General features: G+C 39.9%; 9 protein-coding genes and 1 long non-coding RNA gene across 17 annotated transcripts in view; 7 read left to right on the top strand and 3 right to left on the bottom strand.

The window, feature by feature from the left end:
- Window positions 1-13,926, top strand: part of cers2b (ceramide synthase 2b) — a 19,490-nt gene extending 5,564 nt beyond the window's left edge. The window contains exons 2-11 of the mRNA XM_062992608.1: window positions 4,933-5,106; window positions 5,219-5,336; window positions 6,281-6,399; window positions 7,267-7,324; window positions 7,708-7,758; window positions 8,536-8,628; window positions 9,177-9,305; window positions 10,208-10,314; window positions 10,628-10,781; window positions 11,263-13,926. Of these exons, the coding sequence (XP_062848678.1) occupies window positions 4,934-5,106; window positions 5,219-5,336; window positions 6,281-6,399; window positions 7,267-7,324; window positions 7,708-7,758; window positions 8,536-8,628; window positions 9,177-9,305; window positions 10,208-10,314; window positions 10,628-10,781; window positions 11,263-11,409 (1,149 nt within the window). The 5' untranslated portion in view covers window position 4,933 and the 3' untranslated portion in view covers window positions 11,410-13,926. The remainder of the gene's footprint in view (window positions 1-4,932; window positions 5,107-5,218; window positions 5,337-6,280; window positions 6,400-7,266; window positions 7,325-7,707; window positions 7,759-8,535; window positions 8,629-9,176; window positions 9,306-10,207; window positions 10,315-10,627; window positions 10,782-11,262) is intronic.
- A 1,732-nt stretch (window positions 13,927-15,658) lies between these two features.
- On the top strand, window positions 15,659-33,694 carry arnt (aryl hydrocarbon receptor nuclear translocator). Of its 7 annotated transcripts, XM_062992604.1 has the most exons (22): window positions 15,659-15,872; window positions 20,459-20,552; window positions 20,952-21,002; window positions 21,172-21,219; window positions 21,799-22,012; window positions 23,090-23,303; window positions 24,135-24,237; window positions 25,132-25,197; window positions 25,317-25,402; window positions 25,632-25,708; window positions 26,143-26,277; window positions 27,084-27,158; window positions 27,619-27,770; window positions 28,353-28,466; window positions 28,708-28,786; window positions 29,361-29,391; window positions 29,473-29,575; window positions 30,068-30,224; window positions 30,371-30,542; window positions 30,634-30,773; window positions 31,161-31,228; window positions 31,621-31,709. In XM_062992604.1, the coding sequence occupies exons 1-21, from the start codon at window positions 15,857-15,859 to the stop codon at window positions 31,206-31,208; spliced, it is 2,175 nt and encodes a 724-aa protein (XP_062848674.1). In that variant the 5' UTR covers window positions 15,659-15,856; the 3' UTR covers window positions 31,209-31,228; window positions 31,621-31,709. The 7 variants fall into 7 exon arrangements, 6 of the variants coding, with proteins under 6 accessions (XP_062848674.1, XP_062848672.1, XP_062848671.1 ...); XM_062992602.1 differs by lacking the exon at window positions 31,161-31,228 and having other exon boundaries at window positions 30,374-30,542; window positions 31,621-33,694; XM_062992601.1 differs by lacking the exon at window positions 31,161-31,228 and having other exon boundaries at window positions 31,621-33,694.
- Window positions 33,695-35,581: 1,887 nt separating this feature from the next.
- On the top strand, window positions 35,582-35,761 carry LOC134310066 (cortexin domain-containing 1 protein-like). Its single transcript, XM_062991582.1, has one exon. It carries the CDS (start codon window positions 35,582-35,584, stop codon window positions 35,759-35,761), a length of 180 nt encoding a protein of 59 aa, XP_062847652.1.
- Window positions 35,762-37,031: 1,270 nt separating this feature from the next.
- On the top strand, window positions 37,032-41,819 carry mrpl51 (mitochondrial ribosomal protein L51). The gene is made up of 4 exons (XM_062992599.1): window positions 37,032-37,163; window positions 37,293-37,381; window positions 38,909-39,016; window positions 41,489-41,819. The coding sequence occupies exons 2-4, from the start codon at window positions 37,297-37,299 to the stop codon at window positions 41,683-41,685; spliced, it is 390 nt and encodes a 129-aa protein (XP_062848669.1). The 5' UTR covers window positions 37,032-37,163; window positions 37,293-37,296; the 3' UTR covers window positions 41,686-41,819.
- tfpt (TCF3 (E2A) fusion partner) lies at window positions 41,701-53,423 on the bottom strand. The gene is made up of 6 exons (XM_062992598.1): window positions 53,291-53,423; window positions 44,365-44,577; window positions 44,019-44,089; window positions 43,379-43,448; window positions 42,819-42,956; window positions 41,701-42,475 (listed from the first exon to the last, which is right to left on the bottom strand). The coding sequence occupies exons 2-6, from the start codon at window positions 44,575-44,577 to the stop codon at window positions 42,401-42,403; spliced, it is 567 nt and encodes a 188-aa protein (XP_062848668.1). The 5' UTR covers window positions 53,291-53,423; the 3' UTR covers window positions 41,701-42,400.
- Window positions 45,743-48,673, top strand: LOC134310253 (uncharacterized). The gene is made up of 3 exons (XR_010011281.1): window positions 45,743-45,849; window positions 48,235-48,335; window positions 48,449-48,673. It is a non-coding gene; the product is annotated as an uncharacterized LOC134310253 (long non-coding RNA).
- A 1,286-nt stretch (window positions 53,424-54,709) lies between the features above and the next one.
- ndufa3 (NADH:ubiquinone oxidoreductase subunit A3) lies at window positions 54,710-56,853 on the top strand. The gene is made up of 4 exons (XM_062992600.1): window positions 54,710-54,798; window positions 55,789-55,860; window positions 56,142-56,219; window positions 56,683-56,853. Exons 1-4 carry the CDS (start codon window positions 54,789-54,791, stop codon window positions 56,772-56,774), a joined length of 252 nt encoding a protein of 83 aa, XP_062848670.1. The 5' UTR covers window positions 54,710-54,788; the 3' UTR covers window positions 56,775-56,853.
- A 144-nt stretch (window positions 56,854-56,997) lies between these two features.
- On the bottom strand, window positions 56,998-75,804 carry zgc:158689 (uncharacterized protein LOC791177 homolog). Of its 2 annotated transcripts, none has more exons than XM_062992596.1 (15): window positions 75,432-75,804; window positions 71,947-72,057; window positions 71,575-71,650; window positions 70,510-70,596; window positions 68,793-68,854; window positions 67,763-67,834; window positions 67,485-67,622; window positions 65,941-66,093; window positions 65,631-65,810; window positions 65,100-65,529; window positions 63,044-63,254; window positions 61,956-62,024; window positions 61,626-61,827; window positions 60,041-60,078; window positions 56,998-59,951 (listed from the first exon to the last, which is right to left on the bottom strand). In XM_062992596.1, exons 2-15 carry the CDS (start codon window positions 71,992-71,994, stop codon window positions 59,879-59,881), a joined length of 1,839 nt encoding a protein of 612 aa, XP_062848666.1. In that variant the 5' UTR covers window positions 71,995-72,057; window positions 75,432-75,804; the 3' UTR covers window positions 56,998-59,878. The 2 variants fall into 2 exon arrangements, with proteins under 2 accessions (XP_062848666.1, XP_062848667.1); XM_062992597.1 differs by having other exon boundaries at window positions 63,044-63,251.
- Window positions 75,805-80,210: 4,406 nt separating this feature from the next.
- On the top strand, window positions 80,211-84,055 carry LOC134310065 (neuronal pentraxin-2-like). The gene is made up of 5 exons (XM_062991581.1): window positions 80,211-80,789; window positions 81,926-82,340; window positions 82,935-83,182; window positions 83,580-83,759; window positions 83,846-84,055. The coding sequence occupies exons 1-5, from the start codon at window positions 80,211-80,213 to the stop codon at window positions 84,053-84,055; spliced, it is 1,632 nt and encodes a 543-aa protein (XP_062847651.1).
- Window positions 84,056-89,710: 5,655 nt separating this feature from the next.
- Window positions 89,711-102,895, bottom strand: cyth2 (cytohesin 2). Its single transcript, XM_062992595.1, has 12 exons — window positions 102,801-102,895; window positions 99,767-99,917; window positions 98,276-98,342; window positions 97,449-97,567; window positions 96,869-96,949; window positions 96,511-96,623; window positions 95,888-96,036; window positions 95,068-95,179; window positions 94,445-94,521; window positions 94,020-94,091; window positions 93,344-93,498; window positions 89,711-93,119 (listed from the first exon to the last, which is right to left on the bottom strand). The coding sequence occupies exons 1-12, from the start codon at window positions 102,865-102,867 to the stop codon at window positions 93,032-93,034; spliced, it is 1,251 nt and encodes a 416-aa protein (XP_062848665.1). The 5' UTR covers window positions 102,868-102,895; the 3' UTR covers window positions 89,711-93,031.
- Between the last annotated feature and the right edge of the window lie 6,723 nt (window positions 102,896-109,618).

Here is a 109,618-nt window from a genome sequence, read left to right as displayed (position 1 = left end):
TAATGGTTCTCTGAGGTTACAGTGGGAACGGGTTTACTAAAACTGGACAGGTAAAAACTGGAAAATTGTTGTCTGGACTGATGTACCTTGAACTCTGTGCAACATGCAGGTGCTAAGTGTTGTTACTAAACGTGCTTTCTTTTTTGGCATAATGAACTTAAGCGGCCTACCTATTTACCAGATTTCAATTTAACAGAGCACTTTTGGGATGTGGTAGAACAGAAGATTTGTAGCATTAATGTTCAGCTGATAAAAGTGGACTAAAATCTTAAAGGAATGTTTTCAACACCTTGTGGAATCCATGCCGAAAAGGTGAGGCTGTAATAAGAACAAACTGAACTTTATAATTTTATCTGAATGATCAAGGCTTTTGATAATGAGAGAAAAGCATTGATAACTAATGATTATTTAATCATTTACAGAGTTGCATACTTTGCTCAGTAAATAACTCTTCAGCCACTAGGTCACTTGAGTTACCTCAAATTACCCTGAACACATTTAATCAGCAAGTGATTATGAAGAATGAACAATGAGTTATTTGTATTAGATTAATTAAGTACAGTTGACAATTGCTTCTGATACATCATGCAACATATCTGATTAGTGTCTAATGATACCATCAGATTTTTAACTGGCAGTTTTGTGAATGCACATTTTACATTTACAGCATTTAGCAAACATTTTTATCCAGACTTGCAGCTTCCTCAGTAATCATTTCCTTACTCTAATACATACAAACGCCAGTCTAACAACCCAAATGTGCTGGAACCCTGATAGAACAAATGTACATGTAGAGGAAAAGCATTTTGTTACAGGTAAGTGTGGGATGGTTTTCATTTAAGTTTCCTATTAAAGAGGTGATTAATCTCAGCTGCTTGAACTGACAAGAAAAGTTCATTCCACCACATGGGTGCTGGTTCAGAGAAGATTATCGATTTCAGTCTTCCTTAATTTCTGATCCGTGGAATAAGATGAGCCAGACTTGTGGCTTGATAGGTTCTCTAACAGAACAGGGCTTGATCGGTTCTCTAAGGTCAGTTGGGGCTGGTCTGTTTTTGACTTTGTAGGAAATCATCATTGTTTTACATTGATTGCAGGCAGCTACGGGAACCCAGTGAAAATAATTGATGTTGCAACAGTGGGGTAATGTGGTGGAATTTGGGTTGGTTGAAAACCAAGCAAGCATTTTGAATTAGTTGTATGAGTGTGATGGTGGACATGGGAAGATCTGCCAGGAGGAATAATGAGACTAGACAAAAATCTGAGTGGTTTTAATAGAGAAAAATGATCAATTATTTCTGATGATGATGAAGAACTGGCATGATTTTGTCAGGTTATCAACATGAGTTTAAAGGAACACCAAGTTTTTTTTACATTATGGGATGGTTTGATTTGATAGTTCTTTAGAGAAATGACCAGGTCTTGGCATGGAGACAGATCTCTGGGAATATATATCAGCTTAGTCTGCCTGGGGTTAGGTTTCAGATGATGAGCTGACAACCCTAATGTGAGATCTCGCAGACATTCCAAGATGCAAGCTGAGACATGGGTGTCTGAAAGTAGGAATGACAGAATGAGTTGATAATCATTAGTATTAGGGATGTCCCGATCACGTTTTTTTGTTCCCGATACCGATCCCGATTATTAATTTTGATCCCGATCCGATACCGATTCTCAAACCGATACTTGTATTTTCTAGATATTGTCTAGATAAGAACTAGATAATACTGTTCACACAGTGCACACTCTAAGTACATTACAATTATTCAAATTAATCCAGTGTATATGTTTAACAACTAAATAGCTCTGCAGTGCTGAAGGGAAAAATGCTGCATCCAAACTATTGCTTAATGTTTTTGTATTTTTACAAAATCAATCAAAATGAGTGAGATAATTAGTTTTACTTTAAACTTTACATTCAAAGAAAAAAAATCTGTTTAATGCAGTGATACACTAAAAATGAACAGAAACCCGTGTAGCAGCTTAACTTGAATATAAGAAAAAAAAGTTACTTAAAAGCATTACAGTAAAACCTGAATACCAAAATAAAATGGAAAGGCTCTTTTGTTATGAAGGAAAGCCAGTTCCTAAAGTGCTTGTATTGTGACAATGGTTTGATGGACGAAGTGAGTGTGTTTTGACCCTTTAGGCCTTCCATAGAACATGAAACAGCGTGCTTGACTCAACTGTCGGCTATTCGGTACCGTAACAGAAGAAGTTAATAAAGTGTTCTGCTCCCGACAATATGTGAATATGCTGTGCATTTATTTCTTTATTAAACGAGTGCATCACTACGTTGTTTTGTAAACCGGTGTGATCCTTGACTCACACACACTCTCACACATGAACGCAGCTCTGCTCCCACCGCCTCGTGAAACGCTCACACTGCAGACGTTACACTTCACTGTTGAACTTGTTTTACTTTTCAATTTTAAGTATTTCCACACAGCGGACATGCTGACGTAACACAAAAGATCGGGATTAAGATCGGGTTTAGTAAAGCCGATTCCGATCAATTAAAAAATGCCTTGATCGGCCCTCATTAGTAATCCCTAATTAGTATAGGAATAGTAAGAGAAGCCACTTTACCAAGAGAGATGGTCTGTACAAATGAGAGGACCTAGTACAGAACCGTGTGGGACCCCAGTTAAAAGATTTGCATAAAGAGGATGTAGATTCACCTGGTAAAACAGTAACTCCTGCTGTCTGGTTGAGGCATAGACATGAGTAGTGGAGGAACACAGAGCATAGTGTGACTCTTTGTACATGATACGGCTCTCTGTGAGAATCCACCGCTGGCTTGTGTAAAGAAGAGGCCAGCGGCATGTTGGAAGGGAATGGTCATTAGGATACTGGAACACACACTTGCTATGTCAGCATTTATTGTAAACACTCTGTTTACCACAGTTGTCTTTATCCACAACACAACTGTTCCATCTTAGCAAAATACACACTGTCATGGACCACATAGCAGACCGTGTCATAAGATCACACCTGTGGTTTACCAAGTGATATTAGTGAGCAATCACATTTTTATGTGTCACACTGAAGCATGCTAAGCTACAACCTCTTACTGCACATGACTGCATCTTGCACCACATACTAAGTACAACAAATATTATCAAGAGTTAGCATGTGTGGCTTAAGCTCTGCTCTCTGCAAAACCAGGCCGAGCTCATTCCTATGAGGTCATTTATTTCACATGTTCCCCAAAATTGAGCAGCCACCTCAGAGGACATGGTCTCCTCCCAGCCACTGGTAAGTGGATTTAAAGAAGTAAGGAATTGTGCCAAGTCCAGTGTTGCTGGCAACCACTGGATTCTGACAGGATGTAGTATGCACACTAGCTTTGGATACCATCATCTTTCTGAAGGTCTCTGACAAACCTTTATGAGTAAAAGTGTGCAATGTTTAGAGATTTTCAGTTGAAATAGGATGTGTGAATCAGACATGACTAATATGTGTGTGTGTGTCAGACCCTTCAATGATTGGTCAAACACAGAATGGTGAGACTGATGTCACATGAGTGGACCAGCCAGTCAAAAAACATGATTCAAGTCCGAGTATTAGAGTCTAAGTATACACACATATTACTTAAAACTTGTTGTTTTTTAATGAATAGCATGTATAATGTCATTAGCAGAGTTTGACGTGTATATCAGGACGTGAAGCAAATTGTCCTTATATTTTTTGATTAATAAAAATCGTAAATTGGAGGTAATTGATCTGACGATGTCAAAATTTAATTCCATAAAGTCATAATCATTAAAGTGCTTTAAACTGTTCTCAGCACTTGTGTTCTTGATTGCTGTGCATTAGGACACAGTGACACATGGTTGGTACATAGTGTTCTACACACAGTATTGAGGTAATGATTTTTTATGTTTTATTTTGAGTCGACTCTTCTTTGTATAAACAGTTTAACCCATCAGTGATGAATGGAAAGTTCAGCAGAAAACTGGGTCAAAGTTCAGTTAGATTGAACTTTGAATTCAGCAGCAAGACGTCAGATCAGAAGCAACAACAAAATTGCATCATCAGCACAAAGCCTGAAACAAAACTTTACCCGAGAAGACCCGAGTAGCTTTTCACGCACTAGTACGCAGTTTATTCCACTGATCAATGTTTAGTTTAGTATTTTTCTTTTAATGCCTTTTATAAATATTCACCCCCTGAACTTTGTAGTGTTGGCAAACAAAACTGAAATAAACTTAATTAGGTCATGAATCTACACAAAAAGTATTCACCCCCAATTCTGTACAACCACTAAATTATGATGCAACTAATTGCCATCAGAAGTCACATGATTAATTGAGTGTGGTCCACCTGTTCACACATGGTCCTGGAAAAGCCTTTAAGGAGATCCTGGAAAGAGCTTAACATACCTAAACACATTATTTAGACCAGTATGTGTTGGGTAGTGTTCATTTAGCATTTGTTTTGAAAGCCTATTAAGACTATCAAAGGTTATTAAAACATTTATTGCCTAACCACGATGAGGCTGTACAAAAAAAACTCAAGTGACCTGGAAATACTGAGAATTAGTGTCAAAGGTAACTCTGAATCACCTTAGATAAAAGAAGGACAACCAAAGCTTTACCACAGGTTTCTATGAATAAGTGGAAAGAGGAAAGCCTTCAGCTTCTCTGATTTAATGAGACCAAAACTTTTTACATTTTGGTCTCATCAGATCAGGGGGGTATGAAAATACAAACATTGAAGGAAAAAATGTAAATGTTATTTGGGGGAGGAAAAAGGCTAAGTAGACTCCCTACACCAAAATTGTAAAGTTGTTTGCTTAGCTAGATGTATGTTTACAGATAATGATCAGTAACATTAATAGAAAGTGTCTATTGCATTGCATTGTATGGCATCATAGTTGATGAATGATCAGTTTTATGACATCATAATTTCTTTCTTTGTGTCTTTCAGCATGTTGGAGTGGTTGAGCGATATCTTCTGGCAGGAGCGTCTCTGGTTTCCAGAGGGGTTAGGTTGGGCAGATCTTGAGGACAGAGATGGGCGTGTCTATGCAAAGGGGCAGGACTTATGGGTAGCCCTGCAACTTGCGCTCATCCTGCTTGTAGTTCGTCAGATATTTGAGAGGTGAGTCAGACTTTAATATAGCAGTTACAATTTAGCTTAGCATTCACAATAAATAAAAAGATGTAGAGATTAGCAATCAATATTACTGGGTTTCATTTATGTGTGTGCACAGGACGCTTGGTACGTATCTGGCCTCGTTGCTTGGAATAAAAGAAACTGTAAGAAGAAAAGCAGCACACAATCCCACACTGGAGTCATACTACTGCCACACCAGCAAATACCCAACACAGGTACACAGCATCTACCACCCAACACTCATAATGAGCAGCAATATGGGGTTTCCTTTTTAGAGGAGGACTTCCTCTAAATTATGCAACCATAGTCAACATTTGCCAGCTTGTATCCTCTTGCTGCTTCTAAATGGGACAAACTTTTAAGAAATGCTAGCTACATCTGTGCGTTCATGGACTTTTTTGACAATCATCAAAAGGCGCATTGATTTGCATTACTGGTGTGTTTGTGGGTGGTGTTTGTTGTCCCACATCACTTTGAAACTTGCATCTTAAAGCACAAACAATGTACTAAATAAATAATTATATAAATAATAAAAATTTAAATAATATTAATAAATACCGCTGAAGATGGGGTGCTTGGCAGTTGTCAAAGCAATCTGTTAATCTTAAACATAACCTGCTAGGACGGACCCAGGTTCCAGTCTTGGCTGTTTTGGTCAAGAGCTCTACAGACACAATTGGCCATGTTTGAGAGAGGGAAGGCCGGATGGGGTATAACATCATTGCTGTTGCAGCAGTGACACTTGCTGGCTGGTCAATATGCTCATACAAATAGTACAGTAAAAGAATACTTTATAAGCCACCACTGACTGGTGAGAAGAAGAGTCTTTTCATTTGATGGATGGGGCATTTTCTACTCATATTAATTCAGTTATTTTCATCAGCTGCTTTATCCTGGTCAGGATCATGACCAGTCTGGTTTCTTTAGAATCACTGGGCGCAATGCAGTAGCACATCCCATACAGGATGTCAGTCCATCGCACCGCCCACGAGCACCCCTGACCCCACCACTATTGAAATTAAAATCAATAGTGTCAGTACATTTTACTGGTGCCATGAATGCCCATGTCAATACAGCACAGCCTAAAGCAAAATAAGTTAAATTAAAGGGTCCACATGTTTGTGTGTGTGTGTGTGTGTGTGTGTGTGTGTGTGTGTAGAAGTGTGTAGTGGAGTTGTGCAGCCAATCTGGGTATACAGAGAAGCAACTGCAATGCTGGTTCAGAAGGAGAAGAAACCAGGACAGACCAAACCTCATGAAGAAGTTCAGAGAGGCCAGGTACATAAACATGCACCGTCTACCATAACACCAGCTAATGGTGCACAGATTCAATCTTGGTATCAGCACTTACTAGCTTGCAGTGTTGTACATAGACTTCTGTTTGACAATTGGTTACCTATATTAGCTGCGAGTGTGTGTGTTGTCTAGTGTTAGTGATACACTACTTAATGTAGCATTATCTCAATTTGAAGTGCTAATTTCACTCTCTCTTACACACATACACAACTACTGTAAGCATGCGTTCAGCATTACAACACTTCAGAACTTCAGAAGTGAGATATCAGAATATCAGTCTCACACACTGAACTAATTACCACAACCCTCAGTTTCCTTTCCATTCGATGTTAATGCTAATTACAGTAATTTATTCATGTGTTCATTAATTTTGTTTTACCACCGCTATATCCTGGTCAGGGTTGCAGCAGGTACGATTTATTATGCGAAAGGCAGGAATTACCCAGACAGATCGCCGGTCCATCACAGGGCAGAAACACACACACATTCATATACACACACTCTGGGTAGTTATTAGTAGCTCCAGTTGAACCAACTGCATGTCTTGGGACTTTTGGGAGAAAACTGGAGCACCCAGAGGAAACACACAGAGACTCCAGGGACTCTCCTAACAGAAAGGACCCTGGCCTCCATTGCCTTTAAAATCAAACCCAGACCCTTTCACATTGTTCATTTTAACTGCTTACTATTAAAATAATACTTTCTTCCACTATAAACATCAAAAAAAGGAAGCAGTGCAGTTCAGATCATCTCAGTCTGAGAGAAATTTCATAGACTGATCATAGTTTAAAGTTTTGGTACATTAATCTACAACCTTAATTCAGCTGTGTGTGTGTGTGTGTGTTACAGTTGGAGGTTTGTGATGTATGTGATTGCCTTCATTGCTGGTTTGGTTGCTCTTATTGATGTAAGTAAACAGAGATACAATATGCATTTTCTTCTGTATATTTTTCCTCCACACTTTCTTCCTGTAACCCTCTCTATCCCATCTTCTGTTTTAAATCATTATATATTGAATCTGTGAATATGTAGCGGTCTCATTTTCCTACTTTATTATCTTAATAGCTTTCTTTCAGTTTCTCTTTCATTCAGTTCATGCATTGATTTAAAACTGTGAATAAACTTTTGTCTGCATCTACTTTTGATCTGCCCTGTTATAAAGTCTAATCCATGTAACCAAGTTCTAACATACTGTATTCCTCTCAATCACAGATCGGATACCACTTTTCTAAATCCATATTTCTCTGTATGTCTCTCTCTCTCTCTCTCTCTATCTCTCTCTGATTGTAGAAGCCATGGTTGTATGATTTGGAGGAGATGTGGAAAGGATTCCCCACTCTGGTAAGTAAAGCTCCATCCCTTACTTTCTCCAGTTCACCTCACTTGCATGTCTTTGGACTTTGGGAGGAAACCGGAGCACCCGGAGGAAACCCACGCAGACACGGGGAGAACATGCAAACTCCACACAGAAAGGACCCGGACCGCCACACCTGGGGATCGAACCCAGGACCACCTTGCTGTGAGGCGACAGTGCTACTCACTTAGCCAAAGTGCCGCCCCGATCAGTCTTTGCGTTCTATCCATCTTTGTGGGCTGATGCTGTGCAAATGTCCTTATAAATGTAAAGCATGCAACATTTAAAGCAAGGATCTCTAAACTTGTTGTTTTAGCTTCTTTCGTTTATTTTTGAGGTCTGAAAATTTTTTCAAAAAAGCAAGCCAAGGGCGCTGGTGCTTTACCACATTAGACTGCTGCTGAGCGGCCAGACATATACAAGTTTGGGTTTTCTGTTGTCAAGTGTTTGACTGTTTAAATTAAGACCCTAGCCTAATTTTCCAAATAACTAGAGTTGCTTGTAATGTTTAGCAAAAACAACATGACAGTTTGTGATACTTTTAGAAATTTATTTACATTTTCATTTCATTTACACGGCTACTGACTACATTTCCCAGACTCCCTTGTGCTGCTTAGTTTATTCTTTATAAGATACTAAAGTGAGGTGTATATAGACATATGTGGACCCATGACCATAAGCTTGTTGGACATCCTACACCATGACCATCCCATGGCCATTAATACAGAAAAATAATACCCTCTCTCTCTTTCTGTCTCTCTTAGACTGTGCTACCTTCTCAGTACTGGTACTACATGTTTGAATTGGGTTTTTACTCCTCACTTCTCTTCAGCGTGGCATTTGATGTTAAACGAAAAGTAAGTCACACACATAAACACACACATACAGCTGTTAGTCATACCAGATGTTTAGTACACTGAACATAATTTCAGTGATGTGATCCTCCGTAACAGAACTTAGCATTTTTTCCATATAAACTTCCTATAATGCAGATTAGCCTTGGCTATAGTTCTGTATTTGCATGGTTTCTTATTTTCACACACACACACATACACGTCTGTAAAAAATGCATGTTAACAGCTTGCCGTGTAGTTAAACAATATGTGTTGGACAGTAAATATATTAAATCTATGGGTTTTAGTACACAGGTGTGACAATACCAGTAGGACTGTCCAACTACAACTACACTACACTGACAGTGAACCACTGGCCGAGTGGTTGCTTGCACCTGTGTTGTTATTTTTAATATCTAATAAATCGACATTTTAAACACTGGAGCTATTTTCTTTATTCATGCACAGTGTGTGGCTATCAGGTAATTAGGTCACCAGTAGGCTAGCCCAGAAACACAGGGGCCTCAGGACCAGCCTTGCTTAATTCAAGCCATTTTTTTTCTGTTCATCAGGATTTTAAAGAGCAGCTCGTCCACCATGTTGCCACCATCACACTGATCAGCTTTTCCTGGTGTATGAACTACATTCGTGCAGGAACCCTCATCATGTTTCTCCACGATTCTTCAGACTATCTGCTGGAGGTACAGACACACACACACACCCACACACACACACACTGTGATTCCTGCAACACATGCAAAAAAAAAGTTGGGACAGAGGCATGATTACCACAGTGTTCCATTTCCATCAGACTTGAACGGAACTGAGGACACTAGTTTTTTGCATTCCATTCTTGTTCAAAACAAGACTTCAGCTGTCTGCTGATGTTGTCCGATGTACCAGACATTTTCAACAGGGGGCAGGCAGGGCAGTCAAGCATCTGCACTCTGTGTCTACGAAGCCACACTGTTGTAGCGCATGCAGAATTAAACCTGTCATTGTCTCTTTTTCATTACAGAAATAACCACAGACATCGCCTTGGCAGCATGTCTCTTTTTCCGCATCAGTGGTAACTCCACACATATGCAAGTCATCCATACCATGGGCACTAATGCCCCCCTCCTGAGCCATGACAGATGGCTTTTGCACCTTTCACAGAACACAGAACATGTTTTCACTATCCTCAAGTTAATCAGTGAAAACACTGGATTTTTGTTTTCTTTTGTCAATTCGATAAAAATTGAGAAGAATTTACAAATCACTGGTTATTTAATTTACTGTATTTTACAAAACGTCCTATTTTTGCATAGAAAATTGTATATAGTACATAGTTTATTTATTTATTAGGATTTTAACGACATATAGTACATAGGGTTTGTATATAGTACAGTAAATCCTTTAAGGTTCCTCCAGACATCTGGTCTTAAGGATAGTGGCTAGCTGTGTAAAGCTAGCAAAACACGAGTGGGTGAGAAGTCAGTACATCAGCTAAGCTGCTAATAAAAGGAAACTCGAACCTCACTGGAAGGCCAGAAATTTTGAAATACTGAAATGGTGCCATCTTCTGGATCTGATTCATAATGTCCATATTTGTGTCTTTCAGTCAGCAAAGATGTTTAACTACGCAGGCTGGAGGAAAACATGTAATTACATCTTTATTGTGTTTGCTGCATTCTTCATCATCACACGTCTAATCATCTTCCCCTTCAGGTAACACACACACACACATTATACTGTATATTCAAACACTCTTATATTGAGAGCTTGCACAAAATTTGGGTTAAAAACATTTTTTGATCTGGCCAGACAGATTCATTTAGATGTAGCAAATATAATTATTTACGCTTTGACTTTTAGGATCTTAAACAATAAATGATTTTTCGATTTTGGTGCACATGCAAGTGGGGCACCCACTATTAAACCTGTTTGGAACTCTGTTAGTGCTGTGTGTTTAAATGCTGACATATCAATGTGTTAATTATTAAGGCTCATTTAAAACTGATGCACTCCCTATGTCTTTTAGGATCCTGTACTGCACATGGGTGTACCCGCTGACTCTTTACCCTCCCTTCTTTGGCTATTACTTCTTTAACGGGCTGCTGCTGGTGCTGCAGTGTCTACACATCTTCTGGGCCTATCTTATCATCCGCATGGCACTGCGCTTCCTCCCCAAAAACGTAAGTACACACATCTATCATTTGCTGTGTGTGTGAAATTCTCTAGGTCCAAAAAATCATAGTGAGCCTCACCTCTACCTGCTGTCTGTATGAAGTTTGGCATGTTTTCCTTTTTTGGCTGTTTTTATAAACAAGCAGAAAGTGGACTGGTTGCTCTAAATTCATCCCAGGTGTAAGCCAGTAAATGTGTGAGTGTGTGAAGCCCATACCTGTTCCAGCATGACTGTGCCTGTCAAATCGAGATCTATAAAGACATGGTTTTACAACTTTGGTGCGGAGGAACATCAGTGCCTGATCTTACCAATGTTCTTTAACGTGAACAAGCCCAAATTCCTACAGACACACTCCAAGCCTAGAGCATATTATTGGCAATGGTTTTGTGTCCACATACTTTGTTCATATGGTGTTGGTGTTTACATACATTTGCCTATAGGTGTAGTTAAATTATTAGGTTGTTTTGTTGTTGTTTCCGGATTTTTAGGAGATTGTGGAGGATGAGAGGAGTGACCGAGACGAGACAGACGACTCGGATGAGGAAGAGGAGGAGAGGAACAGAGAGATCAAGAACGGAACCATAAAGAACGGCTACATTAAACACAACAACCACCATTACCGCAAAACACAGTGAGAGAGAGAGAGATTCACACCATACCACATTAATACATTACCATTGTTTAGTGTTCTGTATCGTTTCTAAAGAATGTCATTGACCAAAGCGGGAATCAATGGTTTTAAAAGCAGGTTGGATAAAATAATTGGGGTCTCTTTTACTTGATGCATTTTTATATTTGTAGTGCCAAGTGAGCGCACCATAGCTACACGTCTTTGTGTATAGGCTACATTACTAGCTTAGCTCTTGGTTATAACTGAAACGGTTCCACCTTGTGGATTTTTTTTTTTTGGAATGGGCCTGGGATCTAGGATTTTTACTGTCACAGGGCCCTCTGTGGGGCGTTAAGGGTTTACATGCTGCACATTGATGAACACTGCAAGTATTCATTGATTTAAAGTGCAAATGCAAGTCGACAGCTGAAGCCAAAAGCTTACATACACCTGTATGTCAGGAAAGCTGCTAAAACATAATTGATGCTGTCCACAGTCAAGCAGGCAATATCAAATCGCCACAGGCTTACAAGCTCCTGTGTCTCATGCTTTTTCATTTCATTCATGTTTTTAGCACCAAACTTCAGATGAGTTGTTTTTTGCTGTTGTTGCAGAAGATTCTTTATTGCACTGCAACCTCTTAAACAGTGGAATGTAAAGCTTGCTTGGCTCTGAACAGTGTCACCCATGTTTTAGCAGTTCTTATTTATGGCCGGCCTGTTTTGTTGTTTTTAATTGTTCTTTGTGAACATCTGACCATCCAGACAAATTTGTGTTTTCTTTCCAACCCTGTAGAGAAGATCACTTTTTAATAGGTGCCAACAAAGTAGCTCTATGTATTCAGACATGGAGAAGTCACCAGGAAGCCATGCCGCAGTAAAGGAGTAGTAAAGTAAAAGAGTTTCTGGTTTGATATATTTTTTTAAAAACACTCAAACCTGTTTTGTTGATATCATAGAAATCTCAGGTTGGCCACGTTCCTTACGTGTATTTATACTTTTGATCTCAACTGCATGTAGTTAAAAAGCAATGTGCCAAATGAGGTATTGAAAGATGATGGACAGAAGGAATGTTCTCATTAACCATGTGCCTTATATTTCCTCTCTGATCCTCTAGTTTGTCATCATTTTTTTATTCCTTAAGTGCCTTAAAACACAATCATTGTTTTTCTTTTAAATCAATTTAGGTGACTACACATAGTGCACCCCTCACTCCACTCAGGGGTGTATAATAGATCTAATAACGCAGCTTATACACCCAGTGTATACAGACTTTCCAAAGCTGTTAGTATAAAGAATACACACTGGCGACATCCCTAACTGCACACTATCCTATTTTTTTTAATCTTCTATTTACCTTCACAATTCTTAAACATTATTCAAAAATGAATAGCAGCCGTATGCCAAACAATACATTTAAGTTAAAAAGAAATGGGACACTAACTTTTCCCTGAAAGTGTGTACTATAATACCTTGTCATAATTAAAGGTGGAACTTTTTGGTTACAAAAATTTCTTATTACTGCTGCAGTTGTGACTTCTGCTGGCTGGTCAAGGCACTACACAGAAATGGTGAATAATGGATAGCAGTGTGTGACTCACCATACATGATAGTGATCCTTGTGTGAACCCACATTAGCAATGGCCCTCCTGCAGCAGTAGAAGAGATACAACTGGGGAATTGGATATGACTAGATTGGGAGAAAAAGGGAAAATGCACAAATAGAATAAATACAATTTATGACAATACATGATTTTAAAGAAAAAAGAAATCCAAAGACATCTACCAATCAGCATGTTCCAAATCAAAATGCACCGTTTGCTTTTCGAAAAAGGTGACAGTAGCCAAAGTTAACCTACATGCTAGGTTGTATTTTAAACCAAAGTGATACTAACATACTACAAATTTAACTCGAGGTGCCACCGTCCACGTCAGGCAGGCTGTATATACAATTAGCTATGTTGAAAACTATTTAGGCGAAATGGATTAAAAGTTAGCTGTTTTTAGAGCTCGGGTGGCGCAGCAGTCTGATGCACCAGCCCACCACCGCTGAGGTCTTGAGCTCTCAATTTTGAATCTCAGCTGAGCCATCAACCTACCAGACATCCAAAAGACAAGTCAATTAATTATAAAAGTTCATTTTGGTTGGGGACCTCATAACATAGCCACATTGGGACAGTGCAGATTTTTAAAAGGAGGGAAAAAATAAAAGTTTTTTAATGGAAATCCAGCTCCTAGTTAGTATGCAGTGATGGATGAAGTCAGTGTTCTTTTTGTTCCTTGATTCCTTTACAATTCCCTCTCAATACCTCTGCTTCTCACCTTAAGTATTTAAGATCAGAACCATTACTTTTGATTAGATTTTTTCCTGATGCTGTTGCATCACCATGTTTAACTGCTGCTGCGTCCTCACTCGTCTATGCAGAGGCGAACAAACCCTAATTACAGTGTTACTTTTATTTCTTATTTTTTATTTTAATGTTTTTGTTGTTATGCTTTACTGTTTATTAATGATGGAAATAATAAAATAACAATGATCAGGACTGGTGCTGATGTGTCTTTTTCTGTGGTGTTCTGTTTTTATTATAGCTGTTAAATAATTATTAATTTATTTACGTTTGTTTTCATTTACTAACTGGTCAGGGTCACAGTGAGTCTGGCGCCACTGTGTGCAGAACAGTAATGCACAGTAAAAAGAGCGGTAGTTTATTACAGGGCAGCACACACACTTTCTTATCCTCACACAGAGCAGCCAAGCCACCTTTTGCATGTTTTTAGAGATGGAAGAAAGTAGCTGGGGTTTGAAGTTAGGGCCCATGTTGCTGTACAGCAGCCAGGCTACCAGCTTCTCTGCTCAAGCATTAAAATTATTTTCATACATTTTTAATTCTGCCCAAGCTAAAGCTTTATTTCTGTTTACAGTCTGTCTGCATTCACTGTAATAATAAAAAGTATTTTGCTGCAGAGCAGTTTGGCTTTTGGTTTTGTTTGGTTGGGAACAACCACCACTATGTTGTGTTGATACATAAATGTGTTTATACAGTGAAATAAGGAAATCTGTTATGGTACAGAGGGCTGCATGGTGGCTCGGTCGGTAGCACTGTTGCCTCACAGCAAGAAGGCCCTGGGTTCAATTCCCAGAATGAGAAGCCTGCAGCCTTTACGTTTGGAGTTTGTATGTTCTCACAGTGTCCGTGTGGGTTTTTTTCCGGGCGCTCAAGTTTCCTCCCACAGTCCAAAGACATGCAAGTGAGGTGAATTGGGGATACAAATTTTCCCCTAGGTATGAGTGTGTGTGTGTGAGTGTGTGTTTGCCCTGTGATGTCCAGGGTGATTCTTACCTCTTGACCAGTGAATTGGTGGTATAGTACTGTGCAGATCTGACAGATCTGAATTTGTATACCACATTTTGATTACAGGTGGGCACTTTGATGAGGCAGTGGTTAAATATGCCAGCCAACTAATGCTGAGATCTGGGGTTTGAATCTCAGCAGTGCTATTGGCCTGGTTGGGAGTCTACACAGACATGATTGGCTTGTTGGAGGGGGTGGCATAACAGCCTAGCTGTTTATTAATTACAATGGTGAATTTGTGCTCAGCATCTGGTAGAGAAACCATCGCAGCCTCATCTTTAGCACCTCCTCCAAATTTCACAGGTTTCCTTGTGCAACTGTAAAGGGACAACAGCACATAAGGTATGGTACATAGTTCTGGGTTTAAATCGGTACCATATGCTACTGTAGGGGAACTGTGCAATGGAAAGGGGGAGTAGCAAGGGCGAAACCGCTGTTAAGTAGTAAAAACTAAGAAAAACACCTAATGATATAAAAACCTTTTATCTTCTATGGACAGACCAAAATTGGAACAAAACCGAAACTGGAAAGCGGTGACAACATTATACTAACAGTCAAGTATGGTGGTGGTAGTGTGGATGTGCTTTGCTACCTCAGGATCTGAACCACTTGCTGTTACTGTGGGAATTATTCATTTCTTTATCCAAAAATAAACTATCAGGAGAATGTGAGGTCTTCTGTCCATGAGCTAAAACTGAGGTTTAATTGGGTGATGCAGCAGGACAGAGATCCAAAATACAAAAGCAAGCATGAGAATGGCTGAGAAGAAACAGAATTAACCAGATGTTTATTCTGTCCAAGCCATTCTGTCTTGTTCAAACCTCGGTGAACCTGAAGGTGCTTGTTTGAAGGTTTTGTGTGGGGCTGAACTTCGGTTCTACAGCTAGATGTCACTCGTTTTTTTTTTGTAGTCTGATCTCCATGTTACATCAGCAGGGGGTTTAAACGGAAAACACTACGGGACACCTTTTTTAAAAGAAAAAAACAATGTCAGGGAACCAAAATGATTGATCTTAAATCGTGATTTTATTTTATTAACATTCTGCTGTTTGAGAAAGAGGAGGAAAACAGTTCCTTCGGGTGATATCTACGAGTTTTGTTTATGTCTTAGCAGTCGAACATGGCTTCCAGTTCAGGTAATTTATATTTATGACATTATTTTACTTATATAATACAGGTTTTTATCATTTTTATTGTAGATATGTTTTATTTAAACTACACGTTTTGGTTAATTTGACCGATAGTTAGCGATTAGCATGTTAGCTACAGATAGCTCGAAGGCCTTGATACGTTAATGCTAAGCTAACCGGCTAAAAGTTTTAAACTAACAATTAATTAGACATAATTAATAAAATGTTCATAAAACAGTGAGTTTTAGTGCGGAATTATAAAAGTAAATTGTTTATCGTGTTTAAAGCGAGCTGTTGTTTGCTGTAAAATGTATTTTGGCCACGTCCCAAACTGCACACTACCGTAGAGTAAGGGGATTAAGACGCAGCCCTGTGAAGTATCAATACAAACAAGGAAAAATCTGATTTAGAGTTAATATTATTCAAAATTTGTTGATGTTTATATATGCAGCTGTTTGTTTGTTTATAAAGATAATGCCTTGTATTGTTTTAACAATGTTGGTTATTCATGTTTTTATGCATTTTGGATTTAAACAATTTCTGTACAAAATATGTACACACACACACACACACACACACACACACACACACACACACACACATACATATATATATATATATATATATATATATATATATATATATATATACAGTGTATCACAAAAGTGAGTACACCCCTCACATTTCTGCAAATATTTCATTATATCTTTTCATGGGACAACACTATAGACATGAAACTTGGATATAACTTAGAGTAGTCAGTGTACAGCTTGTATAGCAGTGTAGATTTACTGTCTTCTGAAAATAACTCAACACACAGCCATTAATGTCTAAATAGCTGGCAACATAAGTGAGTACACCCCACAGTGAACATGTCCAAATTGTGCCCAAATGTGTCGTTGTCCCTCTCTGGTGTCATGTGTCAAGGTCCCAGGTGTAAATGGGGAGCAGGGCTGTTAAATTTGGTGTTTTGGGTACAATTCTCTCATACTGGCCACTGGATATTCAACATGGCGCCTCATGGCAAAGAACTCATTGAGGATGTGAGAAATAGAATTGTTGCTCTCCACAAAGATGGCCTGGGCTATAAGAAGATTGCTAACACCCTGAAACTGAGCTACAGCATGGTGGCCAAGGTCATACAGCGGTATTCCAGGACAGGTTCCACTCGGAACAGGCTTCGCCAGGGTCGACCAAAGAAGTTGAGTCCACGTGTTCGGCGTCATATCCAGAGGTTGGCTTTAAAAAATAGACACATGAGTGCTGCCAGCATTGCTGCAGAGGTTGAAGACGTGGGAGGTCAGCCTGTCAGTGCTCAGACCATACGCCGCACACTGCATCAACTCGGTCTGCATGGTCGTCATCCCAGAAGGAAGCTGACGCACAAGAAAGCCCGCAAACAGTTTGCTGAAGACAAGCAGTCCAAGAACATGGATTACTGGAGTGCCCTGTGGTCTGACGAGACCAAGATAAACTTGTTTGGCTCAGATGGTGTCCAGCATGTGTGGCGGCGCCCTGGTGAGAAGTACCAAGACAACTGTATCTTGCCTACAGTCAAGCATGGTGGTGGTAGCATCATGGTCTTGGGCTGCATGAGTGTTGCTGGCACTGGGGAGCTGCAGTTCATTGAGGAAACATTAATTCAAACATGTACTGAAACAGAGCATGATCCCCTCCCTTCGAAAACTGGGCCTCATGGCAGTTTTCCAACAGGATAATGACCCCAAACACAACCTCCAAGATGACAACTGCCTTGCTGAGGAAGCTGAAGGTAAAGGTGATGGACTAAACCCAATTGAGCACCTGTGGCGCATCCTCAAGTGGAAGGTGGAGGAGTTCAAGGTGTCTAACATCCACCAGCTCCGTGATGTCATCATGGAGGAGTGGAAGAGGATTCCAGTAGCAACCTGTGCAGCTCTGGTGAATTCCATGCCCAGGAGGGTTAAGGCAGTGCTGGATAATAATGGTGGTCACACAAAATATTGACACTTTGGGCACAATTTGGACATGTTCACTGTGGGGTGTACTCACTTATGTTGCCAGCTATTTAGACATGAATGGCTGTGTGTTGAGTTATTTTCAGAAGACAGTAAATCTACACTGCTATACAAGTTGTACACTGACTACTCTAACTTATATCCAAGTTTTATTTCTATAGTGTTGTCCCATGAAAAGATATAATAAAATATTTGCAGAAATGTGAGGGGTGTACTCACTTTTGTGATACACTGTATATATACAGTATAAGCAACTTGGATAATTAATTTGTTGAACTGCAAAGTTCTGAAATGTTTCATTCTTTCTTAACGATTTTGACTGACTGCAGCTTCTGACTCTCTATGTCCAAATAAATAAGGCTAGTTTGACAGCACCTACATTAAACAGTGGTCTGGGTTGCCAAGGCTGGGAATAAAAAAATAAAATAAAAAAACTGCCAGGCTGGAAGGAAATTAGTTTAAATGGTCAGATATGATTTAAAGTAAGTATGTAGTCCATATGGTGATGCAAGGGTTTAGAAGTTAAATTAAGGGAAAGAAGATGTTCCACTACCTGTTTTTTTTTTATCTATGTGATTAACATCTAGTTCAGCATATTAATGTGCACAATAAAAATTAAAAACATTCTGGTGATGGTTCTGAAAGACATCTTGATTGTATGGAAATCTCACACTGAGTTTTGATCATGCTGAAGCTGATGGATCTTCCTAAAGTTCTCAGAAACAAAATGATGAAACAGCACTTAAATAGAAACACCTTCAACATTGCTGTCAATACAAATGCTTCCCTCATCCACAAGTGGAAAGTTCGTGGAACCAGAAATTGTCCCCGGACAGGAGCAGCACACAAGATCTCACAACCTGCTCACAGACTTGTTGTAAGAAAGCAAAAGAAATAACAGTAGGACGACCTGACCCCAGGAATAACAGTTACACCAAGAACAACAAACATTGTAATTGAGCAATAGAGAATGAACCATTTCGGTTCTTACAGCACACACATACATTTAGAGCAGCCAATTCACCTTTTATATGTTGAAAAATTTGCCTTCCAGCATTTTAACCAATCAGAACAAAGATAAGATGAAACAAAAACAGAATCTTTGGTAATAGTTCAGCAGCTCCCTGAAGCGGGTTGCATATATGTTGTTTTCACAAGAACACCAAACTTACAGTGAAGTATGGTGGTGGGAGTATCATGATTACCCAGCATTACTCAGTCTTGCATCTCCTTCTATAATGTGTAGTAAGCAAAAACAGAAAAGGAAGTTACAACCGCCAACTCAGTGTGGCTGAAAAAAGAGCTAATGTGTTATTTTCAATTTCAATTTTGGAATTAGCACAAGGGTAACACAGACAAAGATTATGTTACTAATGCTGTATTAGTGCAGTGGATCACATGTGATACAGCTGTGTGAGAAATTATTTATCCCTATTTCAGATCGCCTTCATTGTTGAATAATAATTACTCTGAATGGAATCTTTAAACTAAATGTATCACTGAAAGAAAACTTGGCTCAAAAGACATTCTGTAAAACATCATGTCTGTTATTTAAGGAACAAAGTTTACCAACACCTGTATCACCCTGGTGAAAATGTAATTGCTCCCTGGTTGTACCACCTTTAGTAGCAGCGACTGCAGCCTAACACCTTATATAATCTTCACTCTCACAATCCACATTTGAATTTTGACAATTTGCATTTTGACAACTACAGTGATCAAAAGGTTTTAATCATCTGATTCATTTGTCCCTTGAACATTGTCTTGAAAGGTTTTAGGATCATCCAGGTGCTTTTTTTCTGACAAGCACTGATGTTTTTGGATAACAGAGGTGGCTTTTTGCTAGGGTTTGCATGGAGCTATTTTATAGCGTTACTCACTGTTGGGTCCCTGACCAAGGCCCTTAACCCTCAATTACTTTGATAGTATAGGGTCATAATTCTAAGTTTATTTGGATAAAAGCTTCTGTAGAACCCTTAAGCCAAACTGTTTAAACTTAGTTAACTATGTGAGTAAGTTAACAGTTACTTTTTTAAAGGGGTGATATTTGTTGGATGACCATGGTTTGCTTAAATAAATAAAATGATTTTACAAAATGTTTTACAAAATGTCTTCTTGTCAGGGTTTAAAAAAACCTAAGTAAGAACCTAAGTAAAGAAGTTCTGAAATTTTTGGGTGGGACAAAATGCAGTAACGGAGATGATTGAAAAGGGGACAAAACTCTTTTTTTACACTGCTCTTTGTTATAAATTTGGTTTAGGACATGTCAACAATGCTCCAGTGTAGGGGAACTTCTAAACCAGTGCCCACTGCCGTATTCACTATATAAGCCAGTCACTGTCTACAAATGGCACAGTGCTTAATAGGTCCTGATCTCTCTACATTTAATAAGAACCCATCTGTCAAAAACTGTCATTTGGCACCTGACCTTGGACTGTGTCCCAAACCACATGGCCCAACCACTGACATTATACTGGGTGGTTCATTACCTCATTACCTGTGATTCAGTGTATTTTAAGCCGTGTGTGTGTTTGTGTGTGTGTGTGTGTGTGTGTGTGTGTGTGTGTGTGTGTGTGTGTGTGTGTGTGTTTACAGACATATCTGAAGGGCCTTCACTGGGAATGGCAGTGCCAAGTGGATCTCATGGCAATGCCGTCGTACCAAAGGGAGGCAGCAAACGCTCTGCTCCGTAAGTGGCTGTTTTTGAATGGGGGTACAGCAATGGTTTCAAACCCTGGTTCTGGAGTTGCACTGCTGCACTATATGGTCACTATATAACACTTATTCACTGTATGGTCAAAAATATAAGGACACCCCTTTATCCACAACCATTGGCAACATGTGTAAAACATCAATTATATCAAATCAGTTTTGGTTACAACTTTGTATCAGCGGTTCCCTTTGTTTACTCCAGTACAAGACCATTGTCCTATTGACGTCACAGAGCCAAAGAGTAACGAGGCTGTTGAGTAATAGGGCCGCGAAGTAACAAGATTTTAGAGAACTTATTATAACAGGGTTGCAGGTATCAGATTAGATGTTATATGTTATTTGGTAGAAAATAAATGTTTTTCTGTTTCTTTCTTAGTTCTGATTTTGATGATGATGATGATGATGATGATGGAGGGAAACTCTTCAGGTGGGTGTATTTTTATGTTTGGTTTCTTTTCCCCCACTGTCATTTAAAGCAGTTAAATATTTAGCTGCATTGTGATGACAGATGTAGTGTGAGAAGGTTGTAGTGTCAGTGTTGGTGCTGGTCTGTTTCATACTGACCTGTGGTTCTGCTTTCTTCATGCTCTCCTCAGGTGTGATGATGAAGGCAACAGTGGCAATGACAAGGAACGCTTTGCCAGGTAGTGACTATCACCAGTGTAAAAAATTGACCCATTTACCGAACAAGCACATCACTAAATTAATTTTTATTTTTTTGTTTGGTTGCTTTGCTACACCAGACAGTTTAACATGTATGGAGGAGCACACAACATTCTCTGTACTCCATCACCACTCTTACTGATACCACAACCTGTCACTGCTATGTCTGTTAAGCCCTCAGCCAGGCCAACGGCACTACTGATTCAAACTTGGGTCTCCAGGGTGGTGTACTACCATATTAGACCACCGGTCCACCTGAGCACTGCCTAACCTTTTCCTTTAAGCACCCTTTTTTTACTTCCCCTTTATTCTCCTATTTCCTTCTTTTTCTCAGGTGTTCTGAAGAGTCGTTCTTGTCCCTCATTTTTTTCTTCGTTATTCAGTCTCATTACAGAAGATCAGACATGTTTATTCATCCTTCTGTGCACTTGTCTGTCCGATCTTCACTCCTTCTCCACTTTTATGTTCCTCACTTTTTTGGTTTCATGATCTCATCGTACCATCTCTTTCTCTCTCCCATTGTCCATCACCTCGTCCTGGTGCATGGTCTATAACCTCAGGGAGAACCACAGTGAGATCGAGCGGCGTCGGCGGACCAAAATGACCGCCTACATCTCAGAGCTTTCGGAGATGGTGCCAACCTGTAACGCGTTGGCACGGAAACCAGACAAGCTCACCATCCTGCGCATGGCTGTGACTCACATGAAGTCTCTGAAGGGCAGCGGCAACACGGGCACTGACGGCACCTACAAACCTTCATTCCTTACAGATCAGGTAACATTAACTCACGCACTCATTTACACCATCTTTCATTAACTCACTTACTCCCTCATTCACACACTCACTACTTTACTTATCAACTTATTTACTCACTCCCTTACTCATCCACTCGCTTCCTTATTCATTCACTTACTCGCGCTCACACTTATTTACTCACTCATTCATGAGTAGCCGAGCCAATGTAAGCCAGCTGTCTATTTCAGATTGTGGGTTCTCGGGTTGCTCATAAACATTATTCAGTTTCATTGTTTCTTTAGATATTTTAACATTTTCTTTCATGTTTTCTGTTTTTTTAAAACTGTTTAATGCCCCACACAACAGTGAGCTCTTCATAATAAATCTCTTTACAAGCACAATAAAATGCAAATCCAGTTTTATTCAAATGTCCAGTTTGTGTGTAAGCATAATTAATTAATTAATAATTATTAGAATGTTGAAATCGTGTTATTACATTTTATTACCTCATTTTGATGCCAAAATCCAATTTGAATAAAATTTGTATATCTATATGTTTTTTTTCTTTTTTTTTTTTTTCTTTAGTGCATCCAATTGTTCAGTTTGCATCGTGCTTCCTCTCTGTCTATGCCGAACCCTGCCCTGACCGAGGAGATCGAGCTAACCAACATCCCCTCCGAAACACTGGCAGCAGCCGGATGCATCGTTGCCACCCACACATGATGAGTTTGGCGCCACCCAGCGTAGCATGCGGAGAGACACACCCTAAGGGCACTCTTTCCTCATTGCTTGTGTAGGCGCCTCTTAATCAGCCGGCAGAGGTCGTAATAGCATTCTGACAGAGAGAGACCCACCCCCTCCGGTCTCCAATCCCACCCCCCCACCTGAACAACAGGCCAATCGTTGTTCATATAGCCGCCCAGCCTTCGACCGGCTGAAGGCAGAGCTGGATTCGAAACGACGCACTTTCGAAATCCAGCTCTGGTTGCAGCGCGTGTTTTTACACGCTTATATCTATATATGTTTGAATATGTATGTATGTATATAGTTTATTTTAGGACATGCTGCACTATTTTGGTGCACTGATCTCTTTACATGTTTGTCTGTGCACTCTAGGAGTTGAAGCACCTAATTTTGGAAGCAGCAGACGGCTTCCTGTTTGTGGCGTCATGTGAAAGTGGACGTGTGGTGTATGTGTCTGACTCCGTCACGCCCGTGTTGAACCAGACTCAGTCTGATTGGCTGGGTTCATCTCTGTATGATCAGCTCCACCCTGATGATAAGGACAAACTGAGAGAGCAACTTTCCACCAGTGAGAGCAACAACACAGGTTAGCTTTCTGTTCATCTGATTGGTTACTGATAAAGAACGTTTATCAGTAAGCATTGCTCATGGTCCTCAGGACTACTGATTAATTGGAAAGTGATCGGACTCTGAAGAAGAATTTGACATGAGCAGGGTACATATAAAAACAACATTTGTATACCCACTTGGGCACCAACCAGTGCTGAATTCTTGTGACTTTGACTCCTCAGACGGCACTGCATTATAAACCGACCTGCTTTTGTAAACAATAGTACCACATGGACCCTGGAATCCTTCAGAAAACCCTTGTCAGTAAACACTGTTCATAATTCTGTGTGGATGAAATTTGGTATTTTTATTTTCAATTTTCAAGTGAAAGGAAAAGCACGATTAGCACTCATCTATACTCTGTTACACAGTGGTCCAATGTTGCTTTAGATTATACGTTATTTTGTTGCATAGCAATGAGCCACTTGAGGTGGAACTACACTCTGGTGGAAATAATAGTTTAAATGAAGTTTAGCTGTTTTGGAACAACTTTGTGGTTTCTTTATTCTTATCTTCACTTTGTGAACCCGTTGTATAAAGTGACTGAAGATTCATCATGAAAAACTCACCGTCAGCTAGTACCAGGGACCAAATCCCAGTCCCGATCTTATTCATGATAACGCACAAATGCCAGTGTTCAATTGCTCACATAGCGCTCTCTCTCTCTCTCTCTCTCTGTCCGTCTCTCTATTTCTGTCTCTTTCTCTTTGTCTGTTTTTGCCTCTCTGTCTGTGTCTTTCTGTGTCTCTGTCCCTCTCTCACTCTCACTATCTTTCTCACCTAGTTTGTGTTTTTGTGTTTGTTTCAGGGCGAATGCTGGATCTGAAGACAGGAACAGTGAAGAAGGAAGGAAGCCAGTCATCCGTTAGGATTAGTATGGGTGCGCGGCGCTCCTTCATCTGCAGAATGAGGTGAGCCGTCGTGTTTGCAGAACTATGCACTTCAGCCTTTTAGTCCATGGTCATGTAAAGCACAGTAACCCTAGGTCTTCGCATCTCAGATGTGTCTTCTCTCTTTTGGTGGTTCTCAGAATACACCCGTCCCAATTTTTTACAGTTTGGGTACTTGTACCATGTGCAGCTAAACAATGGCCAAAGGTATGCAGACAACTGAAAGACAGTGTTCTTTAAAATCTAGGCCATGTAGAAAGTTATGTTACACTTTCAACTTACAAGATATTTCAGTGTCTTACTAATCATGAAATGCCCTTTGGACACCTGACCGTCAGCTTGTTTGGACATCCCATTTGAAAAAAAAAAACTAATATTAGATAAATACAAATAGAGTGACTTTAATGTGATCTTCTTCTGTGAAGACTTCTCACAAAACTGTGGGAATTTGTGCCCATTCAGTCAAAAGAGCTTTTGTATGGCTGGTTACTGATGTTGATCAGGAAAGCAATTGATTCTTCACTTTATTCCAAAGCTGTTCAGTGGGGCTGTGGTCAGGGCTGTCTGCCTGCCACTGGAGTTTCTTTAAACTAAGCTTTTCTTCATGTCTTCATAGACTTTGCTTTGTGCAGAAGGGAACAGTCATCTTTCCTAAATTGCTGTGGCAAAGTTGAAAGCATATAATTTTAGTTTGTGTTGTATGACTTTGAACATATTGAATGGCTCACTGATTTCTTCGTCTATGCTTTATAAAAAGAATGTTGTTGATTATGTAAAATGACTTTCTGTTTTTCTATTTATCTTGTGCATGTTCTGAATAAAAACCTTTAGGAACATTGCATGTCATTAGGAAAGAGAATTAGAAAATAGGTAAGAATGGTTGGTCTTTAAAGGTGATGTGTGATTGCTGTTCAGGTGTGGCGTGAGCCCTGTAGAGCCAGTGTCCATGAACAGACTCAGCTGTCTGAAGAACAGAAACAGGTTAGTTCTCTTGTTTTCATTTTTTACATTGCTTTTATTCTCACTCACTCACACACATGCATTCATTCACTCTCACACTTTCACTCATTCACTTACTTTGTGCTTCTGTTCATTTACAGGAGTGGTTTGGGTCCCGCTAAAGAGGGAGAACCTCAGTATGTGGTGGTGCATTGTACAGGATACATCCGAACCTGGCCTCCTGGAGGTACACACGCACGCACACACACACACACACACACACACACACACACACACACACACATACACACATACACACACACATACACACACACACATACACAGGAAGAGGGCACTGTTGTTCACAGACCTGCAGAACTTACAGACCATCTTGTTTACCTCAGGGTCTTAGTCCTTCCTTGCTTGCCAACACGCACACACACACACTTTTTATTAATTACACTATAATTTTATAGGTGTTTCTCTTTCTGAAGAAGATTCTGAGGGTGGACAGGGAAACCGCTACTGTCTGGTTGCCATCGGAAGGCTGCAGGTAATGTGTGTGTGCGTGCCTGCCTGTGTGCATGTGCGTATAGTGAATAAATGTCAGACCTCTGGCCAGGCTAATTGCGATCTAATAGGTTAGCCTCTGCCAGTATCTGTAGACCTCAAGTTTAAGTCTTGGCACTTCACTACAGTTTTCATTTAGTGAATATTTCTAATTGGTTTAGGAAGTTTTTACCCTCTTCACCCATCTCTAAAATACTGAAACAGTAAATGAAGTGTGTGGTTGTGTTTTTATAAATTATTTTAGCTTGCTAAGAGTAACTAGGACTGGTAAAGCTAACAGACTCATAATGTATAGGTTTTGTGTTGCTCATAGTTGCTTCCAGAATGAATTTCTCAGTAGCATAGTGGTAGACCACCTCTGACCTTCAAGCTGTTTCTGAACTTCCTGTTTTTCTTTGGTGTATGCTTTTTGTCTAGGTAACGTGTTGCCCCCTTGACAACAGCATCAGCACAATTAGTGTACCGGTGGAGTTTATTTCCCGCCACAACTGCCAAGGAATATTTATATTTGTAGATCATCGCAGTTTGGCTACAGTGGGCTACCAGCCTCAGGTAAGCTGTGTGTGTGCTTGTGTGTGTGCACAGATTTGTACTATTTAGGTCTATGCAGTGCAGTGCATCCTAATTTCCGTTACCAAAACATCAAACAGGTTTTTGCCAAAATGTATTTTAATAAAGTAAGTGTGTTGAAATACTGTGCTTGAGGCAGAACTATGTCCCACACCCCAGAGAGTGTACCAGTCTATCATGAGCCAAATATTTAGGAATACCCCTTTCTCAAATGTGCTTGTTGATTCCTGTTTGGAGATACTGGTGCATGTAAGGGTAGTGGGACCTGTTAGATGTTGGGCCAATGATAGTTCTGCTTGTTCATGAGTTAAATGCAGCAGATCTGATCAGCATAAAGGCCTGAAGAACCTTAACAAGGGCTAGATTGTTATGGCCAGACATCTCAACACGGACCTCCATCCGGCTTGGGTAACCTACAGCATGTTTAGCAAGCTATAAACAAAATCATTAATAATAAATAAATTGTTCAGTGAATTGCATGAGACTCTAGCACCCCTAATTGTTACAGCATAACCAGAGTGTACCACAGACATGAGGGATTTTTAGGGACATTAGTGCCAGTCAACAATCCTCAGTAATTGTATAAGAAAGGCAGAACCACAGCAACCCAGCATCACTGATCACCATAAATCTCAAAGGCTTATAGCTTGGTGGTTCATGGCCATAGTCAGGGGCAGGAAAATTATGAAGTTGAAGTTTTTTTTATCTCTAGCTACTAAACATAGTTAAACACAGTGGAGCTTCATATCCAGCTGCTTGTGAAAATGTTTTTGTTTTTGTGTTTGTAGGAACTTCTGGGAAAGAGCTTTCTTGAATTGTCTCATCAAGAAGACCATGGTTTACTAAGAGACAGTCTACAGCAGGTCAGAGTGTGTTCTAATGATGCTAGTGTTATCTACCTCTGTTCTTCCCACCTCATACACAGTGCCAGTCTAAAGTTTGGATACACCTGATGGAGAGGAAGTAATAAGCCAACCAGGCGCTCTGTCTAACGCGCTAGCACACCACTGCAGAGTATTGGAACTTGCAAGTTCGAATCTCAGCAGAGACACTGGCCTGGCTGGTGTTTTAAGGGATGGAAGGTTGGACAAGGTCTTCTTTTACTGCCACTGTGATATGCAATCTCCTCTCTTTCCTGCCTCAGACACGGCCCTTTGTGTCTGTTGAGCACCAGGCAGACTAGTCTACCTAGTTGTATCCAACATTTTTTTGACTGAAAGAGTTGTTAATTAGCCTAGTAACTAGTGTCTTTGTAGTTTTTTTTCCATGTAATTTGAGCTGTAGACCTTTCTGTAAAGCTAAAATGGTTAATATCTGACCCAGGTGGTGAAACACAGAGGTCAGGTTCTGTCTGTCATGTTCCGCTTCCGTGTCAAATCGAACGAGTGGATCATCATGAGGACGAGCTTGTTTACGTTCCATAACCCGTACTCGGAGGAGATTGAGTACATCATGTGTACCAACACTAATGTCAAGTAAGTGGTCTGCAAGTGTACACAACCTTTTGGAATCCACACGACAAAGAATTAAGTGTTTACAGGGTGTTCTTAATACCATCAGCTCAAACCAGTCTGAGCATTTTCCTCTGGCATCTTTTGTCAACATGGCATTTCTGTCCTCATAACTTCCACTTACTGGTTGTTTTTGCACCATTCTGTGTAAAATGTAGATAGTGTTGTAACAAAAGTGGTTTTGTTCATGAAATTTACCATATTTATGAAACATCTAAATGTTTTTTTTTTTTTTTTACATTTAAATGTTAGGTTCCATTATGGTTTTTAAACCTGTGTCCTAGACTTGTTCCTACTTCCAGCATGCCCGATTTGGGTAGGATCTCCATGAGCATAATCAGATGTGTTGGGAGTTGGAAAACTCAGCATATTGTTATACTGTTATATTGCTAGCTTATTGCTAACGTAAGACTGAAATGATAGGGAAAACTAGCATTCTGGTATCTACACAAACAAATGAGATGTTTTCAGCGTTGAAGCTTTCAAAGTGTGTGTGTGTGTTTGTGAGTATCTATCCTGAATAATTCGTCCATCCCTTTTTAACAGTAAAGCTCCAAATCAGGATGCTCTGTCCCCTCTCTCCTCACCCAGGGGGGCATTACCCCCCTCTCTGGGGCAGAACAGCCCCGTCTCCAGTCCGGGTCAGATAAACCATGCCAGGTGAGATCAGATAACCCTCGACCCACTTCCCTCTCTGTCGCTCTTTTAGTGTTGAGTAGTTCTAACAGCATGACTGCACCAGATAGATGTGCGTGTCCATGGTTACCAAAGTTGGTGTCCAGGGTTACGGGATGCTGTCGGTTGCTGGGTGATGGGTCTGTTGGTGGTTGGTGGAGGTGATTAAAAAAAAAAAAAGATGTATAGGTGTTACTCTTTTAATTGTTTTTTCATGTTTGTACAGGCAGCTTCAGCAGCAGCAGGCCGAGCTGGAGGGAGGAGGAGGGGAAATGTACGAGGCCGGACAGGTAGCACTTCCTCAGGTAAACACACCTCACTCAGTATCCAGGAAATAGGGCATAGAAGGGAATAATGTCCAGATTGTCTGCTTAGACAATCTGTTTAAAAACTGATGGAACACAGGGGACACTGTGCACAGTCAAGCAAGCTTTATATTTCTATATTTTGTTCAAAGATTGCTGTGCATAACAGAAGCTTCTGCTCAAAATTTGTTTTTGTATTTGTGATCAGAAAGAAACTTCAGTCACATTATTAAGATAACACTTTTGAAGCAGGGGCTTTTTTTGTGCACTGCAGACGGTGAGATGGATGGGTGTATGGTTGGATGAATGGATGGTTGGATGAATGGATGGATAGATATGAAGGTGGATGGATGGATAGATATGAAGGTGGATGGATGGATAGATATGAAGGTGGATGGATGGATATGAGGGTGGATGGATGGATGGATGAATAGATAGATATGAAGATGGATGGATATGAGGGTGGATGGATGGATATGAAGGTGAATGTGTGGGTGGGTGGATGGATATGAAGATGGATGGATAGTTGGATGGATGGACATACGTGCGTAACATTTGTTTCTTTCTTTTTCAGGTTCCAGTGCAGCCAATTGGAACAGATCCCAGTAAGCACATAAACCATAAACAACTTGCTTAAAATTATAAAATGATCACATGCAGTTTTTTATATGTTTTTATTCTTTCAGATCATTCCAAGGTTCTGTCCTCCAGTGCTCCCCATAATGGACAGCAGGTTTATCCACCGTCTGCCACATTCAGTGCCAGCACCCGACCAAATGAGTCCTACAGGTAATTTATAACTGTTACAACCTTACATTTGCCTGACTTGGTATGCAGTGAGGGTAAACAAACATGTAACCACTCACGTGCATAAAATCAAATAGTTTAGGGAAGGATTCTTTCTGTTCCAGAATGACTGTGGGAGGGAACTTTATTGGCCTGCACTGAATCTCCACTGATTGCTTTTGGGATACATTGGAAAGTCAGTAGCAAGCCAAGCCGTTTGTCATATCATCAGTGCCTGACCATACAAATACACTTTCTACAACCTCTGTGTCGACACTATGGGCTTTAGATTCAAAATTATGTGGAACACCTTCACAGAAAAGCAAAGGGGTGGGGGTCTCTGTATTAATGTCCCTAGTTTCTGAATGAAATGTCTTAACAAGCTCGTAGTCAGGTGTCCAGATACTTGCCTTAAATTTAGTTTTTTGACATGCATGTTGTATAAATATGGTATCATAACACCCCTAGGTGTGTGTGTGTGTTTGTGGTTTCCAGAGCCCCTTCCTCTGCTGGTCAGATGTTGGCCCACATGTCCCGTCAGAATGTCCCCTCCAGTCTACCAGTAAATAGCAGCAGCTCCATCCAAACACATGGTGGAAATACAGCGCCACCTGCAGCCTGGACACAGCCACGCGCCCCCTTCAACACACAGGTTATTTATAGTAAAAGTTACGAGAAAGAGGGGAACCTTTAATGTTTCAGATGTTTCAGTAATAATACATTAGAATCAAGGGCACTAATGCAATACAACCCTTTGTGTGTGTGTGTGTGTGTGTGTGTGTGTGTGTGTGTGTGTAGCAGGCAGGGAAGAATCAGTCACCCCAGTTTACCATGGGAACATTCAGCTCTGCCCCTTCATCCTCTGCATCTTCGTCTTTTGGCCAGATGGGTGGAGCTCCTAATGTTCCCTCCAACACACCCACTTACCCACAGATAAATGCTCGCAACCACCAGGCCAGTAACGGATACGGTAAGAAATTAGAAAAAAAAATCAGCTCACTTTTTTTCACGAACTTATGTTGTATTAGCAAAAATAATACTAATAATAAATCTCCTCTCAGGTGACGTAGGTCAGTCAGGGCCACAGTTCACCTCCAGACCAGCAGAGGCAGCAGCGTGGCAGCAGTGGCCAACTCAACCACACACACAGAACACAGCAGACACACATCCTCATCTACAGAGCCAAGCCGAGATGTTTCCTGTGAGTATCACCTACAAACACACACAGCTGTGATGATGCACAATGTGACCAAAAGTATGTGGACACCCATTCTAATTATAAAGTTCAATCAAATACATTAAATACAACAGTTTTCAAGAACCTTGTTTGCACAAAGCAAGGTCCATAAAGACAGGGTTTGACGAGTTGGGTGTAAAGCATGTACAGAGAACGTTGAACACCTTTAGAGTAAATGCAAACGTTCAATTAAATTCTCTTTTAAACCCACGGGTACACTTCCATATTGTGTCATTGTCGAGCATCCACATCCTTTTGGCTCTGTAGTTTATATTGTAAACATGCTATACTGATATGAAGTCAATATCCAAGACTTGTATCAGAACACAGTTTATTCTGTTTATGCTCTAGGATAGAGAGCAGACTCTTAACTTTGGGTGTAAGAGCAGGGCACATTGACTCTAGGATATTGAGCAAAGGTAGGGCACAATAACATTCGGATATTGAGCAGTGGAAAAGTCACAAGGGCACTAGGATAGGGTGCAAAAGTAGGGTACAAGGACACTAGGATAGGGTGACACTAGTATAGCGAACAGAGGTAAGGCACAATGACATTAGGATAGGGAGCAGTGGTAGGTCACAGGGACTCTAGGATAAGAAGCAGAAGTAGGGTACAAGAACACTAGGATAGTGTGTAGAGGTAGGGCACAAGAACACTATAGAGATATGGCCTGAATGCACTACAGCTAAGAGTACAGCAGGGGGAATTCACAAGGGACAGACACAAGCACACAGGGGGTAGGACATTAATTCACTTGATATGGCAGATATTCACCATGCTGGAACCTCATTCATTCTTATTATTTTACAGGATGTTCTTTCCATGTTGGATTCATCTGCAAACTTCAACAATGAAGACTTTCCTGAAATGCCCATGTTTCCTCCTTTCCCTGAGTGATGCCAGTCACCCTCTTCTAGCATCCTGTTCTTTCTCTCTTCTCTACTTTATCAGTCATGGATGTGAGGATGACCTGATGAGAGATTGTAGGAGGATTTTCTTTGCTTTGGGGTTTAAAGCCGTAGTGTCGAGTTTGGTTCCTCAGGTGAGGAGGCGGCTGTCTTCTAAAAACATGCACAAGTGCACATAGTGAGCACAATCAGTCCAACACACTGAGTTTTGTTTCCCTTACCGGCCCCCAAAAACGCACAAATGCACACACACAGACACATAGGTGTGTTTATCCAGAGAGAGTTCTTGGTGTGTGCTGATAATTTTTGTATCTTTAGTTATGCACGCACAAATTGGTTGGTAAACTGGACTTGTGTAATTCTCATAGGTAGTTCTGTTACTGTTGCCACATCAATGTATAAACATCTGTCTGGTAGGACATATTAGAAATATTTATAATAAATCATTAATAAATATGAATATTAATAATACATGTAGGTGTAGCAACATACACTATATGGACAAAAGTATTGGGGCACCCCTTCTTATATCTGAATTCATTTATTTAGGCCTCAACAATTGCTAAGAGGTGTAATAAATCAGTCATATAAAAGAAATTATATGCTTCCAACTTTGCAGCAGTTTAGGGAAGGCCCTTTCCTTTTCTTTTAGCTGTTAAGCAGGGGTAAAAAGATGCTTTCCTCCAACAGACGCTACAGCTTGTGTCGGTTGAGCATCCGGCCAGGCCGGTGGTACCACCATTCCTCAAAGTTAGTTAAGTCCCAGTGGATGAGTCCTGGTGTAGACTTGGACTGCAACACACGTCAAGGGCCTTGATCTGCATTTGCTATTAGGCAGCTTTGATCTATAAGAGTCGGTGTGTTGAAAAATTTATTAAGATTAGACAGCCATATTAAATATTGTGATATATTGGTTGAGTGATTATCAGCACATACCCAGTAACCTAAATGTGATGAATTTCGGGATGTTAGTAATATTATTGCACTGCCTTCTTCTACATATAACAATTTAAACTTCTCAGTTGTTTTTATACCATGAAGCAATAATTGTGATCAGTGATATTTCATTTATAAGTTTGTTTTAATAACAATTTTAATTCATTTTATCGATATCTTGTGTCTTAATTCAAAACAACGACACAGACATTCAGGGTTTTTTGTGTGTTTTCATTCACGTTTTTAAGGTTTTCTAAAGTGGTTCCAAAATTTTCTACTCCGATTTTAACTTTAGAGGAAACATTATTGCTGTAGAATAATTTTCTTAAGTGAGTTAACAGGGTTCAGACGTTTGAATTTGCAAGTTGGCAATCAAGAAAAAAGTCATTACTGATATTAAAATCTCATTCTGTCCACTAAACTACCTACCTGTCTCATTTGCATATGCACACTAGCCAAACAGCATTTAATTAAATTAATATTAAGAACCTTTTATTAATTTCTCTTTTGCCATTTTAAATTCCAATTCGAAAATCTAACTTAAATTCGAAAATAATTGGAATGTGTGTTTGTATCTCGTTTTGCGTTTTATTAGTTATGTGAACCTGTTGACCTTATTTGCATATGCAAAATCTACAACTCTGTAGCTGAATGTAAAAATCTTCAAGTACACATTTAGTATTTTAGAAATACTAAACCTTGACACTTCACATCGATGCTTTTAAACTATTTGCTTATGTGTCGCTTGTTTGAATATTTTTCTTTTTTTAATATTTAGGCTTTTGTAACTGAATTAATGTGTAATGATTCAGCTGCATGTTTTGGGGTCTGTTTGGGGTCTAATTTGCATATGTAAATGAGCTAGGCAGAGATGAGGCGAGTCGTAGGTGATTTATTGGCAATTTACTTCTGTTTTTATTGATTTTTATTGTAAATCTTAGTGAAAAAATTACACACAGACATGAAAATATGATGTAAATGAAAATGTTTCAGAAATGTTGTTTGGCCTTTTGTATTAAATTGTTTTACTGTCAAAAACAGTTGATTTTGGTTTGTGTTTGTGTGTGGAAGTTTAAAAATGTGTTTTAATTACTGACCCATTTTTTATTTTGGTAACTTTTACCATTTTGAGATTTTTTTGGATGGCATTAAGGATAAAGAGCCTGCAAGCCGTAGCCTAGTGGATAAGGTACTGGACTAGTAATCATAAGGTTGCTGGTTCAAGCCCTACCACTGGCAGGTGGCTCAAGGGCTGCTGTTGGGCCCTTGAGCAAGTCTCTTAAGCCTCAATTGCTCAGACCGTATACTGTAACTGTAATGTAAGACTCTTTGGATAAAGGCGTCTGCTAAATACAGAAAATGTAAATGTAAGCTTTAACCTTCACACCCCCTTTCCCCTACTGGCTGTAATTCACTTCTCTTAAAAGGTTTTTTAAAAGACGGAGTGTTGTTGCTGGAATTGGTGTCCAGTCACCTCAGAGGTCAGATTGAGAAGGCCTGGCTTGCAATCAACATTCCAGGTCATCCCAAAAGTGTTCAGCAGGGTGTAGGTCAAGGGAGTTCCTGCATACCAAACTCAACAAAACCAAATCGTGCCTTTATGTACTTTGCTTTGTTCCAGTAATGCTGGAATATGAAAGTGGCTTCCCAAAAAATCTTAGATCTCAGTTTTTACTATTTTGGGGATTTTAATGTTGAAATCTCCACACATGTCCTGATTGTTACTGAACTCCTCTGGTTCAATTATTTATTAGGTACGGATGTACGAACTGTGTGGAGACACTAAAACTTTTAGTATCAGTAATAGAAGAAGCCAGAGGAGAGCCAGGACAGCAGGGTGACTGACCTCTCCGCATCCATCAGGATCTGTTTTCATTTGTAAAAATTATTAACACGAACTAATAATGTTTTTATTTTTCATTTAATTCTGATAAAAAAATTTTAAAAGATCAAATGACTGCAGCAGATAAAGGAGATCAAAGCATGGATTCACACTATAATGGACTTCATGCAGGACTTGTGCATGCACTCATCAAGACTGGAAGCAGCATCGTTTTTAGTCATTTACAAATAAAAGAGACAGACGAAGTAAAAACCAGAGGGTTTTAGAAGTTTGAAACTTTATTGAAAGTGTTTTCAGTTGCTTTATTCTACACTTTGAGAAGATAATGCCTAGAAGGTAATCAGATCACAGTTTAAAGAGAATTTGTTTAATGAGAGGACAAGACTGAATGCAGCATTCATTAATTTGACTTGAGAAAGTATTTGACCATGTATATCTAATCCATCTGAGCAGAAGAACTTGGAGTTGCCTGGAGATGGTGGGTTATAAAGATATGAAGGTATCTTCAGCTTTCGTGAATTCTGTCAAAAATGAAGAACTTGTTTGTTATTAAGATACAAAGACTGAATTTAGTGTGATTGAAAGCAAAATTATAAAATGTAATATTTAACAAAAATGCCTTCAGATGCTGCATTTTTAAGCCTGAGAAGATAGTGATGAGGTTGGATGGAGGCCTCAAGAAAACTGACTTTAAGAACCTTCATTAAGAGCTCATATGTTATTGAGAAGACAAGACTTAGCGGCAACATTTATTTATTTAAGTGAAATATAACTTGACCATCTAATCCATATGGATGAAAAAATAAATCCAGAAACAAAATCTTAAGATGATCCATTATGGAAACCAAATGTGTCTTTAGAATTTATGGCAAAAAAATTGATTTTAAGGATCTTCATGTAGGACTTAAACAATACTGAGATGCTTAGACTGACATTGGCATCACTGTAAAGCAGAATTATAAACTTTAATAATTATAAACTTCATCACCACCTTTTCATCTGGGAGTAATCAAGGCTTTAAGGATCTTCTTGAGGAATTTCTTGAGGAACTCTTCACAGTGGAGGAACAGTTTTCGGAATAATTATGGTTGTTCCTCTGAGCAGGTCGTGGGTTGATGTGGATGTGGATTTAGGTTTTGCTATCTTCTTCTTTGTCCTGCTCTGTGTTTTCCTGCTGGTCAGCATGGTGCGCTGTGCCCAGATCGTACTCGACCCCTACAGCGCTGTCTCATTATCAACCTACGAGCAGGAACAGGATGAATAAATGCTTTAATTAGTGTGGTTCTTCTTATGAGGTACACTACATGGCCAAAAGTATGTGGACGACTCTTTTAAACTATTGAATTCAGCCAGGTGTTTCCACCAGAACTGTTGCTAACAGGTTTATGAATTGAACTATTTAAAATAAATTGTATGCTTTCAACTTTGTGACAATAGTTTTGGAAGGCACTTTACTGTTCCAGCATAACTATGTTCAAGTGCACAAAGAAAGGTTCATAAAGACATTTTTGACAAGTATGACATGGAAGAACCTCAGTAGTTGGGAAGAATTGGAACATTGAATTCCACTGATAAATTCTACCCAACATCAGGGCCTGAACTCACAAATGTTCTGTTGTCTGAATGGTTGCAAACTTCTGGTTTAAATCTTTGCATTCGATTTTCTCCAGGTACTACCTTACAAAACATGTAGATGGGGGATTAGCTGTTCTATATTACCCTTAAGTGTGAGTGGGTCTAGGTGATTGTGTGATGCCCTGTGATAGACTGGCACCCTGTCCACATTGTATTACTGTCTAGCCTCCAGTGTTTCCAGGTGGCGTCAGACCCTCAGCAACCCTGACCATAAAAATCAGTTAGTAAAAATGAATAAATGAATGACCAAATGAATAAATGGTTTACAGTGATTGTGAGGAGAAGTATTTTGTGAGATATATTTATTATCATTGTTTTTAATCAAAACTTTGTTGTGTACCTCTCAGAGAAACCAGCAGCAATAAAAAATGCTGTGTAAAAACACAATACAAGGTAGAAAGAAAAAATATTTAAAGATTTACAGGGCCATATGTATGTATGTTGAGAACACAGCCTTGTGGTACTCCTGTCTTTAGTGTGAGTGGATGATATGTGATTGTCCACTCTTACATTCTGTGGTCTGTTAGTAAGTAAGTCATTTGGATCATGATTTAAGCTGTGTGGTGTTTATGTGATTGGCTGCTCTGTAGAATGAGCACATCTGTGTACCACAGCAACCCTGACCATAACATGGCAGCTACAAAAAAGACGAATGAATAAATGAATGAATCATTCGAGAGAGCTTTGGTCCTTGATGTGCTGCTGTATAATGTTCCTTTGAATTAGGCATGTGAGGGACAATGTAAGAAATACCCTGTGACCCACCGCAACCCTGACCAGGTTTACAGTCACTGTCGAGTCAGTATTTTGATCTTAATGGGTTAAGTTCTGTACGGCATTCCTGCAGTCGCTGGTGACTTTTATTTTGAATTCTGCCGCCATGTTGTAGCTGTCGCTGTTTGGCTAAGCATGTTGTGTCAGTAGTACTTCAGTCCTCTGAGAGTATACAATACTCAGTATTCCAGTAAAATACAGTAATGTGTGTGTGAGTAACATTCTGAGTACAGTAAGAGTCTGCACTACTCATTCAGGTAAATTATTATAACAATATTCAATCTGTATATTTTACAGTCCTGTTCTGTGCTACATTCAAGGTTATAGCAGAGTCTGTACTGAACTGTTCATCAGGATGTATTTGGTTTATGTGCGTTACGTTTTAGGATCATGTCTTGGTTTGGGAGGATGTTAAACACCGGTGTGTCTGTGTGGAGCTACTCAGTACACCTCTGTACCAAACACCTTCATACAGGTGAGTTCATCAGCACCTAAACCAATAGTTTCCTTGCTGAAGAGTAACTAGGGTAACAATGTTCCGTACGTTTAAGCTATGAAGATTTTTCTGATGCAGCAGCAGGACTGATGGTCTCATTTTCCAGAGTAGAGCATTATCTTTATTTTAAACCCTGGTTTGATCCATTTTGATCAGTTAAATCTGAAGTAAATGCCAGTTGTTACGGTCTGACTAGATGTTTGGAATACTGGTAGTGTTAACAGTAATCCATACAGCTCCTGTACATTGACACTGGGTGGTGGTTGTGCTGCAATCAGCAAAACAGAATATAAACTGATTTTTAAACAAAATTACGTTTTACATCTCAGAATTTGGCAAAAAATCAGGAAGAGCTGAAGATGCTTAGTTAAATAGGTTAAAACAGAGTGGAAAGACAGGATTTCAGCTCATTTTAAAAATGTCCTGAAAAAAACCCCATTACCTTTACCACTGGGCAGCACGGTGGATAAGTGGGTAGCACTGTCGCCTCACGGCAAGAAGGTCCTGGGTTCGATCCCCAGGTGGAGCGTTCCGGGTCCTTTCTGTGTGGAGTTTGCATGTTCTCCCTGTGTCTGTGTGGGTTTACTCCGGGTGCTCTGGTTTCCTCCCACAGTCCAAAGACATGCATGTGAGGTGAATTGGAGACACTAAATTGTCCATGACTGTGTTCGATATAACCTTGTGAACTGATGAATCTTGTGTAATGAGTAACTACCGTTTCTGTCATGAATGTAACCAAACTGTAAAATATGACGTTAAATTCCTAATAAACAACCAAATAACCATTACCACTTATGGAGACGCTGTGAAAGTGATGGTCAGTTTTCGCCTACTTTGATCAATAAGCAGCAAATGATCCTGCAGTCTGAAAACACCACACAGACTGAACCTCAGCAGAACAAGAATAAAGGAGCTGAAAAATATCTTCATATGTAACTAGTTATCTCTTCAAACTAAAATCCAGAATTGTCCAGACGATATTGTCTGTGATTCTTTATGGATGTGCAGAAAGGACAAAAAATTGAATAGTAAAAAGCATATTTGGACTTCAGTGCTGCTGAAGACTTCTGAGGGTAACTTGGATAGCAAAGAAGACAAATGGATCCTTGACCAGATCAAACCCGAACTACCAAATTCACTCTCTTTTATTTTGGAAACATAATGAGAAGAACTGAAATTCCAAACTATGTGCTTTTGATCACTGCACAAACGTCCCAGTCGTACATTAACCTTGTTACAACTATTTTGGAATATCCTGCAGCCATCACATTAGGAATTACTTTATAATAATTCATAATAGGTTGAATTGTTTTTAAAAATAGTTAAAATTGAACTTGATGTTTTGTATTGCATGAACTACAGAAAGCTGGAGTCTCACCATCAGTACAATAGAAATGAAAGGTCTGGTTAATCAGATTGTAAAAAAAAATTGTGAGCCACTGCTCTTGTGTATAAATCTCGTGTATATATATATATATTATATATATATATATATATTTTTTTTAGGTGTGTGCTCTCGTGTTCGTATGCATGCCATCCCTCCATTGAAGCAGGTGGACCGATGGACGGAAAAAAGGAGCATGTTTGGAGTCTATGACAACATTGGAATACTGGGTGAGTTCTTGTATAACTATTGGTTGCATGACACCCTCACTGCCCTCACCCTCATACCCTTGCTTACCCACCTTAGATTTAAAAGATTTGGGGCTCTGTGGTGATGGACCAATTGTGGAGCACTCTGTTCTTTTTTAAATGACACATATGGAGTTGGGAGAGATATCCCTAGAAGCTCAGTAGTTAAGATACTGGACTAGTAATCAGAAGGTTGCTGTTTCAAGCCCCACCACTGTCAGGTTACAACTGCTGGGCCCTCGAGTATACTGTCCCAATTGGATATGTCACCTTGGATTTAGGCATCTGCTTTATGCTGTATGTGTTCAGTGTTAAACCTTATCTAACGGCAGATATTTATGAATGTCTTCACTACACTCCGAACTGTAAAAAAATATATATATACAGTGTATCACAAAAGTGAGTACACCCCTCACATTTCTGCAGATATTTAAGTATATCTTTTCATGGGACAACACTGACAAAATGACACTTTGACACAATGAAAAGTAGTCTGTGTGCAGCTTATATAACAGTGTAAATTTATTCTTCCCTCAAAATAACTCAATATACAGCCATTAATGTCTAAACCACCGGCAACAAAAGTGAGTACACCCCTTAGTGAAAGTTCCTGAAGTGTCAATATTTTGTGTGGCCACCATTATTTCCCAGAACTGCCTTAACTCTCCTGGGCATGGAGTTTACCAGAGCTTCACAGGTTGCCACTGGAATGCTTTTCCACTCCTCCATGACGACATCACGGAGCTGGCGGATATTCGAGACTTTGCGCTCCTCCACCTTCCGCTTGAGGATGCCCCAAAGATGTTCCATTGGGTTTAGGTCTGGAGACATGCTTGGCAAGTCCATCACCTTTACCCTCAGCCTCTTCAATAAAGCAGTGGTCGTCTTAGAGGTGTGTTTGGGGTCATTATCATGCTGGAACACTGCCCTGCGACCCAGTTTCCGGAGGGAGGGGATCATGCTCTGCTTCAGTATTTCACAGTACATATTGGAGTTCATGTGTCCCTCAATGAAATGTAACTCCCCAACACCTGCTGCACTCATGCAGCCCCAGACCATGGCATTCCCACCACCATGCTTGACTGTAGGCATGACACACTTATCTTTGTACTCCTCACTTGATTGCCGCCACACATGCTTGAGACCATCTGAACCAAACAAATTAATCTTGGTCTCATCAGACCATAGGACATGGTTCCAGTAATCCATGTCCTTTGTTGACATGTCTTCAGCAAACTGTTTGCGGGCTTTCTTGTGTAGAGACTTCAGAAGAGGCTTCCTTCTGGGGTGACAGCCATGCAGACCAATTTGATGTAGTGTGCGGCGTATGGTCTGAGCACTGACAGGCTGACCCCCCACCTTTTCAATCTCTGCAGCAATGCTGACAGCACTCCTGCGCCTATCTTTCAAAGACAGCAGTTGGATGTGACGCTGAGCACGTGCACTCAGCTTCTTTGGACGACCAACGCGAGGTCTGTTCTGAGTGGACCCTGCTCTTTTAAAACGCTGGATGATCTTGGCCACTGTGCTGCAGCTCAGTTTCAGGGTGTTGGCAATCTTCTTGTAGCCTTGGCCATCTTCATGTAGCGCAAAAATTCGTCTTTTAAGATCCTCAGAGAGTTCTTTGCCATGAGGTGCCATGTTGGAACTTTCAGTGACCAGTATGAGAGAGTGTGAGAGCTGTACTACTAAATTGAACACACCTGCTCCCTATGCACACCTGAGACCTAGTAACACTAACAAATCACATGACATTTTGGAGGGAAAATGACAAGCAGTGCTCAATTTGGACATTTAGGAGTGTAGTCTCTTAGGGGTGTACTCACTTTTGTTGCCGGTGGTTTAGACATTAATGGCTGTATATTGAGTTATTTTGAGGGAAGAATAAATTTACACTGTTATATAAGCTGCACACAGACTACTTTTCATTGTGTCAAAGTGTCATTTTGTCAGTGTTGTCCCATGAAAAGATATACTTAAATATCTGCAGAAATGTGAGGGGTGTACTCACTTTTGTGATACACTGTATGTGATTTATAATGTCAATTACTGTAGGTGCTTGGGTGGGAGAGCAGTAAATTACGCTAACTGGCTACTGCTGGGATCCAGGGTTTAAATCCAAGTGTATCAGCTATTGGCCGGTCAGGCCGAAGACATTGCTGGCTTTATCTGAGAGAGGGTGGCTGAGGCACCGCAATGGATTGTCGTACTGTCTGGGTTGTGTTACTGCATTGTGCCCTGTGGTTCCTGGGATCACAGTGGGTCCCCTGACCAGTATAAACCAGTGGTAAAACATTAAAATGAAATTTTAGGGAAAGTTTAGGGAAGGCCCTTTTATGTTTCGGCCTGACTGTGCTCCCTTGTACAAAGTAACTTCTATAAAGACATGGTTTGATGACTTTTATTACTTTAGTAAGTAAAAAAAATTAAAACATTTCTTCTTTTATGATGTAGGTGATTTTAAAGCGCACCCTAAGAACCTGATCAAAGGGCCGGTGTGGCTGCAAGGTTTCCGTGGAAACGAGTACCAGCGGTTGACGAGAAAGAAGAAGATGGTTGGAGATCGGATGATGACAGATGATAAACTGGTGCTGGAGAAGAGACTGCGCTTCCTGTACAGACGCTTCAACCGTTACGGAAAACACCGATAATCAAAAGACTGATCATTTATTTCAATCTGATTTATTAAAATGCGCCGTTCGCTTCTCTGTCATTTAATACAACACAATAAACCAGACTGCATGAGTGGAAAAGAGTTTTGAATAATAAATAGTTTTACAATCAACATTCCTGTGGCTGCTGCTTCTCATCTCACTGCGTGAAGTGAAGAATAATGTAGCTCACAAGTAACCGGTTCAGCATCAGAAGTACAAACAAATTCATACAACTCAAACCACACAATCATTTAGTTTTATCATTTAGTTACAACAGTATCAGCATGTGTGATTAATACACATCAAGATGTACACTATATGGTCAAAAGTATCTAGACACATTTCACACATTTCAGAAACATGGATATTAATAGGAAGTTGTCTCCACTTTTCTGAAAAGCCTTCCACAAGATTTCCTACTGTATCTGTAGGAATTTGTGCCTATTCAGTCAATCAATCAGTCAGTTTAGGTCAAGTACTGATTGGTGAGGCTTAGGTACTGAGAACCAAATAAACCATGAGCTTTCCTGGAGCTGCTCATGTTTTCCCTCAATTTGGAGCTTGAACACACAGGTGGGGGGTCCCTACTGTTGCGGTTACTAGGAGACAGCTTTCTTTTTTTTTTTTTCCACAGAGTAACTTCATACAGCAAACACATCGCTTCTGTCGATTACATCAGTGAACTGAATATTCCTAATCTAACACCTTCAGCTCAGTGTGAGAGGGAGTTCGGACTCTGGAATGGTGGGAACGGTGTCTCGGTCATCGCACACAGATCAGATTCAACCTGAAATAAAGAATAAACAAATTACAAAAAGACGTCGGCGTTGAATCCTAACAGAACGGGTGAACAGGTGTGATCTAATGTGGTTTTATATTACCCCATCCTAAATTTTTTGGAACCTGTTGCAGGTATCAATTTTGGAATTGGTGTATATTTCCAAAAGACGTCCAGTTGTCTTTGTGGTGGTTTTTAATGTGTTATTGTGTGTTTTTTAACCAGGCGTGCTGGAGATCTCTTGTGTATTTTAGTCTCATTAAATGTCACCCCAAATTTAATGATCTTTAAAATTTACACTAGAATTAAACGTAACAGCCAAATGAAAAAGAGAAACTGAACATTCTTGTACCTGAGCATCTCTCTCTTTCTCCTTTGGAACCCTGTGCCTCTTTTTCTTCACCACACATCCTGATTGGTTGGTAGCGGAGGGAGAGGAGCCGTCATCATCTCCACCAGGTGCATTGTCTAAATGGACTCCGCCTTCATCCTGAAAAAACAAAAGACAAATATGTACACTAAAAATATACATTAATGATTATATACAACTTTGGCAAATGTTTGTACATACTTGTCAGGTTTAATATTTTCTAAGTGAACGTGTCCTTTACAGGAAACTTCTACATAATTAGAATGCACAATTACTGTTTGTTTGCTGAATTAATCATAAAAAATATATATTAAAATGACCTTTCTCAGACTGCTGCCACATATTCTGAGGCATATAATTTATTTTACATAACTGATTTTAAACATCTGATAGTAATGAGTGTGTACAAAATATATAAACTCAATAATTAGAAGGGGTGTCCAAATAGTGTATATGTTTAAATTATTTAATTTTGTTAGATGTTTTGGATCGCAAGGTTTTGAAGCTACATAATCAAGAATGATTAATATTAGATATATCACCTCCAGTGGTATTGTGAGTGCAGCTATCCTGTAATCATCTCCGTACGTGTCCAGAGTCTTCATCAGGAACCTTACATACACAAACAAGTACACAAAAGACGTTTAACCCAGCATGACAGTTAACAGTAGATCCTGGTACCAGTAGTTTTTGGTATTTAACCTCAAACTTAAGTCTCCCCTCTAAGTTTTGGAGTTTTGGACGTGAAGCTCTGATAAGTCATTTCACAATACAAACTTCCAATTTCACAAAATTCTCCAGAGAATGCAGCACAATTTAGTGTTTAAATTAGTACTTCTGAAGTGTCCATGTCCTACATGTTAATCTATAAAGGGGCAGAACTTTACATTTATACAAAGTTGATCCATTTATAACAATATTACTCATGTATTCAGTAAATGTAGACACAGGTCACAATCATTCACAATATGTCTAATATGCTAATATGTCTACCACCACTGACAGACTGAGCTCTAGAGTTTGTCTGTGGTGCTATCGATCTGGCCCAAACTTATAAAGGTCTTAACAGTATGCTGCTGCTTTCACCTATTCAGTCACAGACAAATACAAGCTGCGTATAATATTAAAATCACAACCCATGAAGTCCACGTCCCCTACTTGTGATTTTTTTATCTCACTTACCGTCTCTCTTTCTTCATTCGCCGAGTTAATCTCTGGATGTGGTGAAGACGAGCCAGGATCTTTTCATTCACCTAAGATAAGAGACATCAAACATTCAGTTTCACATGAACATAAATTTACTAAAAACTCTGGCTGAAAAAAGAGTCACATATGGATTTAAATGAGCAAAAAATTTGTTTGATTGCAGCGTTAAAGTTGGAAGATGAATCCTGAGCTTAGTCGAATCATAAAAATCATAAAAAATGGACAGTTGAACTTTTTCACGTTTACAATGTCACGAAAACCCAAAGGATCGAGAATAAACAGCTCTGTGGCCAGTGGAAAAGTTTCAGACAGAGTTTCTGACCTGTTCGATTTCTTTAACCCTCTTGTGGAGAGCGTGGTATTTCTTCTTATCCATCTCTCTGATTTCCTTCTGTTCCACCTGTGCTGATCCACCACTCTGCAGGATCTCTGTTCCTCCTGAAGTTAACTCCACACCCGCCGCCTCCAGTTCTGCCTCCAGAATGTGTCCACCGAACAAAGGAGGCAGCGCCAGGTCTGAGAAATCCTCCATCATCTGTGCAGAAACACCAGGATAAAAAGAGAAATAATAAATACATTGTATGAAGTTTAAGGACAGATTTGAGATTGTAGTGAGTCTGTGGAAATCTGTGTCCATTTAGTAAAAAGAGCATTTGTGAGATCAGGCACTAACTGTGGACAAGACTCAGACCACATAGTATTTACAGCACAGTGTGCTTATTTTAGTTACCATAACTAGTGCTAGGACACAGTAGTTCAACCCTGCTCTGTGTTTAGCCTGAAATAACCAGTATTGTTTGTTTGTTTATTAGGATTGTAACGTCATGGTTTACACTTTGGTTACATTCATGACAGAAATGGTAGTTACTCATTACACAAGATTCCTCAGTTCACAAGGTTATATCAAACACAGTCATGGACAATTTTGTATCTCCAATTCACCTCACTTGCACGTCTTTGGACTGTGGAAGGAAACCAGAGCACTTGGAGGAAACCCATGCAGACACGGGAAGAGCATGCAAACTCCACACAGAAAGGACCCGGACCGCCCCACCTGGGGATCGAACCCAGGAAATAACCAGTACAATACACTCCTGTACGTATAATTGTGGTACAATATTACATGCTTCCTGTCATTTTTTTTATGGCACACACAGTTTTTTTTAACAAATGTATCAATATTTTCGTTGCAGCATTGTGATCATCATCATTGCACTTCGTTATAAGCAAAGTTTGTTTGTTTTACACTTTGGTTACATTCATGACAGAAAATAAAGCAATAAGCCACTCGAGACCGTGCATTACTGTGATTTTAGCACGAGGATGACGTTTTTGGCACGACGCGAAGCGGAGTGCCTAAAACTTCTTTCCCCGTGCTAAAATCATAACAGTAATGCACGGTCTCGAGTGGCTTATTGCTTTTATAAAACGGCGGTCAACATAAAATATAATAAATACAACAATGTTCAATTCATAAATGTATTTATTGTGTATAAACTTACAATAAAGCATTCTTCCGCGACGCAAAATAGTTCGATTAACAGTGTTGCTAGTCAACATGAGGGCGAAAATAACATTAATTTTTTCTATTCAGTGGCGTATTAATATGGAATGATGTGAGGCGGTCATAGGTGTGCGTTTATCGGGGATTTTACAACGGCTTCGAACGCGGCTCAGATTTTAGGACCGGTGTTACGGAGAATTCAGTTCCCCCTGTTTCCCCTTTAACGCGCATGTGCAAAAATCATGACGTTTTTTTCAGTCGCTTCGTTGAGCGTCGGTTTATTTGGAATATGTATTTATAGCGGTATGTTCTTTTCACATTTCATGTTGTATGTTAGGTAGTTTGTGATTAAATAGATACTTTAAAGTACTGAGTGAACTACTGTCAGAGGTTTTATTGCTCCACCGCAAGTCAGAGGTTTTCACACTGCTGTCTTCAGCCTTGCTGTCAATCAACTAGAATTAACGTGTCAGATTTATTTGTAAATAAATCCTAATACAGGACATGCTCTTATTCACACACTAGTTTAAGGTTATTCATCTCAGCTGCACTACCATTTACTTTCAATAATAGTTTCATTCATGGTGATCTCTCTCGTTCATTTAAACTTCACAAACTGCATCCATGTGATTTTAAAATTAACAAACAGTATGTAGAACAAGTTTAACCTATAGATCAGTCCATTATACTAACAACACAGGGGGGAACACATTTACCTGGAGACCTGGGGAATATGGTTCCCCACATGTATATCACTGTGTGTGTAATTATAAAACACTACAGTGATGCTGGTGATGTTAACTGTTGTTATTATGTAGAACAAGTTTAACCTATAGATCAATCCATTACACTAACAACACAGGGGGGAACACATTTACCTGGAGACCTGGGGAATATGGTTCCCCACATGTATATCACTGTGTGTGTAATTATAAAACACTACAGTGATGCTGGTGATGTTAACTGTTGTTATTATGTAGAACAAGTTTAACCTATAGATCAATCCATTACACTAACAACACAGGGGGGAACACATTTACCTGGAGAATATGGTTCCCCACATGTATATCACTGTGTGTGTAATTATAAAACACTACAGTGATGCTGGTGATGTATTTAACTGTTGTTATTATGTAGAACAAGTTTAACCCATAGACCAGTCCATTATACTAACAACACAGGGGGGAACACATTTACCTGGAGAATATGGTTCCCCACATGTATATCACTGTGTGTGTAATTATAAAACACTACAGTGATGCTGGTGATGTATTTAACTGTTGTTATTATGTAGAACAAGTTTAACCTATAGACCAGTCCATTATACTAACAACACAGGGGGGAACACATTTACCTGGAGAATATGGTTCCCCACATGTATATCACTGTGTGTGTAATTATAAAACACTACAGTGATGCTGGTGATGTATTTAACTGTTGTTATTATGTAGAACAAGTTTAACCTATAGATCAGTCCATTATACTAACAACACAGGGGGGAACACATTTACCTGGAGACCTGGAAAAAATGGTTCCCCACATGTATATCACTGTGTGTGTAATTATAAAACACTACAGTGATGCTGGTGATGTATTTAACTGTTGTTATTATGTAGAACAAGTTTAACCTATAGATCAGTCCATTATACTAACAACACAGGGGGGAACAGATTTACCTGGAGACCTGGGGAATATGGTTCCCCACATGTATATCACTGTGTGTGTAATTATAAAACACTACAGTGATGCTGGTGATGTATTTAACTGTTGTTATTATGTAGAACAAGTTTAACCTATAGACCAGTCCATTATACTAACAACACAGGGGGGAACAGATTTACCTGGAGACCTGGGGAATATGGTTCCCCACATGTATATCACTGTGTGTGTAATTATAAAACACTACAGTGATGCTGGTGATGTATTTAACTGTTGTTATTATGTAGAACAAGTTTAACCTATAGATCAGTCCATTACACTAACAACACAGGGGGGAACACATTTACCTGAAGACCTGGAGAATATGGTTCCCCACATGTATATCACTGTGATGATTCTTTTTTTTTTTAATGCAAACTACAGGCACACACACATTTTAAGAACAAAATATCTGTATTAGAAATTAGTGTTAAACTAAATTATGCATATATTACAATTATGCAAATATATAATAAAGAAATCCACCTCAATGCAAATTAAAACTTAAATACATATTTATAGCTTAATAGAAATATATATATTTTTAAACGAAATAAAATAAAATCTGGGATGGTGCCCTGGGATTGACTAGCATCACATCCATAGTGCACTCCTGCCGTACGTCCAGTTTCCCCAGGAACAGTTCTGGATCCTCCACGGCCATGACCAGGATAAAGCAGTTACTAAACAGAAATGAATGATTAATTTACTATCTACTTTATAAATAAACTAAAAGAGCAACATAAAATAAAATACAGCAACAAGCAAACTTTTTAGAAATAACATCCCAGTTAACCTTGGTCTAATCTTCAGTACATGCCGGACAATGAAGGTCTTCCTCTACTGGTGGGTTGCCAACACATGACTGGTGGTACCAAAGAAATAGTAATAATGCCTTAATTTTATTGGCTTTTTCATTGCACCATGCTATTATATATGTATGTCCTTGACTTTCCCTCTGGGATTAATAAAGTGATCTATCTATTATAGCCTGTGATGGATGTGACAGATGGTACCACCAGTCATGTGTTGGCAACCCACCAGTAGAGGAAGACCTTCATTGTCTGGCATGTACTGAAGATTAGACCAAGGTTAACTGGGATGTTATTTCTAAAAAGTTTGCTTGTTGCTGTATTTTATTTTATGTTGCTCTTTTAGTTTATTTATAAAGTAGATAGTAAATTAATCATTCATTTCTGTTTAGTAACTGCTTTATCCTGGTCATGGCCGTGGAGGATCCAGAACTGTTCCTGGGGAAACTGGACGTACGGCAGGAGTGCACTATGGATGTGATGCTAGTCAATCCCAGGGCACCATCCCAGATTTTATTTTATTTCGTTTAAAAATATATATATTTCTATTAAGCTATAAATATGTATTTAAGTTTTAATTTGCATTGAGGTGGATTTCTTTATTATATATTTGCATAATTGTAATATATGCATAATTTAGTTTAACACTAATTTCTAATACAGATATTTTGTTCTTAAAATGTGTGTGTGCCTGTAGTTTGCATTAAAAAAAAAAAGAATCATCACAGTGATATACATGTGGGGAACCATATTCTCCAGGTCTTCAGGTAAATGTGTTCCCCCCTGTGTTGTTAGTGTAATGGACTGATCTATAGGTTAAACTTGTTCTACATAATAACAACAGTTAAATACATCACCAGCATCACTGTAGTGTTTTATAATTACACACACAGTGATATACATGTGGGGAACCATATTCCCCAGGTCTCCAGGTAAATGTGTTCCCCCCTGTGTTGTTAGTGTAATGGATTGATCTATAGGTTAAACTTGTTCTACATAATAACAACAGTTAACATCACCAGCATCACTGTAGTGTTTTATAATTACACACACAGTGATATACATGTGGGGAACCATTTTTTCCAGGTCTCCAGGTAAATGTGTTCCCCCCTGTGTTGTTAGTATAATGGACTGATCTATAGGTTAAACTTGTTCTACATAATAACAACAGTTAAATACATCACCAGCATCACTGTAGTGTTTTATAATTACACACACAGTGATATACAGTGTATCACAAAAGTGAGTACACCCCTCACATTTCTGCAAATATTTCATTATATCTTTTCATGGGACAACACTATAGACATGAAACTTGGATATAACTTAGAGTAGTCAGTGTACAACTTGTATAGCAGTGTAGATTTACTGTCTTCTGAAAATAACTCAACACACAGCCATTAATGTCTAAATAGCTGGCAACATAAGTGAGTACACCCCACAGTGAACATGTCCAAATTGTGCCCAAATGTGTCGTTGTCCCTCCCTGGTGTCATGTGTCAAGGTCCCAGGTGTAAATGGGGAGCAGGGCTGTTAAATTTGGTGTTTTGGGTACAATTCTCTCATACTGGCCACTGGATATTCAACATGGCACCTCATGGCAAAGAACTCTCTGAGGATGTGAGAAATAGAATTGTTGCTCTCCACAAAGATGGCCTGGGCTATAAGAAGATTGCTAACACCCTGAAACTGAGCTACAGCATGGTGGCCAAGGTCATACAGCGGTTTTCCAGGACAGGTTCCACTCGGAACAGGCTTCGCCAGGGTCGACCAAAGAAGTTGAGTCCACGTGTTCGGCGTCATATCCAGAGGTTGGCTTTAAAAGATAGACACATGAGTGCTGCCAGCATTGCTGCAGAGGTTGAAGACGTGGGAGGTCAGCCTGTCAGTGCTCAGACCATACGCCGCACACTGCATCAACTCGGTCTGCATGGTCGTCATCCCAGAAGGAAGCTGACGCACAAGAAAGCCCGCAAACAGTTTGCTGAAGACAAGCAGTCCAAGAACATGGATTACTGGAATGCCCTGTGGTCTGACGAGACCAAGATAAACTTGTTTGGCTCAGATGGTGTCCAGCATGTGTGGCGGCGCCCTGGTGAGAAGTACCAACACAACTGTATCTTGCCTACAGTCAAGCATGGTGGTGGTAGCATCATGGTCTTGGGCTGCATGAGTGTTGCTGGCACTGGGGAGCTGCAGTTCATTGAGGGAAACATGAATTCCAACATGTACTGTGACATTCTGAAACAGAGCATGATCCCCTCCCTTCGAAAACTGGGCCTCATGGCAGTTTTCCAACAGGATAACGACCCCAAACACAACCTCCAAGATGACAACTGCCTTGCTGAGGAAGCTGAAGGTAAAGGTGATGGACTAAACCCAATTGAGCACCTGTGGCGCATCCTCAAGTGGAAGGTGGAGGAGTTCAAGGTGTCTAACATCCACCAGCTCTGTGATGTTATCATGGAGGAGTGGAAGAGGATTCCAGTAGCAACCTGTGCAGCTCTGGTGAATTCCATGCCCAGGAGGGTTAAGGCAGTGCTGGATAATAATGGTGGTCACACAAAATATTGACACTTTGGGCACAATTTGGACATGTTCACTGTGGGGTGTACTCACTTATGTTGCCAGCTATTTAGACATTAATGGCTGTGTGTTGAGTTATTTTCAGAAGACAGTAAATCTACACTGCTATACAAGCTGTACACTGACTACTCTAAGTTATATCCAAGTTTCATGTCTATAGTGTTGTCCCATGAAAAGATATAATAAAATATTTGCAGAAATGTGAGGGGTGTACTCACTTTTGTGATACACTGTACATGTGGGGAACCATTTTTTCCAGGTCTCCAGGTAAATGTGTTCCCCCCTGTGTTGTTAGTATAATGGACTGATCTATAGGTTAAACTTGTTCTACATAATAACAACAGTTAAATACATCACCAGCATCACTGTAGTGTTTTATAATTACACACACAGTGATATACATGTGGGGAACCATTTTTTCCAGGTCTCCAGGTAAATGTGTTCCCCCCTGTGTTGTTAGTATAATGGACTGATCTATAGGTTAAACTTGTTCTACATAATAACAACAGTTAAATACATCACCAGCATCACTGTAGTGTTTTATAATTACACACACAGTGATATACATGTGGGGAACCATTTTTTCCAGGTCTCCAGGTAAATGTGTTCCCCCCTGTGTTGTTAGTATAATGGACTGATCTATAGGTTAAACTTGTTCTACATAATAACAACAGTTAAATACATCACCAGCATCACTGTAGTGTTTTATAATTACACACACAGTGATATACATGTGGGGAACCATTTTTTCCAGGTCTCCAGGTAAATGTGTTCCCCCCTGTGTTTTTAGTATAATGGACTGATCTATAGGTTAAACTTGTTCTACATAATAACAACAGTTAAATACATCACCAGCATCACTGTAGTGTTTTATAATTACACACACAGTGATATACATGTGGGGAACCATTTTTTCCAGGTCTCCAGGTAAATGTGTTCCCCCCTGTGTTGTTAGTATAATGGACTGATCTATAGGTTAAACTTGTTCTACATAATAACAACAGTTAAATACATCACCAGCATCACTGTAGTGTTTTATAATTACACACACAGTGATATACATGTGGGGAACCATTTTTTCCAGGTCTCCAGGTAAATGTGTTCCCCCCTGTGTTTTTAGTATAATGGACTGATCTATAGGTTAAACTTGTTCTACATAATAACAACAGTTAAATACATCACCAGCATCACTGTAGTGTTTTATAATTACACACACAGTGATATACATGTGGGGAACCATTTTTTCCAGGTCTCCAGGTAAATGTGTTCCCCCCTGTGTTGTTAGTATAATGGACTGATCTATAGGTTAAACTTGTTCTACATAATAACAACAGTTAAATACATCACCAGCATCACTGTAGTGTTTTATAATTACACACACAGTGATATACATGTGGGGAACCATATTCCCCAGGTCTCCAGGTAAATGTGTTCCCCCCTGTGTTGTTAGTGTAATGGACTGATCTATAGGTTAAACTTGTTCTACATAATAACAACAGTTAAATACATCACCAGCATCACTGTAGTGTTTTATAATTACACACACAGTGATATACATGTGGGGAACCATATTCCCCAGGTCTCCAGGTAAATGTGTTCCCCCCTGTGTTGTTAGTATAATGGACTGATCTATAGGTTAAACTTGTTCTACATACTGTTTGTTAATTTTAAAATCACATGGATGCAGTTTGTGAAGTTTAAATGAACGAGAGATCACCATGAATGAAACTATTATTGAAAGTAAATGGTAGTGCAGCTGAGATGAATAACCTTAAACTAGTGTGTGAATAAGAGCATGTCCTGTATTAGGATTTATTTACAAATAAATCTGACACGTTAATTCTAGTTGATTGACAGCAAGGCTGAAGACAGCAGTGTGAAAACCTCTGACTTGCGGTGGAGCAATAAAACCTCTGACAGTAGTTCACTCAGTACTTTAAAGTATGTATTTAATCACAAACTACCTAACATACAACATGAAATGTGAAAAGAACATACCGCTATAAATACATATTCCAAATAAACCGACGCTCAACGAAGCGACTGAAAAAAACGTCATGATTTTTGCACATGCGCGTTAAAGGGGAAACTGAATTCTCCGTAACACCGGAACTATCCGTTTTATAAACGGTAATTACACACAAGTTTATTACACAAGGTTATATCGAACACAGTCATGGACAATTTAGTATCTTCAATTCACCTCACATGCGGACAAAGGGAGAACAACATGCAAACTCCACACAGAAAGGACCCGGATCGCCCCACCTGGGTATCGAACCCAGGACCTTCTTGCTGTGAGGTGACAGTGCTACCCACTAAGCCACCGTGCTGCCCCTATATGCAAAGTAGAGTAAATTAGTGCTTTACACCACTCCAACTAAAACGGTGGCAATGTATAACAGTCATTAATGAAAGTCAGTGAGCTCTTCAGGACTGTATATTAGACTAAGGTGTTTTTAAAGACTTTATTGTTTATTTTATGCTCCTGTTAGCAATAAATGTGGCTGAAATATGTCAACACGTTAATTACAAGATGTGTCTACATACTTCTGGTCATGCAATGTTCGTGTAGAATGAAGGTAATCGCCACTACCTTAAGCTATCCTGTAGTTTATATACAGAACCAATTCAAAAAATTAACTCACTGTAGATCTCAGTGCACACGGGAGAAACAAACACAATTCTGAAGCTTCTTCAATCCGTCCGTATTAATAATAATGATGATGAAATATTAATACACATTTTCTACATGAGGTTTTTGTTCCTGTTTCAAACTCACAGCAGCTTCCACAACACCGAGGCGCACTGAGATCACGTCATTATGGGAGACACATAAGACTTCACTTCCCATGATGCAGCGCGATTAAATTAAAAACCTCTAGCGCTCAAGCATGATAATAGCCTCTAATTTGGACTTTATCGTATAAATTTGTAATTAATAATAAAATAAGAGATGTAGTCTTTAAAATACTTCATAAACACTACCCAGTCAATGCTAGATTGAGTAGATTTATTAACATTTCTGATAGGTGTATCTTCTGTAAATGCTTTGGGGAATCCAATAATCATTTATTTTTTGAATGTGTCTATACATTTTCCTTTTGGGTAGATGTGTTTTGGGAAAAAAAATTGGCAAAGATATTCCTACTAAAAGTCAATATATTTTTTATATATTTGATAACCCTAATTTTCGGCCGATTGAGTCTTATATAATTAAATTAATAATAATATTAGCTAAATATTATATTCATAAAGTTAAAAATGCTATTATTTATTTTATAAATTCAGATTTGAAAATATATATTTACAAACAATTAATTCTTTGAGCCCCTCATTAAATAAGAAATTATGTAAATTGGTAACTGTTTTAAAACACTTTAAATTTATATAAAAATAGTATTTTCTAATGAGATTTCCATTTATTTACTTATTTATCTTTTATTGACTTTCATTTTATATAATATACTTTTGGTAAAATATTTATTTTAGATGATTGTAATTCCTCTGGCTTTGTTTTTTCTTTTATGTTTATATTTTTTATTTCTCTGCTGTTGTTCAACATACTTTATCTGTTGTTAAAATTAGTGCGAGGTCATATTATTTTTGATAATGTGTTCATATATACTATATGTATGTTTATGTAATATTGTTGATTTAAAAATAAAGAATAAAATAATATGATATGTATTGTTTCTGAACAAATGTCATGCTCTCCTATTTTGAAGTCAGAAAAAAAACATGAATTGTAAATTTCTATCCTGTAAGATTCACTTAAATACTTAACGAAATATTAAAATAAAGAAGTTCGATGCCTTGTAACAACACCAGAATACTTTTTTAGGCCATATAAACAATTTTTGAAAGGTCTGGAAAGAATCAAGTACAAAAGGATCTCAATAGAACATTTGGTGCTCTAAAACATAATTGTATTTATATTTAATTACTACTATTTATTATTATTTTATTTATTTTAGAGGGTAAACGTTTTGCATTCCTTATTTGTTTTCTTATGCATACCCCACTTGTCCGGTGTAATAAAATAAAAAATATATGTTACAGCCAATCAGGAGCGAAAGCCAGACAGTCATTTTTTAGAACTACAAATCCCAACAACCATCTCCGAATAGAACTACAGCGAGAAACATGGCGGCCAGTAAGTATTTATCGGCAAGCTAGCTACTAAAAATCACAATCTTTTTATAAATATGATCTCTGATCATTATATACTTTTGCTTTTAGTATTTTGGAATATATTCGAATATGATTGAATGGAAATGCACTGTTTCATGATTAATTTGAGTATTTTGAGTGACCTTGACACTAGCAGTCTAGTTACTAATGCTAACTGTTAGGCAGCAAAGCTAAGTAACATTATAGATTATTTATTTACATTTTGTCTTACTTTATTCATTAAAATCTTGAGCTTTAGTAAGTATTTTATAAATCATTGTTTAAGCCTGATGAAAGTTACCGTTAACTCAGGTGAGTCAGATGGAATAACCCATAGTAAGGTGGGACAGAGGTTAGATTGTGTCCCGCAGAGAAACAAGGGTTCTGGGTATCTGAGTAAAAACCTGTGCGTTTCCTTTTGGCTAGTCCGGTTTCCTCCCTCTTTTAATAAACATACATAAGGTGGATTGGCTGCTCTAAATGACCCTTATGTTTGAGTAAGTAAATGCGTGGGTTTTTGATGCCCTGTCCAGGATGTTTTCCAGTCTGACATCCAGTGTTTATGGGTAGGTGATTGTTTGAGTGAATGTGTGGGGGTGAGTTGCCTTGTGATGGATTGGTATTCTGTACAGGGTGTTTTTTCTTGTGCTCAGCATTTCTGGGTGGTTCTGAACCACCTCATTAGAAGAGTGGATGTTATAGTTGGAAATATTACATAGAGGCCACTCTGTCCTAATATAATTTGTATTTGAAATGGGTGTCCGTTGTCAGGTGTCCATTGTCAGGTGTCCAAATACTTTTGAACATGTACTGAATGTGTGTTTGCGTGTTCTATATATTTCTGTTATAGCAAAAGGATAGTTAAATCAAGCCGAAGTAAATTCTGTTCTCTGTATAAGCGTAGAATAATTTAATAGTAGAAAATGTGCACCCTGAACGTCTTTGATTAATATGATTGTATTTTTCTTTCCAGTTGGTCGATTTCTGAGGAACGCCTGGAATAAGGAGCCTGTGGTGACAGCAGCCTGCGGCCTCGGAATATTGGGTTAGTACACGGATGTCAGTTAGGCCTGAATGTTGGAGGGAACTGGTTCCTCTTTAAAAGAAGTCTGTTATAGTTACTTCAAGATATTACACTATTCACTCAGCTGACTGATCTGATGAAATATTGAAAATTATATTCAGTACTGTATCAGAACGTTTTACCTATTTAAATGCTGAATAGCTTCATTAAATTAATAATACAGCACTTAAACAGGTTTTATTGTATTCGTTTTTGTATATTTTTAGTTGGTGCATTTTGATGTTTTGTTGATTTCTGTGCAGCTCTCATCGTGCCCGGGGTGAGCCCATACACCAAATACTCCATAATGATGAACAGAGCCACACCATACAACTACCCTGGTAAATCAGAACCTCATTATTAATAATACACACTTTTAGTTTCTGTTTACTAACATACACAGCAACAGATCTGCTAATGCTGTGGCCCTGAAGGAATGCCACAGAAAAATTATGGCACACAAGTGCATCACGGCATGCAGAAAATTGGACCTAATGACGTATTATAATAGTTTAAATCTGCAGAGCTGATTTTTAAATTTAAGAGCTCGAGATGGGTAGCAATTTTTACCTATGCACTACCCGAGCACCCATGCAGTTCTACTTGTAAATGGAATAATGAATTACTGTTGGTTGGAAATATGCTAAGCTGAGCCTTGTCCTTCATTGTAGTAGAAATAGCAATGACGTCATGGTATCGGTGCTCTTTTAGGCCAGTATGATACCTGCTCGAGCAATTTTAGTAGAATTTATGGAGTTTTGTAACATTTTCTTCTCTGTAATCAGACCTATTATTTCATTTCAGTTCCAGTACGAGATAATGGAAACATGCCCGATGTACCTGCTCACCCATCTGACCCACAGGGCCCAAACCTGGAGTGGCTAAAGAAGCTGTGAAAGAAGTTTCCATGATTGTACAGATTTCTCCTTCTCTGTTTCTCACCCCAGGTCTCAATAAATGGTTTATTTAAAAATATTTCTCTGTGAGTGTCGTTCAGTTTTTGTTCCTCATGAGCTGAAAGAAAAATCATTTAAATATTTGAGTAAATTATTTTAACGGTATAGAAGGTTACAGATCTGGTTTCAGACTCTGATTTTATTTATTAGTTATTGATCAGTGATCATACATATTAAAATATGTAAAATATCCTTTACACATATTTAACACTTCAAATAAATGTTTAGTATTAGAGTTTATATCCAGTAGCCATCACATATTGATACACATTACATTCTATAATTCATAATACTGAAAAAGATCAGAATAATAATCACAGTTTCTTATTAATACTTTAAAACAAAACAAAAATTTCACACATACAGCAACATTCATGTTAGTACAGAAAGAACGTTTACCTGGGTGGCATTCAGTGTAACATTTTTAATACTCTGTTGTAATTAATTTCCTTTTTTATACAATAATATATAATTTAAAAGAATAATGAAGTTTTACAGCATTGGTTGTTTAAAACATCATGATAATGTGCTGATTTTTAGCACGTCTTTATAAATCACAAATCTCAAAACCAGTGCCTGGAATACCAGCAACGTTCAGCAAGATGTTGTGAAACGACATGACATTACAGCAGGAATTTTATACTTCATGTTTTCACTTCCAGACTTATTCAAAAGTTTACTGTATGTTTGATTTTTTTAGTCTCCAATTCCCTCCCGTTGGAATCACACACGCACAGCCCAGCTGGTCGACAGCACAGCTGAGATTTGTGGTGGCTAGTGGGTTACATTACTGAGCCACTCGAGCACCCTGTCAATAATTTTCTGATGAAAAGAACTGAACTTTAATTATTAAAACTGAATTATTAAATAAAAAATTATCTTTTATCCAGTACAGTAAATAAAGCAAATAAAACTAATTCTGCACTACAGTTGGAAAAAAAATAACCTAAATATGAAAGATCAACAACATATGGAATTTGTCCAGTGGTTTTCAAAATATAGTCTCATTACTTTTCATAAATAACAAAACGTCTTTCAAATATCTGGAATATGGAAGATAAGTTATAAGTTCAATAATTATGAATGAGTGTTGGACCTGCCAAATCAGATACATGATCACATAATCAATCACCATTAATCTGATCATTATATAAATATCAGATTATAAATCCAAATTCTTCCATTCATAACCCCAACTTTTAATACAGTCATTTTTAATGTATATTTTAACAAGATGAAACTAAAAGATAAACACTCTTTTGCTAAATGGCTGATTACCTAACAGCCAATCACAGTCCCTTGAATAAGTATTCACACACACACCCACCCCAAACATCATTATGGAAACCAAGCACCAGAAATCCAGAGGTTTGAAGCTAAATGTGGTTTTAGAGTAGGTACTGAAACAAGGGAACGTTTCATGGGGGTGAATATTTATGCAAGGTGCTGTAGTTATACACACACTCTCATACACATACAGCATCCAATTAAAACATCTATTCACATCAATACTTCCTGTAACAAATGATCACTTTCAAACACTTTCTGAATCACTGTTAATCTTTGTTCAATCTTTATACACTGTAGGGCCAAAAGAATGTGGGCACCCGAACACAAGTTAGTTGGACATCCTGTTCCAGTTGCCTGACCTTTATGGCTGTAACAGCTTCCACTAGATTTTGGTAACGTTTGTGGAAATTTGTGACCATTTAGTCGAGAAAAGCACTGAGGTCAGCAGAGATGCAGCCTGACTTACAGTCAGCCTTCTAATTCATCTCAAAGATGTTTGATAATGCTGAGGTCAGGGCTCTGTTCAGGCCACAGGAGTTTGAAGAAGATGTCAAACAATGTTTTTATTGAGCTCACTTTGTGCCCAGGTGTACATGTTGGCCCTCCCCAAACTGTTGCTGCAAAGTAGGTTATTGGGTGTTCCTGAAACACCTGAACTTGATGACTGGTAAGGTATCAATGTACAGTGCATTTGGACATAAAGTGTATATTACATACACATATGGGGGTGGAGTTCAAGCCTTAGCTGTGGTGGACTGACAAATTATAGACTGTTGCACCACCAGCTTTCAAAATAAGTTTCAAAGTCATTTCATGATCATCATGATACTTTCATTATCCTTCAACATCAACATTTTCATTTCTCATCTTCAATAAAACAAACAAAACAAATCAACGCTCTTTGTTTTCACTTTCTGGGTCCTTCAGTTAATAATATACTCTCATTTTCAATTCACTCCTTCATGCTGTATATATAACAAATAATTTATACAGTATGAGTTTCACATCTTAAATACACTATATCGCCAAAAGTATTCGGACAACTGACCATTAACTTGTTGGACATCCCATTTAAAAAACAATGCTATTAGAATAGAGTGACCTTTATGAGATCTTTTTAGCTATAACAACAGCCACTTTTCTAAGAGGGTATCTCAGAAGTGTCACAAGAGCATTTGTATGGCTGGATACTGATGTTGGTCAAGAAAGCCTCAGTTGATGTTCCAGTTCATTCCAAAGTTGTTTAATGAGGCTGAGGTCAGGGCTCTGTGCAGGACACTGGAGTTTATTCAAACTTCATTTCCTTAAAGCCTTTGCTTGGTACACAGGGGCACAGTCATGCTAGAACAGGAATGGGCATTTCCTAAACTGTTACGAAGTTGAAGGCATTTAATTTTTTTGATAGAATTTATCTATTACACTTACTGTTATAACTAAAACACATGATTTAAAAACAAAGTGGGAGTGTCCCAGTACTTTTGTCCATATAGTGTATGTATATAATAAACAAAAGAGACTGAAAATGCCTACATATATAACAACTAAATTATGGCTCAGACTAGAAAATACAATAAAAGTTCTTCATTAAATACGTTTAAATTCTACTGCTTAAACAAAAAATGTTGCCTTCATATTTATGGACATTTATTATTATATATATATTTTTAAGTCACTATTATTATTTTTTTTATATATAACCTATAGAGGTGGATCAGTTGGCACAGATTTGTATTTGTTAATAATAACTGTGGTCTCTACTCGATGAGAGGAGCAGAGCGATCATCAGTCACCGTCTTCCTCAGTCGGATATGAGCAAACGGGTTGATCCTGAGTGACGATACACTAATTAGTATGCAAATTACACACAAACTGACCAATCATGTGCAATGTTTCAACTCAGTGATGATAATGATTACCTGCTGGGTGATGGCGGGGTGGAGGATCGATCAGGAATCTGCATCAAACACACAGAAAAAAAATAAAGAATATGTTGTTTGTAAAGCTGAAATAAAGAATTTTTAATATAGAGATCAAACGTTTAGACAAATTGGGTATTTTTCTGAGACTGAATGACTGGAAGACAAACTCCACTGTCCAAAAAACTCTTGTGAATTTGAGTCCTTTCATAAGTTTGTTGTAGTTTTTTCCAAAAATGTGACAAAATCTGTTGGGTCAAAAGTATTCAGACAACACACTTAATAATCAGTCACATTTGTTGGCTTTCTAGAGCAAACTTGACTTTACAGGAACATTATTCCACATTAGTCCACATTATTTATTTGTATTCTGCTACCACTTCTTGGGCGGCACGGTGGCTAAGTGGGTAGCACTGTCGCCTCACAGCAAGAAGGTCCTGGGTTCGATCCCCAGGTGAGGCGGTCCTGGTCCTCTCTGTGTGGAGTTTGCATGTTCTCCCCGTGTCTGCGTGGGTTTACTCCTGGTGCTCCGGTTTCCTCCCACAGTCCAAAGACATGCAAGTGAGGTGAATTGAAGATACAAAATTGTCCAAGACTGTGTTCGATATAACCTTGTGAACTGATGAATCTTGTGTAATGAGTAACTACTGTTTCCTGTCATAAATGTAACCAAAAGTGTATAACATGATGTTAAAATCCTAATAAACAAACAAACATACAAACTACCACTTCTTCTACAAGACCCTATCAATGAGACCACTGTTCCATGTAGTTGGTACTTATGGACAGTAGGTTTACAGGTGATGCTGCAACTACACATACAGTTGTTAATAGATGGGTCTGGCATTACTTCTATTTATTTATGCATTTTCTCCCCATTTTCCCTCGATTTAGCATAGTCAATCTGTTTTCCACTGCTGGGGATCCCTGATTGCATTTGAGGAAGGTATTTTTACCGGTCACACCTCCTCCGACCCGCGCGTAGTCCTTAGCGGACCCTTTGTTTTTCACCCACTCTGCACAGGCACCTCTATCTGCTAATTAGGGTCCTTGCACAGCGTTAGAAGACCCCACCCACATAGTCCGGTCATCCTGCCCTACCAGACACGGTAGCCAATAGTGTCTGCTGCAGGCACTGCCAATCATGCCTGCTAGATGGCACCCAGCCGACCGGTAGCAACGCTGAGTTTCAAACCAAGGAGTTCAGAATCTCTGTGCTGGTGTGCTAGTGCCACCTGGGCACCTGTAAGTGGAATTTCTGACTTGTGGACTGCTGCACAAAGCTACTTAGATGTACCGATTGTAATGCTTGTGGCTGAGTCTAATGGATGCAATAAAACAAGCCCTATTTATATAGGCACAGAGAAGTCCAGAGCTGTAGTCAATCATAATCAGTACTGAGAAATAAGAAGGCCTATACCACAAAGTTTAAGGACATTAACTTAATGTAGGCCATCAAATAAGTCATCTAAGCTGCTATCTATATATCTTCGATCCATCAGATTGTCAAAGATCACAATAAAGCTATGAAGGAATTTACATTTGTGATTCTGAAGAAACAGTCCTGTGTAACTGTATAACTCACCTGGTCTTTATTCCGCTGATCAGCAGTTCCCAAACTGACGCATCTGATATCGGGGTTCATCATGCTGTATGGTCGGGGTCTAAACGTGCTCACAGCGCGCTCGTTCTCCGAATCAGGACTGAGCTTCTGAAACTCACCAGCAGGGGGCAGCCTGTCCAACCTCCCCATACTCGTACTGTTCAGCTTTGAGAGGAGGGGAGGACTGAATGGGTACAGAGTGAGAATACAGATTATTCAGACATAATTAAATAAAAAAATACAATAAAAATAAAATTACATAAAAATTATAATTAAAACTAAAGCAGAACTGAATAAATATTTAAGACGAACCTGAAGGATTCTTGTTTTTCCAGTGTGTTTGGGAACGGTTGTGTGTAGGAAAAGGGAAACCAGCCTTTCCTTAAAGAAAACACAAAATACAATGTAAAACATGCAAAATTTAAAGCAAAAAAAGTTAAAAGCACAAAACATCTCTACACTAGCAAAGTTCGAGTCAGGAATACATTTTTGATAGTATGAATTAATGATTCCTTTCAGCTGATCCTGTTAGGTGACATCGTTTGTTTGCACAATTTATTTTACACCGAATGCCCTTCCTGACGCAACCCTCCTACATATCTGGGCTTGGGACCAGCACTAAAGGTGCACTGATATGTGTTCCCCCAGTGGCTAGGTGCACATAACGTCATGCGTCTTCTGTATTTGTAAGCACCGTTCAGGATTCTTACCATTACACCAAACCAGCTCACATCTTTTAACAGTAAATAAATCAAACAGATGACTAAAGTCTGTTCACACGCCTTTGAAACTGCACCTACCCTTGGCTTCCTGACATGCAAGTTGCTAAAGCTAATAGAATGTGGCTGAACTCTTTTCATCCTGCAGGGACAGAAACAAGGGGACAGGATTTCAGTTTAAACACATCAGTGAAATGAGGTGTCCTCGTTTACTGAACCTGCATTTTAAAATAACGTCAGGTCCGGACAATGCCGCTAATTAAAATAAAATAATAATAAAATGAACACCTACAAGAACTTAATTTGGTCCTATTATCATACGTGCAGATATAAGGAGAATTTACTACGTTTGAGATTGGATGCCAAAGACATTGCTCCAGAACTCTCCTACTCCCTGGTTCCTTGATTTTTCAGAGAGCATTTAAAGAACTAAGACGTCCCTAAAGATAAAGTACATAGTAGCTAGGAATCCAGGAGGCGTGACTGAATGTTGTGGGATGCATACTGTGTGCTGTACCATAGATAGACCACTAATTTGACATACTATTCAGTACAGTTTTATGTGCTTCGTAACTTGTGTCTGGTCGCTTGCTCTTGGTTGGCACAAACACGTGGGGTGACTGTAGATGTATAATTTTACTGGACAGTTTTTAATAAAAAAAATCCTGTTCTTTTTCTTACCGTCCAGTTCTCTCGTTCTGCCCGTAATGCCAGCCGTCTCTGGCATCACTGATGAGTAGACTGACAATGTCTCCAGGAAGGAAGGACAGCAGACATGATCCAGCTCTTTCTCCTTTAGCCAGTCCATCACTGGAACTGGGGGAGTGGGAAAACAAGGCCTCCACACGGGATGGAGGAGAGAGGGGGAGCACACGGGGCAGAGTCAAACCTGCTGGAGGAAGGAAAAAATGAAAGGAAAGTGATGATGATAGCAAGAGGGTAAACATTACACATTTCTGAAGCTTTGAATATTTTGCTATCAGAATTTTTGGAAGCTGTGATTTTATAGTAAAAATCTAAATCAGAGCGATTCTAAGCTAACTTTTTTACAGTTAAATAAGGACAAAACAGAGATTGTGGTGTTTGGCAGCAAAGAAAAGTGGTCTAGTGTCAGTGAGCACCTCAGTTCCCGGGCTCTAAAAACCAAAGACCAAGTCCGAAATCTTGGCGTTCTAATAGACTCAGATCTCACATTCACCAGCCATATTAAAACCATCACCAAAACAGCCTTCTACCATCTTAGAAATATAGCCAAAATCAAGGGTCTAGTGTGCCAACAAGACCTAGAGAAGCTGATCCATGCTTTTATCTCCAGTAGGGTGGACTATTGTAATGGTCTCTTAACTGGACTTCCCAAAAAGACCATTAAACAGTTACAGTTAAAGAGTTTTAACTAAGACGAAGAGAACTGAGCACATCACTCCAGTTCTAAAATCTCTACACTGGCTTCCGGTTAGTTACAGAATAGAATTTAAGGTGCTGCTACTGGTCTATAAATCACTGAATGGGTTCGGCCCAGAATACATCTCAGATATGTTTAGAGAATATAAACCTAGTAGATCTCTTAGATCCATGGACTCAGGTCAGCTAGTTGAGCTCAGAGTCCAAACTAAACATGGTGAAGCAGCATTTAGCTGTTGGGCTGCATATAACTGGAACAGACTGCCAGGAGATATTAGATGTTCCGCAAATGTAGAAATGTTTAAATCCAGGTTAAAAACTTTTCTTTTTTCTTGTGCCTATGATTGAACTCGAAATTTTTGCTATTACCCTATTTCTTTTAGTTTTTCATGCTCTTAATAATTCTTTTTATAGAGTAGTGTACATTCTAAATTGTAGTGTATATTTTACTATATTTTCTTTTAGTTTTCATGTTTTAATTGCTTATCTCTCTTGTTTTAATTTCGTATTTCCCAAATTGTAGGGTATATTTTACAATATTTTCTTTAAATTTTTCATGTTCTTAATTTTTATCTCTCTTGTTTGAATTTCATGTTCTTAATTGTAACTAAATGTTTGCAAGAAGTCTTTCTGAGGTTCTAGATCTCAGGAATGTTTTAATGCTTTTAATTTTTCCTTATGTAAAGCACTTTGAATTGCCACTGTGTATGAAAGGTGCTATACAAATAAACTTGCCTTGCCTTGCCTAAGCTAGATACAAATAATTTATTAAAACGAGTAAAACGTTGTTTCAAAAGTAATTCAAAATACCAGATCCACAAATAAATAAATATATAATTAAAAACCTTACACCCTAAAATCAGATAACTGATTCACTAGTTTCAAGTTTTTTACAAATAGTTTTAAAAAAGAATGCATTTTTCACACAGCATTATAAAAAAATCAACATAGCCAAATGTGTTGTACTTTAATTAACTGACTTATATCTAAAATTACATTTTGTAATCCAGGGTTCGAATGGTTAGCAGTGGTAGCTCAGCTCATTGTATTCACAGTTGTAAGTCACCTTGGAAAAAGCATCTGCAAAATGCAATCATGAGCGGTACTACTGTCCCGTCGGGCCCCTACATACAGACATGACTGGCTGTGTCTGACGGGGTAACTGGGAAAACTGGACCCACTGCAGCCCTGACCAGGATGAAGCAGTGGTGAAGCATGAAAATGTAAAACAAAACTGAGATCGAACAAGGAATGTAAGAAAGAGAAAGAAGATAGAAAAAGAAGAAATAAGTACTGTTATACACAAAGGTGAGCTGAAAGGATCATCGCTATTTACCCATAAAACCTGTTCGAGTTTCATTTGGTTGTTTCCGTGGTAACGGCAGCGTAGAGTTGGCATAGATCTCAGTAGCCCTGAGCAGCGAAGGATTATGGGCCGGGGGAGAGAAGGCAGAGGGTGGTACCGGTGTAAGGGCACGTGAAAGAGGTGCACTATGGGGAAGTGGTGGAGTGTGAGGGGCATTAGGGGGCGGAGTCAGACCATGCAAGGAATTCTGGGAGGCAGGGCTGAGTGAGAGAAAGGCAGAACCGGTGGGTGAAGAATGAAGGTTCGAAACGCTCCCTGCTGGCTGCACAGAGGCATCCTGGGAGTGGGCGGAGGTAGCAGAGGTGCTGGTGTTTTGAGCGGCCGAGCCAGGACGTTCCTGGTGAGAACGACTGCTGAACTCGCCGTTCAGAAGGGGCGGGACTTCTTGAATGGACAGCCTCTAAAAAGAAGAGTAGTAAAAGACAATTGGGTCAACCAATCAGATTCAGATAATCAGGTCTTGGTTATGAAAAATGTATAAAGTGAATGTGAACGTCACACCTGTTCTCCAGATTGAGCTGAGCCTAGTTTGGCATGTCTGAGGACCTCTGCTATCCCAGAAGCCCCGGCGCCCTGAGGTGACGTGTGGCGCAGCAGATTTAACGCTCGCTCAGGTAACTTGGTTGGCTGGGAACATGACTGTTGCCATGATGACAACTTCTGGGACAGGAGTTCACGCACCTGTGGAGAAGCATTCGTTAACTAAGATTAATCGTACTGATTAGCTGTAGTTTGGTACGTGTATGTTCAGCAGTAGCTGTTTGTCTTTCAGTCATGTGACCGGTAGTTTAGATTTGGTGTAGTTTGGTACCTTGCAGTGGTAGTTTATCAGTAGTTTGGTGACAGAGCACTGTCGATCCACCAGGAAGCAGTACCTCCTCCTCTCCTCCGTCAGAGCAGAGCGATAACCGACTGCAACCAGAGAATCCAACTCCGTCTGTCTCCGACTCATCAACTCCACAAACTGAGAGAGAAGATCCAGACACATCACTTCCTGTCTCATTGTTCCTCACACTGAACCTCCCGGATCATGTTGTGTTTTTAATGGCAGTGAGAATCACAGATTTACTGCAGATAAACATGCTACGGATGAACAGAAAAACATCTCCTCCATGTAGAACTTCATCTGCAGCACATCTCTTCTCACACCTCTTAAACAAATAATGAAACACTATAAGAGCAAAAGTATGTGGACACCACTCATAATGAGTGAATTTAGTTGTTTCTACCACATATAATGGTAACAGATGTATAAAAATAATATAGGTTAATCATGGGCTTTTAACATTGTGGCATAAGGGGAATTCTCTGTCTCTGTCAGCGTAATTTTGCCCCTAAACACAAAGCAAGGTCTATAAAGACGGGGTTTAACTAGTTTTGTGCAAAGAAGCTTCTGTTACCTACACAGATCCCTGATCTCAACCCAAACCAACACATTTAGGATGAATTAAATCGTAATGTAATCAAATCATGGTAGCAATGTGTAGTATGATGTTCAAACGTGTCTGATTTAGTATTACAACTAACTTTTACACAGGTATTTATTTTGTTGAAGTGTGACCATAAGCGTGTTTGAAATCCCATTTATGCTATTAAAATAGAATGACCTCTATGTAATATTTCAGTTATAAACAGGCTCTGTTCTGACAAAACTTCTCACAAGACTTTAAAGTACGCCTGTGGGAATTTGTTCCCATTCAGTCAAAATAGCATTTGTAAGGCTGAGCACTGATGTTGGTCAAGGCGGCGGCACGGTGGCTAAGTGGGTAGCACTGTCGCCTCACAGCAAGAAGGTCCTGGGTTCGATCCCCAGGTGGGCCGGTCTTGATCCTTTCTGTGTGAAGTTTGCATGTTCTCCCCGTGTCCGTGTGGGTTTCCTCCGGGAACTCCGGTTTCCTCCCACAGTCCAAAGTCATGCAAGTGAGGTAAATTGGAGACACTAAATTGTCCATGACTTTTCGATATAATCTTGTGAACTGATGAATCTTGTGTAATGAGTAACTACCGTTTCTGTCATGAATGTAACCAAAGTGTAAAACATGACGTTAAAATCCTAATAAACAAACAAACACTGTTGGTCAAGAAAGCCTCACTTGATGTTCCAGTTCATTTCAAAGCTAATCAGTGGGGCTGAGGTCAGGACACGGGAGTTTCTCTTCATGTCTTTATAGAGCTTGTTTTGTGCAGAGTGGCTGGAACAGGAAAGTACCTTCCCTAAACTGTTGCTGCAATGTTGTAAACATATAATTTCCTTTATATAATTGATTTCTTATATCTGTTAATAATTAAAAGTGATGTTCCAATACTTTTGTCCATATAGCGTATATACATATACACCTGTGAATATGTGTTTACCTGCATCTCTCGGTCCCCATATTTATTCGGATGCCGGCTGCCATGACTTTTCCGGCGTAGTTTCTTGAGCTGTGACTGGCAGTGCTCAATTGACTCGACCTTTGACCGGCACTCAGTCTGATATTTCTTCAGCGTCGCCTGGAAACGCAACATCAGTTTACTTAAACTAATAAGAAAGTCTTCTGCCAGACCATCCTGTTTACATTTAGTCTTTTAGTCAGGGTAAACAAAGTATCTGTGAGTATAAATAATATCATGAAATTTCCACTGGGACTCACTGTGAGAAATTTAATGTCCAGATCGAGTTTCTGTTCTAGTTGAGAGAGAAGTTCAGAGTGAAAGAGCTTCAGCTGCACACACACAAAAGAAAAAATAATTCATCATTACAATATGACTAACTTGAAAAATAATTTCCCCCCTTTATCTTCCAATTTAATCATTTCCAATTCTCATTTGTGAATCCACTGGCGCTTGCACAACCCCTGATCTGATGAAAAAGAGCTGGATCACCAAATGTCCCCTGCAACATGTGTGCAATCTCCAGCCGCTTCTTATCACCTGATAGTGTTGAGTTCAAACCATGCTAAGCTCCTTGACCGGTCCCAGAGATTGCATATCACAGTGGCAGCTCGAAGAAATGTATTTGTGCATTTGTGTTTGTCCAACTGGCACGTCTGAAATTCTAACTTGTGAGTGCCACCCGAGCGCCCTCAAACCTGGACTCCTGAGCAATAAAAAAGTAATGATTTCTGATCAATTTCTCCAGCTTTTTTTTTACATCAGGATGGATTTATATTTCAAAGAAGACCAAGGTTGTTTTTAACCTACAACGTTATGCTGCAACTGTAAAATATGTTGGAGGATCCAAAATGCTATCAGCCAGAAGGTTGTCAAGTCTCAAAACTCAAACTATCACCTCATGATGAGAAGAACATTGTCTGGATTCCTAAATGTAATCCAGAGGTCACCAAAAAAGTCAGGTCTGTTATAAATAAGAAGCATCTTGAGCACAGTTGTCACTGTCCACTGTCAAACAAGCGTTATATAACCATGGGCTAAAAGCTGCCGTGTAGGACAGAGGCTCCTTCTCCAATATCAGCAACAGGAAGATTAGCTCAAGATGTTTGAAACTTGGATGCTACCGGGTGTTCCAGCAGCAAGAGGAATAAAAACAAATCAGAACTGGTGTTGAAACAGCTTTTCCAACATCCTGAGCTCAACCCAAAAATATGTGGACTGTACTGAAATGTCAAACGTTTTCCAGAAAACTAACATATTTATCTGAACAAACACATACAGTGTACCTACCACGTCTTCTAACTGTACTTGGATCTGTCGGTGCACTTCAGCCATTTGGAACAGTGTATCACCTTAAATATTCAGGGAACACACAAACACAAACAGGTTTATACAAATCACCAAAACTGCAAAAATACAAAGATACAGATATTGAAAATACAGATATTCAATCCAAGATACAACAAAACTGTGGCTAACCACTAACTTGGGCGCAGCTCTGTTACCAGCAGGCTGGGCGCCTACACGAACAATGATTGGCTCATCTATCAGGGTTGGATGCCAGAGGGGATTCCTCATAAGTGACGCAATTACGACCTCTGCTGGCTGATCAATAGCGCCTGCATCAGAGGCGAGGGATAATGGAGATCAGTGCATGACTCTCCATGTCCGAGACTGAGCCCTAAATGAACTTGTCTTGTGCAGGTGAAAAAATGCAGTCGGCTACTGCAGACGTGTCAGTGGAGGCATGTGTTAGTCATGACTCTCCTCGGTAAGGAGTAGAAGTTAGCAGCAGTAGAGAGGTGAAATGCAATCGGGTAATTGATAAGAACAAAGTAACAAATGAACAAAAATACAAAAATATCATATCCACAACCCACTACGGAGAACAGGGGATAGAAAAGGGATAGCGTAGTAATGGGAGCTGGATGCCACAATATTTGATGGACTTTCCCTCCCAAGCCAAGATCTCTAAAAGCAGGACAGTAAAAGCCTGTTCACACTACTTGCGCTTTTTCCACACCTAGGAAAATGGGATGTTGAAAACTACAAATACGGCCTTAAAAACTAACTAGAATAAAAACAAACAATGCAAACATCAAATAATTCCTACTGTCCACAGTCAGGCAAGCTTGATATTGCCATGGGCTTCAAAGCAAAATCAGCACCTTAAAGCTCTGCTGAAGTTTGTTGTTTATTGCATGTACTAAAATGGCCAGAGGAACGTTATTCACTGCTCTCTGGCCACTGCACACTAAACTTGTGGCTCAAACCGTGCTTTGTACACATTAAAAGGCCTTCCTCAAACTGTTGCCTTAATAAGTGAGGTTAAAACACCTTCCTATAGAGTTTGGTGGCCATAAAATCTGATTTGTTGTCTGTTCCGTTTCACTCCTCATCCTGCTGTTCACTCTGTGGGATTCTGTGTGTACCCACTGAATACCACACTGTGTGTAGTTTGGCATGTTGCCCTCTTCTTCACCCCCTCCATCCAACCCTCTCATACCTCTCTCCGAATCTGTAGTCCACCCCCGCTGCTTTCAGCAGCACAATGAGATCATGTGGTGTTGTTAATCTTTCAACAAAGACCTCTCTCTCTTTTGCTTTCCTTCTCTCACACTTACTATCATTCCTCTTTTCTCGTTTAGTTTTATAGTGCACTTGTCTTTACGGGAGCTCGTCCTATTACCCGTCTCCTTCCATTCTTTCAATCTATCATTTTACTCACTTTTATGTACCACTTATTTAAATCTTTTCTCATTTTTATGACGTACTCGTCTTTACATGGACTCTTCTTTTTTTCTTATTCTTTACTGCTCCTAAATCTCATTTGTTTTTCTATTTTTCTCCTCATGTTTTAATCTTTCTCTCTTTATTTCATGTCGTCTCACATGTTTCCAACTTTTTTATCTCTGTCCTCTATTACTATAAAAATTCCATCTCTCCACTGGTTTCTCTTTCTATATTTTATAATACAGTTTACTTTTTTTCATTTTCCCTTCCTTACCCAGTTCCTTAGAGCTCTGGCTGTCACTGGCCAGTTCTCCCAGTTTAACCAGAGCATCAAAGTAGCCTTTAGCAGCGACTGTCACACCTGCACAGACAGATAAAATGTAAATTAATATAAAAAAAATAATAATATTTAACAGCTCAAGTTAAAGGTTTACATACACTTGTAATGGATGTCTGATCTTTTTGGGACAGAATGACTGAATCATGTACTTCTTTGTCATAAAAAATAGGTGCACATGGGAAGCACAGCAATCCAAGGCTTTGGCACACCACAGCAGAGTGTTGGAACTTAGAAGTTTGAAACTCACCTGTGCATCCACACAAACACAACTGGACATGTTTGAGGGAGGAAAGGTTGGACAGCATGTCTTCCCACTGCTGCTGTGATGATGTGATCTCCAGGACTAAGCTGAGCACCTGTGCAAGTGGGGTTGGGGGTTGTCAAATGAGCTTAGTGTGGCTCTCAGTAAGTGATACGGCAAATGAGCTGCCCAAGTGGCAACAGTATTATCCTACCCTGGTTGAGCATCCTGCAAAAATGAGTTTATTTTTCTATTTGTGCAGGTGTGGGGCTATACCTGCCGCCTCAGTGATGAGGAGCAACCCACTCTGTTACAGTAAGTAATTACAGCTCATTCTCTTCACACAACTCTCCAAATTCTGCAGGTTAGCTGGGAAGTTGTATAATACGATTAACAGCAGAAATCTGCTGACATTAACGTGGTTTATTATTACATGCATAAATACCAGTTGAATCTCTCTAGACTGTTGTACCATTTTGTTTTTTTTTATAAATTCTGACCAGATTTCCAGTCACTGCTGTTAATAAAGCATCTTCATTACTCAAGGCTTTCACCACCATATTTCACAGTGGCGATGGTTGTACCTGACTTATTCTACTTCTACAAATTTAAAGTGGTTTGACAAATCATTGTTTTTATATTTATATATGTAGTGTCTTTGAAATGTACAATCTAAGGTGCTAAAATAAATTCATTTAATACTTTTTCAAGAAAACAGACTTATAGGAATCTCAACAGTGGGTAGAGAGACAACTCACCAGTCAGTGCTTTCTCATAGTGCTTGCCCATGGTAACAAAGTTCTTCAAACTGGGATTAAATTGATCCAGGATCCCCTAAACACACAAACACAGAAGCTTCTTAGCACTTACAGAGATTCACATCCATTCACTATTCCTGCCATCCTGAGGTCTATAACGCTCAATCTCTGTAAGATCTGTAAACTCTTACAAACTCATACTTCTGCCACCCCAAGACCCAAAACCACCTACCCATGCCAATCTAAGACAATCAGAACATCTCATATAAGCACAAGACCCAACACATTGCATTTAAACTACAGTAAACTAATTGTCTGATAGCTGGTATGTTGTGACAATCAGAGAAGACAGAAAATCAGGGCATGATTTACCTTGTAGATGTTCTCTGTCATTTTGTTCACCTCATCTGATCGTGACATTGTGACTCTCGCTCTTAATGCTCCTCAAAACACAACTGCAGAGGTCAGGATGGTCCTACTCACCTGTGACAGGTAAAACAGGAGTTCACATAATGGTTAGAAATTCTTTCCAGAGCAGTTTCAGAGAACCCACAATTTTAATCCTCTGTAAGCTTTCGTATTGTTCTTGGGTCTGTTTTTGTTTGTTTTCCAGTCACCCCCTCCCCGACCACCATGGAAAACATGAAGCAGGTGGATTCGCTGCTCCAATTGCTTCTGGTGTAATTAAGTGAGTAAAGGTGTAAGTGTGTTGCCCTGTGATGGAATTGTGCCCTGTGCAGTGTGCATTCCTGCCTGCCTGCAGCGTTTTCATAAGCACTGGAATTTAAATAAACTTCCAAACCTACCCCTCTCACTGTATCTGTTTTATTGTATACATGTATGTGGTTGAAGGGTTTTAGACACTTGAAGGTTTGCTAATCACTGCATGTAGTTTTCAGTATATAAAGACGATGATGAAGATGAAGTCAAGGTGCAGGTTATAGTGAGTCTCAAACCATTAAGACATATTAAGGTACGTGAAACAGCGTGTGTGTGTGTGTGTGTATCAGGGGCAGTGTGTCAGCACTGAACAAACAAGTGCATGTGATCTTTCCAGAAATTTCCGTTTGGAGAAAAGCTGAAATTCCAGTGTGGATTATCGGCTCAGACGTGAACCACAGCAGAGTCACCTGCATGCCACTGTTACTGCAGCCATATTACACACTACATACATGAAATGACCCATGTAGTAAACGAATTACATTTAGGTTCCATTCTAGATGGCCAAGGATTCTATTACTTTTACACCTGTTGAGCACCTGTATTCCTACAGCTATTTAGTTCTGGTGCTATGGCGCCGCCCTTTGCAAATGGTGCTTCCAACTATGCTACAACAGTTTTTGGGAGTTTTTGGGCCCCTTGCTGTTCCAGCATGACTGTCACCTAAAAGCGGGGTCCATACAGATGTGGTTTGGTTTGGAGGAGCTTCAGTTGTTGCACAGAGATCTGACCTCAACCTTGTTAAACACATTTGGGATGATTTGTCAAATGTAAGCCAGACCTTTTTATATGACAATGCCTGACCTCACAAAGGCTCTTCTAATAGAACTGGCACAATTTCCCACAGACACACTCTGAAATGCTGTGAAAACCTTCACAGAAAAGTGGGGGCTGTTTAAGCTGCACAAGGTATTAATGACCATGATTTTTGGAAGGGATGTAAAACAAGTTCATTGTCAGGCATCCAAATATTTTTGGCCAGGTATTGTGCATGATTTGTGTCAACTCAATAGCTAGAAATGGATCGATCATAATTCTTCAGTCACAGCATAAATATGTCAAATCTGATTCTCATTTCTATCATTTCCTGTCACTTGTTGCTTGTTGTGAAGCTGCATAATGATCTCACACACTTTCAAATGTGTAGATGGTCCTGACTACCAGTATGCACTTCATCTACACATCTATTCCAGGAGATGAAAATGTTCTTGGAGAGGTTCTGCCCTGAGGAGGGTCACTTGGTTCCAGTGCTTGGCTCCCTTAATGCACACTTAATGAAACAGATCATCTCACAATCTGTACAGAATCTATTACAGGTTTACAAACATTTTACAGTACAATAGCCCCGAGACATCCTTCTGAGTACTCCATCTATCTCCAAACACACACACACACACACACACACACACGCACACGCACACGCACACACACTAACACACACACACTAACACACACACTCACACACACGGATGGGATGTGGACACCTGACCATGAGATTGCAAATCTATTAGCAATAATATGGAATAACAGCCTTCACTCTTCTGTACTTTTCACAAGATTTTGATTTGTGTCTATGGAAAGTTGTGCCAAACTGATCAAGAGAGCATTTTTGAGGTCAGGCTCTGATGTTGGACGAACAGACCTAGCTCATCATTAAATTTAAAATTGATCCCAAACATGTTTGATGGTGGTGGGCAGGCCACCGACCTTCATTAAAACCAAACTCATCAAACCAAATGATGTTTTTATGGCCCTTGCTTTGTGCACAGGGTCACATTCATGCTGGAACAGGAAAGATCCTTCCCCAAATCTTTGGTGAGTTTTATTTCATATAATTGCTTCTACACACCTGTTAGTAATGGATAGGTCTGAACCCCCCGACTTTAAAAATAAGGAGATACATCTATAATATCGGATAGTACCGACCATTTAGTGTTCATGCATGAGTTTAATGATATGGAGGTTAGAAAGCTGAAAAATGCTATTACACTTTGAATCATCAATTTCAAATTCCTCACTACTCATAATCCCACAGATAGTGACTTCTCTGTGCCCACATAAAGCAGCACCATGTAGAGGGAAAGATCGTCAGAATGGGATATTTTGGTTGTGTTGGCTGTGGAGCTGCTTCAGGTTGTTTACCTGGTTAAAACAAACTGGTAATTTTATTAATGGGCACAAGAAAAATTTAATATTTATTTATTTATTAGGATTTTAACGTCATGTTTTACACACTTTGGTTAGATTCATCACAGAAACGGTAGTTACTCGTAACACAAGATTAATCAGTTCACAAGTTCAATGCCAAACACAGTCATGGACAATTTAATGTCTCCAATTAACCTGACTGTGGGAGGAAACCGGAACTCCCGGAGGAAACTCACGCAGACATGGGGAGAACATGTTTACTCCACACAGAAAGGACCCGGACCGCCCCACCTGGAGATCAAACCCAGGACCTTGTTGATGTGAGGCGACAGTGCTACCCACCGAGCCACCATGCCGCCCAACTAGATAGTAGTAAGCTGAATGTACATAAAGATACAGGTGTGGGATTAGCGCCTCATATTACATTATATTTTATTTATTTATTTAGTTAGTTAGTTAGTTAGTTAGTTAGCTAGATAGTTAGATAGTTAGTTATATGATTGTAATTGTAAAGATAAATAAAACTGGATTTTCATTTTGTTCCTGATTGGACTGACGAATGGTAGAATATGCGGACCATAAATGAATAAGGAATATAATTAAGGTTGTTCATAACATTGCATGAACTTTCTAACTACATCAGTACATCGTTACAAATGTCAGAATGAGCTGTTGTAAAGACTTCATGACCACACAGTTGTGTTTGCTGGGTGTAGGTTCCTCTGAATGAACAAATTTAAGAAATCATTGGGATGCTTGGTTTAACATCTTTGGTTGAATATTTTATAGACTGTACTAATAGAATAGAATCTTTGAAGTCTACTGTAATCTCTAAATTACTTTAACAAAGAAATGAACTCCTGCACACAAACTTTCTACCATGTAGAATAAAAGCACCTGCTGATGTGGGAACTGATTCATTGAGCAGAGCATCCGTGTGTGTGTGTGTGTGTGTGTGTGTGTGTGTGAATGCATGCATGAATACTTACTCTCTTGGTGCATTAAGTGAGTTGTTTGTCCCCCGGTTGCTCTATTTTTTCCTCCCGTGACCCAGATCTGCCCAGTTCCTTGCTGTTTCTGTCCTCTGCGCGCTCCTCTGCGCAACAGATTACGCGTCTGAGTTTTGCGCGCTCATTAAAAAAGTTTGCTGTGAAAAACGAGAGATGTCTCTGTATGTCTGGACAATGTCCTCTCTCACTTCAGGAATGCGTCCCAAATGCACATTTAGTGCACTGTGTAGGATGTAGAAACCTCAACTTTGTAGCCTATGTGGTGCGCATAGAGGGGTACTGAGATTAACCCCCAAATCTCTCCTATTTAATAAATACAGCACAAAAACTGTTCCACGGTGCAAAGTTGTTATTTCTATATGAAGTGAACTTCAAAAATGAGGAAAAGAGAAATTTGGTATTCAGCCTTCCCACCACCCTCCTCTGCTTTCTCCCACTTGCCCCTCCTCGCTCGGTACCCCCCTTACTCGGGGTGAATAACAATGAGGTAACGGTGCAGGTCTCTGAATACGCAGTCAGAAGAGTAATGACCAGAGCAGACTTCCAAATTCCTCTCTGCTCCACACACAAGTGCACTACTAGGGGTGGGAGGCAGCGAATGTTACACCCTTTATAGTGCACTATTTGTTTCATTTTTACACAGCCAGTCTCTATGAAGTTCCACTATCACATCCCCCATCCGGTTCTTTCCATTCACATCCCCGTGTCTCTTATGTTCAGCCCTGAGTTTCTTTTTGGGGTCAACAATATAAATACGGAGACGTAAATAATTATTATTTTGATTTGGTGCTATTGAAAATCCCATAATGACTTCTGTGTCCAAATAATTGTGGATCGTTTGAATGTATTGCTAACTGATTTAACAGTGGTCCATTACAAGTATTTAGCCATGAACTGAACATTGGAGGGGACCAATTCTACCAGGATTTGGGGACATTGTAAAAGATTCATATTAACAACTGATTGGAACACTGGCGGATCCTAACATTACATGGAGCATATGTTTATTTTTATTTTTTTTGGGGGGGGGGGGAGATAGATAGATAGATAGATAGATAGATAGATAGATAGATAGATAGATAGATAGATAGATAGATAGATAGATAGATAGATAGATAGATAGATAGATAGATAGATAGATAGATAAACCTTAACTGTCATCTAATGAGGAGGGTAATAGGGCCAGCAATTACTCCAAGAGTTGCAAGATGACCTAAAAGCAGCAGGAACAACAGTTACACAGTAAGAAAAAAACAAGTACTGCACACTTATCTTGGTCACAGAGAAGAAAAACTGTTGCAGAAATCACTGGACTCGCATGAATGTCATTAAAAGCACGAAGTTTCTTATAGATGCATTTAAACATAATACATGTCGTTTTGTTTGTCGCCCACTAGTGAGAGTGCTGTGTAAGGAGCCCCCAAGCCGAACAATGTTTTCACACACACACACACACACACGCACACACAATAAGTTTATGAAATGGGTTGTCTAATAAGCATACTTTTGGCCAGAGAGAGCAATACAACTTAATCACATGCTTATTTGAACTTTACATATGTAAACACAGCCATCGGTCACTGTGCATTATGGTATGACCTGCATCAGGATGTTCCTGTAGAACCCGTTCTATGTTCCAGTGTTTGCTCAGGGTCAGGTCAGCACACTTTTGGCCATAGAAAGTAATACAACTTAATCACACACATATTTGAACTTCACATTTATAAACCCAGCCATCAGTCACAGTGCATTATGGTTAATACACACTTTCCCTCACATACTAAAGAACATTGAATGACCTGCATCAGGATGTTCCTGTTGAACCCGTTCTATATTCCAGTGTTTGGAATGTTTATAAAAGATGAAGTTCTAGTACAAAGTCTCCTTCAAACTCAGATCACATTTCTGTCTTCGTCCTCAATTCGACCTTAATCTGTAACCATCTGGTGCCGTGGTGACTGAGACTTTAATTAGGATTATCTTGTTAAGGCCTACGACAGCATGTGCCAATTAGACCACTGGCAGATATTCACAAGATTCATGTTATACATCATATGACCAAAAATATGTGGACACCTTATAATGATCTTGTTGATCATGTCATTCTAAAAACAATTCTAAAGGCAATTATGTAATCTATTTTAATGGCTATAACAATCTCCACACTGTAGGTATGGCTTTCCGATAAATTTTGGAGTGTGTCTATGGGAATTTGTATACAATTATTCAAAGTATTGTTGAGATCAAACACGAACTGTTAAACAGTTGAAGCATTTTATCAAGAATAGAAAAAAAATCCACTTTCACACTTAAAACTGCTGTTGTCAGCTTCCAAAGCATTACAGAAAGATGTTAAAAGGAAAGGTGATTGAACACAGTGGTTAACAAGTCCCTGTGCCATCTGTTTTGGAATTCTGGTTGTGTACTGATGCTGGAACTTATATAATCAAAATACTGATGATGGTAAATGTGGTTCCTTGATGTCCCTCTTACGCCTGTGACTAAATGCAGTTCAAATATATTACTCTTTTAATGTTTTAAAACATCAATACTTTTCAAAAGCATACGCCTCCACAGTGTTCAGACGTTGCCCAGTGCTAAGAGAAGATCGAAAGGTACGAGACAGACAGACAGAGGATCAGTCAGTGTCTGGATTATGTCTATCCTAATCTGTTCAGATTCCTAATGTACCCACACAGGAACCATTGCTCCCATGTAGGAACCACAACAGCACCCACACAGGTAAGAAACTTCTTTTCTCCTAATATATATACAGTGTATCACAAAAGTGAGTACACCCCTCACATTTCTGCAAATATTTTATTATATCTTTTCATGGGACAACACTATAGAAATAAAACTTGGATATAACTTAGAGTAGTCAGTGTACAACTTGTATAGCAGTGTAGATTTACTGTCTTCTAAAAATAACTCAACACACAGCCATTAATGTCTAAATAGCTGGCAACATAAGTGAGTACACCCCACAGTGAACATGTAATGGCATTCCAGTAATCCATGTTCTTGGACTGCTTGTCTTCAGCAAACTGTTTGCGGGCTTTCTTGTGCGTCAGCTTCCTTCTGGGATGACGACCATGCCGACCGAGTTGATGCAGTGTGCGGCGTATGGTCTGAGCACTGACAGGCTGACCTCCCACGTCTTCAACCTCTGCAGCAATGCTGGCAGCACTCATGTGTCTATTTTTTAAAGCCAACCTCTGGATATGACGCCGAACACGTGGACTCAACTTCTTTGGTCGACCCTGGCGAAGCCTGTTCCGAGTGGAACCTGTCCTGGAAAACCGCTGTATGACCTCGGCCACCATGCTGTAGCTCAGTTTCAGGGTGTTAGCAATCTTCTTATAGCCCAGGCCATCTTTGTGGAGAGCAACAATTCTATTTCTCACATCCTCAGAGAGTTCTTTGCCATGAGGTGCCATGTTGAATATTCAGTGGCCAGTATGAGAGAATTGTACCCAAAACACCTAATTTAACAGCCCTGCTCCCCATTTACACCTGGGACCTTGACACATGACACCAGGGAGGGACAACGACACATTTGGGCACAATTTGGACATGTTCACTGTGGGGTGTACTCACTTATGTTGCCAGCTATTTAGACATTAATGGCTGTGTGTTGAGTTATTTTCAGAAGACAGTAAATCTACACTGCTATACAAGTTGTACACTGACTACTCTAAGTTATATCCAAGTTTCATGTCTATAGTGTTGTCCCATGAAAAGATATAATGAAATATTTGCAGAAATGTGAGGGGTGTACTCACTTTTGTGATACACTGTATATAACATATACATTTTTTATCTCTTCCATTATATAAATATCTATATTTTCAGAGATGTATCAGGTATGCACTAGTAATCAACATGCTGTGATTTTAAACACTCAGCGTTTTTATAACTTATATTATTACTTATATTAAACATATTTATACCAATATTATTAGTTATTGACTTTTTATTTACATTTTATTTTCACTCCATGCTAAAACAACTATTTTATCTTTTAATTTGTCACAATCTATTTCAACTAAACAATACCATACTAAACATACTATATGTTAACATAACAAATGTTTAAAATGAGAAGAATTAAATAACAAAATTTTGTAATAAAAGCAAAGAAATGATTGTAATGAATAGTCCATCTTTAAATATCGTGGTTCTAACCATGCAATCGAAAAATGCTAATCTGGGCAAAGGTGTACCCATATTATTTATATGATTGCATCTGAAGGTAGAAAATACAAAAAAACCCTTGATGATTAATATACACCGATCAGCCATAACATTAAAACCACCTCCTTGTTTCTACACTCACTGTGTGCGTGTGCGTGTGTGTGTGTGTGTGTGTGTGTTAAGAGTGAGTTTTTTCTGTAACTGTAAAAACCATATTCGGGTATTTATACTGTTCCTTGTACTTATAGAGTTGAGTAGTGAAACTGAACTCAAGGGGTTCCAGAAGTTATCAAGCACACTCAAAAACCCACAAGAGAAATATCAGTGGAAGCACTGAGGAAAAAAGCCTGAGGTGGAAACAATCAGCAAAGGAACCATTAAAATAGAAAAAGAGCAGGGCGTTGTTACTAAAATATTAGAAATGTTTCTGTTCCACCTTAAATATTTACATGAATTAATTTAATCATTTATTTAAATTAGCAGAATACAACAATCTGAAAACTGAAAATGAGACATAACCCAGTGCATCAACACCTCCTGTCATTCCCTCAAACCCTGAGAATGCTGGATGGATGCATCCTCCATCTGATCCTCAGCATTCTTCTCATCTCTGTCATACCAACCAGAGGAGTGTCAGGCTGGGATCACGACCTCAGCTCAAACCAGCGCTTCATCTGTACCCCCACTCCTGCACATGAACCCTGCCTTCAATCTACTGACAGCGGGCACCACAGCGGGCTCCACACCAGGCACTACAGTAGCCATCACAGTGGATATCACAGCAGGAGTGGTGGCACGTCGAGGGATGTGTCGGATGAAGCCCAGTCCACCATCCTGCACTTACGTGAGAGCTTAGTTCAGCAGAAGGAGACCATTCTGGACCAGAGGGAGACCATCCGAGAGCTCACCGCCAAGCTGGCTCTCTGTGAGGGGTTCGGGTTGGGCACGCATGAGCACGAGTACAGAAATGAGCATAAGAATACACATGGAGACACACAATATGGACATCACTACAGTGATAAAACCACACATGATGAGAAGGACATGGGTGTGGATATGATGAGCCCATCACCTTCAAGCTCTCCAGAGCAGATGAGCCACATGCTAACCACACTGAATGAAAGACTGAAACATCTGCAGGTAAGAGATAGAGAGTACATGTCTATAATCAAAGTTCAAACACATGGCATGTTATTTTTAAACAGATGCCCAGATGGGTGATAAAACAATTGAAAAAGCCAACATAAAGTATCTTAGTAAGGCGCTTAGTGACCAGAAATTTCAAGATCATTTGACTGCTCCCTGGTATTGATTCTCTGGAACTGGACTGAAGGTATAAAGCAATGGTCTTCCAAAAGATTTTTCTTAAATCTGTTTAAAAGGGAGGTGATAATATCCAAATCATTATTCTTCAACTAACAGTCAAGGGCTGCTTTTACAGCATTAGTAAGCAGCACCCTTCAATGGCCCAGAGAAAAAAAACGGCAGTTTTTTAAAATATATATTTTGTTTATGCATTTTCTCCCTTTTAGTGCATCCAATTGCCAGATTGCGTCATGCTTCCTCTCCACCAATGCCGATCCCCGCTCTGATTGAGGAGAACAAAGCTAACCCACACCCCTCCGACACATGGGCAGCCGCCGTATGCATTTTGTCACCTACACTTTGATGAGTGCAGTGCAGATCAGCACTCTGTACAGAGAGACACACCCTGACAGCACTTTTTTTCCCGTCTCTGTCCAGGCGCCATCAATCAGCCAGCAGAGGTCGTAATTGCATTAGTTATGAGAAAGTCCCTATCCGGCTTTAATATCCCACCCCTATCTGAACAACAGGCCAATCGTTGTTCATGTGGTTGCTCAGCCCAGCTGGCAGGCAGAGTTGAAACTCGATACGATGTATTCGAGATCCCAGCTCTAGTGTCACCTGATCGGCCAACATCAGTTTTTTAACCGAGTTGTAACACAACTTGTAAATCAGACCTGATTAACCAAAGGCTTCACCATGATGGAAGAGGATTTCTCCTTGGGGGTTTGATAAATTTGAGACACAGCCATAGAGAAACATTTCAGACACACACATACTTTACCATTTAAGGGCTGCATTCCAAACCACATACTGTATTTGTAATTGCTGCTGTGAGGCACCTTATTAAGTCTAAAATCCATCAGGGCTGTAGGGTTGGATTTGTGTGCTCAGCACAACTCCTGATAGTTTCTAAGCAATCTGACCAAAGAAGTCACCTGATCCAAAACTTTAACTTTAATATGTTTTAGACACAGAACACCTCCACTACGTACTCCGCCTCTCTGAAGGAGCTGCTGCAGAGGAAGATCTCCGCCCTGGAACAGCAGATGCTCCGATTCGACACTTCAATCAACAACGGTGACCATCACCATGGTGACGATGACAAGGACCAAGATAATGGTCACAACACTGGTCATCTTGACAACCACAAAACTAAAAACAAAGATTACAATGACAATCACGATAATGATGAGGATGGTCACCATGGTGAAGATCACCACAACGACGACAACCAACACCACAATGGTCACCAGAAAAACAGTCACCATGACGACAATGAGGACACTAGGCAGGATAACCCAAAGGTCTTGCAAGAGCGTAAAATGGCCCACAACAAGCTGGACGAAGTGCTGAATCATTTAACACAAACCCTCCCATACGCAGGTAAACACACACATTTAGACTACAGTCGTAAAAGGCACTCTGTAGGAAGAAAAAGTTTGTGAAACCTTTGAAACAAACTATATTTCTATATAAACTACTGCACACATTACTCAGGGCTAACAACTTTTCTGTCAACTACCAATGCTTCCCCAAAAAAACTTTTTAGACAAAAATATGTGTATTTATTATAGGACAAAATAATAATTAAAAAAAGAGTACTGTACATCAACACCAAGATCTAATTAAACTGTGAAGCATGGTGGAGGGTGGATCATGGTTTGGGGTTGCTTTACTACATCAGGGCATTGCCATTCAACCTTTCTATCTTCTTATCTTCTGTAAAGAATTAATTAATTTAAACAATATGAAGACATTAAACAAATGGTATTTATTTTACTTTGGGGAGGGGGGGGGGATTTCAGCTGAAGCTTAATAGAAGCACCACTGAAAGCTACAAGGAAACATTGTTGTATGTTAATAGGAACATTTACCAGTTATTAATCATAAGGGTTCACATGCTTTTTCTTAATTTGTAGATAGATTGATAGATCAGACAAAGTAGAAACACAAAAAATGTTTTTGTCCTACTCTCAGGTCAGCGGAAAATCAGTAAATCCTCCAGAAGTTTTCAGATCGGGTTCCCCATGAGCACCAACTACATGTACGGCCACGTGAAGAGAACCCTGACCCGTGAGATCCTCGGAATGACACTGTGTCTGTGGCTGAAGGCTGGAGCCTCAAGCATGGGCACGCCCATCTCCTACTCAGCACCGGGCCAAGCTAACGAACTGGTACTGATTGAGTGGGGGGGCAAACCCATGGAGCTGCTCATCAAAGATATGGTGAGATGTGTACACTGCACTTTTAGAAAATGCATGTGCTCCCTGACTAGTGTACAAACCTCAGTTAAAAAATGTTGAGACAAGTCATAACAGAAAGCAGTGACTACTAAGCAGTGTAAAAGACTACTTATTTAATTTTACAAATAATAAAGCTTATTTTGAAATTGATGCCTGCAACATGCTCCAAAAACTAGGAAGGGGCAATTTTAGAAATTTTAGGGTGCAACAGGTCATGCAACCACGCAAAACCCAACATTGTAATGAACAGGAATAGGTCAAGTCTTGCCATTTGGGCAAAAATTGTATTTTGGGTATTTTACCATTTACAGTGCATAATATCATCAAAAGATTTAGTTTGCAATAATGGTTTGATATCTGTGTGTGTGTGTGTGTGTAGGCAGTGACTTTACCTCTCTCACTGCATGATGGGAAATGGCACCATGTGTGTGTGGTGTGGTCGGCAAGGGACGGAGTGTGGGAGGTTTATCAGGACGGATTAAAGAGAGGATCGGGGGAAAATCTTAATTCCTGGCAACCAATCAAACCTGGAGGAGTGTTTATACTGGGACAGGAACAGGTACACAAACACACACACACACACACACAGTCATGTGAAAAAGTATTTGCTCTTTTCAGATTGCTTTTAACTGTGTGTGTGTGCAGGACTCACTGGGTGGGAGGTTCGACGCCACTCAGGCATTTGTTGGTGAAATGTCGGACCTTCAGTTCTGGTCTCGCACCCTCACACATGATGACATCTACAGTCTTGCGTCATGCAGAAGTCACATGGCTGGTGATGTCATTTCCTGGGCGGAGTCGATGGTGGAGCTGCACGGTGGAGTCACCAAGTATCCATTTGACCCCTGCCACTGAAGAGGCAGGGGGCAAAGCTGGCAAGGTTGTCACCTTACATCTGTTTTGTGCATGTGATAAAGCACAGATAAATTGTACAGCAAGAGAGACACACATATAAGCAGTGTAAATGCAGGGTGAGCCACCCATGGCCGGGAGTCAGGAGCCTATTGGTTCTGCTCTCTGAATACAGTGCCAGCTGATGTCGGGTGTCTGTGAGATTATACGTATGGATATGGGCAGTTAACGTTATGTGTAAGTTTTACAGGTGACAGTTTGGAAATTCTGTTTTTATGTTGCATTATTTGTAAATCATTGTAAATGGACATATACACCAACCAGGCATAACATTATGACCACTGACAGGTGAAGTGATTTACACTGATTATCTCTTCATCACGGCATCACATGCTGGGAAACCCTGGGTCTTGCCATCCATGTGCATGTTACTTTGACACGTACCACCTACCTAAGCATTGTTGCAGACCATGTACACCCTTTCATGGAAATGGTAATCCCTGATGGCTGTGGCCTCTTTCAGCAGGATAATGCGCCCTGCCACAAAGCAAGAATGGCTCAGGAATGTTTTGAGGTGTTGACTTGGCCTCCAAATCCCCCAGATCTTAATCCAATCGAGCATCTGTGGGATGTGCTGGACAGACAAGTCCGATCCATGGAAACCCCACCTCACAACTTACAGGAGTTAAAGGAGCTGCTGGTAACATCTTGGTGCCAGATGCCACAGCAGTCCATGCCTGATGCGTCAGGGCTGTTTTAGCAGCAAAAGGGGGACCAACACAATATTAGGAAGGTGGTCATAGTGTAATGCCTGATCGGTGTATTGTGATAATTGTGTTAAGAGTGAATGCTTATTCCTGAATAATGTAGCATGCATTTTATCCTGGGTTCAGGACAGAATCTAACATGGTGCCTTGTGAATGTAGATTTGTCCCAGTTTTGCTTTTACAGAAAGTGAACTGTACGATACAGCAACACCAAAGAACAGCTAGGTTAAAACAACAGTATTAGCATTAGCATACCACAGCACATTTAATTCCTATGAAATGTAAGGGAGGTAGTTTTGTACTGTAATGTACTGTATGAGCAGAGTACAGCAGAACATTCTGTCTCTAAAATGTCCAAATAATTAAGAAAGAAAACATCTCAGCTACATTACATTTTTACAGTGGACGTTCAGTGCTCTGCATTGATGGCAGAAGTGTGTCTAGGAAAGGACAATGTGCTAATTTCAAAAGAACCAGTATTTCTTCTTATTTAATTCCCTGAACCTGACATGGTGCAGGAGGGTCAAAATGCAAATGTGTTTTATCTAAATTACCTTATTTAGCACACCAGCACCGAGTTTCTGAACTCCTTGGTTCGAAACTCGGTGTTGCCACCGGTCGGCTGGGCGCCATCTAGCGGGCATAATTGGCAGTGCCTGCAGCAGATACTAATTGGCCACCGTATCTGCAGGGTGGGGGCCGGACTATGTATGGGTGGGTGGGTCTTCATAAGCTGTGTAAGGACCCTGATTGGCGGAAGAGACGCCTGTGCACAATGCAGGGGCGAGAAGAGGAAGAGGCGTGTACAGCGACGTGCTCTCCTCGGATGCAATCTGGTATCTCTCAGCAGCGGAAGACAAAATTGAGTGCACTAAATCGGGAGGAAAATAGAGAGAAAAATGCAAAAAGAAAATTATTTAAATTACATTATTAAATAATAATGTTGTATAAAGTAACTAATATAGAGGTGCAGTCATATTTTTACACAGCTGACAGACTTCCCCCCCCCCCCCCCCCAAATCAAACCAATTCCTTTCAGCCAAAGGTAACAAAGTTTTCCCTGTTTTTGTTTTATTACTTTATTAAACAGTAGTAGTATTAGTACTAGTACTAGTAATAATAATAATGATAATAACAGTTGCTTATGTGTGTTCTATGTTCTACCCTAATTCTATTCGAAATAGTTTTGTGTCAACATTTTTATCCTTGTTCTATAAAGGATGTTAAGCGATGTACATTCAGTCTGTACAAAGGTGTAACCTTATGATCCGGCCAGAAATAAAACCAGTTCTAATTAAATGACTCAAGTCTCACTTTTTAATCTAGTTGAGTTATGTTTCTGAATGCTGACATAACTGTCGCCTCACAGCAAGCTGGTCCTGGGTTCAATCCCCAGGTGGGGCGGTCCGGGTCCTTTCTGTGTGGAGTTTGCATGTTCTCCCCGTGTCTGCGTGGGTTTCCTCCGGGAGCTCGGGTTTCCTCCCACAGACATGCAAGTGAGGTGAATTGGAGATTGGAGAAAATTGTCCATGACTGTGTTCGATATAACCTTGTGTAATGAGTAACTACCATTCCTGTCATGAATGTAACCAAAGTGTAAAACATGACGTTAAAATCCTAATAAACAAACAAACATTCAGTATAAATGATCTCAAATCATTTGGTTTTCTGTAACCCATCCACAATTTATAAACGGGTTGTGTAATTCTGCAACTTTGCCACCAGGTGTCACTAAACAGCAATCAGCGTCTCTTTTTAGTTCCAGCAAAAAGCTAGGTCAGTAGAAACATGTAAAGGTAAGTTTGATGTGAAGGAGTTCCAGTGTCACATGGAGCTTAGAGTAGTTTTCTGTATGTGATACAGTTCTGTGTGAGGACACTGGCAAGTGTGATCAGAAGTGGCTGCAGACTGGACGTGTTAATGGGGGGTGTTGACGTGATCCGGTAGTGAGTTCACAATTGGGAACTGAACATGACCAAATTGGGAGATTTTGCAGAAACAACAGTAACTCGAATGCAGCAGGACAAAAAAATAAATAAAACCAGAATTTTTCATCATATTGAACTTTATTATCTGCACCAGTTCATTCTGTAAGCTTGTGCTGTTTTTTCTGCTACATGAAGTTAAAATGTCATGTTTATTACAATATTCAGTCATTAATAGTCTCTTAGAGTAACAAGAGAGTGGTCCAATCCATAAAAGCATATTGTGCACTACCTAGGATGTAGGAACCACTACTCCATGCTTTATTCAGTAGTAGATATACTGTAGAATGAATCAGTGCTACGACAAACCATCATACAAAACATCACTGATGCACCCTTATTACTCAACCTGGGCCCATATCAGAGAAAACCTTCTACACAGGGTGCTGACCCCACATGCATCTTATGGAATTCCATTATACATGGAATGTATAATGTCAACCTTCTTATGGTCCTAAGATTATTGTCTCCCTGTTTGACATCATTCTCATGGGCAGGCTTGGAATTTTCATCTTTCCTGCAACTGTAGTTTTTTGTGACTCTTGAAGTACCACCACTTGGGAACTGGAGTTTTTATATATACAGTGTATCACAAAAGTGAGTACACCCCTCACATTTCTGCAGATATTTAAGTATATCTTTTCATGGGACAACACTGACAAAATGACACTTTGACACAATGAAAAGTAGTCTGTGTGCAGCTTATATGACAGTGTAAATTTATTCTTCCCTCAAAATAACTCAATATACAGCCATTAATGTCTAAACCACCGGCAACAAAAGTGAGTACACCCCTTAGTGAAAGTTCCTGAAGTGTCAATATTTTGTGTGGCCACCATTATTTCCCAGAACTGCCTTAACTCTCCTGGGCATGGAGTTTACCAGAGCTTCACAGGTTGCCACTGGAATGCTTTTCCACTCCTCCATGACGACATCACGGAGCTGGCGGATATTCGAGACTTTGCGCTCCTCCACCTTCCGCTTGAGGATGCCCCAAAGATGTTCTATTGGGTTTAGGTCTGGAGACATGCTTGGCCAGTCCATCACCTTTACCCTCAGCCTCTTCAATAAAGCAGTGGTCATCTTAGAGGTGTGTTTGGGGTCATTATCATGCTGGAACACTGCCCTGCGACCCAGTTTCCGGAGGGAGGGGATCATGCTCTGCTTCAGTATTTCACAGTACATATTGGAGTTCATGTGTCCCTCAATGAAATGTAACTCCCCAACACCTGCTGCACTCATGCAGCCCCAGACCATGGCATTCCCACCACCATGCTTGACTGTAGGCATGACACACTTATCTTTGTACTCCTCACCTGATTGCCGCCACACATGCTTGAGACCATCTGAACCAAACAAATTAATCTTGGTCTCATCAGACCATAGGACATGGTTCCAGTAATCCATGTCCTTTGTTGACATGTCTTCAGCAAACTGTTTGCAGGCTTTCTTGTGTAGAGACTTCAGAAGAGGCTTCCTTCTGGGGTGACAGCCATGCAGACCAATTTGATGTAGTGTGCGGCGTATGGTCTGAGCACTGACAGGCTGACCCCCCACCTTTTCAATCTCTGCAGCAATGCTGACAGCACTCCTGCGCCTATCTTTCAAAGACAGCAGTTGGATGTGACGCTGAGCACGTGCACTCAGCTTCTTTGGACGACCAACGCGAGGTCTGTTCTGAGTGGACCCTGCTCTTTTAAAACGCTGGATGATCTTGGCCACTGTGCTGCAGCTCAGTTTCAGGGTGTTGGCAATCTTCTTGTAGCCTTGGCCATCTTCATGTAGCGCAACAATTCGTCTTTTAAGATCCTCAGAGAGTTCTTTGCCATGAGGTGCCATGTTGGAACTTTCAGTGACCAGTATTAGAGAGTGTGAGAGCTGTACTACTAAATTGAACACACCTGCTCCCTATGCACACCCGAGACCTAGTAACACTAGCGAGTCACATGACATTTTGGAGGGAAAATGACGAGCAGTGCTCAATTTGGACATTTAGGGGTGTAGTCTCTTAGGGGTGTACTCACTTTTGTTGCCGGTGGTTTAGACATTAATGGCTGTATATTGAGTTATTTTGAGGGAAGAATAAATTTACACTGTTATATAAGCTGCACACAGACTACTTTTCATTGTGTCAAAGTGTCATTTTGTCAGTGTTGTCCCATGAAAAGATATACTTAAATATCTGCAGAAATGTGAGGGGTGTACTCACTTTTGTGATACACTGTATATACAGTGACATTGTCCACAGTCAAGCAAGCTTCTTATTACCATAAGCTTAAAAGCTGACAAGCAAGAAACAAGCTCCTGCTCCTTAAGTATAACAGAAACTTCATTAAAGTTGGTTGCTTATCCTGTTGAAGGAAAAGCAGAAACTGAAGCTTCTGCACTGCAGCATCTAATGCCAAAGATTGCTTGACCGTGGACAGCTTCTAATTCCTGGCAGACCTGTTGATTTTTTTCCCCCTTGTGGTTGATGGATTGCACCTGACCACCCTGATAACTGTCCTCTCATAATGGGTTTGAGTTTTTTCTTCAACCTTGGCAAAGAGCCCACTGTTCCATGCATTTTAATGTGTTCAGTAAAACTAGCCCTATGGGCACAGAGAAGTCAGCAGCTGAAAAACACAATCAGCGTAACAAGAAATTAGAAGTATATGGCCCAAAGTTAAACGCCTGTATAGGGACACAATGTGCACCGACACTACAACCAATAGTGTGTGGACACCCATTCTAATGGTTTTGGCTTCACTGAATAATAAAACAGCAGTTGCAGGAATGACTAAAATCTAAACGCTGCCATGAAAAACATGTCCACTGCAGGTGTACGTAAACTTTTAAGCAAACATCAGACAGTAAACGTAGCTGATTGTTTATGTTTGGAGTAAGAAACTCGTAAAGATTTCCCGTAAACATTCTAACTAGTTTTAATATTAATAGCACAAAATAATAGTGCAGCAAAGTTCATATTAATAGGGACATTATTAAAAAAACAACAAAAAAATCTATCAAGCAAAGAAGGCCGCTACATCTCATACTCGCTAGTTAGTAGCTTAAATACAAGGCTGGGAGAAATATTAGTGTTCCATATTATTATTGATTCATTATAATCCAAATATTTATTTTTATTTATCAATAAAATTTGCATTTTTCTCCACTGCCGAAAGTTCATACCCAAATGTACAGCTTTAGCTTACATGCTATTGCTAAAGCTAAATATGGAACGCTAATAATCTATAGAAGCACAAAGCTGAGATCGTATCAGACCTGCTGCTTTGGTCAGCAGAGCACATGCGGTTTAGAATCTCACCAGTATTAATTATTAACATTATAATATCGTAACAAACACAGAAAGTAAACAAAAAATAATAAATTAACGTCTACACATGGTAATAACACACAGGATCCTCGTATTTACAAACACTAGAACTATATGGAACATAGAACATCAAGCTGCCATAAAACTCCTTCAAGAATGTGCTTATAAATACAGTTCCAAACCCACTGCTCTACAGCCTCACACAAAGTTCCCACACACACCCCATCAAAGCTCTTACAGTAAGTGGAAAAGGTGCCAAAACCTTTGTACATTTCAGCTTCTATTTGTTCTCAGTGTGTTAAATTAGGTCATGAAGATTTCTAAGGTCATCAGCATTCCCCAGGATCCCTAAAGGCCAATTACCAGCAGCACAGTCTGGCAGCATTCTATTAAAATAAAGCTGAAGACAAAAAGCTGAACACAGGAACCCAATCTGATACGTAGCATGTTTAGGAAATACCTTTGTGAATAAAGCTGAGTTGTCAAACTGGCATCTGTATACAGTAGCGGAACTCGAATGTAGGGTGCAGGGACCCTAATTTACCAGCCCCAATTCTAAATGGCTTCCTAACAGACCAACAATGCACTACATAGAAAATATAACCCAATTACTTCACCCATACATCAGAGGTGTCCAGACTTTTCTACAAAGAACCAGTGTGGCTGTGGGTTTTCATACCAACCAGACAGCTGATACGACTGATCAGGAGCTCCCTATTGGACCAGAAGTGCACTATGTACGATTGATGTGTCATTACACACCCTGTTTGATGTGAAGACAGGCACTCCAAACTGCTTTCTGCTTTGTATGTTGTATAGTACAGAGGGTGCAGGAGCTTGTATTTAGGATCCTGAATCCTAACCGGCTCTGTTATACAGAGTGCACTATGTAGGGTGTATAAACATTAGGGCCGGGTGTAGAAACCAATCAGAAAGAAAACTAAAATTAAACTTAAGTCTGACTTTTAAGCTTTGCTTTTTTTAAAGGCTACGTTTTTGATAAATGTAGATAATTAGGTACTAGTAAGACTTTAGCATGCTCAAGGTTTTAGGAAAGCATGCCCTAATAAAGCGGAGAGTGATGAGGAGGATGATTATGATGATTGAAGTACTATGAGAAATGTGTTTCACAGTATTTGATTCGGCCAGCTATGAGGAAGAGCATAGTGAGATTATTTAGGAACTGTAGTGTAGATGTAAGGTGAATCAGCAGACTGTATGGAGAAGGATGCGAGGTTGTACAGACCCTACACCTCTGTATGTATAGGACAGCAGTGTGTGTATACACGGTTGCATGCAGGAACTGTAGTATGTAGAGAAAGTCTTGCATGGTGAAACCATCACACCCAAAACAAAGAGGAAGATTTTAGCTAGGATTTTAGATGTTTGCATGGCAGAAACCCTTTAATTGCTCAAAATGTCCCCTGCATGCAGAATTTAAATCTATTAAACCATGACCCTGCGAGAAGTGTCGATATGCAGCTGACCTTGACATGCTCATCTCTAGACTGATAGGAGTTCCTACATGGACATGTAAGATCTGATATAGGATATGTACACGAGTGAAAAGGGAGTGTGCAGGAACCTATAGTGATTTAGTATGCTGAGATTGTAGGTCCTAACAACCAACTACATCATCCACATCATGATCCAGCATGGTGTAGCTACATTGATAAGATGTATGAGAATGATCTAGAGTAAAGTAGAACAATCTGGATAATAAAGAAGACGTGAATCAGTAGAGTGCACAGTTCAGTCAGTAGTATGGATGTACTGGGAGTATTATGTGCTGCTGTCCTTACAGACTGGTCCACATCATCAGCAACCATGTAGCCAGACGGCCTGGGTTGACAAGTTCCCACACTAGGTATTGGTGCATAGGATCTAAAAATACGGATAACCTAGGACATGACGTAAACAGAGCGTACTAACACTAATGCATCTAGGTCATTGGTTTCAGATCTAAAGAAGGTTCAATGCACCATAATGGAGAACCAGGCTCAAATCCCAGCCTGATCAGGTGCGCCACAGACACAACTAGTCTGCAACAGCAACTAGCTGAGGCGGCGGAAGGAGTGGTGGAAGAACTTCAGTCTAGTGTGTTTCTCTAACACTGGATTCAACACTGCCAGGTAAAAAGAAGAGCCTCAAGGCGTGTGCATTTCAGAGAGGGGGGTGTCATAGTCAGTAGAGCTGTAGAGGCATGGACATGTTTTACATACAGTGATATGAAATAAACATGTTCACCAGCCAAATAAGGTTGAGAACTCTTGGCATGGGGACACTATCCAGCAGTAACAGTAGTGTGAGGACAGGACAGGAGTGTGTAGTGTTATTGTAGTGTGAAGTGTGGAGTGAACACGGGGTGCAAGGGGAATAGTGTGTGGGGTCACGATTCTACTCCAGGTTTAGTAGTGTGCAGGTGTCCCAATAATGGTGCATTGGGTTACAAATGTGTACGCTTTCTAGAATTTAGTTAAGCTTCTGTAGAGTCCTTAGACAAGAGTATAAAGATGTAGAATTAAAAAAAAGTGTTTGATATGATTGTAAGGAAGTCCCAATAATCATGTCCCAAATTAAAACCCCTGTGAAGTGAAACAGTGTAATGTGAAATGTGTGCGTTGTATGAGTCCAGTCTCCCGAAATGCATGTCCCAGTACCTGTCTGATGAGAAAATGCAGTAAACACTGGGCTGGAGAGAACAAGCACATATGTGAATTGAATACTGGAACGGAGCAGAGCGGATCTGGGCCTGGATGTGTCCCAAACAAAGCTCTGATAATCCTCTCCTCCCAAAAATCAGTCCTCACAGGAGGAATATACTGTATAATAAAAGAAGATGGAGATATGAGTTCCGTCCCCCGATGGACACATGATGAACAAATGATGTAGGACGAAGAGGAGAACAGATTTAAGGTTGCTCTTCTTTCTTCTTTAGGGAGATACGCTTCTTCCTTGCAGCCAGCATCTCATAGAAGGGGTCTACGCTCACCGCAGATCTGTGAGAAACAAAGAACATCAATGAATGCTTGTGGCTTTGTCTAATGGGTGCAGGAAAACTAGCCCTAGTGACCGAAGCTCTGAGATGGATTGGCACCCTGTCCAGAGTATTCCTGCCGTGCACCCAGCGTTTCCTGGTGGAACCGGACCCGCCGTACCTTGACCAGGATAAAGATTTTGATGAAAATGAAATGAAATGGAAAAAAGTAATATATTTAATTACTTGATGCTGTGAATCCATTCATCCTTCTCCTCCGGCGTGGGTGCAGAAATTCGGTAGACCATGTGATTCCCCTCTACCACTCGCCCATCAGCTTCAGTTTTACAGGCTTTGATCAGCTGTCCTCGGTTATTTGGGATGTAAAGCTCAAAACAATTCTGTGTGAAGAAACAGACCCAAAAATGCTCTTTTTAATCCTGCTTCCCTTCTGATGCTGAAAGATAGCAGATCATAATCTACATGCAGATTACTCGCATGTTCTCTTATAACATCTTATAACAAGATCGGGTGCACAAATAAAAGCTCACTGTGTGAGTATGTTCATAAGAAAGGTTGAGTTTGAGACCTCAGGTGTCTAGTGATGTAGGAAAATGTTCTCCATCCACTAAACATCTACAACCCAGTGTGCTTTCAGTGCCATTCCTAAGTCAGGATACAATAAGAAGGGTGGCATCAGGAAGGGTATTCGGCAAAAATAATCTATAGAATCAGGTATGTAAATGCTGTGGAAACCAAAAAAAAGAACCGTGTGTTGCACCATGATCCTGGATGATCTTTCATTATGTACTTTTATAAAGCTGAAATGACAATATAGTCTCTTCAAAATTAAAAGTCCCTAATATTTTAGCACCGTTGTGACCGTAATGCACAAAGTGATTTGCTTGGTTAAGAAACGTACAGGTTTTCTAGGATCCTCCACCTCCCGAATACTGAGATTCTCCAGGGGAATAATCCCTCTCGGCTCCTTATCCTACACACACACACACACACACACACACACACACACACACACACACACACACACACACACACACACACACACACACACACAGAAAGAGAGAGAGAGAGAGAGAGAGAATTGTGTATGTGATTTACAAACCACAGTTCCAAAAAGTTGGGACAGGTGCATTGACAAGGCCACTGTGTGTCACTGTATGGGCGGTATGTTTTCCAGACTAAACCAGCCAGACTGTTAAAGGTGCAAAGTTCTACAGCTACAAATTCTGTCATGGAATTTGACAGGGCAGAGTGACTGGGGGTTGAAGGGTGATGGCCCATGGCATGGATAGAAAGGACTGTAGTTCGGTAATGAAGTGTACTTACTGTAGTGTACTCAAAATAATATAGACAGTTATCAGTTAGAATGAACCACCTCCTCTTCCACGTCTTCACTCGGCCTCCTGACACAGAGAGTGAGTGATTCAGAAATCATCATAATGATCATCAGCATTATGAAACTGCCTAAAGACATTTAATGATTCTTTTATTATTTGACTAGCTTTATATTAAAAACTATTAGTGCACTATATAGGTTACGGAGCAAGACTGCAGCTAGATTTGGGACAGAGCTGGAGCACCTACCTCCTGCAGAGCAGAAACCACAGGCCAAGCAGAACACAGAGAGAGCGAGAGAAAGAGAGACGGGGGAAGAGCGAGACAGGATTAGTGAGAGACAACCATGTACCACCATGCAAAGAGATCACACTGATCACACACACACACACACACACACACACACACACACACACACACACACACACACACAAATCACACCAACATATATGCAGGACAGCATGTTTGCATAGCAGTAATAACATCATCATGCAGAGATTCAGAAAGGCCAGTTCATCAAACACTGATTAACACACACAAAAATATACACAAACACACACACTCAAATATACACACACATTAACACACCCTCAGATGAAATCTCTCACTCTTACCCAGTTTGAGCAGCCAACCCTCTCGATCCGGGTTAAAGAAGGTGTGAGTCAGATCATTCCCATCATCCTCTGGGATTTTAAAGGGTTCATTTTTGATACTGTCATACAGATTCTACAGAGAGAAAGAGAGGGTGAGAAAGAGAACAAGCAAGAGAAGAAATTTTTTCACTTTTTTTTAAACTTGAATTGTTTTAATTATTGTCTTTACCCTCTTTTTTCATTTAATCCAATCGTGATTAAATCTGAGTTTAATTTTTTCTCTCGGTCACCACCCACACTACCGATCAAGGAGAGCCAAGGCTGTCACACATCCCTTCTGACACACTGGCTGTCGCTTGTTTTCGCTTTTTTCGATCATTTCTTTACACCTAGATTCAGAGTCTAACAGAATGCAGTATCGCATGCGCAGAGCCACGCAGTCATCAGCGATCAGCCGCTTCAACCGGTCAGCAAAGGTTGTAATTGCCACAGTGAAAAAGAACTGTTTTAGCCACTGTCCCTCCCTCTACAGAAACTAAGCCAGGCTGATTGCAGAGCTCGAGATCTTGGCACTGGTGGGCTAGAGTGTTTTACTGCTGCACCAACCACACACCCCCTAAAAAACTGATTCATGATTAATACAATTAATCAGATTCCAGAAGTTCATGAGTTTTATTATTTACAGGAACCTTTTCTGGTTGAAAAAATTCAGATGCCATAAGCCCAACAAGCACCCACTTTGCTAACAACGGAGTGGTGAGCGTGTACAGCAAGCGGTGTGATGTGGCGTGTGTGTGTGTGTGTACAGTGGGTGGCGCATGGTGCACTAAGCATTACTTACTCTGAGCAGTTCCTCAGGCAAGTCGCCCCCCTCGTTGATACCACGGTTCATACTGATGAATCTCTCCACTGTAGGTTTATCCCGAACATTGGGGTTGTGTAGACTGGTGTTCAACATGATGATTGCAAACGATAGAACATAACACGTATCTGTAGACACACACACAGAGCATCTGAAATGAATGTGTTTTTATTTATTACAAGGAGGAGTTACTGCTGTGAGGTACATCTTCTGAATTTTTATTGTTATTACATAATTATATATTCGGTGCCTAACCTTACTAACTGGGTAAAAGCCTTGAGTGATTTTACGTGTGAAAATGCATGTGGTTGGATGGCTGAGCAGCTGACATTATAGACTATAAGAAAAAATTCTATGCTGATGGTTGGCCCATGTGTTTCCATACAGATGTTTAGAAAAATCAGATACACAACATGTATGTATTACATTCTCCTCCCTACAGGCCAGCAAAATATTACAGTCAATACAAATATTTGTTTACAATGCAACAAATCAACATTAATTCCACGAAAATGTTTCAAAATACTTTTTCTTTAAATATAATGGGTGTGTGTTTATATGTATCTGTGTATTGTGTGCGTGTGTTTGTGTGTGTGTATTACCAGTGCTTTGAAAGACTCCAGGGTTACAGTGACAGTATCTCTGAGCAAAAGCTTCCATCATCCTGTCAATCTTCTGAGCTTCACCAGGTAACCGGAAACTCCACAGAAACTGCCTACACACACACACACTCTTACTTAAAGGTGGCCCAGATCCTGGATCATGTATGAAAATTCTGACACTGGGTTTATTCAATTATTTCCAGAGGATGAAAGCTAACACGCTCCCTAAAAAGCACACACTCAACTCACTGCCATTCAAACATCAGTTTCCCTATCATGTGACAGGTTAGTGCTGGTAATAATGGTGATCGCTGTGGTTGGGGGTTATAACTTGATCTTCAGATAATTTGACACTTACCTGAGTGCCTGGACCAGGTTCAGATCTGTGAACTCATGAAGATCAACAAACGCTTGCAGAACCCGAATGTTGAAGTCATCCCTGAGAGAGAGAGAGAGAGAGAGAGAGAGAGAGAGAGAGAGAGAGAGAGAGAGAGAGATGTTTAAATCTATTTTGTTGATTTTTGGGTGAAAATGCATTGCATGGGCAAAATTCTAAACACCTCTGTAATATTAAACTTCATATTATATTAATGTTAACCCCTGTCCACAAAGCAAGCTCCATTAAGAAGCCCTGACAGAGCCCTGACCTAAACCCCACTAAACATCTCTGGGATGAACTGGAAGGAACACTGCTTTCAAGCCAGGCTTTATCATCCAACATCAGTGCTCGACCTCACAAATATACTTTTGACTTTTTGGCACAAATTCCCACAGACACTACAAATGAAAAAGCCTTCCCAGAAGAGTTTTTTCCTGGATCTAATGTCCTGAGCGGAGTGCACAAACTTTTACATTAAACAGTATGTTAGGAGTTTATGATTTAATATAAGGAGTGGGCTGAGGCAGGAGGACATAAGGTTAGAAGTAAGAGAGGTCACCTTTCTCCCAAATAATCTCCAATGGCAGTCTTATTGAGTCCCTCTCCTTTATAGAGGAACTGAGCAATGTCTTCTGGAGTGTTCCGCAGCAGCTCGTTCTCCACCAGAAACCCAATGCCCTGCAACAAAAAAAACATAAATTATAGAATAGAATAAAAGAATGCTTTTATCTGTCATATATACATATACAAATGTACAGTACAACGAAATTCTTTCTTCGCCTATCCCAGCTTGTTTGGAAGCTGGGGTCGGAGCGCAGGGTCAGCCCTCGTACGGCACCCCTGAAGCAGAGAGGGTTAAGGACCTTGCTGGCAGAACATGGATTCGAACTCTCTAGCTTTCAGTTGATAGCCCAAAGCTCTACCCACTAGGCTACCACTGTCCTGATTATCATTTAGACCTGATGACCTAATAAAGTAAAAATACTCAATCACACAGTCGGAGTTGCAGCAGCACAGAGGATATAATCAAATGTGTCTGTTGTGCCCACAGTCAAGCTGGTAGCACCGCTAAGATACTAACCCGAGGCTCAGACCTAGTCGGTGCAACCTAAGCAGATCATATCACGCAATCAGAAAGTCAAATGTATGAATATAATAGTCATTTTTTACAGAATGAGCAGCCTGGAGCATCCTTGGTTGGAACTACACCCAACAATGACCTCCACCCTGCTGGGACATCATGTAGAATTTCATTTGAACAGTTGAATAAAAATTGCAGGTTGAGATAAAAGTCTCACTTTTTTTTTTTTTTTTTTTTTTAAATGTGTTTTACAGAAGGAGACGGGTGAGGATGTGAAGGCCGAGCTGTACTTTTTGCTTTCTCACCTTTTTGGGGTCCATGTTGAATTTTTTCCTCCCCATGGCCACATGCCGACTCTTCTGGAGCGTCTTACTGTAAAGATCAGAAAAGAGAAACCCAGATGTAATCACATGAACAGCACCCTGAATTCACTGTACATCGCTGATGGTACGTGCAGCAAAGTTGTGGTTCTCATCAATGATCTTTAGACCACTGTTCCCTGATCAAGGTCTGGTAATGTTCCAAATGAATAAATTACCATGCATAAAAGTGTGCCCCAAAGTGCACACTAGCTATCAAAATGTATCAAAAAGCATGTCAAACTAAATTGGTTTGCTTTGGTTTTGATATAAATGTGTGGACATCCCATTCCATCCCCCTGTACTGTATAAATACATCTGCAGATGCATATGGACACATCATCAGTGATGTTCCTGGAATCACCGGGTGTTTCGGGTCTTTCAACATCATACACCCTCATCCAGGTGACCCAGCTGGGGTTGATCAGACCCCAGCTTGTGACCAAAGGCTAACTAGCTACCACGAGTCCATGGTTCTCCTCTCTTGAGCCACAGCCATCTTGAGGCCCTCTCTGCCGCTTCGGTGATGTTGCGGATGGCTCTCCTCTTCCGCACTACCTCGATGCCTAAACTACTTAAGGCTCTGACCAAGGAACGGGCCGCAAATCCTCTGCATCCAACCTCCACTGGGAGGCATCTCGCTCTCCATCCAGCCTGCTGACAGTCGCTGACCAGTCCCGCATACTTGGTAAGCTTCCTCTCAGACGCTTCTTCCAAGCGATCTTCCCATGGGACTGTCAGCTCCAGCAGCACAGCTTGCTTTGTCGATTCAGACACGAGGACAATGTCTGGTCGAAGGGTGGTGACAGCAATGTGGCTGGGGAACTTCAGCGGTCGTTCGAGGTCCACCATCAGCTGCCAGTCTCCAGCAGAAGTCAAGATGCCTGCCGGTGATCTTTTGACCGGGGCTGCCTGCTCACCAGCTCTAACGAAGGCCATGGTTTTCTTGGAGGGACGAAACTGCCTTGCCCACACAAGTCCAGTGCTGATGGCTTCCGCGATGGGCTTAAGAACTTAGTCATGCCTCCATCAGATGTAATCACATGAACAGCACCCTGAATTCACTGTACATCGCTGATGGTACGTGCAGCAAAGTTGTGGTTCTCATCAATAATCTTTAGACCACTGTTCCCTGATCAAGGTCTGGTAATGTTCCAAATGAATAAATTACCATGCATAAAAGTGTGCCCCAAAGTGCACACTAGCTATCAAAATGTATCAAAAAGCATGTCAAACTAAATTGGTTTGCTTTGGTTTTGATATAAATGTGTGGACATCCCATTCCATCCCCCTAATTACAGTCCTGATGTTAATCCTATTGAGATGCTGTTGCAGGTTCACACTTAAAATAAAAGCAACTCTGAAGTATGGAGCTGGAATTCCTACACAGTGACGTGAAGGCCTCAGCTCAAGTTGTCAGAGCTGTGAGAGACTGACCTGCCCTCAGTGCTGTTTTCCAGCCCCTCCACCTCCATCATGGCCTCTCGAAGCTCCTCTCTTAGCCTCTGGATCTCCAGGAGCAATGCGCCCTTCCTCCTGCGGATCTCCTCCAGCTCTGCACGCTCCTCCGGGCTCAGATCAGCCGGGACTGAAACACAGAGGGGAAGATTCAACATCACTAATAGCATGATTTCATCAGACAGAACAGAAGAACCCTGGTTTTAGAGATGCACTGATAATAGATCAATGAGACTTGAATGTCAGAACAGATACTGATCCTCAGTCCTCTTAAACTTTGAGCTGGTCCATGTTGCTTAACATCTTACACGTTCAGTAGGCAAACTTTTAGCCGTAAGGTGTATTTTATAAACACCCCTGTTAATTCTCAGGCATTTTTGCCACACCCATTGCTAGCGGGTGCCACGCTCAGAAAGACATGGAGTGACGAGCTTGGTGTTAAGAAACTCCACCCTGCTGAACAGCAATGGGATGAATCAAAATGATCCTCTGATCTGATGAAGAGGAAACATCATATAACTGCTCACAGTTTTGAAATAGGATGTCAAACAAGCTTATGGTCAGAATGACGATGATGATACTGTACTGTACAGAATGGTGTGAAGTAACCACATTATTGTAAGCGATGATCACAGGTTCTGACATGTTCATCATAGTTTCATGTTGTACAAAAATATAACCTGAGGGTTTTACTGAGGACTGATGTGACCTCACAAAACACCCTCACCTGTAATTACTGCCACATCACATCCAACAAGCTCATCATTATTACCTAAAATACTAGCTGCAGTGCGTCAAATAGCTTTCAGTATTAAAGATGAAACATCAATACCTGAAGACTCAAAAATAAAGAATAAAAGTGCATACAGTGAAATTGTGGCTCTAAGCTGAACTACACAAGGAGATAATGTTTTCTTCCACAAGCACTGTATCACAAAACGCCGACCATTTAGCAGCAATGGTCTCCTTTAAAGAGAAGTAGACACTTCAAAAGGTCACCAAATGGTCTGAATCAACCTGCCAGCACTTACTAATAATAATTTCAAAACACTGGCGTGCTTTACATTTTTTTAAATAACCAATGGAATATTTAGCAGTGCAGCTTTAAGGAAAAAGCTCAAAGCACGCAATAGTTGTTTCTGTTTGATCTAAATGAAACGTTCATATTTTACTACGTAAACCCAAATACCGTCTTCTGGTACCCAAAACTCTCCCAACAAAACCCATACATGTGTGATTATTAATATGATCAGGTTCCTCAGGTTTAGGTTCTAGATTATTTGCAATCAACACAAATGATTTTTCCTGCACTTTGAGTGGCTTCTCTATGACATTTCATTATTAAATCAGTGATCGCTGACTGTCAAAGCTGGGCTCTTAAGCAGTTAACTTATTGTTGTTATTGTTAACTTATGTTTGTTTATTCGGATTTTAACGTCATGTTTTACACTTTGGTTACATTCATGACAAAAACAGTTGTTACTCATTACACAAGTATCATCAGTTCACAAGTTTAATGTCACATGGGCAATTTTGTATCTCCAATTAATCTCAATTGCATGTCTTTGAACTGTGGGAGGAAACCGGAATTCCCGGAGGAAACCCACGCAGACATGGGGAGAACATGCAAACTCCACACAGAAAGGACGCGGATTGCCCTACCTGGGAATCAAACCCAGGACCTTCTTGCTTTGAGGCGACAGTGCTACCCACTGAGCCACCGTGCTGCCCATATACAATTTGATTATACATTTCATTATTAAATCAGTGATCGGAAATAGGCAGTTGTGGCCTAGTGGTTAAGGTACTGGACTAGTAATCCAAAGGTTGCTGGTTCAAGCCCCACCAGTGTCAGGTTGCCACTGTTGGGCCCTTGAGCAAAGCCCTTAACCCTCAATTGCTTAGACTGTATACTGTCACAGGACTGTAAGTCGCTGTGGATAACAGCTTCCGCTAAATGCTGAAAATGTAAATGATTGCTGACTGTGAGAGTGAGTTGGGCTCTTTAGGAGTTTTACACAGTTGTTACTTATTTAGTGAACAACAGTGTAGGACAACAACCTGAATGGACCAAACAGACTTGCTATAGAAAATGACATTTTTTGTAAACAGTAATCATTCAGTCTGATTTATTTTAGGCTGAAGTGAGTTCACCACCAGAACGCGTCACTTATTGACCTGGATGATTGGTGATTTCGGCTGCACCATTTTTTAATTGCATAGGTGCTATTTATGATTCGATATTGGTGGGGTGAATGAGATTAAATTGAAATGCAAGTGATGCTGAATAAACAGAAATCTATTCCACAAAAACATGCATGAATGATAATTTTACAATCAGTTGCACCATGATAAGTAAAATAATCTCTACACAATGGAACCCACTGAATGGGTGGTGAATGTGAAGGACAAATCTGAAACATTGTGGGTTTATTCTTCTGCAGCCATTAGGAAGCAGTAATGTAAATGTCAGTGTCAGGGATGATTTGCTTTTGATTCATAAACAGAGAACATAAAGTGCCGAATATTGTTCAAATGATCTTTTATTTCAATCCTCAGGTTTATTAAAATGCTAATTTGGTGTCTTGGCTACCAGACAAAACGCCTGACATTCTTACAAGCAAACAAATTGCGCAAAATAAATCTAAGTGTAAAATTCCACAATAAAGCAGAAAAAGTGTCATTTAAAAACGTATCATTTGGAAAAGGACATTAAATTTTACACATTAATCATCATAAAGAGCAAACGACCCGATTTCGTTGTTTTCCCACCCGTATTGCGTGAAATTTTCATCTCACTGTGTTACGATTGGCTAATCTCAGCCACCCAGTTGCTCTCCTATTGGTGGAATGAATAATAATTTACAACTCCAGCCTATCATACGAAGAAGGCGGGACCTCACGGAAAACAGGTGAGTGAAAGAAATAACGCAAGCTAATATTAATAGCTAATAGCTAATAGCAAGCTTGTTAGCTAGGTGCGACTCAAAACAAAACAACTCAGGCTACTTACTGTAATCCAGTTCGTCCATTTTTGGCGCTTTGCTCTTAGGCATAAATGTATCAGAACCGACTGTCATTCACCTGCTGAGAAAAGACGGATATATAAAATATACCCTCCAAACCTAAACAAATTAAATAAATAACAAAGACAGGCCTGAGAGGGCTCTAGACAAAGGAGGAGTCGGGTTGAGACCGGATGTTGCGTCAGCCTGATAGCAACGGCCGTCTTTGGCGTCCATCTTGATAAGGACAGAAACTTGGCTAATGACCTTCTTATAAATTGTTTAATCATGAACAGAATTTTGTCATGTTTCTAAGCAATCTACACGGCTCCAGGGAAATTGGGTTTGCTGCTTTAAACCGCCCCTAGATGTGTGTGATGCCAAGTGATCAATTGGCTCCCCAAAGTGCAGAGGATAAAGTGGTGGGTTAAATGAATTAGTTTTAAAAACTAAACGTTTAAACGCTGAAGCGTGGTGTGGCTAAGATATCAGGGTCCTGTGGACCTGGGTTTAGTCCTCATCTACATTTATAGTTCATAAGGACCTTGGCTGTACATCTGTCTGGGTTCCTTACATCCAGCAAAAAACACCCAAAAGGTAAATCTGGTGCTCCTAGTATCTGTTAGTTTTAAGGGTTTAAGACTCTAACAGTGGCTGTTTAACAATGCCAAGATTTGAACCCTTTAACCCTCTGATTGAGGGCCCAGAGCCTTAACCAGCCACCACTATCCCTAACTTATTGCTTAGAGCAATACATCTAGGGTTGCCAACCGTCCCGTAAAATACGGAATCGTTCCGTATTTGGAAACTAAATGTCGCGTTCCGTATTGAACTGATACGGGACGCGCTTTGTTCCGTATTTTATCAATGGGAGAGAAACGCTGCAGATTAGACTGTTCAATACTAAAGCTGGGCGGTTCCTGAATCACCCGGGTTAATGATTCGAATCTTTGAACTGAATCAGGAATCACGAGTCCGAAAACTCAATTAACCCGGATCCTACGAGTCCTCTGACTGGCTGCTGCTGCTAAGTAAGGCGAGTGAGCCGACTCACTGGAAACACCTCTGACTCTGAACCGACTTCACTCCAGTCTATGAATCTAAGTAATAAGTTAAATATTCCAATAAACAGCGATTAAACACACTGGTGTTCGTTATGTGGCTGATTTTATGCACATGCTATTATTATTATTATTATTATTAATCAGTAGTAGTGGTATAGATTAGTAATGCAGCATATTTTCTTGTAAGCAAAAGAACATAATATACTGTAGTTATATTATTATTAAAATGCAAATGCTTACAGGCTACTTTAGTACTGTACTGCTTAAGGAGTATCACAGCCCCCATGGTAATTTTAAACCCCTGACCCATTAATATACCCATCAGATTGGTAGGTGAGTCCACCCTCCTCTCCCGCATGGTCAAGATTTCACTTAAAAAAAGTGTCAACTTGTCACTGACAAGAGAAGTGTGAGGTGCCAATAGAATTAAGAGAGAAGGATTTATTTACAGAAGATGAGTGCATGGAAGACAAGTGATATTTGGATGCATTTTAATGCAATAAATCAATCGCAATCTGAATGTCAGTACAAGTGACTCAACTGACCCAAGTGACCCAAGTAAACCGGATCACATTACTGAGTGACTGAGATTAACCCGAGTCCATAAAATCAACCGAATTTACCGCCACTATAAATACCCCCCTGTGTTCCACTGAAGTTCCCTAACACCAAACCATGTCTGAAACAGTAATTATTGTTACACACCTTTTAGCAATCTGAACTCAATAGTGTGAAGGGGTGTCTACAAACCTTTAATAACCTTTATACATTTTCATTTAAAAGACACAGCTCAGCTTTATTGGTAGTTTTTTGTTTAGGAGAGGTGAGATAGGAAGAAAAAATGCAGTGAGGTGAAATGCATTGTGGGATTTCTTGTTGTTTTCGTTGCTGCTGGACTCTGGATATGCTGGACTCAGATACTGGAGACCACATGCGCAGCACTGATAGTAAGAGGAAATTCAAGAGAAAGCGAGATAACACAAAGTAGACCAGAATAAACAACAGCAACAACGGATGAACCCCTCACTACTAATGGCATCATTCAGGTCAGATCACAGTGGATCCAGTGCTGCCTGGAAACAGAGCACAAGTATGTACCAACAAGCCATGCATGGACAAGGTGCCAGTCCACTTAAGGGTACCATGCATTCATACCAAGGGGCATTCAGGAAAGGTTAATCCATCTTCAGCATTTCTGGGAGGTTTAGGACCATTCCACATGGAATAAAAACTTGTGCCACAAAGTCAGAAGCATGTCATTTATTTTATTTTATATTATTGATTCTGTTTTATATTATTGACCATAACAACTCCATAAGAAGAGTGATAACCAGACTTTGTAATTTTCCAGCAGGAAGTGAGCTGTATCACAGCCGTGCTAATCGGAGTCATTTCCTGTGGCCGATTATTAACTTCACATTCCTGAAGTGGCAAAAAAATTCCAGCACTTTTGTTTTCCACACGGGGCCGGAAAGCAACAGCATTCCTGAATCAACACTAATAGAAGCAAATACAGATCAGGTTTCCAGCATGACTGTACCCCTGTGCACAAAACAGTCCATAAAAAACATAGTCTGACCAGTTTAGTATGGAGGAACTCCAGTGGCCTGCTTAGAGCCCTGACCTTAACTTTATTAAACACCTTTGTAATGTATTGGAATCTCGACTGAGAGCCAGGCCTTGGGCACACATTTCCAAGGACACACTCTCAAATCTTGTGGAAAGCCTTTCCAGAGAAGTTGAAGCTGTTATAGTGGCAAAGGGGAGGCAACTCCATATTAATATCCATGGTTTTGGAATGGAAGGTTCTACAAATTTCATTTCAGGTGTCCACATACTTTTGGCCATATACCATAGGAAAACATGCTCTCTTTCTTCTCAAACAAAGAATGCAAAATTATTTTCTGAAAGTGATCCATGGCCTTGAACATGAAGGTGCAGACTGGCCGAGGAGATCTGCAAGCTTGACCATGCCCCGCCAACATTTACTTCTTACCAACTGGTGCAGAGTTCATTCAGAGAGCCTCAGCATGTATGGAGGACCACGCTACTCTCTCAGTATTTCTTTACTGCTCGTGTCAGTGTATGGTCAACTACAACTGGAGACTCCAAGCCTCAAATTCGAGACTCGAGCCTCAGGTCTCAGTGGTGGTGGACTAGCACATTAGACTGATGCCCCACCAACGCTTGATCTGAAAGGTAAGAAACACCCCAGACCAGAAACCACACACTCACGCTTAGGGCAGTTTTTAGTAGCTCCAGTTGGCCTGACTGCCTGTCTTTGGAAACTCATGCGGTACAGAAAGAACATGCAAACTCCACACAGAAAGGACCCTGGATGCCTGACTGAGGATTGAACCCAGTTCTTGTTGCTGTGATGCAACAGTACTACCCACTGCGCCACCGTGCCACACATGGGCACTGCAGAGAAAAGATCAGACAAAGAGAAACAGATCAGGCTTTCATAGTTAAATTTAATCTGCAGGAAAAACAAGACTTTCTTTTATACAGAGCTATGAACTGTACATCATTTTCCTTATTTAACATCAATTATTAATCATAATTACACTTTTATTACAAGCAGCTATCAACAAGACATCTTTACTGGCATCATGAGATCAAACAGCAGTTCAGTTCTACTGGATTCATTACACACTGTGCTAAATAAAGCATGGTCCCCCAACCTAACAAAAGAAGCTAACAGTTAGATCTGATAAAACTCCAGGACTCAACACTGATTCAGCAGGACTGTCAAATTTTGAACCAGGCGCTCGTTTTTATTCTGCACGATTGCTTTCTACAAATCCATTCAGAATTTAAAAACAATGTTTATTCTGTATTAAATAAAAGAGGTTTTCGTTTCATTACCGTCTGTTGGGCAGAACTAAATGTTTAGTGTTCATTACCTACTATTATCGTCACTAGTACTTATGTATTACAGTCAACTCTTCCTTCATGAATGACTTCATTATTTTCTATATTTTATTAATCAGCTCCACAGCACAGCAGTCTTAATCTATGAACAAAATAATGACGTTCGTAAGATTATCAATCTTAATTTAAAATCATAATTGCTCTTATTGTGCAGGCTGGAATCTGAGAGGAAAAAAAAAAACTGCATTACTGCATGCTTTTTCTTACAACCAGGCAGATGCATTACATTAAATATATCAGCCACAATCAGGTCTCCTATAGCAACCAGGCACAAGCTGATTATCAGCTGATTATCAGTTCATGAGGAATAAAAGTATTCCTCTAAGACACTCTTCTTTTTTCTATTTGTTCATTTTTCCTTTTCTCACCCAAGGTAATTAAATCCAACAGCAACCCAGTTCCCACCTCTGACTCAGAAGGCAACGTGTGCTGCTACCAAGCTCTTCTTTTTAACTGCTAGAGGCGGGGCCTCGCAGACCTTAGTATTGTGTATGGTGAGCCATGTACTGCTATCCACAATCAAACACCTTTCATGCAGATGTTAGACCAGCCAGCAGGGGTCATGATTGCAGCAATGACGAGGAATCTCTGCCTCGACAATCGTCCTTCCCGCACAGACACACAGGGCAAATATTGTGAGCTGCTCTGGTGGAGAAGTGATCTAGCTCACCACCATAGTTTGAGCTTCCCAGTTTGAGCTTCCGAGTCCAAGTCTCAGTGGTGCAACCAGCCTGGTTTCTACAAACACTACTGGGTGTATCTGAGAAAGGGAAAGTAGGATTGAATTTTTCTTGCTGAAACAGCGACTCCTGCTGACTGGTTGATGCACTGACACAAGTAGTGGAGAAACACACAGAGCACATGGAGCACAGGTGCTAGTTTGCAACTCTCTTCGGCCAGCGAGGAAGGGGCTTAAGTGGCAGAGGAACTGTAATAGGGAAATCTATCATGCAACTGATTATTAGCACATGTCTAAATGCATCTGAGAAAACAGTGGAGTTCTTTATGAGGAGCCAAGGCTCAAAAAAGGGAAACTAACATTAGAAAAGGAAAAAGAATAAAACATGATGATGGTGGAGGAGAAAGTGGAGACGTGGTCCAAAACTTCAAAATGATAAATAAAGCACTAATAAACAAAATATCAAGAGGTGGTGGGTATGTGGTCCAGTTTATTTTAGTTAAGGGGTAAAAAGTAGAAGGATGAGAAGCTTGGCTTAAAATTGGACCGCATGGAAATGAGGAATAAAGTGCAGAAAGGACGGGCAAGGGAAAACATAGTGGATCTAACAAAATTCAACATTTAGTGACATGTACTATATTCAGCATTGCACCTAAAATGCTCTTGATCATTGGCTAGGACTAGATTTATCACATATACAATCTTATGCAAAAGTTTGTACACCCCAGTCAACTTCTGTGTATTTTTGCTGCCTTTTGGTGAAGTGAAAGCATGTGAACACTTCGTCCACAGAATACAAACTCTAATATGACATTTCTGTGCAGAACTGTAATATGTTTATTAAAACTGAACTAACAATAAAGTAACATATTAAATGTGTCATAACAAAATAAAATGTCACATTTTATGTTTTATTTTCCTTCTCAATGTGGCAAAATTCAGGATGCGGCCGGGCGCCCACACACAGGGACAACTGGCTGTGCCTGTGTGGGAAGGAAAAGGTGGAAAATAAATTAATTGCAGTATAACAGCACCCCTGCTGTCTGGTTTATGCATCAGCACTAGCTATGGATGATCTGGAGGGCTTAGTGTGTCTCTCCTCCGTTGTGCTGACTATCGGCACAATTCCAACGGGAGGGAATTGCCGACGACTAAACTGGAAGCAAAGGACGTGCTCACTTGTTTAAATAACAAAACACGGAGTGTCCAAACATTTGCATAAGACTGCACTGCTCTACCCGGTCCCCTTGAATGAACCTTATTAAAGTTTTGAACTGTGATGTGGTTTGTTTTAAAGCCCTGAACACACCAGGATTTTGTAGGCGAAGTTCTGTGCGTGAAGTTTCATCACTTCAAAATGAGAATCGTAGAGTTGAGTGATTTCGCAATGGCTTTTAGTGCAACTTTTAGTGCAAATATAAGTCAGCACTGAAAGTCACTTTTGATGATCACCAAGCCACCACGAGAAAACAGTGGAGTTCTTTATGAGGAGCCAAGGCTCAAAAAAGGGAAACCAAAATTAGAGGAGGAAAGAGAAAGAAAACATGATGATGGTGGAGGAGAAAGTGGAGACGTGGTCCAAAACTTCAAAATGATAAATAAAGCACTAATAAACAGAATATCAAGAGGTGGTGAGTATGTGGTCCAGTTTATTTTTGTTTAAGGATAAAAAGTAAAAGGAAAGGAAAACATAGTGGATGGGCTCTACAAGGTAAGCTGAAAAGAGAAAATAGAAGCTTGGTAGATTGGGACACTTCACCAAGTTTGATTTGAAGAACATAAAGAAAGACGGTAAAAATGGGTTTTGGTCAGGCTGGAAATATTCAAATGAAGAAAGTACAGTATGGCAGTTCAGGACAAACTGAGAAAGACTGAGAAAGGATTAAGCGAGGGCAGGAATTTGGTGGAGCAACAAGTGTGGCTCAAAAACTCACAGCAAAAAAAAGGGGTCAGCATGAAGACACACAAAAAAAAAAACAATGGCAGAAAGTGGAACTGACAGAGCCCGTTGGAATAAAATGTAAGCAAAACTGGATAGTGTGGACGACGTGACTGGGGAAAGGTGAATGAAATCTGGGGTCGACAGCAAGCTCAGAAACTTGCTTGATGCAAGACACCCAAACTCTTTCCCCTTTCTAACCCAGAAATG

This window comes from Trichomycterus rosablanca, chromosome 3 (genome assembly GCF_030014385.1).
Source record: "Trichomycterus rosablanca isolate fTriRos1 chromosome 3, fTriRos1.hap1, whole genome shotgun sequence".
Lineage (NCBI taxonomy): Eukaryota > Metazoa > Chordata > Actinopteri > Siluriformes > Trichomycteridae > Trichomycterus > Trichomycterus rosablanca.
The sequence above is the reverse complement of the archived record's forward strand: the minus strand, read 5'-3'. Positions and strand labels throughout refer to the sequence as shown.

Coding starts and splice junctions, on each gene's coding strand:
- LOC134310066 (XM_062991582.1), top strand. CDS start 35,582: ATGGTTGTTCCTCTGAGCAGGTCGTGGGTTGATGTGGATGTGGATTTA.
- cyth2 (XM_062992595.1), bottom strand. CDS start 102,867: ATGACAGTCGGTTCTGATACATTTATGCCTAAGAGCAAAGCGCCAAAA. Junction 96,624..96,868: donor AACCTGGTCCAGGCACTCAG/GTAAGTGTCAAA, acceptor GTGTGTGTGTAG/GCAGTTTCTGTGGAGTTTCC. Junction 93,499..94,019: donor TGGAGGATCCTAGAAAACCT/GTACGTTTCTTA, acceptor TTCTTCACACAG/AATTGTTTTGAGCTTTACAT.
- LOC134310065 (XM_062991581.1), top strand. CDS start 80,211: ATGCTGGATGGATGCATCCTCCATCTGATCCTCAGCATTCTTCTCATC. Junction 83,183..83,579: donor AGCTGCTCATCAAAGATATG/GTGAGATGTGTA, acceptor GTGTGTGTGTAG/GCAGTGACTTTACCTCTCTC. Junction 83,760..83,845: donor TTATACTGGGACAGGAACAG/GTACACAAACAC, acceptor GTGTGTGTGCAG/GACTCACTGGGTGGGAGGTT.
- mrpl51 (XM_062992599.1), top strand. CDS start 37,297: ATGTCTTGGTTTGGGAGGATGTTAAACACCGGTGTGTCTGTGTGGAGC. Junction 37,382..38,908: donor TACCAAACACCTTCATACAG/GTGAGTTCATCA, acceptor TATTTTTTTTAG/GTGTGTGCTCTCGTGTTCGT. Junction 39,017..41,488: donor TGACAACATTGGAATACTGG/GTGAGTTCTTGT, acceptor TTTATGATGTAG/GTGATTTTAAAGCGCACCCT.
- arnt (XM_062992601.1), top strand. Junction 25,198..25,316: donor TGTCTGAAGAACAGAAACAG/GTTAGTTCTCTT, acceptor GTTCATTTACAG/GAGTGGTTTGGGTCCCGCTA. Junction 29,392..29,472: donor GCCAATTGGAACAGATCCCA/GTAAGCACATAA, acceptor TTATTCTTTCAG/ATCATTCCAAGGTTCTGTCC.
- zgc:158689 (XM_062992596.1), bottom strand. CDS start 71,994: ATGTCACGATCAGATGAGGTGAACAAAATGACAGAGAACATCTACAAG. Junction 67,835..68,792: donor AAGTACAGTTAGAAGACGTG/GTAGGTACACTG, acceptor GTGTGTGTGCAG/CTGAAGCTCTTTCACTCTGA. Junction 61,828..61,955: donor GAAAAACAAGAATCCTTCAG/GTTCGTCTTAAA, acceptor GTACCCATTCAG/TCCTCCCCTCCTCTCAAAGC.
- ndufa3 (XM_062992600.1), top strand. Junction 55,861..56,141: donor CTGCGGCCTCGGAATATTGG/GTTAGTACACGG, acceptor ATTTCTGTGCAG/CTCTCATCGTGCCCGGGGTG. Junction 56,220..56,682: donor CACACCATACAACTACCCTG/GTAAATCAGAAC, acceptor ATTTCATTTCAG/TTCCAGTACGAGATAATGGA.
- tfpt (XM_062992598.1), bottom strand. CDS start 44,577: ATGATGGAGGATTTCTCAGACCTGGCGCTGCCTCCTTTGTTCGGTGGA. Junction 43,449..44,018: donor CGAATGAAGAAAGAGAGACG/GTAAGTGAGATA, acceptor TGTGTATGTAAG/GTTCCTGATGAAGACTCTGG. Junction 42,957..43,378: donor CACTCACAATACCACTGGAG/GTGATATATCTA, acceptor TTGTTTTTTCAG/GATGAAGGCGGAGTCCATTT.